Genomic DNA, 144,179 nt, shown 5'->3' with positions numbered 1-144,179 from the left:
GTGATATTTGGAAGCCCATAGAGGGCTATGGTGAAAAAGGAAATATCCTCACATGAAATCTGGAAAGAAGCTTTCTGAGAAACTCCTTAGTGTTCTGTTAATTCATCTCACAGAGTTACATCTGTATTTCGTGGATCTCTTTGCTAGCCTTATTTCTGTGGAATCTGAGAACAGATATTTCCTTTCCCTTTGAAGACTATAGGGCCAAAGGAAATATCCTCCGATAACAAAGAGAAAGAAGCTTTCTGAGAAACTTCTTTGTGTTCTGTGAAATCATCTCACAGAGTTACAGCTTTCCCGTGAAGAAGCCTTTCGCTAAGACAGTTCTTGTGGAATTGGCAAAGTGATATTTGGAAGCCCATAGAGGGCTATGGTGAAAAAGGAAATATCCTCACATGAAATCTGGAAAGAGGCTTTCTGAGAAACTGCTTTGTGTTCTGTTAATTCATCTCACAGAGTTACATCTGTATTTCGTGGATCTCTTTGCTAGCCTTATTTCTGTGGAATCTGAGAACAGATATTTCGGATCCCTTGGAAGACTATAGGGCCAAAGGAAATATCCTCCGATAACAAAGAGAAAGAAGCTTTCTGAGAAACTTCTTTGTGTTCTGTGAAATCATCTCACAGAGTTACAGCTTTCCCCTCAAGAAGCCTTTCGCTAAGACAGTTCTTGTGGAATTGGCAAAGTGATATTTGGAAGCCCATAGAGGGCTATGGTGAAAAAGGAAATATCCTCACATGAAATCTGGAAAGAAGCTTTCTGAGAAACTGCTTAGTGTTCTGTTAATTCATCTCACAGAGTTACATCTGTATTTCGTGGATCTCTTTGCTAGCCTTATTTCTGTGGAATCTGAGAACAGATATTTCGGATCCCTTGCAAGACTATAGGGCCAAAGGAAATATCCTCCTATAACAAACAGAAAGAAGCTTTCTGAGAAACTTCTTTGTGTTCTGTGAAATCATCTCACAGAGTTACAGCTTTCCCCTCAAGAAGCCTTTCGCTAAGACAGTTCTTGTGGAATTGGCAAAGTGATATTTGGAAGCCCATAGAGGGCAATGGTGAAAAAGGAAATATCCTCAAATGAAATCTGGAAAGAAGCTTTCTGAGAAACTGCTTAGTGTTCTGTTAATTCATCTCACAGAGTTACATCTGTATTTCGTGGATCTCTTTGCTAGCCTTATTTCTGTGGAATCTGAGAACAGATATTTCGGATCCCTTGGAAGACTATAGGGCCAAAGGAAATATCCTCCGATAACAAAGAGAAAGAAGCTTTCTGAGAAACTTCTTTGTGTTTTGTGAAATCATCTCACAGAGTTACAGCTTTCCCGTCAAGAAGCCTTTCGCTAAGACAGTTCTTGTGGAATTGGCAAAGTGATATTTGGAAGCCCATAGAGGGCTATGGTGAAAAAGGAAATATCCTCACATGAAATCTGGAAAGAAGCTTTCTGAGAAACTCCTTAGTGTTCTGTTAATTCATCTCACAGAGTTACATCTGTATTTCGTGGATCTCTTTGCTAGCCTTATTTCTGTGGAATCTGAGAACAGATATTTCCTTTCCCTTTGAAGACTATAGGGCCAAAGGACATATCCTCCGATAACAAAGAGAAAGAAGCTTTCTGAGAAACTTCTTTGTGTTCTGTGAAATCATCTCACAGAGTTACAGCTTTCCCCTCAAGAAGCCTTTCGCTAAGACAGTTCTTGTGGAATTGGCAAAGTGATATTTGGAAGCCCATAGAGGGCTATGGTGAAAAAGGAAATATCCTCAGATGAAATCTGGAAAGTAGCTTTCTGAGAAACTGCTTAGTGTTCTGTTAATTCATCTCACAGAGTTACATCTGTATTTCGTGGATCTCTTTGCTAGCCTTATTTCTGTGGAATCTGAGAACAGATATTTCGGATCCATTGGAAGACTACAGGGCCAAAGGAAATATCCTGCGATAACAAAGAGAAAGAAGCTTTCTGAGAAACTTCTTTGTGTTCTGTGAAATCATCTCACAGAGTTACAGCTTTCCCCTCAAGAAGCCTTTCGCTAAGACAGTTCTTGTGGAATTGGCAAAGTGATATTTGGAAGCCCATAGAGGGCTATGGTGAAAAAGGAAATATCCTCAGATGAAATCTGGAAAGAAGCTTTCTGAGAAACTGCTTAGTGTTCTGTTAATTCATCTCACAGAGTTACATCTGTATTTCGTGGATCTCTTTGCTAGCCTTATTTCTGTGGAATCTGAGAACAGATATTTCGGATCCCTTGGAAGACTATAGGGCCAAAGGAAATATCCTCCGATAACAAAGAGAAAGAAGCTTTCTGAGAAACTTCTTTGTGTTCTGTGAAATCATCTCACAGAGTTACAGCTTTCCCCTCAAGAAGCCTTTCCCTAAGACAGTTCTTGTGGAATTGGCAAAGTGATATTTGGAAGCCCATAGAGGGCTATGGTGAAAAAGGAAATATCCTCACATGAAATCTGGAAAGAAGCTTTCTGAGAAACTGCTTAGTGTTCTGTTAATTCATCTCACAGAGTTACATCTGTATTTCGTGGATCTCTTTGCTAGCCTTATTTCTGTGGAATCTGAGAACAGATATTTCGGATCCCTTGCAAGACTATAGGGCCAAAGGAAATATCCTCCTATAACAAAGAGAAAGAAGCTTTCTGAGAAACTTCTTTGTGTTCTGTGAAATCATCTCACAGAGTTACAGCTTTCCCCTCAAGAAGCCTTTCGCTAAGACAGTTCTTGTGGAATTGGCAAAGTGATATTTGGAAGCCCATAGAGGGCAATGGTGAAAAAGGAAATATCCTCAAATGAAATCTGGAAAGAAGCTTTCTGAGAAACTCCTTAGTGTTCTGTTAATTCATCTCACAGAGTTACATCTGTATTTCGTGGATCTCTTTGCTAGCCTTATTTCTGTGGAATCTGAGAACAGATATTTCGGATCCCTTGGAAGACTATAGGGCCAAAGGAAATATCCTCCGATAACAAAGAGAAAGAAGCTTTCTGAGAAACTTCTTTGTGTTTTGTGAAATCATCTCACAGAGTTACAGCTTTCCCGTCAAGAAGCCTTTCGCTAAGACAGTTCTTGTGGAATTGGCAAAGTGATATTTGGAAGCCCATAGAGGGCTATGGTGAAAAAGGAAATATCCTCACATGAAATCTGGAAAGAAGCTTTCTGAGAAACTCCTTAGTGTTCTGTTAATTCATCTCACAGAGTTACATCTGTATTTCGTGTATCTCTTTGCTAGACTTATTTCTGTGGAATCTGAGAACAGATATTTCCTTTCCCTTTGAAGACTATAGGGCCAAAGGAAATATCCTCCGATAACAAAGAGAAAGAAGCTTTCTGAGAAACTTCTTTGTGTTCTGTGAAATCATCTCACAGAGTTACAGCTTTCCCCTCAAGAAGCCTTTCCCTAAGACAGTTCTTGTGGAATTGGCAAAGTGATATTTGGAAGCCCATAGAGGGCTATGGTGAAAAAGGAAATATCCTCACATGAAATCTGGAAAGAAGCTTTCTGAGAAACTGCTTAGTGTTCTGTTAATTCATCTCACAGAGTTACATCTGTATTTCGTGGATCTCTTTGCTAGCCTTATTTCTGTGGAATCTGAGAACAGATATTTCGGATCCCTTGCAAGACTATAGGGCCAAAGGAAATATCCTCCTATAACAAAGAGAAAGAAGCTTTCTGAGAAACTTCTTTGTGTTCTGTGAAATCATCTCACAGAGTTACAGCTTTCCCCTCAAGAAGCCTTTCGCTAAGACAGTTCTTGTGGAATTGGCAAAGTGATATTTGGAAGCCCATAGAGGGCAATGGTGAAAAAGGAAATATCCTCAAATGAAATCTGGAAAGAAGCTTTCTGAGAAACTGCTTAGTGTTCTGTTAATTCATCTCACAGAGTTACATCTGTATTTCGTGGATCTCTTTGCTAGCCTTATTTCTGTGGAATCTGAGAACAGATATTTCGGATCCCTTGGAAGACTATAGGGCCAAAGGAAATATCCTCCGATAACAAAGAGAAAGAAGCTTTCTGAGAAACTTCTTTGTGTTTTGTGAAATCATCTCACAGAGTTACAGCTTTCCCGTCAAGAAGCCTTTCGCTAAGACAGTTCTTGTGGAATTGGCAAAGTGATATTTGGAAGCCCATAGAGGGCTATGGTGAAAAAGGAAATATCCTCACATGAAATCTGGAAAGAAGCTTTCTGAGAAACTCCTTAGTGTTCTGTTAATTCATCTCACAGAGTTACATCTGTATTTCGTGTATCTCTTTGCTAGACTTATTTCTGTGGAATCTGAGAACAGATATTTCCTTTCCCTTTGAAGACTATAGGGCCAAAGGAAATATCCTCCGATAACAAAGAGAAAGAAGCTTTCTGAGAAACTTCTTTGTGTTCTGTGAAATCATCTCACAGAGTTACAGCTTTCCCCTCAAGAAGCCTTTCGCTAAGACAGTTCTTGTGGAATTGGCAAAGTGATATTTGGAAGCCCATAGAGGGCTATGGTGAAAAAGGAAATATCCTCAGATGAAATCTGGAAAGAAGCTTTCTGAGAAACTGCTTAGTGTTCTGTTAATTCATCTCACAGAGTTACATCTGTATTTCGTGGATCTCTTTGCTAGCCTTATTTCTGTGGAATCTGAGAACAGATATTTCGGATCCCTTGGAAGACTATAGGGCCAAAGGAAATATCCTCCGATAACAAAGAGAAAGAAGCTTTCTGAGAAACTTCTTTGTGTTCTGTGAAATCATCTCACAGAGTTACAGCTTTCCCCTCAAGAAGCCTTTCGCTAAGACCGTTCTTGTGGAATTGGCAAAGTGATATTTGGAAGCCCATAGAGGGCTATGGTGAAAAAGGAAATATCCTCAGATGAAATCTGGAAAGTAGCTTTCTGAGAAACTGCTTAGTGTTCTGTTAATTCATCTCACAGAGTTACATCTGTATTTCGTGGATCTCTTTGCTAGCCTTATTTCTGTGGAATCTGAGAACAGATATTTCGGATCCATTGGAAGACTACAGGGCCAAAGGAAATATCCTGCGATAACAAAGAGAAAGAAGCTTTCTGAGAAACTTCTTTGTGTTCTGTGAAATCATCTCACAGAGTTACAGCTTTCCCCTCAAGAAGCCTTTCCCTAAGACAGTTCTTGTGGAATTGGCAAAGTGATATTTGGAAGCCCATAGAGGGCTATGGTGAAAAAGGAAATATCCTCACATGAAATCTGGAAAGAAGCTTTCTGAGAAACTGCTTAGTGTTCTGTTAATTCATCTCACAGAGTTACATCTGTATTTCGTGGATCTCTTTGCTAGCCTTATTTCTGTGGAATCTGAGAACAGATATTTCGGATCCCTTGGAAGACTATAGGGCCAAAGGAAATATCCTCCTATAACAAAGAGAAAGAAGCTTTCTGAGAAACTTCTTTGTGTTCTGTGAAATCATCTCACAGAGTTACAGCTTTCCCCTCAAGAAGCCTTTCGCTAAGACAGTTCTTGTGGAATTGGCAAAGTGATATTTGGAAGCCCATAGAGGGCAATGGTGAAAAAGGAAATATCCTCACATGAAATCTGGAAAGAAGCTTTCTGAGAAACTGCTTAGTGTTCTGTTAATTCATCTCACAGAGTTACATCTGTATTTCGTGGATCTCTTTGCTAGCCTTATTTCTGTGGAATCTGAGAACAGATATTTCGGATCCCTTGGAAGACTATACGGCCAAAGGAAATATCCTCCGATAACAAAGAGAAAGAAGCTTTCTGAGAAACTTCTTTGTGTTTTGTGAAATCATCTCACAGAGTTACAGCTTTCCCGTCAAGAAGCCTTTCGCTAAGACAGTTCTTGTGGAATTGGCAAAGTGATATTTGGAAGCCCATAGAGGGCTATGGTGAAAAAGGAAATATCCTCACATGAAATCTGGAAAGAAGCTTTCTGAGAAACTCCTTAGTGTTCTGTTAATTCATCTCACAGAGTTACATCTGTATTTCGTGGATCTCTTTGCTAGCCTTATTTCTGTGGAATCTGAGAACAGATATTTCCTTTCCCTTTGAAGACTATAAGGCCAAAGGAAATATCCTCCGATAACAAAGAGAAAGAAGCTTTCTGAGAAACTTCTTTGTGTTCTGTGAAATCATCTCACAGAGTTACAGCTTTCCCCTCAAGAAGCCTTTCGCTAAGACAGTTGTTGTGGAATTGGCAAAGTGATATTTGGAAGCCCATAGAGGGCTATGGTGAAAAAGGAAATATCCTCAGATGAAATCTGGAAAGTAGCTTTCTGAGAAACTGCTTAGTGTTCTGTTAATTCATCTCACAGAGTTACATCTGTATTTCGTAGATCTCTTTGCTAGCCTTATTTCTGTGGAATCTGAGAACAGATATTTCGGATCCATTGGAAGACTATAGGGCCAAAGGAAATATCCTGCGATAACGAAGAGAAAGAAGCTTTCTGAGAAACTTCTTTGTGTTCTGTGAAATCATCTCACAGAGTTACAGCTTTCCCCTCAAGAAGCCTTTCGCTAAGACAGTTCTTGTGGAATTGGCAAAGTGATATTTGGAAGCCCCTAGAGGGCTATGGTGAAAAAGGAAATATCCTCAGATGAAATCTGGAAAGAAGCTTTCTGAGAAACTGCTTAGTGTTCTGTTAATTCATCTCACAGAGTTACATCTGTATTTCGTGGATCTCTTTGCTAACCTTATTTCTGTGGAATCTGAGAACAGATATTTCGGATCCCTTGGAAGACTATAGGGCCAAAGGAAATATCCTCCGATAACAAAGAGAAAGAAGCTTTCTGAGAAACTTCTTTGTGTTCTGTGAAATCATCTCACTGAGTTACAGCTTTCCCCTCAAGAAGCCTTTCCCTAAGACAGTTCTTGTGGAATTGGCAAAGTGATATTTGGAAGCCCATATAGGGCTATGGTGAAAAAGGAAATATCCTCAGATGAAATCTGGAAAGAAGCTTTCTGAGAAACTGCTTAGTGTTCTGTTAATTCATCTCACAGAGTTACATCTGTATTTCGTGGATCTCTTTGCTAGCCTTATTTCTGTGGAATCTGAGAACAGATATTTCGGATCCCTTGGAAGACTGTAGGGCCAAATGAAATATCCTGCGATAACAAAGAGAAAGAAGCTTTCTGAGAAATTTCTTTGTGTTCTGTGAAATCATCTCACAGAGTTACAGCTTTCCCGTGAAGAAGCCTTTCGCTAAGACAGTTCTTGTGGAATTGGCAAAGTGATATTTGGAAGCCCATAGAGGGCTATGGTGAAAAAGGAAATATCCTCACATGAAATCTGGAAAGAGGCTTTCTGAGAAATTGCTTTGTGTTCTGTTAATTCATCTCACAGAGTTACATCTGTATTTCGTGGATCTCTTTGCTAGCCTTATTTCTGTGGAATCTGAGAACAGATATTTCGGATCCCTTGGAAGACTATAGGGCCAAAGGAAATATCCTCCGATAACAAAGAGAAAGAAGCTTTCTGAGAAACTTCTTTGTGTTCTGTGAAATCATCTCACAGAGTTACAGCTTTCCCGTCAAGAAGCCTTTCGCTAAGACAGTTCTTGTGGAATTGGCAAAGTGATATTTGGAAGCCCATAGAGGGCTATGGTGAAAAAGGAAATATCCTCACATGAAATCTGGAAAGAAGCTTTCTGAGAAACTCCTTAGTGTTCTGTTAATTCATCTCACAGAGTTACATCTGTATTTCGTGGATCTCTTTGCTAGCCTTATTTCTGTGGAATCTGAGAACAGATATTTCCTTTCCCTTTGAAGACTATAGGGCCAAAGAAATATCCTCCGATAACAAAGAGAAAGAAGCTTTCTGAGAAACTTCTTTGTGTTCTGTGAAATCATCTCACAGAGTTACAGCTTTCCCCTCAAGAAGCCTTTCGCTAAGACAGTTCTTGTGGAATTGGCAAAGTGATATTTGGAAGCCCATAGAGGGCTATGGTGAAAAAGGAAATATCCTCAGATGAAATTGGAAAGTAGCTTTCTGAGAAACTGCTTAGTGTTCTGTTAATTCATCTCACAGAGTTACATCTGTATTTCGTGGATCTCTTTGCTAGCCTTATTTCTGTGGAATCTGAGAACAGATATTTCGGATCCATTGGAAGACTACAGGGCCAAAGGAAATATCCTGCGATAACAAAGAGAAAGAAGCTTTCTGAGAAACTTCTTTGTGTTCTGTGAAATCATCTCACAGAGTTACAGCTTTCCCGTCAAGAAGCCTTTCGCTAAGACAGTTCTTGTGGAATTGGCAAAGTGATATTTGGAAGCCCATAGAGGGCTATGGTGAAAAAGGAAATATCCTCAGATGAAATCTGGAAAGAAGCTTTCTGAGAAACTGCTTAGTGTTCTGTTAATTCATCTCACAGAGTTACATCTGTATTTCGTGGATCTCTTTGCTAGCCTTATTTCTGTGGAATCTGAGAACAGATATTTCGGATCCCTTGGAAGACTATAGGGCCAAAGGAAATATCCTCCGATAACAAAGAGAAAGAAGCTTTCTGAGAAACTTCTTTGTGTTTTGTGAAATCATCTCACAGAGTTACAGCTTTCCCGTCAAGAAGCCTTTCGCTAAGACAGTTCTTGTGGAATTGGCAAAGTGATATTTGGAAGCCCAGAGAGGGCTATGGTGAAAAAGGAAATATCCTCACATGAAATCTGGAAAGAAGCTTTCTGAGAAACTCCTTAGTGTTCTGTTAATTCATCTCACAGAGTTACATCTGTATTTCGTGGATCTCTTTGCTAGCCTTATTTCTATGGAGTCTGAGAACAGATATTTCCTTTCCCTTTGAAGACTATAGGGCCAAAGGAAATATCCTCCGATAACAAAGAGAAAGAAGCTTTCTGAGAAACTTCTTTGTGTTCTGTGAAATCATCTCACAGAGTTACAGCTTTCCCCTCAAGAAGCCTTTCGCTAAGACCGTTCTTGTGGAATTGGCAAAGTGATATTTGGAAGCCCATAGAGGGCTATGGTGAAAAAGGAAATATCCTCAGATGAAATCTGGAAAGTAGCTTTCTGAGAAACTGCTTAGTGTTCTGTTAATTCATCTCACAGAGTTACATCTGTATTTCGTGGATCTCTTTGCTAGCCTTATTTCTGTGGAATCTGAGAACAGATATTTCGGATCCATTGGAAGACTACAGGGCCAAAGGAAATATCCTGCGATAACAAAGAGAAAGAAGCTTTCTGAGAAACTTCTTTGTGTTCTGTGAAATCATCTCACAGAGTTACAGCTTTCCCCTCAAGAAGCCTTTCCCTAAGACAGTTCTTGTGGAATTGGCAAAGTGATATTTGGAAGCCCATAGAGGGCTATGGTGAAAAAGGAAATATCCTCACATGAAATCTGGAAAGAAGCTTTCTGAGAAACTGCTTAGTGTTCTGTTAATTCATCTCACAGAGTTACATCTGTATTTCGTGGATCTCTTTGCTAGCCTTATTTCTGTGGAATCTGAGAACAGATATTTCGGATCCCTTGCAAGACTATAGGGCCAAAGGAAATATCCTCCTATAACAAACAGAAAGAAGCTTTCTGAGAAACTTCTTTGTGTTCTGTGAAATCATCTCACAGAGTTACAGCTTTCCCCTCAAGAAGCCTTTCGCTAAGACAGTTCTTGTGGATTTGGCAAAGTGATATTTGGAAGCCCATAGAGGGCAATGGTGAAAAAGGAAATATCCTCAAATGAAATCTGGAAAGAAGCTTTCTGAGAAACTGCTTAGTGTTCTGTTAATTCATCTCACAGAGTTACATCTGTATTTCGTGGATCTCTTTGCTAGCCTTATTTCTGTGGAATCTGAGAACAGATATTTCGGATCCCTTGGAAGACTATAGGGCCAAAGGAAATATCCTCCGATAACAAAGAGAAAGAAGCTTTCTGAGAAACTTCTTTGTGTTTTGTGAAATCATCTCACAGAGATACAGCTTTCCCGTCAAGAAAACTTTCGCTAAGACAGTTCTTGTGGAATTGGCAAAGTGATATTTGGAAGCCCATAGAGGGCTATGGTGAAAAAGGAAATATCCTCACATGAAATCTGGAAAGAAGCTTTCTGAGAAACTCCTTAGTGTTCTGTTAATTCATCTCACAGAGTTACATCTGTATTTCGTGGATCTCTTTGCTAGCCTTATTTCTGTGGAATCTGAGAACAGATATTTCCTTTCCCTTTGAAGACTATAGGGCCAAAGGAAATATCCTCCGATAACAAAGAGAAAGAAGCTTTCTGAGAAACTTCTTTGTGTTCTGTGAAATCATCTCACAGAGTTACAGCTTTCCCGTGAAGAAGCCTTTCGCTAAGACAGTTCTTGTGGAATTGGCAAAGTGATATTTGGAAGCCCATAGAGGGCTATGGTGAAAAAGGAAATATCCTCACATGAAATCTGGAAAGAGGCTTTCTGAGAAACTGCTTTGTGTTCTGTTAATTCATCTCACAGAGTTACATCTGTATTTCGTGGATCTCTTTGCTAGCCTTATTTCTGTGGAATCTGAGAACAGATATTTCGGATCCCTTGGAAGACTATAGGGCCAAAGGAAATATCCTCCGATAACAAAGAGAAAGAAGCTTTCTGAGAAACTTCTTTGTGTTCTGTGAAATCATCTCACAGAGTTACAGCTTTCCCCTCAAGAAGCCTTTCGCTAAGACAGTTCTTGTGGAATTGGCAAAGTGATATTTGGAAGCCCATAGAGGGCTATGGTGAAAAAGGAAATATCCTCACATGAAATCTGGAAAGAAGCTTTCTGAGAAACTGCTTAGTGTTCTGTTAATTCATCTCACAGAGTTACATCTGTATTTCGTGGATCTCTTTGCTAGCCTTATTTCTGTGGAATCTGAGAACAGATATTTCGGATCCCTTGCAAGACTATAGGGCCAAAGGAAATATCCTCCTATAACAAACAGAAAGAAGCTTTCTGAGAAACTTCTTTGTGTTCTGTGAAATCATCTCACAGAGTTACAGCTTTCCCCTCAAGAAGCCTTTCGCTAAGACAGTTCTTGTGGAATTGGCAAAGTGATATTTGGAAGCCCATAGAGGGCAATGGTGAAAAAGGAAATATCCTCAAATGAAATCTGGAAAGAAGCTTTCTGAGAAACTGCTTAGTGTTCTGTTAATTCATCTCACAGAGTTACATCTGTATTTCGTGGATCTCTTTGCTAGCCTTATTTCTGTGGAATCTGAGAACAGATATTTCGGATCCCTTGGAAGACTATAGGGCCAAAGGAAATATCCTCCGATAACAAAGAGAAAGAAGCTTTCTGAGAAACTTCTTTGTGTTTTGTGAAATCATCTCACAGAGTTACAGCTTTCCCGTCAAGAAGCCTTTCGCTAAGACAGTTCTTGTGGAATTGGCAAAGTGATATTTGGAAGCCCATAGAGGGCTATGGTGAAAAAGGAAATATCCTCACATGAAATCTGGAAAGAAGCTTTCTGAGAAACTCCTTAGTGTTCTGTTAATTCATCTCACAGAGTTACATCTGTATTTCGTGGATCTCTTTGCTAGCCTTATTTCTGTGGAATCTGAGAACAGATATTTCCTTTCCCTTTGAAGACTATAGGGCCAAAGGACATATCCTCCGATAACAAAGAGAAAGAAGCTTTCTGAGAAACTTCTTTGTGTTCTGTGAAATCATCTCACAGAGTTACAGCTTTCCCCTCAAGAAGCCTTTCGCTAAGACAGTTCTTGTGGAATTGGCAAAGTGATATTTGGAAGCCCATAGAGGGCTATGGTGAAAAAGGAAATATCCTCAGATGAAATCTGGAAAGTAGCTTTCTGAGAAACTGCTTAGTGTTCTGTTAATTCATCTCACAGAGTTACATCTGTATTTCGTGGATCTCTTTGCTAGCCTTATTTCTGTGGAATCTGAGAACAGATATTTCGGATCCATTGGAAGACTACAGGGCCAAAGGAAATATCCTGCGATAACAAAGAGAAAGAAGCTTTCTGAGAAACTTCTTTGTGTTCTGTGAAATCATCTCACAGAGTTACAGCTTTCCCCTCAAGAAGCCTTTCGCTAAGACAGTTCTTGTGGAATTGGCAAAGTGATATTTGGAAGCCCATAGAGGGCTATGGTGAAAAAGGAAATATCCTCAGATGAAATCTGGAAAGAAGCTTTCTGAGAAACTGCTTAGTGTTCTGTTAATTCATCTCACAGAGTTACATCTGTATTTCGTGGATCTCTTTGCTAGCCTTACTTCTGTGGAATCTGAGAACAGATATTTCGGATCCCTTGGAAGACTATAGGGCCAAAGGAAATATCCTCCGATAACAAAGAGAAAGAAGCTTTCTGAGAAACTTCTTTGTGTTCTGTGAAATCATCTCACAGAGTTACAGCTTTCCCCTCAAGAAGCCTTTCCCTAAGACAGTTCTTGTGGAATTGGCAAAGTGATATTTGGAAGCCCATAGAGGGCTATGGTGAAAAAGGAAATATCCTCACATGAAATCTGGAAAGAAGCTTTCTGAGAAACTGCTTAGTGTTCTGTTAATTCATCTCACAGAGTTACATCTGTATTTCGTGGATCTCTTTGCTAGCCTTATTTCTGTGGAATCTGAGAACAGATATTTCGGATCCCTTGCAAGACTATAGGGCCAAAGGAAATATCCTCCTATAACAAAGAGAAAGAAGCTTTCTGAGAAACTTCTTTGTGTTCTGTGAAATCATCTCACAGAGTTACAGCTTTCCCCTCAAGAAGCCTTTCGCTAAGACAGTTCTTGTGGAATTGGCAAAGTGATATTTGGAAGCCCATAGAGGGCAATGGTGAAAAAGGAAATATCCTCAAATGAAATCTGGAAAGAAGCTTTCTGAGAAACTGCTTAGTGTTCTGTTAATTCATCTCACAGAGTTACATCTGTATTTCGTGGATCTCTTTGCTAGCCTTATTTCTGTGGAATCTGAGAACAGATATTTCGGATCCCTTGGAAGACTATAGGGCCAAAGGAAATATCCTCCGATAACAAAGAGAAAGAAGCTTTCTGAGAAACTTCTTTGTGTTTTGTGAAATCATCTCACAGAGTTACAGCTTTCCCGTCAAGAAGCCTTTCGCTAAGACAGTTCTTGTGGAATTGGCAAAGTGATATTTGGAAGCCCATAGAGGGCTATGGTGAAAAAGGAAATATCCTCACATGAAATCTGGAAAGAAGCTTTCTGAGAAACTCCTTAGTGTTCTGTTAATTCATCTCACAGAGTTACATCTGTATTTCGTGTATCTCTTTGCTAGCCTTATTTCTGTGGAATCTGAGAACAGATATTTCCTTTCCCTTTGAAGACTATAGGGCCAAAGGAAATATCCTCCGATAACAAAGAGAACGAAGCTTTCTGAGAAACTTCTTTGTGTTCTGTGAAATCATCTCACAGAGTTACAGCTTTCCCCTCAAGAAGCCTTTCGCTAAGACAGTTCTTGTGGAATTCGCAAAGTGATATTTGGAAGCCCATAGAGGGCTATGGTGAAAAAGGAAATATCCTCACATGAAATCTGGAAAGAAGCTTTCTGAGAAACTGCTTAGTGTTCTGTTAATTCATCTCACAGAGTTACATGTGTATTTCGTGGATCTCTTTGCTAGCCTTATTTCTGTGGAATCTGAGAACAGATATTTCGGATCCCTTGCAAGACTATAGGGCCAAAGGAAATATCCTCCTATAACAAACAGAAAGAAGCTTTCTGAGAAACTTCTTTGTGTTCTGTGAAATCATCTCACAGAGTTACAGCTTTCCCCTCAAGAAGCCTTTCGCTAAGACAGTTCTTGTGGAATTGGCAAAGTGATATTTGGAAGCCCATAGAGGGCAATGGTGAAAAAGGAAATATCCTCAAATGAAATCTGGAAAGAAGCTTTCTGAGAAACTGCTTAGTGTTCTGTTAATTCATCTCACAGAGTTACATCTGTATTTCGTGGATCTCTTTGCTAGCCTTATTTCTGTGGAATCTGAGAACAGATATTTCGGATCCCTTGGAAGACTATAGGGCCAAAGGAAATATCCTGCGATAACAAAGAGAAAGAAGCTTTCTGAGAAACTTTTTTGTGTTTTGTGAAATCATCTCACAGAGTTACAGCTTTCCCGTCAAGAAGCCTTTCGCTAAGACAGTTCTTGTGGAATTGGCAAAGTGATATTTGGAAGCCCATAGAGGGCTATGGTGAAAAAGGAAATATCCTCACATGAAATCTGGAAAGAAGCTTTCTGAGAAACTCCTTAGTGTTCTGTTAATTCATCTCACAGAGTTACATCTGTATTTCGTGTATCTCTTTGCTAGACTTATTTCTGTGGAATCTGAGAACAGATATTTCCTTTCCCTTTGAAGACTATAGGGCCAAAGGAAATATCCTCCGATAACAAAGAGAAAGAAGCTTTCTGAGAAACTTCTTTGTGTTCTGTGAAATCATCTCACAGAGTTACAGCTTTCCCCTCAAGAAGCCTTTCGCTAAGACAGTTCTTGTGGAATTGGCAAAGTGATATTTGGAAGCCCATAGAGGGCTATGGTGAAAAATGAAATATCCTCAGATGAAATCTGGAAAGAAGCTTTCTGAGAAACTGCTTAGTGTTCTGTTAATTCATCTCACAGAGTTACATCTGTATTTCGTGGATCTCTTTGCTAGCCTTATTTCTGTGGAATCTGAGAACAGATATTTCGGATCCCTTGCAAGACTATAGGGCCAAAGGAAATATCCTCCTATAACAAACAGAAAGAAGCTTTCTGAGAAACTTCTTTGTGTTCTGTGAAATCATCTCACAGAGTTACAGCTTTCCCCTCAAGAAGCCTTTCGCTAAGACAGTTCTTGTGGAATTGGCAAAGTGATATTTGGAAGCCCATAGAGGGCAATGGTGAAAAAGGAAATATCCTCAAATGAAATCTGGAAAGAAGCTTTCTGAGAAACTGCTTAGTGTTCTGTTAATTCATCTCACAGAGTTACATCTGTATTTCGTGGATCTCTTTGCTAGCCTTATTTCTGTGGAATCTGAGAACAGATATTTCGGATCCCTTGGAAGACTATAGGGCCAAAGGAAATATCCTCCGATAACAAAGAGAAAGAAGCTTTCTGAGAAACTTCTTTGTGTTTTGTGAAATCATCTCACAGAGTTACAGCTTTCCCGTCAAGAAGCCTTTCGCTAAGACAGTTCTTGTGGAATTGGCAAAGTGATATTTGGAAGCCCATAGAGGGCTATGGTGAAAAAGGAAATATCCTCACATGAAATCTGGAAAGAAGCTTTCTGAGAAACTCCTTAGTGTTCTGTTAATTCATCTCACAGAGTTACATCTGTATTTCGTGTATCTCTTTGCTAGCCTTATTTCTGTGGAATCTGAGAACAGATATTTCCTTTCCCTTTGAAGACTATAGGGCCAAAGGAAATATCCTCCGATAACAAAGAGAAAGAAGCTTTCTGAGAAACTTCTTTGTGTTCTGTGAAATCATCTCACAGAGTTACAGCTTTCCCCTCAAGAAGCCTTTCGCTAAGACAGTTCTTGTGGAATTGGCAAAGTGATATTTGGAAGCCCATAGAGGGCTATGGTGAAAAAGGAAATATCCTCAGATGAAATCTGGAAAGTAGCTTTCTGAGAAACTGCTTAGTGTTCTGTTAATTCATCTCACAGAGTTACATCTGTATTTCGTGGATCTCTTTGCTAGCCTTATTTCTGTGGAATCTGAGAACAGATATTTCGGATCCCTTGGAAGACTATAGGGCCAAAGGAAATATCCTGCGATAACAAAGAGAAAGAAGCTTTCTGAGAAATTTCTTTGTGTTCTGTGAAATCATCTCACAGAGTTACAGCTTTCCCCTCAAGAAGCCTTTCGCTAAGACAGTTCTTGTGGAATTGGCAAAGTGATATTTGGAAGCCCATAGAGGGCTATGGTGAAAAATGAAATATCCTCACATGAAATCTGGAAAGAGGCTTTCTGAGAAACTGCTTTGTGTTCTGTTAATTCATCTCACAGAGTTACATCTGTATTTCGTGGATCTCTTTGCTAGCCTTATTTCTGTGGAATCTGAGAACAGATATTTCGGATCCCTTGGAAGACTATAGGGCCAAAGGAAATATCCTCCGATAACAAAGAGAAAGAAGCTTTCTGAGAAACTTCTTTGTGTTCTGTGAAATCATCTCACAGAGTTACAGCTTTCCCCTCAAGAAGCCTTTCCCTAAGACAGTTCTTGTGGAATTGGCAAAGTGATATTTGGAAGCCCATAGAGGGCTATGGTGAAAAAGGAAATATCCTCACATGAAATCTGGAAAGAAGCTTTCTGAGAAACTGCTTAGTGTTCTGTTAATTCATCTCACAGAGTTACATCTGTATTTCGTGGATCTCTTTGCTAGCCTTATTTCTGTGGAATCTGAGAACAGATATTTCGGATCCCTTGGAAGACTATAGGGCCAAAGGAAATATCCTCCGATAACAAAGAGAAAGAAGCTTTCTGAGAAACTTCTTTGTGTTTTGTGAAATCATCTCACAGAGTTACAGCTTTCCCGTCAAGAAGCCTTTCGCTAAGACAGTTCTTGTGGAATTGGCAAAGTGATATTTGGAAGCCCATAGAGGGCTATGGTGAAAAAGGAAATATCCTCACATGAAATCTGGAAAGAAGCTTTCTGAGAAACTCCTTAGTGTTCTGTTAATTCATCGCACAGAGTTACATCTGTATTTCGTGGATCTCTTTGCTAGCCTTATTTCTGTGGAATCTGAGAACAGATATTTCCTTTCCCTTTGAAGACTATAGGGCCAAAGGAAATATCCTCCGATAACAAAGAGAAAGAAGCTTTCTGAGAAATTTCTTTGTGTTCTGTGAAATCATCTCACAGAGTTACAGCTTTCCCCTCAAGAAGCCTTTCGCTAAGACAGTTGTTGTGGAATTGGCAAAGTGATATTTGGAAGCCCATAGAGGGCTATGGTAAAAAAGGAAATATCCTCACATGAAATCTGGAAAGTAGCTTTCTGAGAAACTGCTTAGTGTTCTGTTAATTCATCTCACAGAGTTACATCTGTATTTCGTGGATCTCTTTGCTAGCCTTATTTCTGTGGAATGTGAGAACAGATATTTCGGATCCATTGGAAGACTATAGGGCCAAAGGAAATATCCTGCGATAACGAAGAGAAAGAAGCTTTCTGAGAAACTTCTTTGTGTTCTGTGAAATCATCTCACAGAGTTACAGCTTTCCCCTCAAGAAGCCTTTCGCTAAGACAGTTCTTGTGGAATTGGCAAAGTGATATTTGGAAGCCCATAGAGGGCTATGGTGAAAAAGGAAATATCCTCAGATGAAATCTGGAAAGAAGCTTTCTGAGAAACTGCTTAGTGTTCTGTTAATTCATCTCACAGAGTTACATCTGTATTTCGTGGATCTCTTTGCTAGCCTTATTTCTGTGGAATCTGAGAACAGATATTTCGGATCCCTTGGAAGACTATAGGGCCAAAGGAAATATCCTCCGATAACAAAGAGAAAGAAGCTTTCTGAGAACTTCTTTGTGTTCTGTGAAATCATCTCACAGAGTTACAGCTTTCCCCTCAAGAAGCCTTTCCCTAAGACAGTTCTTGTGGAATTGGCAAAGTGATATTTGGAAGCCCATAGAGGGCTATGGTGAAAAAGGGAATATCCTCAGATGAAATCTGGAAAGAAGCTTTCTGAGAAACTGCTTAGTGTTCTGTTAATTCATCTCACAGAGTTACATCTGTATTTCGTGGATCTCTTTGCTAGCCTTATTTCTGTGGAATCTGAGAACACATATTTCGGATCCCTTGGAAGACTATAGGGCCAAAGGAAATATCCTCCAAAAACAAAGAGAAAGAAGCTTTCTGAGAAACTTCTTTGTGTTGTTTGAAATCATCTCACAGAGTTACAGCTTTCCCCTCAAGAAGCCTTTCCCCAAGACAGTTCTTGTGGAATTGGCAAAGTGATATTTTTAAGCCCATAGAGGGCTATGGTGAAAAAGGAAATATCCTCAGATGAAATCTGGAAAGAAGCTTTCTGAGAAACTGCTTAGTGTTCTGTTAATTCATCTCACAGAGTTACATCTGTATTTCGTGGATCTCTTTGCTAGCCTTATTTCTGTGGAATCTGAGGACAGATATTTCGGATCCCTTGGAAGACTATAGGGCCAAAGGAAATATCCTCCGATAACAAAGAGAAAGAAGCTTTCTGAGAAACTTCTTAGTGTTCTGTGAAATCATCTCACAGAGTTACAGCTTTCCCCTCAAGAAGCCTTTCGCTAAGACAGTTCTTGTGGAATTGGCAAAGTGATATTTGGAAGCCCATAGAGGGCTATGGTGAAAAAGGAAATATCCTCAGATGAAATCTGGAAAGAAGCTTTCTGAGAAACTGCTAAGTGTTCTCTTAATTAATCTCACAGAGTTACATCTGTATTTCATGGATCTCTTTGCTAGCCTTATTTCTTTGGAATCTGAGAACAGATATTTCGGAACCCTTGGAAGACTGTAGGGCCAAAGGAAATATCCTCCGATAACAAAGAGAAAGAAGCTTTCTGAGAAACTTCTTTGTGTTCTGTGAAATCATCTCACAGAGTTACAGCTTTCCCCTCAAGAAACCTTTCGCTAAGACAGTTCTTGTGGAATTGGCAAAGTGCTATTTGGAAGCCCATAGAGGGGTACGGTGAAAAAGGAAATATCCTCAGATGAAATCTGGAAAGAAGCTTTCTGAGAATCTGCTTAGTGTTCTGTTAATTCATCTCACAGAGTTACATCTGTATTTCGTCGATCTTTTTGCTAGCCTTATTTCTGTGAAATCTGAGAACAGATATTTCGGATCCCTTGGAAGACTATACGTCCAAAGGAAATATCCCACGATAACAAAGAGAAAGAAGCTTTCTGAGAAACTTCTTAGTGTTCTGTGAAATCATCTCACAGAGTTACAGCTTTCCCCTCAAGAAGCCTTTCGCTAAGACAGTTCTTGTGGAATTGGCAAAGTGATATTTGGAAGCCCATAGAGGGCTATGGTGAAAAAGGAAATATCCTCAGATGAAATCTGCAAAGAAGCTTTCTGAGAAACTGCTTAGTGTTCTCTTAATTCATCTCACAGAGTTACATCTGTATTTCTTGGATCTCTTTGCTAGCCTTATTTCTGTGGAATCTGAGAACAGATATTTCGGATCCCTTGGAAGACTATAGGGCCAAAGGAAATATCCTCCAATAACAAAGAGAAAGAAGCTTTCTGAGAAACTCCTTTGTGTTCTGTGAAATCATCTCACAGAGTTACAGCTTTCCCCTCAAGAAGCCTTTCGCTAAGACAGTTCTTGTGGAATTGGCAAAGTGATATTTGGAATCCCATAGAGGGCTTTGGTGAAAAAGGAAATATCCTCAGATGAAATCTGGAAAGCTTTCTGAGAAACTGCTTAGTGTTATGTTAATTCATCTCACAGAGTTACATCTGTGTTTCGTGGATCTCTTTGCTAGCCTTATTTCTGTGGAATCTGAGAACAGATATTTCGGATCCCTTGCAAGACTATAGGGCCAAAGGAAATATCCTCCGATAACAAAGAGAAAGAAGCTTTCTGAGAAACTTCTTTGTGTTCTGTGAAATCATCTCACAGAGTTACAGCTTTCCCCTCAAGAAGCCTTTCGCTAAGACAGTTCTTTTGGAATTGGCAAAGTGATATTTGGAAGCCCATAGAGGGCTATGGTGAAAAAGGAAATATTCTCAGATGAAATCTGGAAAGAAGCTTTCTGAGAAACTGCTTAGTGTTCTGTTAATTCATCTCACAGAGTTACATCTGTATTTCGTGGATCTCTTTGCTAGCCTTATTTCTGTGGAATCTGAGAACAGATATTTCGGATCCCTTGGAAGACTATAGGGCCAAAGGAAATATCCTCCGATAACAAAGAGAAAGAAGCTTTCTGAGGAACTTCTTTGTGTTCTGTGAAATCAACTCACAGAGTTACAGCTTTCCCCTCAAGAAGCCTTTCGCTAAGACAGTTCTTGTGGAATTGGCAAAGTGATATTTGTAAGCCCATAGAGGGCTATGGTGAAAAAGGAAATATCCTCAGATGAAATCTGGAAAGAAGCTTTCTGAGAAACTGCTTAGTGTTCTGTTAATTCATCTCACATAGTTACATCTGTATTTCGTCGATCTCTTTGCTAGTCTTGTTTCTGTGGAATCTGAGAACAGATATTTCGGATCCCTTGGAAGACTATACGGCCAAAGGAAATATCCTCCGATAACAAAGAGAAAGAAGCTTTCTGAGAAACTTCTTTGTGTTCTGTGAAATCATCTCACAGAGTTACAGCTTTCCCCTCAAGACGCTTTTCGCCAAGACAGGTCTTGTGGAATTGGCAAACTGACATTTGGAAGCCCATAGAGGGCTATGCTGAAAAAGGAAATATCCTCAGATGAAATCTGGAAAGAAGCTGTCTGAGAAACTGCTTAGTGTTCTGTTAATTCATCTCACAGAGTTACATCTGTATTTCGTGGATCTCTTTGCTAGCCTTATTTCTGTGGAATCTGAGAACAGATATTTCGGAACCCCTGGAAGACTGTAGGGCCAAAGGAAATATCCTCCGATAACAAAGAGAAAGAAGCTTTCTGAGAAACTTCTTTGTGTTTTGTGAAATCATCTCACAGAGTTACAGCTTTCCCGTCAAGAAGCCTTTCGCTAAGACAGTTCTTGTGGAATTGGCAAAGTGATATTTGGAAGCCCATAGAGGGCTATGGTGAAAAAGGAAATATCCTCACATGAAATCTGGAAAGAAGCTTTCTGAGAAACTCCTTAGTGTTCTGTTAATTCATCTCACAGAGTTACATCTGTATTTCGTGTATCTCTTTGCTAGCCTTATTTCTGTGGAATCTGAGAACAGATATTTCCTTTCCCTTTGAAGACTATAGGGCCAAAGGAAATATCCTCCGATAACAAAGAGAAAGAAGCTTTCTGAGAAACTTCTTTGTGTTCTGTGAAATCATCTCACAGAGTTACAGCTTTCCCCTCAAGAAGCCTTTCGCTAAGACAGTTCTTGTGGAATTGGCAAAGTGATATTTGGAAGCCCATAGAGGGCTATGGTGAAAAAGGAAATATCCTCAGATGAAATCTGGAAAGTAGCTTTCTGAGAAACTGCTTAGTGTTCTGTTAATTCATCTCACAGAGTTACATCTGTATTTCGTGGATCTCTTTGCTAGCCTTATTTCTGTGGAATCTGAGAACAGATATTTCGGATCCCTTGGAAGACTATAGGGCCAAAGGAAATATCCTGCGATAACAAAGAGAAAGAAGCTTTCTGAGAAATTTCTTTGTGTTCTGTGAAATCATCTCACAGAGTTACAGCTTTCCCCTCAAGAAGCCTTTCGCTAAGACAGTTCTTGTGGAATTGGCAAAGTGATATTTGGAAGCCCATAGAGGGCTATGGTGAAAAATGAAATATCCTCACATGAAATCTGGAAAGAGGCTTTCTGAGAAACTGCTTTGTGTTCTGTTAATTCATCTCACAGAGTTACATCTGTATTTCGTGGATCTCTTTGCTAGCCTTATTTCTGTGGAATCTGAGAACAGATATTTCGGATCCCTTGGAAGACTATAGGGCCAAAGGAAATATCCTCCGATAACAAAGAGAAAGAAGCTTTCTGAGAAACTTCTTTGTGTTTTGTGAAATCATCTCACAGAGTTACAGCTTTCACGTCAAGAAGCCTTTCGCTAAGACAGTTCTTGTGGAATTGGCAAAGTGATATTTGGAAGCCCATAGAGGGCTATGGTGAAAAAGGAAATACCCTCACATGAAATCTGGAAAGAAGCTTTCTGTGAAACTCCTTAGTGTTCTGTTAATTCATCGCACAGAGTTACATCTGTATTTCGTGGATCTCTTTGCTAGCCTTATTTCTGTGGAATCTGAGAACAGATATTTCCTTTCCCTTTGAAGACTATAGGGCCAAAAGAAATATCCTCCGATAACAAAGAGAAAGAAGCTTTCTGAGAAATTTCTTTGTGTTCTGTGAAATCATCTCACAGAGTTACAGCTTTCCCCTCAAGAAGCCTTTCGCTAAGACAGTTGTTGTGGAATTGGCAAAGTGATATTTGGAAGCCCATAGAGGGCTCTGGTAAAAAAGGAAATATCCTCACATGAAATCTGGAAAGTAGCTTTCTGAGAAACTGCTTAGTGTTCTGTTAATTCATCTCACAGAGTTACATCTGTATTTCGTGGATCTCTTTGCTAGCCTTATTTCTGTGGAATGTGAGAACAGATATTTCGGATCCATTGGAAGACTATAGGGCCAAAGGAAATATCCTGCGATAACGAAGAGAAAGAAGCTTTCTGAGAAACTTCTTTGTGTTCTGTGAAATCATCTCACAGAGTTACAGCTTTCCCCTCAAGAAGCCTTTCGCTAAGACAGTTCTTGTGGAATTGGCAAAGTGATATTTGGAAGCCCATAGAGGGCTATGGTGAAAAAGGAAACATCCTCAGATGAAATCTGGAAAGAAGCTTTCTGAGAAACTGCTTAGTGTTCTGTTAATTCATCTCACAGAGTTACATCTGTATTTCGTGGATCTCTTTGCTAGCCTTATTTCTGTGGAATCTGAGAACACATATTTCGGATCCCTTGGAAGACTATAGGGCCAAAGGAAATATCCTCCAAAAACAAAGAGAAAGAAGCTTTCTGAGAAACTTCTTTGTGTTGTTTGAAATCATCTCACAGAGTTACAGCTTTCCCCTCAAGAAGCCTTTCCCCAAGACAGTTCTTGTGGAATTGGCAAAGTGATATTTTTAAGCCCATAGAGGGCTATGGTGAAAAAGGAAATATCCTCAGATGAAATCTGGAAAGAAGCTTTCTGAGAAACTGCTTAGTGTTCTGTTAATTCATCTCACAGAGTTACATCTGTATTTCGTGGATCTCTTTGCTAGCCTTATTTCTGTGGAATCTGAGGACAGATATTTCGGATCCCTTGGAAGACTATAGGGCCAAAGGAAATATCCTCCGATAACAAAGAGAAAGAAGCTTTCTGAGAAACTTCTTAGTGTTCTGTGAAATCATCTCACAGAGTTACAGCTTTCCCCTCAAGAAGCCTTTCGCTAAGACAGTTCTTGTGGAATTGGCAAAGTGATATTTGGAAGCCCATAGAGGGCTATGGTGAAAAAGGAAATATCCTCAGATGAAATCTGGAAAGAAGCTTTCTGAGAAACTGCTAAGTGTTCTCTTAATTAATCTCACAGAGTTACATCTGTATTTCATGGATCTCTTTGCTAGCCTTATTTCTTTGGAATCTGAGAACAGATATTTCGGAACCCTTGGAAGACTGTAGGGCCAAAGGAAATATCCTCCGATAACAAAGAGAAAGAAGCTTTCTGAGAAACTTCTTTGTGTTCTGTGAAATCATCTCACAGAGTTACAGCTTTCCCCTCAAGAAGCCTTTCGCTAAGACAGTTCTTGTGGAATTGGCAAAGTGCTATTTGGAAGCCCATAGAGGGGTACGGTGAAAAAGGAAATATCCTCAGATGAAATCTGGAAAGAAGCTTTCTGAGAATCTGCTTAGTGTTCTGTTAATTCATCTCACAGAGTTACATCTGTATTTCGTCGATCTTTTTGCTAGCCTTATTTCTGTGAAATCTGAGAACAGATATTTCGGATCCCTTGGAAGACTATACGTCCAAAGGAAATATCCCACGATAACAAAGAGAAAGAAGCTTTCTGAGAAACTTCTTAGTGTTCTGTGAAATCATCTCACAGAGTTACAGCTTTCCCCTCAAGAAGCCTTTCGCTAAGACAGTTGTTGTGGAATTGGCAAAGTGATATTTGGAAGCCCATAGAGGGCTATGGTGAAAAAGGAAATATCCTCAGATGAAATCTGCAAAGAAGCTTTCTGAGAAACTGCTTAGTGTTCTCTTAATTCATCTCACAGAGTTACATCTGTATTTCTTGGATCTCTTTGCTAGCCTTATTTCTGTGGAATCTGAGAACAGATATTTCGGATCCCTTGGAAGACTATAGGGCCAAAGGAAATATCCTCCAATAACAAAGAGAAAGAAGCTTTCTGAGAAACTCCTTTGTGTTCTGTGAAATCATCTCACAGAGTTACAGCTTTCCCCTCAAGAAGCCTTTCGCTAAGACAGTTCTTGTGGAATTGGCAAAGTGATATTTGGAATCCCATAGAGGGCTTTGGTGAAAAAGGAAATATCATCAGATGAAATCTGGAAAGAAGCTTTCTGAGAAACTGCTTAGTGTTATGTTAATTCATCTCACAGAGTTACATCTGTGTTTCGTGGATCTCTTTGCTAGCCTTATTTCTGTGGAATCTGAGAACAGATATTTCGGATCCCTTGCAAGACTATAGGGCCAAAGGAAATATCCTCCGATAACAAAGAGAAAGAAGCTTTCTGAGAAACTTCTTTGTGTTCTGTGAAATCATCTCACAGAGTTACAGCTTTCCCCTCAAGAAGCCTTTCGCTAAGACAGTTCTTTTGGAACTGGCAAAGTGATATTTGGAAGCCCATAGAGGGCTATGGTGAAAAAGGAAATATTCTCAGATGAAATCTGGAAAGAAGCTTTCTGAGAAACTGCTTAGTGTTCTGTTAATTCATCTCACAGAGTTACATCTGTATTTCGTGGATCTCTTTGCTAGCCTTATTTCTGTGGAATCTGAGAACAGATATTTCGGATCCCTTGGAAGACTATAGGGCCAAAGGAAATATCCTCCGATAACAAAGAGAAAGAAGCTTTCTGAGGAACTTCTTTTTGTTCTGTGAAATCAACTCACAGAGTTACAGCTTTCCCCTCAAGAAGCCTTTCGCTAAGACAGTTCTTGTGGAATTGGCAAAGTGATATTTGTAAGCCCATAGAGGGCTATGGTGAAAAAGGAAATATCCTCAGATGAAATCTGGAAAGAAGCTTTCTGAGAAACTGCTTAGTGTTCTGTTTATTCATCTCACAGAGTTACATCTGTATTTCGTCGATCTCTTTGCTAGTCTTGTTTCTGTGGAATCTGAGAACAGATATTTCGGATCCCTTGGAAGACTATACGGCCAAAGGAAATATCCTCCGATAACAAAGAGAAAGAAGCTTTCTGAGAAACTTCTTTGTGTTCTGTGAAATCATCTCACAGAGTTACAGCTTTCCCCTCAAGACGCTTTTCGCCAAGACAGGTCTTGTGGAATTGGCAAACTGACATTTGGAAGCCCATAGAGGGCTATGCTGAAAAAGGAAATATCCTCAGATGAAATCTGGAAAGAAGCTGTCTGAGAAACTGCTTAGTGTTCTGTTAATTCATCTCACAGAGTTACATCTGTATTTCGTGGATCTCTTTGCTAGCCTTATTTCTGTGGAATCTGAGAACAGATATTTCGGAACCCCTGGAAGACTGTAGGGCCAAAGGAAATATCCTCCGATAACAAAGAGAAAGAAGCTTTCTGAGAAAGTTCTTTGTGTTCTGTGAAATCATCTCACAGAGTTACAGCTTTCCCCTCAAGAAGCCTTTCGCTAAGACAGTTGTTGTGGAATTGGAAAAGTGATATTTGGAAGCCCATAGAGGGCTATGGTGAAAAAGGAAATATCCTCAGATGAAATCTGGAAAGAAGCTTTCTGAGAAACTGCTTAGTGTTCTGTTAATTCATCTCACAGAGTTACATCTGTATTTCGTGGATCTCTTTGCTAGCCTTATTTCTGTGGAATCTGAGAACAGATATTTCGGATCCCTTGGAAGACTATAGGGCCAAAGGAAATATCCTCCGATAACAAAGAGAAAGAAGCTTTCTGAGAAACTTCTTAGTGTTCTGTGAAATCATCTCACAGAGTTACAGCTTTCCCCTCAAGAAGCCTTTCGCTAAGACAGTTCTTGTGGAATTGGCAAAGTGATATTTGGAAGCCCATAGAGGGCTATGGTGAAAAAGGAAATATCCTCAGATGAAATCTGGATAGAAGCTTTCTGAGAAACTGCTAAGTGTTCTCTTAATTCATCTCACAGAGTTACATCTGTATTTCATGGATCTCTTTGCTAGCCTTATTTCTGTGGAATCTGAGAACAGATATTTCGGAACCCTTGGAAGACTGTAGGGCCAAAGGAAATATCCTCCGATAACAAAGAGAAAGAAGCTTTCTGAGAAACTTCTTTGTGTTCTGTGAAATCATCTCACAGAGTTACAGCTTTCCCCTCAAGAAGCCTTTCGCTAAGACAGTTCTTGTGGAATTGGCAAAGTGATATTTGGAAGCCCATAGAGGGCTATGTTGAAAAAGGAAATATCCTCACATGAAATCTGGAAAGAAGCTTTCTGAGAAACTGCTTAGTGTTCTGTTAATTCATCTCACAGAGTTACATCTGTATTTCGTGGATCTCTTTGCTAGCCTTATTTCTGTGGAATCTGAGAACAGATATTTCGGATCCCTTGGAAGACTATAGGGCCAAAGGAAATATCCTCCGATAACAAAGAGAAAGAAGCTTTCTGAGAAACTTCTTTGTGTTTTGTGAAATCATCTCACAGAGTTACAGCTTTCCCGTTAAGAAGCCTTTCGCTAAGACAGTTCTTGTGGAATTGGCAAAGTGATATTTGGAAGCCCATAGAGGGCTATGGTGAAAAAGGAAATATCCTCACATGAAATCTGGAAAGAAGCTTTCTGAGAAACTCCTTAGTGTTCTGTTAATTCATCTCACAGAGTTACATCTGTATTTCGTGGATCTCTTTGCTAGCCTTATTTCTATGGAATCTGAGAACAGATATTTCCTTTCCCTTTGAAGACTATAGGGCCAAAGGAAATATCCTCCGATAACAAAGAGAAAGAAGCTTTCTGAGAAACTTCTTTGTGTTCTGTGAAATCATCTCACAGAGTTACAGCTTTCCCCTCAAGAAGCCTTTCGCTAAGACAGTTCTTGTGGAATTGGCAAAGTGATATTTGGAAGCCCATAGAGGGCTATGGTGAAAAAGGAAATATCCTCAGATGAAATCTGGAAAGTAGCTTTCTGAGAAACAGCTTAGTGTTCTGTTAATTCATCTCACAGAGTTACATCTGTATTTCGTGGATCTCTTTGCTAGCCTTATTTCTGTGGAATCTGAGAACAGATATTTCGGATCCATTGGAAGACTATAGGGCCAAAGGAAATATCCTGCGATAACGAAGAGAAAGAAGCTTTCTGAGAAACTTCTTTGTGTTCTGTGAAATCATCTCACAGAGTTACAGCTTTCCCCTCAAGAAGCCTTTCGCTAAGACAGTTCTTGTGGAATTGGCAAAGTGATATTTGGAAGCCCATAGAGGGCTATGGTGAAAAAGGAAATATCCTCAGATGAAATCTGGAAAGAAGCTTTCTGAGAAACTGCTTAGTGTTCTGTTAATTCATCTCACAGAGTTACATCTGTATTTCGTGGATCTCTTTGCTAGCCTTATTTCTGTGGAATCTGAGAACAGATATTTCGGATCCCTTGGAAGACTATAGGGCCAAAGGAAATATCCTCCGATAACAAAGAGAAAGAAGCTTTCTGAGAAACTTCTTTGTGTTCTGTGAAATCATCTCACAGAGTTACAGCTTTCCCCTCAAGAAGCCTTTCCCTAAGACAGTTCTTGTGGAATTGGCAAAGTGATATTTGGAAGCCCATAGAGGGCTATGGTGAAAAAGGAAATATCCTCACATGAAATCTGGAAAGAAGCTTTCTGAGAAACTGCTTAGTGTTCTGTTAATTCATCTCACAGAGTTACATCTGTATTTCGTGGATCTCTTTGCTAGCCTTATTTCTGTGGAATCTGAGAACAGATATTTCCTTTCCCTTTGAAGACTATAGGGCCAAAGGAAATATCCTCCGATAACAAAGAGAAAGAAGCTTTCTGAGAAACTTCTTTGTGTTTTGTGAAATCATCTCACAGAGTTACAGCTTTCCCGTCAAGAAGCCTTTCGCTAAGACAGTTCTTGTGGAATTGGCAAAGTGATATTTGGAAGCCCATAGAGGGCTATGGTGAAAAAGGAAATATCCTCACATGAAATCTGGAAAGAAGCTTTCTGAGAAACTCCTTAGTGTTCTGTTAATTCATCTCACAGAGTTACATCTGTATTTCGTGGATCTCTTTGCTAGCCTTATTTCTATGGAATCTGAGAACAGATATTTCCTTTCCCTTTGAAGACTATAGGGCCAAAGGAAATATCCTCCGATAACAAAGAGAAAGAAGCTTTCTGAGAAACTTCTTTGTGTTCTGTGAAATCATCTCACAGAGTTACAGCTTTCCCCTCAAGAAGCCTTTCGCTAAGACAGTTCTTGTGGAATTGGCAAAGTGATATTTGGAAGCCCATAGAGGGCTATGGTGAAAAAGGAAATATCCTCAGATGAAATCTGGAAAGTAGCTTTCTGAGAAACAGCTTAGTGTTCTGTTAATTCATCTCACAGAGTTACATCTGTATTTCGTGGATCTCTTTGCTAGCCTTATTTCTGTGGAATCTGAGAACAGATATTTCGGATCCATTGGAAGACTATAGGGCCAAAGGAAATATCCTGCGATAACGAAGAGAAAGAAGCTTTCTGAGAAACTTCTTTGTGTTCTGTGAAATCATCTCACAGAGTTACAGCTTTCCCCTCAAGAAGCCTTTCGCTAAGACAGTTCTTGTGGAATTGGCAAAGTGATATTTGGAAGCCCATAGAGGGCTATGGTGAAAAAGGAAATATCCTCAGATGAAATCTGGAAAGAAGCTTTCTGAGAAACTGCTTAGTGTTCTGTTAATTCATCTCACAGAGTTACATCTGTATTTCGTGGATCTCTTTGCTAGCCTTATTTCTGTGGAATCTGAGAACAGATATTTCGGATCCCTTGGAAGACTATAGGGCCAAAGGAAATATCCTCCGATAACAAAGAGAAAGAAGCTTTCTGAGAAACTTCTTTGTGTTCTGTGAAATCATCTCACAGAGTTACAGCTTTCCCCTCAAGAAGCCTTTCCCTAAGACAGTTCTTGTGGAATTGGCAAAGTGATATTTGGAAGCCCATAGAGGGCTATGGTGAAAAAGGAAATATCCTCACATGAAATCTGGAAAGAAGCTTTCTGAGAAACTGCTTAGTGTTCTGTTAATTCATCTCACAGAGTTACATCTGTATTTCGTGGATCTCTTTGCTAGCCTTATTTCTGTGGAATCTGAGAACAGATATTTCCTTTCCCTTTGAAGACTATAGGGCCAAAGGAAATATCCTCCGATAACAAAGAGAAAGAAGCTTTCTGAGAAACTTCTTTGTGTTCTGTGAAATCATCTCACAGAGTTACAGCTTTCCCCTCAAGAAGCCTTTCGCTAAGACAGTTCTTGTGGAATTGGCAAAGTGATATTTGGAAGCCCATAGAGGGCTATGGTGAAAAAGGAAATATCCTCAGATGAAATCTGGAAAGTAGCTTTCTGAGAAACTGCTTAGTGTTCTGTTAATTCATCTCACAGAGTTACATCTGTATTTCGTGGATCTCTTTGCTAGCCTTATTTCTGTGGAATCTGAGAACAGATATTTCGGATCCCTTGGAAGACTACAGGGCCAAAGGAAATATCCTGCGATAACAAAGAGAAAGAAGCTTTCTGAGAAACTTCTTTGTGTTCTGTGAAATCATCTCACAGAGTTACAGCTTTCCCCTCAAGAAGCCTTTCGCTAAGACAGTTCTTGTGGAATTGGCAAAGTGATATTTGGAAGCCCATAGAGGGCTATGGTGAAAAAGGAAATATCCTCAGATGAAATCTGGAAAGAAGCTTTCTGAGAAACTGCTTAGTGTTCTGTTAATTCATCTCACAGAGTTACATCTGTATTTCGTGGATCTCTTTGCTAGCCTTATTTCTGTGGAATCTGAGAACAGATATTTCGGATCCCTTGGAAGACTATAGGGCCAAAGGAAATATCCTCCGATAACAAAGAGAAAGAAGCTTTCTGAGAAACTTCTTTGTGTTCTGTGAAATCATCTCACAGAGTTACAGCTTTCCCCTCAAGAAGCCTTTCCCTAAGACAGTTCTTGTGGAATTGGCAAAGTGATATTTGGAAGCCCATAGAGGGCTATGGTGAAAAAGGAAATATCCTCACATGAAATCTGGAAAGAAGCTTTCTGAGAAACTGCTTAGTGTTCTGTTAATTCATCTCACAGAGTTACATCTGTATTTCGTGGATCTCTTTGCTAGCCTTATTTCTGTGGAATCTGAGAACAGATATTTCGGATCCCTTGCAAGACTATAGGGCCAAAGGAAATATCCTCCTATAACAAACAGAAAGAAGCTTTCTGAGAAACTTCTTTGTGTTCTGTGAAATCATCTCACAGAGTTACAGCTTTCCCCTCAAGAAGCCTTTCGCTAAGACAGTTCTTGTGGAATTGGCAAAGTGATATTTGGAAGCCCATAGAGGGCAATGGTGAAAAAGGAAATATCCTCAAATGAAATCTGGAAAGAAGCTTTCTGAGAAACTGCTTAGTGTTCTGTTAATTCATCTCACAGAGTTACATCTGTATTTCGTGGATCTCTTTGCTAGCCTTATTTCTGTGGAATCTGAGAACAGATATTTCGGATCCCTTGGAAGACTATAGGGCCAAAGGAAATATCCTCCGATAACAAAGAGAAAGAAGCTTTCTGAGAAACTTCTTTGTGTTTTGTGAAATCATCTCACAGAGTTACAGCTTTCCCGTCAAGAAGCCTTTCGCTAAGACAGTTCTTGTGGAATTGGCAAAGTGATATTTGGAAGCCCATAGAGGGCTATGGTGAAAAAGGAAATATCCTCACATGAAATCTGGAAAGAAGCTTTCTGAGAAACTCCTTAGTGTTCTGTTAATTCATCTCACAGAGTTACATCTGTATTTCGTGTATCTCTTTGCTAGCCTTATTTCTGTGGAATCTGAGAACAGATATTTCCTTTCCCTTTGAAGACTATAGGGCCAAAGGAAATATCCTCCGATAACAAAGAGAAAGAAGCTTTCTGAGAAACTTCTTTGTGTTCTGTGAAATCATCTCACAGAGTTACAGCTTTCCCCTCAAGAAGCCTTTCGCTAAGACACTTCTTGTGGAATTGGCAAAGTGATATTTGGAAGCCCATAGAGGGCTATGGTGAAAAAGGAAATATCCTCAGATGAAATCTGGAAAGTAGCTTTCTGAGAAACTGCTTAGTGTTCTGTTAATTCATCTCACAGAGTTACATCTGTATTTCGTGGATCTCTTTGCTAGCCTTATTTCTGTGGAATCTGAGAACAGATATTTCGGATCCCTTGGAAGACTATAGGGCCAAAGGAAATATCCTGCGATAACAAAGAGAAAGAAGCTTTCTGAGAAATTTCTTTGTGTTCTGTGAAATCATCTCACAGAGTTACAGCTTTCCCCTCAAGAAGCCTTTCGCTAAGACAGTTCTTGTGGAATTGGCAAAGTGATATTTGGAAGCCCATAGAGGGCTATGGTGAAAAATGAAATATCCTCACATGAAATCTGGAAAGAGGCTTTCTGAGAAACTGCTTTGTGTTCTGTTAATTCATCTCACAGAGTTACATCTGTATTTCGTGGATCTCTTTGCTAGCCTTATTTCTGTGGAATCTGAGAACAGATATTTCGGATCCCTTGGAAGACTATAGGGCCAAAGGAAATATCCTCCGATAACAAAGAGAAAGAAGCTTTCTGAGAAACTTCTTTGTGTTTTGTGAAATCATCTCACAGAGTTACAGCTTTCCCGTCAAGAAGCCCTTCGCTAAGACAGTTCTTGTGGAATTGGCAAAGTGATATTTGGAAGCCCATAGAGGGCTATGGTGAAAAAGGAAATATCCTCACATGAAATCTGGAAAGAAGCTTTCTGAGAAACTCCTTAGTGTTCTGTTAATTCATCGCACAGAGTTACATCTGTATTTCGTGGATCTCTTTGCTAGCCTTATTTCTGTGGAATCTGAGAACAGATATTTCCTTTCCCTTTGAAGACTATAGGGCCAAAGGAAATATCCTCCGATAACAAAGAGAAAGAAGCTTTCTGAGAAATTTCTTTGTGTTCTGTGAAATCATCTCACAGAGTTACAGCTTTCCCCTCAAGAAGCCTTTCGCTAAGACAGTTGTTGTGGAATTGGCAAAGTGATATTTGGAAGCCCATAGAGGGCTATGGTGAAAAAGGAAATATCCTCAGATGAAATCTGGAAAGTAGCTTTCTGAGAAACTGCTTAGTGTTCTGTTAATTCATCTCACAGAGTTACATCTGTATTTCGTGGATCTCTTTGCTAGCCTTATTTCTGTGGAATCTGAGAACAGATATTTCGGATCCATTGGAAGACTATAGGGCCAAAGGAAATATCCTGCGATAACGAAGAGAAAGAAGCTTTCTGAGAAACTTCTTTGTGTTCTGTGAAATCATCTCACAGAGTTACAGCTTTCCCCTCAAGAAGCCTTTCGCTAAGACAGTTCTTGTGGAATTGGCAAAGTGATATTTGGAAGCCCATAGAGGGCTATGGTGAAAAAGGAAATATCCTCAGATGAAATCTGGAAAGAAGCTTTCTGAGAAACTGCTTAGTGTTCTGTTAATTCATCTCACAGAGTTACATCTGTATTTCGTGGATCTCTTTGCTAGCCTTATTTCTGTGGAATCTGAGAACAGATATTTTGGATCCCTTGGAAGACTATAGGGCCAAAGGAAATATCCTCCGATAACAAAGAGAAAGAAGCTTTCTGAGAAACTTCTTTGTGTTCTGTGAAATCATCTCACAGAGTTACAGCTTTCCCCTCAAGAAGCCTTTCCCTAAGACAGTTCTTGTGGAATTGGCAAAGTGATATTTGGAAGCCCATAGAGGGCTATGGTGAAAAAGGAAATATCCTCACATGAAATCTGGAAAGAAGCTTTCTGAGAAACTGCTTAGTGTTCTGTTAATTCATCTCACAGAGTTACATCTGTATTTCGTGGATCTCTTTGCTAGCCTTATTTCTGTGGAATCTGAGAACAGATATTTCGGATCCCTTGGAAGACTATAGGGCCAAAGGAAATATCCTGCGATAACAAAGAGAAAGAAGCTTTCTGAGAAATTTCTTTGTGTTGTGTGAAATCATCTCACAGAGTTACAGCTTTCCCCTCAAGAAGCCTTTCGCTAAGACAGTTCTTGTGGAATTGGCAAAGTGATATTTGGAAGCCCATAGAGGGCTATGGTGAAAAAGGAAATATCCTCACATGAAATCTGGAAAGAGGCTTTCTGAGAAACTGCTTTGTGTTCTGTTAATTCATCTCACAGAGTTACATCTGTATTTCGTGGATCTCTTTGCTAGCCTTATTTCTGTGGAATCTGAGAACAGATATTTCGGATCCCTTGGAAGACTATAGGCCAAAGGAAATATCCTCCGATAACAAAGAGAAAGAAGCTTTCTGAGAAACTTCTTTGTGTTCTGTGAAATCATCTCACAGAGTTACAGCTTACCCCTCAAGAAGCCTTTCCCTAAGACAGTTCTTGTGGAATTGGCAAAGTGATATTTGGAAGCCCATAGAGGGCTATGGTGAAAAAGGAAATATCCTCAGATGAAATCTGGAAAGAAGCTTTCTGAGAAACTGCTTAGTGTTCTGTTAATTCATCTCACAGAGTTACATCTGTATTTCGTGGATCTCTTTGCTAGCCTTATTTCTGTGGAATCTGAGAACAGATATTTCGGATCCCTTGCAAGACTATAGGGCCAAAGGAAATATCCTCCTATAACAAACAGAAAGAAGCTTTCTGAGAAACTTCTTTGTGTTCTGTGAAATCATCTCACAGAGTTACAGCTTTCCCCTCAAGAAGCCTTTCGCTAAGACAGTTCTTGTGGAATTGGCAAAGTGATATTTGGAAGCCCATAGAGGGCAATGTTGAAAAAGGAAATATCCTCAAATGAAATCTGGAAAGAAGCTTTCTGAGAAACTGCTTAGTGTTCTGTTAATTCATCTCACAGAGTTACATCTGTATTTCGTGGATCTCTTTGCTAGCCTTATTTCTGTGGAATCTGAGAACAGATATTTCGGATCCCTTGGAAGACTATAGGGCCAAAGGAAATATCCTCCGATAACAAAGAGAAAGAAGCTTTCTGAGAAACTTCTTTGTGTTTTGTGAAATCATCTCACAGAGTTACAGCTTTCCCGTCAAGAAGCCTTTCGCTAAGACAGTTCTTGTGGAATTGGCAAAGTGATATTTGGAAGCCCATAGAGGGCTATGGTGAAAAAGGAAATATCCTCACATGAAATCTGGAAAGAAGCTTTCTGAGAAACTCCTTAGTGTTCTGTTAATTCATCTCACAGAGTTACATCTGTATTTCGTGGATCTCTTTGCTAGCCTTATTTCTGTGGAATCTGAGAACAGATATTTCCTTTCCCTTTGAAGACTATAGGGCCAAAGGAAATATCCTCCGATAACAAAGAGAAAGAAGCTTTCTGAGAAACTTCTTTGTGTTCTGTGAAATCATCTCACAGAGTTACAGCTTTCCCCTCAAGAAGCCTTTCGCTATGACAGTTCTTGTGGAATTGGCAAAGTGATATTTGGAAGCCCATAGAGGGCTATGGTGAAAAAGGAAATATCCTCAGATGAAATCTGGAAAGTAGCTTTCTGAAAAACTGCTTAGTGTTCTGTTAATTCATCTCACAGAGTTACATCTGTATTTCGTGGATCTCTTTGCTAGCCTTATTTCTGTGGAATCTGAGAACAGATATTTCGGATCCATTGGAAGACTATAGGGCCAAAGGAAATATCCTGCGATAACAAAGAGAAAGAAGCTTTCTGAGAAACTTCTTTGTGTTCTGTGAAATCATCTCACAGAGTTACAGCTTTCCCCTCAAGAAGCCTTTCGCTAAGACAGTTCTTGTGGAATTGGCAAAGTGATATTTGGAAGCCCATAGAGGGCTATGGTGAAAAAGGAAATATCCTCAGATGAAATCTGGAAAGTAGCTTTCTGAGAAACTGCTTAGTGTTCTGTTAATTCATCTCACAGAGTTACATCTGTATTTCGTGGATCTCTTTGCTAGCCTTATTTCTGTGGAATCTGAGAACAGATATTTCGGATCCCTTGGAAGACTATAGGGCCAAAGGAAATATCCTCCGATAACAAAGAGAAAGAAGCTTTCTGAGAAACTTCTTTGTGTTCTGTGAAATCATCTCACAGAGTTACAGCTTTCCCCTCAAGAAGCCTTTCCCTAAGACAGTTCTTGTGGAATTGGCAAAGTGATATTTGGAAGCCCATAGAGGGCTATGGTGAAAAAGGAAATATCCTCACATGAAATCTGGAAAGAAGCTTTCTGAGAAACTGCTTAGTGTTCTGTTAATTCATCTCACAGAGTTACATCTGTATTTCGTGGATCTCTTTGCTAGCCTTATTTCTGTGGAATCTGAGAACAGATATTTCGGATCCCTTGGAAGACTATAGGGCCAAAGGAAATATCCTCCGATAACAAAGAGAAAGAAGCTTTCTGAGAAACTTCTTTGTGTTCTGTGAAATCATCTCACAGAGTTACAGCTTTCTCAACAAGAAGCCTTTCGCTAAGACAGTTCTTGTGGAATTTGCAAAGTTATATTTGGAAGCCCATAGAGTGCTATGGTGAAAAAGGAAATATCCTCAGATGAAATCTGGAAAGAAGCTTTCTGAGAAACTGCTTAGTGTTCTCTTAATTCATCTCACAGAGTTACATCTGTATTTCTTGGATCTCTTTGCTAGCCTTATTTCTGTGGAATCTGAGAACAGATATTTCGGATCCCTTGGAAGACTATAGGGCCAAAGGAAATATCCTCCGATAACAAAGAGAAAGAAGCTTTCTGAGAAACTTCTTTGTGTTCTGTGAAATCATCTCACAGAGTTACAGCTTTCCCCTCAAGAAGCCTTTCGCTAAGACAGTTCTTGTGGAATTGGCAAAGTGATATTTGGAAGCCCATAGAGGGCTATGGTGAAAAAGGAAATATCCTCACATGAAATCTGGAAAGAAGCTTTCTGAGAAACTGCTTAGTGTTCTGTTAATTCATCTCACAGAGTTACATCTGTATTTCGTGGATCTCTTTGCTAGCCTTATTTCTGTGGAATCTGAGAACAGATATTTCGGATCCCTTGCAAGACTATAGGGCCAAAGGAAATATCCTCCGATAACAAAGAGAAAGAAGCTTTCTGAGAAACTTCTTTGTGTTCTGTGAAATCATCTCACAGAGTTACAGCTTTCCCCTCAAGAAGCCTTTCCCTAAGACAGTTCTTGTGGAATTGGCAAAGTGATATTTGGAAGCCCATAGAGGGCTATGGTGAAAAAGGAAATATTCTCACATGAAATCTGGAAAGAAGCTTTCTGAGAAACTGCTTAGTGTTCTGTTAATTCATCTCACAGAGTTACATCTGTATTTCGTGGATCTCTTTGCTAGCCTTATTTCTGTGGAATCTGAGAACAGATATTTCGGATCCCTTGGAAGACTATAGGGCCAAAGGAAATATCCTCCGATAACAAAGAGAAAGAAGCTTTCTGAGAAACTTCTTTGTGTTTTGTGAAATCATCTCACAGAGTTACAGCTTTCCCGTCAAGAAGCCTTTCGCTAAGACAGTTCTTGTGGAATTGGCAAAGTGATATTTGGAAGCCCATAGAGGGCTATGGTGAAAAAGGAAATATCCTCACATGAAATCTGGAAAGAAGCTTTCTGAGAAACTCCTTAGTGTTCTGTTAATTCATCTCACAGAGTTACATCTGTATTTCGTGGATCTCTTTGCTAGCCTTATTTCTGTGGAATCTGAGAACAGATATTTCCTTTCCCTTTGAAGACTATAGGGCCAAAGGAAATATCCTCCGATAACAAAGAGAAAGAAGCTTTCTGAGAAACTTCTTTGTGTTCTGTGAAATCATCTCACAGAGTTACAGCTTTCCCCTCAAGAAGCCTTACGCTAAGACAGTTCTTGTGGAATTGGCAAAGTGATATTTGGAAGCCCATAGAGGGCTATGGTGAAAAAGGAAATATCCTCAGATGAAATCTGGAAAGTAGCTTTCTGAGAAACTGCTTAGTGTTCTGTTAATTCATCTCACAGAGTTACATCTGTATTTCGTGGATCTCTTTGCTAGCCTTATTTCTGTGGAATCTGAGAACAGATATTTCGGATCCATTGGAAGACTATAGGGCCAAAGGAAATATCCTGCGATAACGAAGAGAAAGAAGCTTTCTGAGAAACTTCTTTGTGTTCTGTGAAATCATCTCACAGAGTTACAGCTTTCCCCTCAAGAAGCCTTTCGCTAAGACAGTTCTTGTGGAATTGGCAAAGTGATATTTGGAAGCCCATAGAGGGCTATGGTGAAAAAGGAAATATCCTCAGATGAAATCTGGAAAGAAGCTTTCTGAGAAACTGCTTAGTGTTCTGTTAATTCATCTCACAGAGTTACATCTGTATTTCGTGGATCTCTTTGCTAGCCTTATTTCTGTGGAATCTGAGAACAGATATTTCGGATCCCTTGGAAGACTATAGGGCCAAAGGAAATATCCTCCGATAACAAAGAGAAAGAAGCTTTCTGAGAAACTTCTTTGTGTTCTGTGAAATCATCTCACAGAGTTACAGCTTTCCCCTCAAGAAGCCTTTCCCTAAGACAGTTCTTGTGGAATTGGCAAAGTGATATTTGGAAGCCCATAGAGGGCTATGGTGAAAAAGGAAATATCCTCACATGAAATCTGGAAAGAAGCTTTCTGAGAAACTGCTTAGTGTTCTGTTAATTCATCTCACAGAGTTACATCTGTATTTCGTGGATCTCTTTGCTAGCCTTATTTCTGTGGAATCTGAGAACAGATATTTCCTTTCCCTTTGAAGACTATAGGGCCAAAGGAAATATCCTCCGATAACAAAGAGAAAGAAGCTTTCTGAGAAACTTCTTTGTGTTCTGTGAAATCATCTCACAGAGTTACAGCTTTCCCCTCAAGAAGCCTTTCGCTAAGACAGTTCTTGTGGAATTGGCAAAGTGATATTTGGAAGCCCATAGAGGGCTATGGTGAAAAAGGAAATATCCTCAGATGAAATCTGGAAAGTAGCTTTCTGAGAAACTGCTTAGTGTTCTGTTAATTCATCTCACAGAGTTACATCTGTATTTCGTGGATCTCTTTGCTAGCCTTATTTCTGTGGAATCTGAGAACAGATATTTCGGATCCATTGGAAGACTACAGGGCCAAAGGAAATATCCTGCGATAACAAAGAGAAAGAAGCTTTCTGAGAAACTTCTTTGTGTTCTGTGAAATCATCTCACAGAGTTACAGCTTTCCCCTCAAGAAGCCTTTCGCTAAGACAGTTCTTGTGGAATTGGCAAAGTGATATTTGGAAGCCCATAGAGGGCTATGGTGAAAAAGGAAATATCCTCAGATGAAATCTGGAAAGAAGCTTTCTGAGAAACTGCTTAGTGTTCTGTTAATTCATCTCACAGAGTTACATCTGTATTTCGTGGATCTCTTTGCTAGCCTTATTTCTGTGGAATCTGAGAACAGATATTTCGGATCCCTTGGAAGACTATAGGGCCAAAGGAAATATCCTCCGATAACAAAGAGAAAGAAGCTTTCTGAGAAACTTCTTTGTGTTCTGTGAAATCATCTCACAGAGTTACAGCTTTCCCCTCAAGAAGCCTTTCCCTAAGACAGTTCTTGTGGAATTGGCAAAGTGATATTTGGAAGCCCATAGAGGGCTATGGTGAAAAAGGAAATATCCTCACATGAAATCTGGAAAGAAGCTTTCTGAGAAACTGCTTAGTGTTCTGTTAATTCATCTCACAGAGTTACATCTGTATTTCGTGGATCTCTTTGCTAGCCTTATTTCTGTGGAATCTGAGAACAGATAATTCGGATCCCTTGCAAGACTATAGGGCCAAAGGAAATATCCTCCTATAACAAACAGAAAGAAGCTTTCTGAGAAACTTCTTTGTGTTCTGTGAAATCATCTCACAGAGTTACAGCTTTCCCCTCAAGAAGCCTTTCGCTAAGACAGTTCTTGTGGAATTGGCAAAGTGATATTTGGAAGCCCTTAGAGGGCAATGGTGAAAAAGGAAATATCCTCAAATGAAATCTGGAAAGAAGCTTTCTGAGAAACTGCTTAGTGTTCTGTTAATTCATCTCACAGAGTTACATCTGTATTTCGTGGATCTCTTTGCTAGCCTTATTTCTGTGGAATCTGAGAACAGATATTTCGGATCCCTTGGAAGACTATAGGGCCAAAGGAAATATCCTCCGATAACAAAGAGAAAGAAGCTTTCTGAGAAACTTCTTTGTGTTTTGTGAAATCATCTCACAGAGTTACAGCTTTCCCGTCAAGAAGCCTTTCGCTAAGACAGTTCTTGTGGAATTGGCAAAGTGATATTTGGAAGCCCATAGAGGGCTATGGTGAAAAAGGAAATATCCTCAGATGAAATCTGGAAAGAAGCTTTCTGAGAAACTCCTTAGTGTTCTGTTAATTCATCTCACAGAGTTACATCTGTATTTCGTGGATCTCTTTGCTAGCCTTATTTCTGTGGAATCTGAGAACAGATATTTCGGATCCATTGGAAGACTATAGGGCCAAAGGAAATATCCTGCGATAACGAAGAGAAAGAAGCTTTCTGAGAAACTTCTTTGTGTTCTGTGAAATCATCTCACAGAGTTACAGCTTTCCCCTCAAGAAGCCTTTCGCTAAGACAGTTCTTGTGGAATTGGCAAAGTGATATTTGGAAGCCCATAGAGGGCTATGGTGAAAAAGGAAATATCCTCAGATGAAATCTGGAAAGAAGCTTTCTGAGAAACTGCTTAGTGTTCTGTTAATTCATCTCACAGAGTTACATCTGTATTTCGTGGATCTCTTTGCTAGCCTTATTTCTGTGGAATCTGAGAACAGATATTTCGGATCCCTTGGAAGACTATAGGGCCAAAGGAAATATCCTCCGATAACAAAGAGAAAGAAGCTTTCTGAGAAACTTCTTTGTGTTCTGTGAAATCATCTCACAGAGTTACAGCTTTCCCCTCAAGAAGCCTTTCCCTAAGACAGTTCTTGTGGAATTGGCAAAGTGATATTTGGAAGCCCATAGAGGGCTATGGTGAAAAATGAAATATCCTCAGATGAAATCTGGAAAGAAGCTTTCTGAGAAACTGCTTAGTGTTCTGTTAATTCATCTCACAGAGTTACATCTGTATTTCGTGGATCTCTTTGCTAGCCTTATTTCTGTGGAATCTGAGAACAGATATTTCGGATCCCTTGGAAGACTATAGGGCCAAAGGAAATATCCTGCGATAACAAAGAGAAAGAAGCTTTCTGAGAAATTTCTTTGTGTTGTGTGAAATCATCTCACAGAGTTACAGCTTTCCCCTCAAGAAGCCTTTCGCTAAGACAGTTCTTGTGGAATTGGCAAAGTGATATTTGGAAGCCCATAGAGGGCTATGGTGAAAAAGGAAATATCCTCACATGAAATCTGGAAAGAGGCTTTCTGAGAAACTGCTTTGTGTTCTGTTAATTCATCTCACTGAGTTACATCTGTATTTCGTGGATCTCTTTGCTAGCCTTATTTCTGTGGAATCTGAGAACAGATATTTCGGATCCCTTGGAAGACTATAGGGCCAAAGGAAATATCCTCCGATAACAAAGAGAAAGAAGCTTTCTGAGAAACTTCTTTGTGTTCTGTGAAATCATCTCACAGAGTTACAGCTTTCCCCTCAAGAAGCCTTTCCCTAAGACAGTTCTTGTGGAATTGGCAAAGTGATATTTGGAAGCCCATAGAGGGCAATGGTGAAAAAGGAAATATCCTCAAATGAAATCTGGAAAGAAGCTTTCTGAGAAACTGCTTAGTGTTCTGTTAATTCATCTCACAGAGTTACATCTGTATTTCGTGGATCTCTTTGCTAGCCTTATTTCTGTGGAATCTGAGAACAGATATTTCGGATCCCTTGGAAGAGTATAGGGCCAAAGGAAATATCCTCCGATAACAAAGAGAAAGAAGCTTTCTGAGAAATTCTTTGTGTTTTGTGAAATCATCTCACAGAGATACAGCTTTCCCGTCAAGAAGCCTTTCGCTAACACAGTTCTTGTGGAATTGGCAAAGTGATATTTGGAAGCCCATAGAGGGCTATGGTGAAAAAGGAAATATCCTCACATGAAATCTGGAAAGAAACTTTCTGAGAAACTCCTTAGTGTTCTGTTAATTCATCTCACAGAGTTACATCTGTATTTCGTGGATCTCTTTGCTAGCCTTATTTCTGTGGAATCTGAGAACAGATATTTCCTTTTCCTTTGAAGACTACAGGGCCAAAGGAAATATCCTCCGATAACAAAGAGAAAGAAGCTTTCTGAGAAACTTCTTTGTGTTCTGTGAAATCATCTCACAGAGTTACAGCTTTCCCCTCAAGAAGCCTTTCGCTAAGACAGTTCTTGTGGAATTGGCAAAGTGATATTTGGAAGCCCATAGAGGGCTATGGTGAAAAAGGAAATATCCTCAGATGAAATCTGGAAAGTAGCTTTCTGAGAAACTGCTTAGTGTTCTGTTAATTCATCTCACAGAGTTACATCTGTATTTCGTGGATCTCTTTGCTAGGCTTATTTCTGTGGAATCTGAGAACAGATATTTCGGATCCCTTGGAAGACTATAGGGCCAAAGTAAATATCCTGCGATAACAAAGAGAAAGAAGCTTTCTGAGAAATTTCTTTGTGTTCTGTGAAATCATCTCACAGAGTTACAGCTTTCCCCTCAAGAAGCCTTTCCCTAAGACAGTTCTTGTGGAATTGGCAAATTGATATTTGGAAGCCCATAGAGGGCTATGGTGAAAAAGGAAATATCCTCACATGAAATCTGAAAAGAGGCTTTCTGAGAAACTGCTTTGTGTTCTGTTAATTCATCTCACAGAGTTACATCTGTATTTCGTGGATCTCTTTGCTAGCCTTATTTCTGTGGAATCTGAGAACAGATATTTCGGATCCCTTGGAAGACTATAGGGCCAAAGGAAATATCCTCCGATAACAAAGAGAAAGAAGCTTTCTGAGAAACTTCTTTGTGTTCTGTGAAATCATCTCACAGAGTTACAGCTTTCCCCTCAAGAAGCCTTTCCCTAAGACAGTTCTTGTGGAATTGGCAAAGTGATATTTGGAAGCCCATAGAGGGCTATGGTGAAAAAGGAAATATCCTCAGATGAAATCTGGAAAGAAGCTTTCTGAGAAACTGCTTAGTGTTCTGTTAATTCATCTCACAGAGTTACATCTGTATTTCGTGGATCTCTTTGCTAGCCTTATTTCTGTGGAATCTGAGAACAGATATTTCGGATCCCTTGGAAGACTATAGGGCCAAAGGAAATATCCTCCGATAACAAAGAGAAAGAAGCTTTCTGAGAAACTTCTTTGTGTTCTGTGAAATCATCTCACAGAGTTACAGCTTTCCCCTCAAGCAGCCTTTCCCTAAGACAGTTCTTGTGGAATTGGCAAAGTGATATTTGGAAGCCCATAGAGGGCTATGGTGAAAAAGGAAATATCCTCACATGAAATCTGGAAAGAAGCTTTCTGAGAAACTGCTTAGTGTTCTGTTAATTCATCTCACATAGTTATATCTGTATTTCGTGGATCTCTTTGCTAGCCTTATATCTGTGGAATCTGAGAACAGATATTTCGGATCCCTTGGAAGACTATAGGGCCAAAGTAAATATCCTGCGATAACAAAGAGAAAGAAGCTTTCTGAGAAATTTCTTTGTGTTCTGTGAAATCATCTCACAGAGTTACAGCTTTCCCCTCAAGAAGCCTTTCCCTAAGACAGTTCTTGTGGAATTGGCAAAGTGATATTTGGAAGCCCATAGAGGGCTATGGTGAAAAAGGAAATATCCTCACATGAAATCTGAAAAGAGGCTTTCTGAGAAACTGCTTTGTGTTCTGTTAATTCATCTCACAGAGTTACATCTGTATTTCGTGGATCTCTTTGCTAGCCTTATTTCTGTGGAATCTGAGAACAGATATTTCGGATCCCTTGGAAGACTATAGGGCCAAAGGAAATATCCTCCGATAACAAAGAGAAAGAAGCTTTCTGAGAAACTTCTTTGTGTTCTGTGAAATCATCTCACAGAGTTACAGCTTTCCCCTCAAGAAGCCTTTCCCTAAGACAGTTCTTGTGGAATTGGCAAAGTGATATTTGGAAGCCCATAGAGGGCTATGGTGAAAAAGGAAATATCCTCAGATGAAATCTGGAAAGAAGCTTTCTGAGAAACTGCTTAGTGTTCTGTTAATTCATCTCACAGAGTTACATCTGTATTTCGTGGATCTCTTTGCTAGCCTTATTTCTGTGGAATCTGAGAACAGATATTTCGGATCCCTTGGAAGACTATAGGGCCAAAGGAAATATCCTCCGATAACAAAGAGAAAGAAGCTTTCTGAGAAACTTCTTTGTGTTCTGTGAAATCATCTCACAGAGTTACAGCTTTCCCCTCAAGCAGCCTTTCCCTAAGACAGTTCTTGTGGAATTGGCAAAGTGATATTTGGAAGCCCATAGAGGGCTATGGTGAAAAAGGAAATATCCTCACATGAAATCTGGAAAGAAGCTTTCTGAGAAACTGCTTAGTGTTCTGTTAATTCATCTCACATAGTTATATCTGTATTTCGTGGATCTCTTTGCTAGCCTTATATCTGTGGAATCTGAGAACAGATATTTCGGATCCCTTGGAAGACTATAGGGCCAAAGGAAATATCCTCCTATAACAAACAGAAAGAAGATTTCTGAGAAACTTCTTTGTGTTCTGTGAAATCATCTCACAGAGTTACAGCTTTCCCCTCAAGAAGGCTTTCGCTAAGACAGTTCTTGTGGAATTGGCAAAGTGATATTTGGAAGCCCATAGAGGGCTATGGTGAAAAAGGAAATATCCTCACATGAAATCTGGAAAGAGGCTTTCTGAGAAACTGCTTTGTGTTCTGTTAATTCATCTCACAGAGTTACATCTGTATTTCGTGGATCTCTTTGCTAGCCTTATTTCTGTGGAATCTGAGAACAGATATTTCGGATCCCTTGGAAGACTATAGGGCCAAAGGAAATATCCTGCGATAACAAAGAGAAAGAAGCTTTCTGAGAAACTTCTTTGTGTTTTGTGAAATCATCTCACAGAGTTACAGCTTTCCCGTCAAGAAGCCTTTCGCTAAGACAGTTCTTGTGGAATTGGCAAAGTGATATTTGGAAGCCCATAGAGGGCTATGGTGAAAAAGGAAATATCCTCACATGAAATCTGGAAAGAGGCTTTCTGAGAAACTCCTTAGTGTTCTGTTAATTCATCGCACAGAGTTACATCTGTATTTCGTGGATCTCTTTGCTAGCCTTATTTCTGTGGAATCTGAGAACAGATATTTCCTTTCCCTTTGAAGACTATAGGACCAAAGGAAATATCCTCCGATAACAAAGAGAAAGAAGCTTTCTGAGAAATTTCTTTGTGTTCTGTGAAATCATCTCACAGAGTTACAGCTTTCCCCTCAAGAAGCCTTTCGCTAAGACAGTTGTTGTGGAATTGGCAAAGTGATATTTGGAAGCCCATAGAGGGCTATGGTGAAAAAGGAAATATCCTCAGATGAAATCTGGAAAGTAACTTTCTGAGAAACTGCTTAGTGTTCTGTTAATTCATCTCACAGAGTTACATCTGTATTTCGTGGATCTCTTTGCTAGCCTTATTTCTGTGGAATCTGAGAACAGATATTTCGGATCCATTGGAAGACTATAGGGCCAAAGGAAATATCCTGCGATAACGAAGAGAAAGAAGCTTTCTGAGAAACTTCTTTGTGTTCTGTGAAATCATCTCACAGAGTTACAGCTTTCCCCTCAAGAAGCCTTTCGCTAAGACAGTTCTTGCGGAATTGGCAAAGTGATATTTGGAAGCCCATAGAGGTCTATGGTGAAAAAGGAAATATCCTCAGATGAAATCTGGAAAGAAGCTTTCTGAGAAACTGCTTAGTGTTCTGTTAATTCATCTCACAGAGTTACATCTGTATTTCGTGGATCTCTTTGCTAGCCTTATTTCTGTGGAATCTGAGAACAGATATTTCGGATCCCTTGGAAGACTATAGGGCCAAAGGAAATATCCTCCGATAACAAAGAGAAAGAAGCTTTCTGAGAAACTTCTTTGTGTTCTGTGAAATCATCTCACAGAGTTACAGCTTTCCCCTCAAGAAGCCTTTCCCTAAGACAGTTCTTGTGGAATTGGCAAAGTGATATTTGGAAGCCCATAGAGGGCTATGGTGAAAAAGGAAATATCCTCAGATGAAATCTGGAAAGAAGCTTTCTGAGAAACTGCTTAGTGTTCTGTTAATTCATCTCACAGAGTTACATCTGTATTTCGTGGATCTCTTTGCTAGCCTTATTTCTGTGGAATCTGAGAACAGATATTTCGGATCCCTTGGAAGACTATAGGGCCAAAGGAAATATCCTCCGATAACAAAGAGAAAGAAGCTTTCTGAGAAACTTCTTTGTGTTCTGTGAAATCATCTCACAGAGTTACAGCTTTCCCCTCAAGAAGCCTTTCCCTAAGACAGTTCTTGTGGAATTGGCAAAGTGATATTTGGAAGCCCATAGAGGGCTATGGTGAAAAAGGAAATATCCTCACATGAAATCTGGAAAGAAGCTTTCTGAGAAACTGCTTAGTGTTCTGTTAATTCATCTCACATAGTTATATCTGTATTTCGTGGATCTCTTTGCTAGCCTTATATCTGTGGAATCTGAGAACAGATATTTCGGATCCCTTGGAAGACTATAGGGCCAAAGGAAATATCCTCCTATAACAAACAGAAAGAAGATTTCTGAGAAACTTCTTTGTGTTCTGTGAAATCATCTCACAGAGTTACAGCTTTCCCCTCAAGAAGGCTTTCGCTAAGACAGTTCTTGTGGAATTGGCAAAGTGATATTTGGAAGCCCATAGAGGGCTATGGTGAAAAAGGAAATATCCTCAAATGAAATCTGGAAAGAAGCTTTCTGAGAAACTGCTTAGTGTTCTGTTAATTCATCTCACAGAGTTACATCTGTATTTCGTGGATCTCTTTGCTAGCCTTATTTCTGTGGAATCTGAGAACAGATATTTCGGATCCCTTGGAAGACTATAGGACCAAAGGAAATATCCTCCGATAACAAAGAGAAAGAAGCTTTCTGAGAAACTTCTTTGTGTTTTGTGAAATCATCTCACAGAGTTACAGCTTTCCCGTCAAGAAGCCTTTCGCTAAGACAGTTCTTGTGGAATTGGCAAAGTGATATTTGGAAGTCCATAGAGGGCTATGGTGAAAAAAGAAATATCCTCACATGAAATCTGGAAAGAAACTTTCTGAGAAACTCCTTAGTGTTCTGTTAATTCATCTCACAGAGTTACATCTGTATTTCGTGGATCTCTTTGCTAGCCTTATTTCTGTGGAATCTGAGAACAGATATTTCCTTTCCCTTTGAAGACTATAGGGCCAAAGGAAATATCCTCCGATAACAAAGAGAAAGAAGCTTTCTGAGAAACTTCTTTGTGTTCTGTGAAATCATCTCACAGAGTTACAGCTTTCCCCTCAAGAAGCCTTTCGCTAAGACAGTTCTTGTGGAATTGGCAAAGTGATATTTGGAAGCCCATAGAGAGCTATGGTGAAAAAGGAAATATCCTCAGATGAAATCTGGAAAGTAGCTTTCTGAGAAACTGCTTAGTGTTCTGTTAATTCATCTCACAGAGTTACATCTGTATTTCGTGGATCTCTTTGCTAGCCTTATTTCTGTGGAATCTGAGAACAGATATTTCGGATCCCTTGGAAGACTATAGGGCCAAAGGTAATATCCTGCGATAACAAAGAGAAAGAAGCTTTCTGAGAAATTTCTTTGTGTTCTGTGAAATCATCTCACAGAGTTACAGCTTTCCCCTCAAGAAGCCTTTCGCTAAGACAGTTCTTGTGGAATTGGCAAAGTGATATTTGGAAGCCCATTTAGGGCTATGGTGAAAAAGGAAATATCCTCACATGAAATCTGGAAAGAGGCTTTCTGAGAAACTGCTTTGTGTTCTGTTAATTCATCTCACAGAGTTACATCTGTATTTCGTGGATCTCTTTGCTAGCCTTATTTCTGTGGAATCTGAGAACAGATATTTCGGATCCCTTGGAAGACTATAGGGCCAAAGGAAATATCCTCCGATAACAAAGAGAAAGAAGTTTTCTGAGAAACTTCTTTGTGTTTTTTGAAATCATCTCACAGAGTTACAGCTTTCCCCTCAAGAAGCCTTTCGCTAAGACAGTTCTTGTGGAATTGGCAAAGTGATATTTGGAAACCCATAGAGGGCTATGGTGAAAAAGGAAATATCCTCACATGAAATCTGGAAAGAAGCTTTCTGAGATCTCCTTAGAGGTCTGTTAATTCATTGCACAGAGTTACATCTGTATTTCGTGGATCTCTTTGCTAGCCTTATTTCTGTGGAATCTGAGAACAGATATTTCCTTTCCCTTTGAAGACTATAGGGCCAAAGGAAATATCCTCCGATAACAAAGTGAAAGAAGCTTTCCGAGAAATTTCTTTGTGTTCTGTGAAATCATCTCACAGAGTTACAACTTTCCCCTCAAGAAGCCTTTCGCTAAGACAGTTCTTGTGGAATTGGCAAAGTGATATTTGGAAGCCCATAGAGGGCTATGGTGAAAAAGGAAATATCCTCAGATGAAATCTGGAAAGTAGCTTTCTGAGAAACTGCTTAGTGTTCTGTTAATTCATCTCACAGAGTTACATCTGTATTTCGTGGATCTCTTTGCTAGCCTCATTTCTGTGGAATCTGAGAACAGATATTTCGGATCCCTTGGAAGACTATAGGGCCAAAGGAAATATCCTCCGATAACAAAGAGAAAGAAGCTTTCTGAGAAACTTCTTTGTGTTCTGTGAAATCATCTCACAGAGTTACAGCTTTCCCCTCAAGAATCCTTTCCCTAAGACAGTTCTTGTGGAATTGGCAAAGTGATATTTGGAAGCCGATAGAGGGCTATGGTGAAAAAGGAAATATCCTCAGATGAAATCTGGAAAGAAGCTTTCTGAGAAACTGCTTAGTGTTCTGTTAATTCATCTCACAGAGTTACATCTGTATTTCGTGGATCTCTTTGCTAGCCTTATTTCTGTGGAATCTGAGAACAGATATTTCGGATCCCTTGGAAGACTATAGGGCCAAAGGAAATATCCTCCGATAACAAAGAGAAAGAAGCTTTCTGAGAAACTTCTTTGTGTTCTGTGAAATCATCTCACAGAGTTACAGCTTTCCCCTCAAGAAGCCTTTCCCTAAGACAGTTCTTGTGGAATTGGCAAAGTGATATTTGGAAGCCCATAGAGGGCTGTGGTGAAAAAGGAAATATCCTCAGATGAAATCTGGAAAGAAGCTTTCTGAGAAACTGCTTAGTGTTCTGTTAATTCATCTCACATAGTTATATCTGTATTTCGTGGATCTCTTTGCTAGCCTTATATCTGTGGAATCTGAGAACAGATATTTCGGATCCCTTGGAAGACTATAGGGCCAAAGGAAATATCCTCCTATAACAAACAGAAAGAAGATTTCTGAGAAACTTCTTTGTGTTCTGTGAAATCATCTCACAGAGTTACAGCTTTCCCCTCAAGAAGGCTTTCGCTAAGACAGTTCTTGTGGAATTTGCAAAGTGATATTTGGAAGCCCATAGAGGGCTATGCTGAAAAAGGAAATATCCTCAAATGAAATCTGGAAAGAAGCTTTCTGACAAACTGCTTAGTGTTCTGTTAATTCATCTCACAGAGTTACATCTGTATTTCGTGGATCTCTTTGCTAGCCTTATTTCTGTGGAATCTGAGAACAGATATTTCGGATCCCTTGGAAGACTATAGGGCCAAAGGAAATATCCTCCGATAACAAAGAGAAAGAAGCTTTCTGAGAAACTTCTTTGTGTTTTGTGAAATCATCTCACAGAGTTACAGCTTTCCCGTCAAGAAGCCTTTCGCTAAGACAGTTCTTGTGGAATTGGCAAAGTGATATTTGGAAGTCCATAGAGGGCTATGGTGAAAAAGGAAATATCCTCACATGAAATCTGGAAAGAAACTTTCTGAGAAACTCCTTAGTGTTCTGTTAATTCATCTCACAGAGTTACATCTGTATTTCGTGGATCACTTTGCTAGCCTTATATCTGTGGAATCTGAGAACAGATATTTCCTTTCCCTTTGAAGACTATAGGGCCAAAGGAAATATCCTCCGATAACAAAGAGAAAGAAGCTTTCTGAGAAACTTCTTTGTGTTCTGTGAAATCATCTCACAGAGTTACAGCTTTCCCCTCAAGAAGCCTTTCGCTAAGACAGTTCTTGTGGAATTGGCAAAGTGATATTTGGAAGCCCATAGAGAGCTATGGTGAAAAAGGAAATATCCTCAGATGAAATCTGGAAAGTAGCTTTCTGAGAAACTGCTTAGTGTTCTGTTAATTCATCTCACAGAGTTACATCTGTATTTCGTGGATCTCTTTGCTAGCCTTATTTCTGTGGAATCTGAGAACAGATATTTCGGATCCCTTGGAAGACTATAGGGCCAAAGGTAATATCCTGCGATAACAAAGAGAAAGAAGCTTTCTGAGAAATTTCTTTGTGTTCTGTGAAATCATCTCAAAGAGTTACAGCTTTCCCCTCAAGAAGCCTTTCGCTAGGACAGTTCTTGTGGAATTGGCAAAGTGATATTTGGAAGCCCATTTAGGGCTATGGTGAAAAAGGAAATATCCTCACATGAAATCTGGAAAGAGGCTTTCTGAGAAACGGCTTTGTGTTCTGTTAATTCATCTCACAGAGATACATCTGTATTTCGTGGATCTATTTGCTAGCCTTATTTCTGTGGAATCTGAGAACAGATATTTCGGATCCCTTGGAAGACTATAGGGCCAAAGGAAATATCCTCCGATAACAAAGAGAAAGAAGTTTTCTGAGAAACTTCTTTGTGTTTTGTGAAATCATCTCACAGAGTTACAGCTTTCCCCTCAAGAAGCCTTTCGCTAAGACAGTTCTTGTGGAATTGGCAAAGTGATATTTGGAAGCCCATAGAGGGCTATGGTGAAAAAGGAAATATCCTCACATGAAATCTGGAAAGAAGCTTTCTGAGAAACTCCTTAGAGGTGTGTTAATTCATCGCACAGAGTTACATCTGTATTTCGTGGATCTCTTTGCTAGCCTTATTTCTGTGGAATCTGAGAACAGATATTTCCTTTCCCTTTGAAGACTATAGGGCCAAAGGAAATATCCTCCGATAACAAAGAGAAAGAAGCTTTCTGAGAAATTTCTTTGTGTTCTGTGAAATCATCTCACAGAGTTACAGCTTTCCCCTCAAGAAGCCTTTCGCTAAGACAGTTCTTGTGGTATTGGCAAAGTGATATTTGGAAGCCCCTAGAGGGCTATGGTGAAAAAGGAAATATCCTCATATGAAATCTGGAAAGAAGCTTTCTGAGAAACTGCTTAGTGTTCTGTTAATTCATCTCACAGAGTTACATCTGTATTTCGTGGATCTCTTTGCTAGCCTTATTTCTGTGGAATCTGAGAACAGATATTTCGGATCCCTTGGAAGAGTATAGGGCCAAAGGAAATATCCTCCGATAACAAAGAGAAAGAAGCTTTCTGAGAAACTTCTTTGTGTTCTGTGAAATCATCTCACAGAGTTACAGCTTTCCCCTCAAGAAGCCTTTCCCTAAGACAGTTCTTGTGGAATTGGCAAAGTGATATTTGGAAGCCCATAGAGGGCTATGGTGAAAAAGGAAATATCCTCAGATGAAATCTGGAAAGAAGCTTTCTGAGAAACTGCTTAGTGTTCTGTTAATTCATCTCACATAGTTATATCTGTATTTCGTGGATCTCTTTGCTAGCCTTATTTCTGTGGAATCTGAGAAGAGATATTTCGGATCCCTTGGAAGACTATAGGGCCAAAGGAAATATCCTCCGATAACCAAGAGAAAGAAGCTTTCTGAGAAACTTCTTTGTGTTCTGTGAAATCATCTCACAGAGTTACAGCTTTCCCCTCAAGAAGCCTTTCGCTAAGACAGTTCTTGTGGAATTGGCAAAGTGATATTTGGAAGCCCATAGAGGGCTATGGTGAAAAAGGAAATATCCTCAAATGAAATCTGGAAAGAAGCTTTCTGAGAAACTGCTTAGTGTTCTGTTAATTCATCTCACAGAGTTACATCTGTATTTCGTGGATCTCTTTGCTAGCCTTATTTCTGTGGAATCTGAGAACAGATATTTCGGATCCCTTGGAAGACTATAGGGCCAAAGGAAATATCCTCCGATAACAAAGAGAAAGAAGCTTTCTGAGAAACTTCTTTGTGTTTTGTGAAATCAACTCACAGAGTTACAGCTTTCCCGTCAAGAAGCCTTTCGCTAATACAGTTCTTGTGGAATTGGCAAAGTGATATTTGGAAGCCCATAGAGGGCTATGGTGAAAAAGGAAATATCCTCACATGAAATCTGGAAAGAAGCTTTCTGAGAAACTCCTTAGTGTTCTGTTAATTCATCTCACAGAGTTACATCTGTATTTCGTGGATGTCTTTGCTAGCCTTATTTCTGTGGAATCTGAGAACAGATATTTCGGATCCCTTGGAAGACTATAGGGCCAAAGGAAATATCCTCCGATAACAAAGAGAAAGAAGCTTTCTGAGAAACTTCTTTGTGTTCTGTGAAATCATCTCACAGAGTTACAGCTTTCCCCTCAAGAAGCCTTTCGCTAAGACAGTTCTTGTGGAATTGGCAAAGTGATATTTGGAAGCCCATAGAGGGCTATGGTGAAAAAGGAAATATCCTCAGATGAAATCTGGAAAGTAGCATTCTGAGAAACTGCTTAGTGTTCTGTTAATTCATCTCACAGACTTACATCTGTATTTCGTGGATCTCTTTGCTAGCCTTATTTCTGTGGAATCTGAGAACAGATATTTCGGATCCCTTGGAAGACTATAGGGCCAAAGGAAATATCCTGCGATAACAAAGAGAAAGAAGCTTTCTGAGAAATTTCTTTGTGTTCTGTGAAATCATCTCACAGAGTTACAGCTTTCCCCTCAAGAAGCCTTTCGCTAAGACAGTTCTTGTGGAATTGGCAAAGTGATATTTGGAAGCCCATAGAGGGCTATGGTGAAAAAGGAAATATCCTCACATGAAATCTGGAAAGAGGCTTTCTGAGAAACTGCTTTGTGTTCTGTTAATTCATCTCACAGAGTTACATCTGTATTTCGTGGATCTCTTTGCTAGCCTTATTTCTGTGGAATCTGAGAACAGATATTTCGGATCCCTTGGAAGACTATAGGGCCAAAGGAAATATCCTCCGATAACAAAGAGAAAGAAGCTTTCTGAGAAACTTCTTTGTGTTTTGTGAAATCATCTCACAGAGTTACAGCTTTCCCGTCAAGAAGCCTTTCGCTAAGACAGTTCTTGTGGAATTGGCAAAGTGATATTTGGAAGCCCATAGAGGGCTATGGTGAAAAAGGAAATATCCTCACATGAAATCTGGAAAGAAGATTTCTGAGAAACTCCTTAGTGTTCTGTTAATTCATCGCACAGAGTTACATCTGTATTTCGTGGATCTCTTTGCTAGCCTTATTTCTGTGGAATCTGAGAACAGATATTTCGGATCCCTTGGAAGACTATAGGGCCAAAGGAAATATCCTCCGATAACAAAGAGAAAGAAGCTTTCTGAGAAACTTCTTTGTGTTTTGTGAAATCAACTCACAGAGTTACAGCTTTCCCGTCAAGAAGCCTTTCGCTAATACAGTTCTTGTGGAATTGGCAAAGTGATATTTGGAAGCCCATAGAGGGCTATGGTGAAAAAGGAAATATCCTCACATGAAATCTGGAAAGAAGCTTTCTGAGAAACTCCTTAGTGTTCTGTTAATTCATCTCACAGAGTTACATCTGTATTTCGTGGATGTCTTTGCTAGCCTTATTTCTGTGGAATCTGAGAACAGATATTTCGGATCCCTTGGAAGACTATAGGGCCAAAGGAAATATCCTCCGATAACAAAGAGAAAGAAGCTTTCTGAGAAACTTCTTTGTGTTCTGTGAAATCATCTCACAGAGTTACAGCTTTCCCCTCAAGAAGCCTTTCGCTAAGACAGTTCTTGTGGAATTGGCAAAGTGATATTTGGAAGCCCATAGAGGGCTATGGTGAAAAAGGAAATATCCTCAGATGAAATCTGGAAAGTAGCATTCTGAGAAACTGCTTAGTGTTCTGTTAATTCATCTCACAGACTTACATCTGTATTTCGTGGATCTCTTTGCTAGCCTTATTTCTGTGGAATCTGAGAACAGATATTTCGGATCCCTTGGAAGACTATAGGGCCAAAGGAAATATCCTGCGATAACAAAGAGAAAGAAGCTTTCTGAGAAATTTCTTTGTGTTCTGTGAAATCATCTCACAGAGTTACAGCTTTCCCCTCAAGAAGCCTTTCGCTAAGACAGTTCTTGTGGAATTGGCAAAGTGATATTTGGAAGCCCATAGAGGGCTATGGTGAAAAAGGAAATAACCTCACATGAAATCTGGAAAGAGGCTTTCTGAGAAACTGCTTTGTGTTCTGTTAATTCATCTCACAGAGTTACATCTGTATTTCGTGGATCTCTTTGCTAGCCTTATTTCTGTGGAATCTGAGAACAGATATTTCGGATCCCTTGGAAGACTATAGGGCTAAAGGAAATATCCTCCGATAACAAAGAGAAAGAAGCTTTCTGAGAAACTTCTTTGTGTTTTGTGAAATCATCTCACAGAGTTACAGCTTTCCCGTCAAGAAGCCTTTCGCTAAGACAGTTCTTGTGGAATTGGCAAAGTGATATTTGGAAGCCCATAGAGGGCTATGGTGAAAAAGGAAATATCCTCACATGAAATCTGGAAAGAAGATTTCTGAGAAACTCCTTAGTGTTCTGTTAATTCATCGCACAGAGTTACATCTGTATTTCGTGGATCTCTTTGCTAGCCTTATTTCTGTGGAATCTGAGAACAGATATTTCCTTTCCCTTTGAAGACTATAGGGCCAAAGGAAATATCCTCCGATAACAAAGAGAAAGAAGCTTTCTGAGAAATTTCTTTGTGTTCTGTGAAATCATCTCACAGAGTTACAGCTTTCCCCTAAAGAAGCCTTTCGCTAAGACAGTTCTTGTGGAATTGGCAAAGTGATATTTGGAAGCCCATAGAGGGCTATGGTGAAAAAGGAAATATCCTCACATGAAATCTGGAAAGAAGCTTTCTGAGAAACTGCTTAGTGTTCTGTTAATTCATCTCACAGAGTTACATCTGTATTTCGTGGATCTCTTTGCTAGCCTTATTTCTGTGGAATCTGAGAACAGATATTTCGGATCCCTTGGAAGACTATAGGGCCAGAGGAAATATCCTACGATAACAAAGAGAAAGAAGCTTTCTGAGAAACTTCTTTGTGTTCTGTGAAATCATCTCACAGAGTTACAGCTTTCCCCTCAAGAAGCCTTTCCCTAAGACAGTTCTTGTGGAATTGGCAAAGTGATATTTGGAAGCCCATAGAGGGCTATGGTGAAAAAGGAAATATCCTCAAATGAAATCTGGAAAGAAGCTTTCTGAGAAACTGCTTAGTGTTCTGTTAATTCATCTCACAGAGTTACATCTGTATTTCGTGGATCTCTTTGCTAGCCTTATTTCTGTGGAATCTGAGAACAGATATTTCGGATCCCTTGCAAGACTATAGGGCCAAAGGAAATATCCTCCGATAACAAAGAGAAAGAAGCTTTCTGAGAAACTTCTTTGTGTTTTGTGAAATCATCTCACAGAGTTACAGCTTTCCCGTCAAGAAGCCTTTCGCTAAGACAGTTCTTGTGGAATTGGCAAAGTGATATTTGGAAGCCCATAGAGGGCTATGGTGAAAAAGGAAATATCCTCACATGAAATCTGGAAAGAAGCTTTCTGAGAAACTGCTTAGTGTTCTGTTAATTCATCTCACAGAGTTACATCTGTATTTCGTGGATCTCTTTGCTAGCCTTATTTCTGTGGAATCTGAGAACAGATATTTCCTTTCCCTTTGAAGACTATAGGGCCAAAGGAAATATCCTCCGATAACAAAGAGAAAGAAGCTTTCTGAGAAACTTCTTTGTGTTCTGTGAAATCATCTCACAGAGTTACAGCTTTCCCCTCAAGAAGCCTTTCGCTAAGACAGTTCTTGTGGAATTGGCAAAGTGATATTTGGAAGCCCATAGAGGGCTATGGTGAAAAAGGAAATATCCTCAGATGAAATCTGGAAAGAAGCTTTCTGAGAAACTGCTTAGTGTTCTGTTAATTCATCTCACAGAGTTACATCTGTATTTCGTGGATCTCTTTGCTAGCCTTATTTCTGTGGAATCTGAGAACAGATATTTCGGATCCCTTGGAAGACTATAGGGCCAAAGGAAATATCCTCCGATAACAAAGAGAAAGAAGCTTTCTGAGAAACTTCTTTGTGTTCTGTGAAATCATCTCACAGAGTTACAGCTTTCCCCTCAAGAAGCCTTTCGCTAAGACAGTTCTTGTGGAATTGGCAAAGTGATATTTGGAAGCCCATAGAGGGCTATGGTGAAAAAGGAAATATCCTCAGATGAAATCTGGAAAGAAGCTTTCTGAGAAACTGCTTAGTGTTCTGTTAATTCATCTCACATAGTTATATCTGTATTTCGTGGATCTCTTTGCTAGCCTTATTTCTGTGGAATCTGAGAACAGATATTTCGGATCCCTTGGAAGACTATAGGGCCAAAGGAAATATCCTCCTATAACAAACAGAAAGAAGCTTTCTGAGAAACTTCTTTGTGTTCTGTGAAATCATCTCACAGAGTTACAGCTTTCCCCTCAAGAAGCCTTTCGCTAAGACAGTTCTTGTGGAATTGGCAAAGTGATATTTGGAAGCCCATAGAGGGCTATGGTGAAAAAGGAAATATCCTCAAATGAAATCTGGAAAGAGGCTTTCTGAGAAACTGCTTTGTGTTCTGTTAATTCATCTCACAGAGTTACATCTGTATTTCGTGGATCTCTTTGCTAGCCTTATTTCTGTGGAATCTGAGAACAGATATTTCGGATCCCTTGGAAGACTACAGGGCCAAAGGAAATATCCTGCGATAACAAAGAGAAAGAAGCTTTCTGAGAAACTTCTTTGTGTTCTGTGAAATCATCTCACAGAGTTACAGCTTTCCCCTCAAGAAGCCTTTCGCTAAGACAGTTCTTGTGGAATTGGCAAAGTGATATTTGGAAGCCCATAGAGGGCTATGGTGAAAAAGGAAATATCCTCAGATGAAATCTGGAAAGAAGCTTTCTGAGAAACTGCTTGGTGTTCTGTTAATTCATCTCACAGAGTTACATCTGTATTTAGTGGATCTCTTTGCTAGCCTTATTTCTGTGGAATCCGAGAACAGATATTTCGGATCCCTTGGAAGACTATAGGGCCAAAGGAAATATCCTCCGATAACAAAGAGAAAGAAGCTTTCTGAGAAATTCTTTGTGTTTTGTGAAATCATCTCACAGAGTTACAGCTTTCCCGTCAAGAAGCCTTTCGCTAAGACAGTTCTTGTGGAATTGGCAAAGTGATATTTGGAAGCCCATAGAGGGCTATGGTGAAAAAGGAAATATCCTCACATGAAATCTGGAAAGAAGCTTTCTGAGAAACTCCTTAGTGTTCTGTTAATTCATCTCACAGAGTTACATCTGTATTTCGTGGATCTCTTTGCTAGCCTTATTTCTGTGGAATCTGAGAACAGATATTTCCTTTCCCTTTGAAGACTATAGGGCCAAAGGAAATATCCTCCGATAACAAAGAGAAAGAAGCTTTCTGAGAAACTTCTTTGTGTTCTGTGAAATCATCTCACAGAGTTACAGCTTTCCCCTCAAGAAGCCTTTCGCTAAGACAGTTCTTGTGGAATTGGCAAAGTGATATTTGGAAGCCCATAGAGGGCTATGGTGAAAAAGGAAATATCCTCAGATGAAATCTGGAAAGTAGCTTTCTGAGAAACTGCTTAGTGTTCTGTTAATTCATCTCACAGAGTTACATCTGTATTTCGTGGATCTCTTTGCTAGCCTTATTTCTGTGGAATCTGAGAACAGATATTTCCGATCCCTTTGAAGACTATTTTGCCAAAGGAAATATCCTGCGATAACAAAGAGAAAGAAGCTTTCTGAGAAACTTCTTTGTGTTCTGTGAAATCATCTCACAGAGTTACAGCTTTCCCCTCAAGAAGCCTTTCGCTAAGACAGTTCTTGTGGAATTGGCAAAGTGATATTTGGAAGCCCATAGAGGGCTATGGTGAAAAAGGAAATATCCTCCGATGAAATGTGGAAAGAAGCTTTCTGAGAAACTGCTTAGTGTTCTGTTAATTCATCTCACAGAGTTACATCTGTATTTCGTGGATCTCTTTGCTAGCCTTATTTCTGTGGAATCTGAGAACAGATATTTCGGATCCCTTGGAAGACTATAGGGCCAAAGGAAATATCCTCCTATAACAAACAGAAAGAAGCTTTCTGAGAAACTTCTTTGTGTTCTGTGAAATCATCTCACAGAGTTACAGCTTTCCCCTCAAGAAGCCTTTCGCTAAGACAGTTCTTGTGGAATTGGCAAAGTGATATTTGGAAGCCCATAGAGGGCTATGGTGAAAAAGGAAATATCCTCAAATGAAATCTGGAAAGAGGCTTTCTGAGAAACTGCTTTGTGTTCTGTTAATTCATCTCACAGAGTTACATCTGTATTTCGTGGATCTCTTTGCTAGCCTTATTTCTGTGGAATCTGAGAACAGATATTTCGGATCCCTTGGAAGACTACAGGGCCAAAGGAAATATCCTGCGATAACAAAGAGAAAGAAGCTTTCTGAGAAACTTCTTTGTGTTCTGTGAAATCATCTCACAGAGTTACAGCTTTCCCCTCAAGAAGCCTTTCGCTAAGACAGTTCTTGTGGAATTGGCAAAGTGATATTTGGAAGCCCATAGAGGGCTATGGTGAAAAAGGAAATATCCTCAGATGAAATCTGGAAAGAAGCTTTCTGAGAAACTGCTTGGTGTTCTGTTAATTCATCTCACAGAGTTACATCTGTATTTAGTGGATCTCTTTGCTAGCCTTATTTCTGTGGAATCCGAGAACAGATATTTCGGATCCCTTGGAAGACTATAGGGCCAAAGGAAATATCCTCCGATAACAAAGAGAAAGAAGCTTTCTGAGAAATTCTTTGTGTTTTGTGAAATCATCTCACAGAGTTACAGCTTTCCCGTCAAGAAGCCTTTCGCTAAGACAGTTCTTGTGGAATTGGCAAAGTGATATTTGGAAGCCCATAGAGGGCTATGGTGAAAAAGGAAATATCCTCACATGAAATCTGGAAAGAAGCTTTCTGAGAAACTCCTTAGTGTTCTGTTAATTCATCTCACAGAGTTACATCTGTATTTCGTGGATCTCTTTGCTAGCCTTATTTCTGTGGAATCTGAGAACAGATATTTCCTTTCCCTTTGAAGACTATAGGGCCAAAGGAAATATCCTCCGATAACAAAGAGAAAGAAGCTTTCTGAGAAACTTCTTTGTGTTCTGTGAAATCATCTCACAGAGTTACAGCTTTCCCCTCAAGAAGCCTTTCGCTAAGACAGTTCTTGTGGAATTGGCAAAGTGATATTTGGAAGCCCATAGAGGGCTATGGTGAAAAAGGAAATATCCTCAGATGAAATCTGGAAAGTAGCTTTCTGAGAAACTGCTTAGTGTTCTGTTAATTCATCTCACAGAGTTACATCTGTATTTCGTGGATCTCTTTGCTAGCCTTATTTCTGTGGAATCTGAGAACAGATATTTCCGATCCCTTTGAAGACTATTTTGCCAAAGGAAATATCCTGCGATAACAAAGAGAAAGAAGCTTTCTGAGAAATTTCTTTGTGTTCTGTGAAATCATCTCACAGAGTTACAGCTTTCCCCTCAAGAAGCCTTTCGCTAAGACAGTTCTTGTGGAATTGGCAAAGTGATATTTGGAAGCCCATAGAGGGCTATGGTGAAAAAGGAAATATCCTCACATGAAATCTGGAAAGAGGCTTTCTGAGAAACTGCTTTGTGTTCTGTTAATTCATCTCACAGAGTTACATCTGTATTTCGTGGATCTCTTTGCTAGCCTTATTTCTGTGGAATCTGAGAACAGGTATTTCGGATCCCTTGGAAGACTATAGGGCCAAAGGAAATATCCTGCGATAACAAAGAGAAAGAAGCTTTCTGAGAAACTTCTTTGTGTTTTGTGAAATCATCTCACAGAGTTACAGCTTTCCCGTCAAGAAGCCTTTCGCTAAGACAGTTCTTGTGGAATTGGCAAAGTGATATTTGGAAGCCCATAGAGGGCTATGGTGAAAAAGGAAATATCCTCACATGAAATCTGGAAAGAAGCTTTCTGAGAAACTCCTTAGTGTTCTGTTAATTCATCGCACAGAGTTACATCTGTATTTCGTGGATCTCTTTGCTAGCCTTATTTCTGTGGAATCTGAGAACAGATATTTCCTTTCCCTTTGAAGACTATAGGGCCAAAGGAAATATCCTCCGATAACAAAGAGAAAGAAGCTTTCTGAGAAATTTCTTTGTGTTCTGTGAAATCATCTCACAGAGTTACAGCTTTCCCCTCAAGAAGCCTTTCGCTAAGACAGTTCTTGTGGAATTGGCAAAGTGATATTTGGAAGCCCATAGAGGACTATGGTGAAAAAGGAAATATCCTCAGATGAAATCTGGAAAGTAGCTTTCTGAGAAACTGCTTAGTGTTCTGTTAATTCATCTCACAGAGTTACATCTGTATTTCGTGGATCTCTTTGCTAGCCTTATTTCTGTGGAATCTGAGAACAGATATTTCGGATCCATTGGAAGACTATAGGGCCAAAGGAAATATCCTCCGATAACAAAGAGAAAGAAGCTTTCTGAGAAACTTCTTTGTGTTCTGTGAAATCATCTCACAGAGTTACAGCTTTCCCCTCAAGAAGCCTTTCCCTAAGACAGTTCTTGTGGAATTGGCAATGTGATATTTGGAAGCCCATAGAGGGCTATGGTGAAAAAGGAAATATCCTCAGATGAAATCTGGAAAGAAGCTTTCTGAGAAACTGCTTAGTGTTCTGTTAATTCATCTCACATAGTTATATCTGTATTTCGTGGATCTCTTTGCTAGCCTTATTTCTGTGGAATCTGAGAAGAGATATTTCGGATCCCTTGGAAGACTATAGGGCCAAAGGAAATATCCTCCGATAACCAAGAGAAAGAAGCTTTCTGAGAAACTTCTTTGTGTTCTGTGAAATCATCTCACAGAGTTACAGCTTTCCCCTCAAGAAGCCTTTCGCTAAGACAGTTCTTGTGGAATTGGCAAAGTGATATTTGGAAGCCCATAGAGGGCTATGGTGAAAAAGGAAATATCCTCAAATGAAATCTGGAAAGAAGCTTTCTGAGAAACTGCTTAGTGTTCTGTTAATTCATCTCACAGAGTTACATCTGTATTTCGTGGATCTCTTTGCTAGCCTTATTTCTGTGGAATCTGAGAACAGTTATTTCGGATCCCTTGGAAGACTATAGGGCCAAAGGAAATATCCTCCGATAACAAAGAGAAAGAAGCTTTCTGAGAAACTTCTTTGTGTTTTGTGAAATCAACTCACAGAGTTACAGCTTTCCCGTCAAGAAGCCTTTCGCTAATACAGTTCTTGTGGAATTGGCAAAGTGATATTTGGAAGCCCATAGAGGGCTATGGTGAAAAAGGAAATATCCTCACATGAAATCTGGAAAGAAGCTTTCTGAGAAACTCCTTAGTGTTCTGTTAATTCATCTCAGAGAGTTACATCTGTATTTCGTGGATCTCTTTGCTAGCCTTATTTCTGTGGAATCTGAGAACAGATATTTCCTTTCCCTTTGAAGACTATAGGGCCAAAGGAAATATCCTCCGATAACAAAGAGAAAGAAGCTTTCTGAGAAACTTCTTTGTGTTCTGTGAAATCATCTCACAGAGTTACAGCTTTCCCCTCAAGAAGCCTTTCGCTAAGACAGTTCTTGTGGAATTGGCAAAGTGATATTTGGAAGCCCATAGAGGGCTATGGTGAAAAAGGAAATATCCTCAGATGAAATCTGGAAAGTAGCATTCTGAGAAACTGCTTAGTGTTCTGTTAATTCATCTCACAGACTTACATCTGTATTTCGTGGATCTCTTTGCTAGCCTTATTTCTGTGGAATCTGAGAACAGATATTTCGGATCCCTTGGAAGACTATAGGGCCAAAGGAAATATCCTGCGATAACAAAGAGAAAGAAGCTTTCTGAGAAATTTCTTTGTGTTCTGTGAAATCATCTCACAGAGTTACAGCTTTCCCCTCAAGAAGCCTTTCGATAAGACAGTTCTTGTGGAATTGGCAAAGTGATATTTGGAAGCCCATAGAGGGCTATGGTGAAAAAGGAAATATCCTCACATGAAATCTGGAAAGAGGCTTTCTGAGAAACTGCTTTGTGTTCTGTTAATTCATCTCACAGAGTTACATCTGTATTTCGTGGATCTCTTTGCTAGCCTTATTTCTGTGGAATCTGAGAACAGATATTTCGGATCCCTTGGAAGACTATAGGGCCAAAGGAAATATCCTCCGATAACAAAGAGAAAGAAGCTTTCTGAGAAACTTCTTTGTGTTTTGTGAAATCATCTCACAGAGTTACAGCTTTCCCGTCAAGAAGCCTTTAGCTAAGACAGTTCTTGTGGAATAGGCAAAGCGATATTTGGAAGCCCATAGAGGGCTATGGTGAAAAAGGAAATATCCTCACATGAAATCTGGAAAGAAGCTTTCTGAGAAACTCCTTAGTGTTCTGTTAATTCATCGCACAGAGTTACATCTGTATTTCGTGGATCTCTTTGCTAGCCTTATTTCTGTGGAATCTGAGAACAGATATTTCCTTTCCCTTTGAAGACTATAGGGCCAAAGGAAATATCCTCCGATAACAAAGAGAAAGAAGCTTTCTGAGAAATTTCTTTGTGTTCTGTGAAATCATCTCACAGAGTTACAGCTTTCCCCTCAAGAAGCCTTTCGCTAAGACAGTTCTTGTGGAATTGGCAAAGTGATATTTGGAAGCCCATAGAGGGCTATGGCGAAAAAGGAAATATCCTCACATGAAATCTGGAAAGAAGCTTTCTGAGAAACTGCTTAGTGTTCTGTTAATTCATCTCACAGAGTTACATCTGTATTTCGTGGATCTCTTTGCTAGCCTTATTTCTGTGGAATCTGAGAACAGATATTTCGGATCCCTTGGAAGACTATAGGGCCAAAGGAAATATCCTCCGATAACAAAGAGAAAGAAGCTTTCTGAGAAACTTGTTTGTGTTCTGTGAAATCATCTCACAGAGTTACAGCTTTCCCCTCAAGAAGCCTTTCCCTAAGACAGTTCTTGTGGAATTGGCAAAGTGATATTTGGAAGCCCATAGAGGGCTATGGTGAAAAAGGAAATATCCTCAAATGAAATCTGGAAAGAAGCTTTCTGAGAAACTGCTTAGTGTTCTGTTAATTCATCTCACAGAGTTACATCTGTATTTCGTGGATCTCTTTGCTAGCCTTATTTCTGTGGAATTTGAGAACAGATATTTCGGATCCCTTGGAAGACTATAGGGCCAAAGGAAATATCCTCCGATAACAAAGAGAAAGAAGCTTTCTGAGAAACTTCTTTGTGTTTTGTGAAATCATCTCACAGAGTTACAGCTTTCCCGTCAAGAAGCCTTTCGCTAAGACAGTTCTTGTGGAATTGGCAAAGTGATATTTGGAAGCCCATAGAGGGCTACGGTGAAAAAGGAAATATCCTCACATGAAATCTGGAAAGAAGCTTTCTGAGAAACTGCTTAGTGTTCTGTTAATTCATCTCACAGAGTTACATCTGTATTTCGTGGATCTCTTTGCTAGCCTTATTTCTGTGGAATCTGAGAACAGATATTTCCTTTCCCTTTGAAGACTACAGGGCCAAAGGAAATATCCTCCGATAACAAAGAGAAAGAAGCTTTCTGAGAAACTTCTTTGTGTTCTGTGAAATCATCTCACAGAGTTACAGCTTTCCCCTCAAGAAGCCTTTCGCTAAGACAGTTCTTGTGGAATTGGCAAAGTGATATTTGGAAGCCCATAGAGGGCTATGGTGAAAAAGGAAATATCCTCCGATGAAATGTGGAAAGAAGCTTTCTGAGAAACTGCTTAGTGTTCTGTTAATTCATCTCACAGAGTTACATCTGTATTTCGTGGATCTCTTTGCTAGCCTTATTTCTGTGGAATCTGAGAACAGATATTTCGGATCCCTTGGAAGACTATAGGGCCAAAGGAAATATCCTCCGATAACAAAGAGAAAGAAGCTTTCTGAGAAACTTCTTTGTGTTCTGTGAAATCATCTCACAGAGTTACAGCTTTCCCCTCAAGAAGCCTTTCCCTAAGACAGTTCTTCTGGAATTGGCAAAGTGATATTTGGAAGCCCATAGAGGGCTATGGTGAAAAAGGAAATATCCTCAGATGAAATCTGGAAAGAAGCTTTCTGAGAAACTGCTTAGTGTTCTGTTAATTCATCTCACATAGTTATATCTGTATTTCGTGGATCTCTTTGCTAGCCTTATTTCTGTGGAATCTGAGAAGAGATATTTCGGATCCCTTGGAAGACTATAGGGCCAAAGGAAATATCCTCCGATAACCAAGAGAAAGAAGCTTTCTGAGAAACTTCTTTGTGTTCTGTGAAATCATCTCACAGAGTTACAGCTTTCCCCTCAAGAAGCCTTTCGCTAAGACAGTTCTTGTGGAATTGGCAAAGTGATATTTGGAAGCCCATAGAGGGCTATGGTGAAAAAGGAAATATCCTCAAATGAAATCTGGAAAGAAGCTTTCTGAGAAACTGCTTAGTGTTCTGTTAATTCATCTCACAGAGTTACATCTGTATTTCGTGGATCTCTTTGCTAGCCTTATTTCTGTGGAATCTGAGAACAGTTATTTCGGATCCCTTGGAAGACTATAGGGCCAAAGGAAATATCCTCCGATAACAAAGAGAAAGAAGCTTTCTGAGAAACTTCTTTGTGTTTTGTGAAATCAACTCACAGAGTTACAGCTTTCCCGTCAAGAAGCCTTTCGCTAATACAGTTCTTGTGGAATTGGCAAAGTGATATTTGGAAGCCCATAGAGGGCTATGGTGAAAAAGGAAATATCCTCACATGAAATCTGGAAAGAGGCTTTCTGAGAAACTGCTTTGTGTTCTGTTAATTCATCTCACAGAGTTACATCTGTATTTCGTGGATCTCTTTGCTAGCCTTATTTCTGTGGAATCTGAGAACAGATATTTCAGATCCCTTGGAAGACTATAGGGCCAAAGGAAATATCCTCCGATAACAAAGAGAAAGAAGCTTTCTGAGAAACTTCTTTGTGTTTTGTGAAATCATCTCACAGAGTTACAGCTTTCCCGTCAAGAAGCCTTTAGCTAAGACAGTTCTTGTGGAATTGGCAAAGCGATATTTGGAAGCCCATAGAGGGCTATGGTGAAAAAGGAAATATCCTCACATGAAATCTGGAAAGAAGCTTTCTGAGAAACTCCTTAGTGTTCTGTTAATTCATCGCACAGAGTTACATCTGTATTTCGTGGATCTCTTTGCTAGCCTTATTTCTGTGGAATCTGAGAACAGATATTTCCTTTCCCTTTGAAGACTATAGGGCCAAAGGAAATATCCTCCGATAACAAAGAGAAAGAAGCTTTCTGAGAAATTTCTTTGTGTTCTGTGAAATCATCTCACAGAGTTACAGCTTTCCCCTCAAGAAGCCTTTCGCTAAGACAGTTCTTGTGGAATTGGCAAAGTGATATTTGGAAGCCCATAGAGGGCTATGGCGAAAAAGGAAATATCCTCACATGAAATCTGGAAAGAAGCTTTCTGAGAAACTGCTTAGTGTTCTGTTAATTCATCTCACAGAGTTACATCTGTATTTCGTGGATCTCTTTGCTAGCCTTATTTCTGTGGAATCTGAGAACAGATATTTCGGATCCCTTGGAAGACTATAGGGCCAAAGGAAATATCCTCCGATAACAAAGAGAAAGAAGCTTTCTGAGAAACTTGTTTGTGTTCTGTGAAATCATCTCACAGAGTTACAGCTTTCCCCTCAAGAAGCCTTTCCCTAAGACAGTTCTTGTGGAATTGGCAAAGTGATATTTGGAAGCCCATAGAGGGCTATGGTGAAAAAGGAAATATCCTCAAATGAAATCTGGAAAGAAGCTTTCTGAGAAACTGCTTAGTGTTCTGTTAATTCATCTCACAGAGTTACATCTGTATTTCGTGGATCTCTTTGCTAGCCTTATTTCTGTGGAATTTGAGAACAGATATTTCGGATCCCTTGGAATACTATAGGGCCAAAGGAAATATCCTCCGATAACAAAGAGAAAGAAGCTTTCTGAGAAACTTCTTTGTGTTTTGTGAAATCATCTCACAGAGTTACAGCTTTCCCGTCAAGAAGCCTTTCGCTAAGACAGTTCTTGTGGAATTGGCAAAGTGATATTTGGAAGCCCATAGAGGGCTATGGTGAAAAAGGAAATATCCTCACATGAAATCTGGAAAGAAGCTTTCTGAGAAACTGCTTAGTGTTCTGTTAATTCATCTCACAGAGTTACATCTGTATTTCGTGGATCTCTTTGCTAGCCTTATTTCTGTGGAATCTGAGAACAGATATTTCCTTTCAATTTGAAGACTACAGGGCCAAAGGAAATATCCTCCGATAACAAAGAGAAAGAAGCTTTCTGAGAAACTTCTTTGTGTTCTGTGAAATCATCTCACAGAGTTACAGCTTTCCCCTCAAGAAGCCTTTCGCTAAGACAGTTCTTTGTGGAATTGGCAAAGTGATATTTGGAAGCCCATAGAGGTCTATGGTGAAAAAGGAAATATCCTCCGATGAAATGTGGAAAGAAGCTTTCTGAGAAACTGCTTAGTGTTCTGTTAATTCATCTCACAGAGTTACATCTGTATTTCGTGGATCTCTTTGCTAGCCTTATTTCTGTGGAATCTGAGAACAGTTATTTCGGATCCCTTGGAAGACTATAGGGCCAAAGGAAATATCCTCCGATAACAAAGAGAAAGAAGCTTTCTGAGAAACTTCTTTGTGTTTTGTGAAATCAACTCACAGAGTTACAGCTTTCCCGTCAAGAAGCCTTTCGCTAATACAGTTCTTGTGGAATTGGCAAAGTGATATTTGGAAGCCCATAGAGGTCTATTGTGAAAAAGGAAATATCCTCCGATGAAATGTGGAAAGAAGCTTTCTGAGAAACTGCTTAGTGTTCTGTTAATTCATCTCACAGAGTTACATCTGTATTTCGTGGATCTCTTTGCTAGCCTTATTTCTGTGGAATCTGAGAACAGTTATTTCGGATCCCTTGGAAGACTATAGGGCCAAAGGAAATATCCTCCGATAACAAAGAGAAAGAAGCTTTCTGAGAAACTTCTTTGTGTTTTGTGAAATCAACTCACAGAGTTACAGCTTTCCCGTCAAGAAGCCTTTCGCTAATACAGTTCTTGTGGAATTGGCAAAGTGATATTTGGAAGCCCATAGAGGGCTATGGTGAAAAAGGAAATATCCTCACATGAAATCTGGAAAGAAGCTTTCTGAGAAACTCCTTAGTGTTCTGTTAATTCATCGCACAGAGTTACATCTGTATTTCGTGGATCTCTTTGCTAGCCTTATTTCTGTGGAATTTGAGAACAGATATTTCGGATCCCTTGGAATACTATAGGGCCAAAGGAAATATCCTCCGATAACAAAGAGAAAGAAGCTTTCTGAGAAACTTCTTTGTGTTTTGTGAAATCATCTCACAGAGTTACAGCTTTCCCGTCAAGAAGCCTTTCGCTAAGACAGTTCTTGTGGAATTGGCAAAGTGATATTTGGAAGCCCATAGAGGGCTATGGTGAAAAAGGAAATATCCTCACATGAAATCTGGAAAGAAGCTTTCTGAGAAACTGCTTAGTGTTCTGTTAATTCATCTCACAGAGTTACATCTGTATTTCGTGGATCTCTTTGCTAGCCTTATTTCTGTGGAATCTGAGAACAGATATTTCCTTTCCCTTTGAAGACTACAGGGCCAAAGGAAATATCCTCCGATAACAAAGAGAAAGAAGCTTTCTGAGAAACTTCTTTGTGTTCTGTGAAATCATCTCACAGAGTTACAGCTTTCCCCTCAAGAAGCCTTTCGCTAAGACAGTTCTTGTGGAATTGGCAAAGTGATATTTGGAAGCCCATAGAGGTCTATGGTGAAAAAGGAAATATCCTCCGATGAAATGTGGAAAGAAGCTTTCTGAGAAACTGCTTAGTGTTCTGTTAATTCATCTCACAGAGTTACATCTGTATTTCGTGGATCTCTTTGCTAGCCTTATTTCTGTGGAATCTGAGAACAGATATTTCGGATCCCTTGGAAGACTATAGGGCCAAAGGAAATATCCTCCGATAACAAAGAGAAAGAAGCTTTCTGAGAAACTTCTTTGCGTTCTGTGAAATCATCTCACAGAGTTACAGCTTTCCCCTCAAGAAGCCTTTCGCTAAGACAGTTCTTGTGGAATTGGCAAAGTGATATTTGGAAGCCCATAGAGGGCTATGGTGAAAAAGGAAATATCCTCAGATGAAATCTGGAAAGTAGCATTCTGAGAAACTGCTTAGTGTTCTGTTAATTCATCTCACAGACTTACATCTGTATTTCGTGGATCTCTTTGCTAGCCTTATTTCTGTGGAATCTGAGAACACATATTTCGGATCCCTTGGAAGACTATAGGGCCAAAGGAAATATCCTGCGATAACAAAGAGAAAGAAGCTTTCTGAGAAATTTCTTTGTGTTCTGTGAAATCATCTCACAGAGTTACAGCTTTCCCCTCAAGAAGCCTTTCGCTAAGACAGTTCTTGTGGAATTGGCAAAGTGATATTTGGAAGCCCATAGAGGGCTATGGTGAAAAAGGAAATATCCTCACATGAAATCTGGAAAGAGGCTTTCGGAGAAACTGCTTTGTGTTCTGTTAATTCATCTCACAGAGTTACATCTGTATTTCGTGGATCTCTTTGCTAGCCTTATTTCTGTGGAATCTGAGAACAGATATTTCGGATCCCTTGGAAGACTATAGGGCCAAAGGAAATATCCTCCGATAACAAAGAGAAAGAAGCTTTCTGAGAAACTTCTTTGTGTTTTGTGAAATCATCTCACAGAGTTACAGCTTTCCCGTCAAGAAGCCTTTAGCTAAGACAGTTCTTGTGGAATTGGCAAAGCGATATTTGGAAGCCCATAGAGGGCTATGGTGAAAAAGGAAATATCCTCACATGAAATCTGGAAAGAAGCTTTCTGAGAAACTCCTTAGTGTTCTGTTAATTCATCGCACAGAGTTACATCTGTATTTCGTGGATCTCTTTGCTAGCCTTATTTCTGTGGAATCTGAGAACAGATATTTCCTTTCCCTTTGAAGACTATAGGGCCAAAGGAAATATCCTCCGGTAACAAAGAGAAAGAAGCTTTCTGAGAAATTTCTTTGTGTTCTGTGAAATCATCTCACAGAGTTACAGCTTTCCCCTCAAGAAGCCTTTCGCTAAGACAGTTCTTGTGGAATTGGCAAAGTGATATTTGGAAGCCCATAGAGGGCTATGGCGAAAAAGGAAATATCCTCACATGAAATCTGGAAAGAAGCTTTCTGAGAAACTGCTTAGTGTTCTGTTAATTCATCTCACAGAGTTACATCTGTATTTCGTGGATCTCTTTGCTAGCCTTATTTCTGTGGAATCTGAGAACAGATATTTCGGATCCCTTGGAAGACTATAGGGCCAAAGGAAATATCCTCCGATAACAAAGAGAAAGAAGCTTTCTGAGAAACTTCTTTGTGTTCTGTGAAATCATCTCACAGAGTTACAGCTTTCCCCTCAAGAAGCCTTTCGCTAAGACAGTTCTTGTGGAATTGGCAAAGTGATATTTGGAAGCCCATAGAGGGCTATGGTGAAAAAGGAAATATCCTCAAATGAAATCTGGAAAGAAGCTTTCTGAGAAACTGCTTAGTGTTCTGTTAATTCATCTCACAGAGTTACATCTGTATTTCGTGGATCTCTTTGCTAGCCTTATTTCTGTGGAATTTGAGAACAGATATTTCGGATCCCTTGGAAGACTATAGGGCCAAAGGAAATATCCTCCGATAACAAAGAGAAAGAAGCTTTCTGAGAAACTTCTTTGTGTTTTGTGAAATCATCTCACAGAGTTACAGCTTTCCCGTCAAGAAGCCTTTCGCTAAGACAGTTCTTGTGGAATTGGCAAAGTGATATTTGGAAGCCCATAGAGGGCTATGGTGAAAAAGGAAATATCCTCACATGAAATCTGGAAAGAAGCTTTCTGAGAAACTGCTTAGTGTTCTGTTAATTCATCTCACAGAGTTACATCTGTATTTCGTGGATCTCTTTGCTAGCCTTATTTCTGTGGAATCTGAGAACAGATATTTCCTTTCCCTTTGAAGACTACAGGGCCAAAGGAAATATCCTCCGATAACAAAGAGAAAGAAGCTTTCTGAGAAACTTCTTTGTGTTCTGTGAAATCATCTCACAGAGTTACAGCTTTCCCCTCAAGAAGCCTTTCGCTAAGACAGTTCTTGTGGAATTGGCAAAGTGATATTTGGAAGCCCATAGAGGTCTATGGTGAAAAAGGAAATATCCTCCGATGAAATGTGGAAAGAAGCTTTCTGAGAAACTGCTTAGTGTTCTGTTAATTCATCTCACAGAGTTACATCTGTATTTCGTGGATCTCTTTGCTAGCCTTATTTCTGTGGAATCTGAGAACAGATATTTCGGATCCCTTGGAAGACTATAGGGCCAAAGGAAATATCCTCCGATAACAAAGAGAAAGAAGCTTTCTGAGAAACTTCTTTGTGTTCTGTGAAATCATCTCACAGAGTTACAGCTTTCCCCTCAAGAAGCCTTTCCCTAAGACAGTTCTTGTGGAATTGGCAAAGTGATATTTGGAAGCCCATAGACGGCTATGGTGAAAAAGGAAATATCCTCAGATGAAATCTGGAAAGAAGCTTTCTGAGAAACTGCTTAGTGTTCTGTTAATTCATCTCACATAGTTATATCTGTATTTCGTGGATCTCTTTGCTAGCCTTATTTCTGTGGAATCTGAGAAGAGATATTTCGGATCCCTTGGAAGACTATAGGGCCAAAGGAAATATCCTCCGATAACCAAGAGAAAGAAGCTTTCTGAGAAACTTCTTTGTGTTCTGTGAAATCATCTCACAGAGTTACAGCTTTCCCCTCAAGAAGCCTTTCGCTAAGACAGTTCTTGTGGAATTGGCAAAGTGATATTTGGAAGCCCATAGAGGGCTATGGTGAAAAAGGAAATATCCTCAAATGAAATCTGGAAAGAAGCTTTCTGAGAAACTGCTTAGTGTTCTGTTAATTCATCTCACAGAGTTACATCTGTATTTCGTGGATCTCTTTGCTAGCCTTATTTCTGTGGAATCTGAGAACAGTTATTTCGGATCCCTTGGAAGACTATAGGGCCAAAGGAAATATCCTCCGATAACAAAGAGAAAGAAGCTTTCTGAGAAACTTCTTTGTGTTTTGTGAAATCAACTCACAGAGTTACAGCTTTCCCGTCAAGAAGCCTTTCGCTAATACAGTTCTTGTGGAATTGGCAAAGTGATATTTGGAAGCCCAGAGAGGGCTATGGTGAAAAAGGAAATATCCTCACATGAAATCTGGAAAGAAGCTTTCTGAGAAACTCCTTAGTGTTCTGTTAATTCATCTCACAGAGTTACATCTGTATTTCGTGGATCTCTTTGCTAGCCTTATTTCTGTGGAATCTGAGAACAGATATTTCCTTTCCCTTTGAAGACTATAGGGCCAAAGGAAATATCCTCCGATAACAAAGAGAAAGAAGCTTTCTGAGAAACTTCTTTGTGTTCTGTGAAATCATCTCACAGAGTTACAGCTTTCCCCTCAAGAAGCCTTTCGCTAAGACAGTTCTTGTGGAATTGGCAAAGTGATATTTGGAAGCCCATAGAGGGCTATGGTGAAAAAGGAAATATCCTCAGATGAAATCTGGAAAGTAGCATTCTGAGAAACTGCTTAGTGTTCTGTTAATTCATCTCACAGACTTACATCTGTATTTCGTGGATCTCTTTGCTAGCCTTATTTCTGTGGAATCTGAGAACAGATATTTCGGATCCCTTGGAAGACTATAGGGCCAAAGGAAATATCCTGCGATAACAAAGAGAAAGAAGCTTTCTGAGAAATTTCTTTGTGTTCTGTGAAATCATCTCACAGAGTTACAGCTTTCCCCTCAAGAAGCCTTTCGCTAAGACAGTTCTTGTGGAATTGGCAAAGTGATATTTGGAAGCCCATAGAGGGCTATGGTGAAAAAGGAAATATCCTCACATGAAATCTGGAAAGAGGCTTTCGGAGAAACTGCTTTGTGTTCTGTTAATTCATCTCACAGAGTTACATCTGTATTTCGTGGATCTCTTTGCTAGCCTTATTTCTGTGGAATCTGAGAACAGATATTTCGGATCCCTTGGAAGACTATAGGGCCAAAGGAAATATCCTCCGATAACAAAGAGAAAGAAGCTTTCTGAGAAACTTCTTTGTGTTTTGTGAAATCATCTCACAGAGTTACAGCTTTCCCGTCAAGAAGCCTTTAGCTAAGACAGTTCTTGTGGAATTGGCAAAGCGATATTTGGAAGCCCATAGAGGGCTATGGTGAAAAAGGAAATATCCTCACATGAAATCTGGAAAGAAGCTTTCTGAGAAACTCCTTAGTGTTCTGTTAATTCATCGCACAGAGTTACATCTGTATTTCGTGGATCTCTTTGCTAGCCTTATTTCTGTGGAATCTGAGAACAGATATTTCCTTTCCCTTTGAAGACTATAGGGCCAAAGGAAATATCCTCCGGTAACAAAGAGAAAGAAGCTTTCTGAGAAATTTCTTTGTGTTCTGTGAAATCATCTCACAGAGTTACAGCTTTCCCCTCAAGAAGCCTTTCGCTAAGACAGTTCTTGTGGAATTGGCAAAGTGATATTTGGAAGCCCATAGAGGGCTATGGCGAAAAAGGAAATATCCTCACATGAAATCTGGAAAGAAGCTTTCTGAGAAACTGCTTAGTGTTCTGTTAATTCATCTCACAGAGTTACATCTGTATTTCGTGGATCTCTTTGCTAGCCTTATTTCTGTGGAATCTGAGAACAGATATTTCGGATCCCTTGGAAGACTATAGGGCCAAAGGAAATATCCTCCGATAACAAAGAGAAAGAAGCTTTCTGAGAAACTTCTTTGTGTTCTGTGAAATCATCTCACAGAGTTACAGCTTTCCCCTCAAGAAGCCTTTCCCTAAGACAGTTCTTGTGGAATTGGCAAAGTGATATTTGGAAGCCCATAGAGGGCTATGGTGAAAAAGGAAATATCCTCAAATGAAATCTGGAAAGAAGCTTTCTGAGAAACTGCTTAGTGTTCTGTTAATTCATCTCACAGAGTTACATCTGTATTTCGTGGATCTCTTTGCTAGCCTTATTTCTGTGGAATTTGAGAACAGATATTTCGGATCCCTTGGAAGACTATAGGGCCAAAGGAAATATCCTCCGATAACAAAGAGAAAGAAGCTTTCTGAGAAACTTCTTTGTGTTTTGTGAAATCATCTCACAGAGTTACAGCTTTCCCGTCAAGAAGCCTTTCGCTAAGACAGTTCTTGTGGAATTGGCAAAGTGATATTTGGAAGCCCATAGAGGGCTATGGTGAAAAAGGAAATATCCTCACATGAAATCTGGAAAGAAGCTTTCTGAGAAACTGCTTAGTGTTCTGTTAATTCATCTCACAGAGTTTCATCTGTATTTCGTGGATCTCTTTGCTAGCCTTATTTCTGTGGAATCTGAGAACAGATATTTCGGATCCCTTGGAAGACTATAGGGCCAAAGGAAATATCCTCCGATAACAAAGAGAAAGAAGCTTTCTGAGAAACTTCTTTGTGTTCTGTGAAATCATCTCACAGAGTTACAGCTTTCCCCTCAAGAAGCCTTTCCCTAAGACAGTTCTTGTGGAATTGGCAAAGTGATATTTGGAAGCCCATAGACGGCTATGGTGAAAAAGGAAATATCCTCAGATGAAATCTGGAAAGAAGCTTTCTGAGAAACTGCTTAGTGTTCTGTTAATTCATCTCACATAGTTATATCTGTATTTCGTGGATCTCTTTGCTAGCCTTATTTCTGTGGAATCTGAGAACAGATATTTCGGATCCCTTGGAAGACTATAGGGCCAAAGGAAATATCCTCCTATAACAAACAGAAAGAAGCTTTCTGAGAAACTTCTTTGTGTTCTGTGAAATCATCTCACAGAGTTACAGCTTTCCCCTCAAGAAGCCTTTCGCTAAGACAGTTCTTGTGGAATTGGCAAAGTGATATTTGGAAGCCCATAGAGGGCTATGGTGAAAAAGGAAATATCCTCAAATGAAATCTGGAAAGAGGCTTTCTGAGAAACTGCTTTGTGTTCTGTTAATTCATCTCACAGAGTTACATCTGTATTTCGTGGATCTCTTTGCTAGCCTTATTTCTGTGGAATCTGAGAACAGATATTTCGGATCCCTTGGAAGACTATAGGGCCAAAGGAAATATCCTCCGATAACAAAGAGAAAGAAGCTTTCTGAGAAACTTCTTTGTGTTTTGTGAAATCATCTCACAGTTACAGCTTTCCCGTCAAGAAGCCTTTCGCTAAGACAGTTCTTGTGGAATTGGCAAAGTGATATTTGGAAGCCCATAGAGGGCTATGGTGAAAAAGGAAATATCCTCACATGAAATCTGGAAAGAAGCTTTCTGAGAAACTCCTTAGTGTTCTGTTAATTCATCGCACAGAGTTACATCTGTATTTCGTGGATCTCTTTGCTAGCCTTATTTCTGTGGAATCTGAGAACAGATATTTCGGATCCCTTTGAAGACTATAGGGCCAAAGGAAATATCCTCCGATAACAAAGAGAAAGAAGCTTTCTGAGAAATTTCTTTGTGTTCTGTGAAATCATCTCACAGAGTTACAGCTTTCGACTCAAGAAGCCTTTCGCTAAGACAGTTCTTGTGGAATTGGCAAAGTGATATTTGGAAGCCCATAGAGGGCTATGGTGAAAAAGGAAATATCCTCAGATGAAATCTGGAAAGTAGCTTTCTGAGAAACTGCTTAGTGTTCTGTTAATTCATCTCACAGAGTTACATCTGTATTTCGTGGATCTCTTTGCTAGCCTTATTTCTGTGGAATCTGAGAACAGATATTTCGGATCCATTGGAAGACTATAGCGCCAAAGGAAATATCCTGCGATAACAAAGAGAAAGAAGCTTTCTGAGAAACTACTTTGTGTTCTGTGAAATCATCTCACAGAGTTACAGCTTTCCCCTCAAGAAGCCTTTCGCTAAGACAGTTCTTGTGGAATTGGCAAAGTGATATTTGGAAGCCCATAGAGAGCTATGGTGAAAAAGGAAATATCCTCACATGAAATCTGGAAAGAAGCTTTCTGAGAAACTGCTTAGTGTTCTGTTAATTCATCTCACAGAGTTACATCTGTATTTCGTGGATCTCTTTGCTAGCCTTATTTCTGTGGAATCTGAGAACAGATATTTCGGATCCCTTGGAAGACTATAGGGCCAAAGGAAATATCCTCCGATAACAAAGAGAAAGAAGCTTTCTGAGGAACTTCTTTTTGTTCTGTGAAATCATCTCACAGAGTTACAGCTTTCCCCTCAAGAAGCCTTTCGCTAAGACAGTTCTTGTGGAATTGGCAAAGTGATATTTGGAAGCCCATAGAGGGCTATGGTGAAAAAGGAAATATCCTCAGATGAAATCTGGAAAGAAGCTTTCTGAGAAACTGCTTAGTGTTCTGTTAATTCATCTCACATAGTTATATCTGTATTTCGTGGATCTCTTTGCTAGCCTTATTTCTGTGGAATCTGAGAACAGATATTTCGGATCCCTTGGAAGACTATAGGGCCAAAGGAAATATCCTCCGATAACAAAGAGAAAGAAGCTTTCTGAGAAACTTCTTTGTGTTTTGTGAAATCATCTCACAGAGTTACAGCTTTCCCGTCAAGAAGCCTTTCGCTAAGACAGTTCTTGTGGAATTGGCAAAGTGATATTTGGAAGCCCATAGAGGGCTATGGTGAAAAAGGAAATATCCTCACATGAAATCTGGAAAGAAACTTTCTGAGAAACTCCTTAGTGTTCTGTTAATTCATCTCACAGAGTTACATCTGTATTTCGTGGATCTCTTTGCTAGCCTTATTTCTGTGGAATCTGAGAAAAGATATTTCCTTTCCCTTTGAAGACTATAGGGCCAAAGGAAATATCCTCCGATAACAAAGAGAAAGAAGCTTTCTGAGAAACTTCTTTGTGTTCTGTGAAATCATCTCACAGAGTTACAGCTTTCCCCTCAAGAAGCCTTTCGCTAAGACAGTTCTTGTGGAATTGGCAAAGTGATATTTGGAAGCCCATAGAGGGCTATGGTGAAAAAGGAAATATCCTCAGATGAAATCTGGAAAGAAGCTTTCTGAGAAACTGCTTAGTGTTCTGTTAATTCATCTCACAGAGTTACATCTGTATTTCGTGGATCTCTTTGCTAGCCTTATTTCTGTGGAATGTGAGAACAGATATTTCGGATCCCTTGGAAGACTATAGGGCCAAAGGAAATATCCTCCGATAACAAAGAGAAAGAAGCTTTCTGAGAAACTTCTTTGTGTTCTGTGAAATCATCTCACAGAGTTACAGCTTTCCCCTCAAGAAGCCTTTCCCTAAGACAGTTCTTGTGGAATTGGCAAAGTGATATTTGGAAGCCCATAGAGGGCTATGGTGAAAAAGGAAATATCCTCACATGAAATCTGGAAAGAGGCTTTCTGAGAAACTGCTTTGTGTTCTGTTAATTCATCTCACAGAGTTACATCTGTATTTCGTGGATCTCTTTGCTAGCCTTATTTCTGTGGAATCTGAGAACAGATATTTCGGATCCCTTGGAAGACTATAGGGCCAAAGGAAATATCCTCCGATAACAAAGAGAAAGAAGCTTTCTGAGAAACTTCTTTGTGTTTTGTGAAATCATCTCACAGAGTTACAGCTTTCCCGTCAAGAAGCCTTTCGCTAAGACAGTTCTTGTGGAATTGGCAAAGTGATATTTGGAAGCCCATAGAGGGCTATGGTGAAAAAGGAAGTATCCTCACATGAAATCTGGAAAGTAGCCTTCTGAGAAACTCCTTAGTGTTCTGTTAATTCATCGCACAGAGTTACATCTGTATTTCGTGGATCTCTTTGCTAGCCTTATTTCTGTGGAATCTGAGAACAGATATTTCCTTTCCCTTTGAAGACTATAGGGCCAAAGGAAATATCCTCCGATAACAAAGAGAAAGAAGCTTTCTGAGTAATTTCTTTGTGTTCTGTGAAATCATCTCACAGAGTTACAGCTTTCCCCTCTAGAAGCCTTTCGCTAAGACAGTTCTTGTGGAATTGGCAAAGTGATATTTGGAAGCCCATAGAGGGCTAGGGTGAAAAAGGAAATATCCTCAAATGAAATCTGGAAAGAAGCTTTCTGAGAAACTGCTTAGTGTTCTGTTAATTCATCTCACAGAGTTACATCTGTATTTCGTGGATCTCTTTGCTAGCCTTATTTCTGTGGAATCTGAGAACAGATATTTCGGATCCCTTGGAAGACTATAGGGCCAAAGGAAATATCCTCCGATAACAAAGAGAAAGAAGCTTTCTGAGAAACTTCTTTGTGTTTTGTGAAATCATCTCACAGAGTTACAGCTTTCCTGTCAAGAAGCCTTTCGCTAAGACAGTTCTTGTGGAATTGGCAAAGTGATATTTGGAAGCCCGTAGAGGGCTATGGTGAAAAAGGAAATATCCTCACATGAAATCTGGAAAGAAGCTTTCTGAGAAACTGCTTAGTGTTCTGTTAATTCATCTCACAGAGTTACATCTGTATTTCGTGGATCTCTTTGCTAGCCTTATTTCTGTGGAATCTGAGAACAGATATTTCCTTTCCCTTTGAAGACTATAGGGCCAAAGGAAATATCCTCCGATAACAAAGAGAAAGAAGCTTTCTGAGAAACTTCTTTGTGTTCTGTGAAATCATCTCACAGAGTTACAGCTTTCCCCTCAAGAAGCCTTTCGCTAAGACAGTTCTTGTGGAATTGGCAAAGTGATATTTGGAAGCCCATAGAGGGCTATGGTGAAAAAGGAAATATCCTCAGATGAAATCTGGAAAGAAGCTTTCTGAGAAACTGCTTAGTGTTCTGTTAATTCATCTCACAGGGTTACATCTGTATTTCGTGGATCTCTTTGCTAACCTTATTTCTGTGGAATCTGAGAACAGATATTTCGGATCCCTTGGAAGACTATAGGGCCAAAGGAAATATCCTCCGATAACAAAGAGAAAGAAGCTTTCTGAGAAACTTCTTTGTGTTCTGTGAAATCATCTCACAGAGTTACAGCTTTCCCCTCAAGAATCCTTTCGCTAAGACAGTTCTTGTGGAATTGGCAAAGTGATATTTGGAAGCCCATAGAGGGCTATGGTGAAAAAGGAAATATCCTCAGATGAAATCTGGAAAGAGGCTTTCTGAGAAACTGCTTTGTGTTCTGTTAATTCATCTCACAGAGTTACATCTGTATTTCGTGGATCTCTTTGCTAGCCTTATTTCTGTGGAATCTGAGAACAGATATTTCGGATCCCTTGGAAGACTATAGGGCCAAAGGAAATATCCTCCGATAACAAAGAGAAAGAAGCTTTCTGAGAAACTTCTTTGTGTTTTGTGAAATCATCTCACAGAGTTACAGCTTTCCCGTCAAGAAGCCTTTCGCTAAGACAGTTCTTGTGGAATTGGCAAAGTGATATTTGGAAGCCCATAGAGGGCTATGGTGAAAAAGGAAGTATCCTCACATGAAATCTGGAAAGTAGCCTTCTGAGAAACTCCTTAGTGTTCTGTTAATTCATCGCACAGAGTTACATCTGTATTTCGTGGATCTCTTTGCTAGCCTTATTTCTGTGGAATCTGAGAACAGATATTTCCTTTCCCTTTGAAGACTATAGGGCCAAAGGAAATATCCTCCGATAACAAAGAGAAAGAAGCTTTCTGAGTAATTTCTTTGTGTTCTGTGAAATCATCTCACAGAGTTACAGCTTTCCCCTCTAGAAGCCTTTCGCTAAGACAGTTCTTGTGGAATTGGCAAAGTGATATTTGGAAGCCCATAGAGGGCTAGGGTGAAAAAGGAAATATCCTCAAATGAAATCTGGAAAGAAGCTTTCTGAGAAACTGCTTAGTGTTCTGTTAATTCATCTCACAGAGTTACATCTGTATTTCGTGGATCTCTTTGCTAGCCTTATTTCTGTGGAATCTGAGAACAGATATTTCGGATCCCTTGGAAGACTATAGGGCCAAAGGAAATATCCTCCGATAACAAAGAGAAAGAAGCTTTCTGAGAAACTTCTTTGTGTTTTGTGAAATCATCTCACAGAGTTACAGCTTTCCTGTCAAGAAGCCTTTCGCTAAGACAGTTCTTGTGGAATTGGCAAAGTGATATTTGGAAGCCCGTAGAGGGCTATGGTGAAAAAGGAAATATCCTCACATGAAATCTGGAAAGAAGCTTTCTGAGAAACTGCTTAGTGTTCTGTTAATTCATCTCACAGAGTTACATCTGTATTTCGTGGATCTCTTTGCTAGCCTTATTTCTGTGGAATCTGAGAACAGATATTTCCTTTCCCTTTGAAGACTATAGGGCCAAAGGAAATATCCTCCGATAACAAAGAGAAAGAAGCTTTCTGAGAAACTTCTTTGTGTTCTGTGAAATCATCTCACAGAGTTACAGCTTTCCCCTCAAGAAGCCTTTCGCTAAGACAGTTCTTGTGGAATTGGCAAAGTGATATTTGGAAGCCCATAGAGGGCTATGGTGAAAAAGGAAATATCCTCAGATGAAATCTGGAAAGAAGCTTTCTGAGAAACTGCTTAGTGTTCTGTTAATTCATCTCACAGGGTTACATCTGTATTTCGTGGATCTCTTTGCTAACCTTATTTCTGTGGAATCTGAGAACAGATATTTCGGATCCCTTGGAAGACTATAGGGCCAAAGGAAATATCCTCCGATAACAAAGAGAAAGAAGCTTTCTGAGAAACTTCTTTGTGTTCTGTGAAATCATCTCACAGAGTTACAGCTTTCCCCTCAAGAATCCTTTCGCTAAGACAGTTCTTGTGGAATTGGCAAAGTGATATTTGGAAGCCCATAGAGGGCTATGGTGAAAAAGGAAATATCCTCAGATGAAATCTGGAAAGAAGCTTTCTGAGAAACTGCTTAGTGTTCTGTTAATTCATCTCACATAGTTATATCTGTATTTCGTGGATCTCCTTGCTAGCCTTATTTCTGTGGAATCTGAGAACAGATATTTCGGATCCCTTGGAAGACTATAGGGCCAAAGGAAATATCCTGCGATAACAAAGAGAAAGAAGCTTTCTGAGAAATTTCTTTGTGTTCTGTGAAATCATCTCACAAAGTTACAGCTTTCCCCTCAAGAAGCCTTTCGCTAAGACAGTTCTTGTGGAATTGGCAAAGTGATATTTGGAAGCCCATAGAGGGCTATGGTGAAAAAGGAAATATCCTCACATGAAATGTGGAAAGAGGCTTTCTGAGAAACTGCTTTGTGTTCTGTTAATTCATCTCACAGAGTTACATCTGTATTTCGTGGATCTCTTTGCTAGCCTTATTTCTGTGGAATCTGAGAACAGATATTTCGGATCCCTTGGAAGACTATAGGGCCAAAGGAAATATCCTCCGATAACAAAGAGAAAGAAGCTTTCTGAGAAACTTCTTTGTGTTTTGTGAAATCATCTCACAGAGTTACAGCTTTCCCGTCAAGAAGCCTTTCGCTAAGACAGTTCTTGTGGAATTGGCAAAGTGATATTTGGAAGCCCATAGAGGGCTATGGTGAAAAAGGAAATATCCTCACATGAAATCTGGAAAGAAGCTTTCTGAGAAACTCCTTAGTGTTCTGTTAATTCATCGCACAGAGTTACATCTGTATTTCGTGGATCTCTTTGCTAGCCTTATTTCTGTGGAATCTGAGAACAGATATTTCCTTTCCCTTTGAAGACTATAGGGCCAAAGGAAATATCCTCCGATAACCAAGAGAAAGAAGCTTTCTGAGAAACTTCTTTGTGTTCTGTGAAATCATCTCACAGAGTTACAGCTTTCCCCTCAAGAAGCCTTTCGCTAAGACAGTTCTTGTGGAATTGGAAAAGTGATATTTGGAAGCCCCTAGAGGGCTATGGTGAAAAAGGAAATATCCTCAGATTAAATCTGGAAAGTAGCTTTCTGAGAAACTGCTCAGTGTTCTTTTAATTAATCTCACAGAGTTACATCTGTATTTCGTGGATCTCTTTGCTAGCCTTATTTCTGTGGAATCTGAGAACAGATATTTCGGATCCATTGGAAGACTACAAGGCCAAAGGAAATATCCTGCGATAACAAAGAGAAAGAAGCTTTCTGAGAAACTTCTTTGTGTTCTGTGAAATCATCTCACAGAGTTACAGCTTTCCCCTCAAGAAGCCTTTCGCTAAGACAGTTCTTGTGGAATTGGCAAAGTGATATTTGGAAGCCCATAGAGGTCTATGGTGAAAAAGGAAATATCCTCAGATGAAATCTGGAAAGAAGCTTTCTGAGAAACTGCTTAGTGTTCTGTTAATTCATCTCACAGAGTTACATCTGTATTTCGTGGATCTCTTTGCTAGCCTTATTTCTGTGGAATCTGAGAACAGATATTTCGGATCCCTTGGAAGACTATAGGGCCAAAGGAAATATCCTCCGATAACAAAGAGAAAGAAGCTTTCTGAGAAACTTCTTTGTGTTTTGTGAAATCATCTCACAGAGTTACAACTTTCCCGTCAAGAAGCCTTTCGCTAAGACAGTTCTTGTGGAATTGGCAAAGTGATATTTGGAAGCCCATAGAGGGCTATGGTGAAAAAGGAAATATCCTCACATGAAATCTGGAAAGAAGCTTTCTGAGAAACTCCTTAGTGTTCTGTTAATTCATCTCACAGAGTTACATCTGTATTTCGTGGATCTCTTTGCTAGCCTTATTTCTGTGGAATCTGAGAACAGATATTTCCTTTCCCTTTGAAGACTATAGGGCCAAAGGAAATATCCTCCGATAACAAAGAGAAAGAAGCTTTCTGAGAAACTTCTTTGTGTTCTGTGAAATCATCGCACAGAGTTACAGCTTTCCCCTCAAGAAGCCTTTCGCTAAGACAGTTCTTGTGGAATTGGCAAAGTGATATTTGGAAGCCCATAGAGGGCTACGGTGAAAAAGGAAATATCCTCAGATGAAATCTGGAAAGTAGCTTTCTGAGAAACTGCTTAGTGTTCTGTTAATTCATCTCACAGAGTTACATCTGTATTTCGTGGATCTCTTTGTTAGCCTTATTTCTGTGGAATCTGAGAACAGATATTTCGGATCCCTTGGAAGACTATAGGGCCAAAGGAAATATCCTGCGATAACAAAGAGAAAGAAGCTTTCTGAGAAATTTCTTTGTGTTCTGTGAAATCATCTAACAGAGTTACAGCTTTCCCCTCAAGAAGCCTTTCGCTAAGACAGTTCTTGTGGAATTGGCAAAGTGATATTTGGAAGCCCATAGAGGGCTATGGTGAAAAAGGAAATATCCTCACATGAAATCTGGAAAGAGGCTTTCTGAGAAACTGCTTTGTGTTCTGTTAATTCATCTCACAGAGTTACATCTGTATTTCGTGGATCTCTTTGCTAGCCTTATTTCTGTGGAATCTGAGAACAGATATTTCGGATCCCTTGGAAGACTATAGGGCCAAAGGAAATATCCTCCGATAACAAAGAGAAAGAAGCTTTCTGAGAAACTTCTTTGTGTTTTGTGAAATCATCTCACAGAGACACAGCTTTCCCGTCAAGAAGCCTTTCGCTAAGACAGTTCTTGTGGAATTGGCAAAGTGATATTTGGAAGCCCATAGAGGGCTATGGTGAAAAAGGAAATATCCTCACATGAAATCTGGAAAGAAGCTTTCTGAGAAACTCCTTAGTGTTCTGTTAATTCATCGCACAGAGTTACATCTGTATTTCGTGGATCTCTTTGCTAGCCTTATTTCTGTGGAATCTGAGAACAGATATTTCCTTTCCCTTTGAAGACTATAGGGCCAAAGGAAATATCCTCCGATAACAAAGAGAAAGAAGCTTTCTGAGAAATTTCTTTGTGTTCTGTGAAATCATCTCACAGAGTTACAGCTTTCCCCTCAAGAAGCCTTTCGCTAAGACAGTTCTTGTGGAATTGGCAAAGTGATATTTGGAAGCCCATAGAGGGCTATGGTGAAAAAGGAAATATCCTCAGATGAAATCTGGAAAGTAGCTTTCTGAGAAACTGCTTAGTGTTCTGTTAATTCATCTCACAGAGTTACATCTGTATTTCGTGGATCTCTTTGCTAGCCTTATTTCTGTGGAATCTGAGAACAGATATTTCGGATCCCTTGGAAGACTATAGGGCCAAAGGAAATATCCTCCGATAACAAAGAGAAAGAAGCTTTCTGAGAAACTTCTTTGTGTTCTGTGAAATCATCTCACAGAGTTACAGCTTTCCCCTCAAGAAGCCTTTCACTAAGACAGTTCTTGTGGAATTGGCAAAGTGATATTTGGAAGCCCATAGAGGGCTATGGTGAAAAAGGAAATATCCTCAGATGAAATCTGGAAAGAAGCTTTCTGAGAAACTGCTTAGTGTTCTGTTAATTCATCTCACAGAGTTACATCTGTATTTCGTGGATCTCTTTGCTAGCCTTATTTCTGTGGAATCTGAGAACAGATATTTCGGATCCCTTGCAAGACTATAGGGCCAAAGGAAATATCCTCCTATAACAAACAGAAAGAAGCTTTCTGAGAAACTTCTTTGTGTTCTGTGAAATCATCTCACAGAGTTACAGCATTCCCCTCAAGAAGCCTTTCGCTAAGACAGTTCTTGTGGAATTGGCAAAGTGATATTTGGAAGCCCATAGAGGGCAATGGTGAAAAAGGAAATATCCTCAAATGAAATCTGGAAAGAAGCTTTCTGAGAAACTGCTTAGTGTTCTGTTAATTCATCTCACAGAGTTACATCTGTATTTCGTGGATCTCTTTGCTAGCCTTATTTCTGTGGAATCTGAGAACAGATATTTCGGATCCCTTGCAAGACTATAGGGCCAAAGGAAATATCCTCCTATAACAAACAGAAAGAAGCTTTCTGAGAAACTTCTTAGTGTTCTGTGAAATCATCTCACAGAGTTACAGCTTTCCCCTCAAGAAGCCTTTCGCTAAGACAGTTCTTGTGGAATTGGCAAAGTGATATTTGGAAGCCCATAGAGGGCAAAGGTGAAAAAGGAAATATCCTCAAATGAAATCTGGAAAGAAGCTTTCTGAGAAACTGCTTAGTGTTCTGTTAATTCATCTCACAGAGTTACATCTGTATTTCGTGGATCTCTTTGCTAGCCTTATTTCTGTGGAATCTGAGAACAGATATTTCGGATCCCTTGGAAGACTATAGGGCCAAAGGAAATATCCTCCGATAACAAAGAGAAAGAAGCTTTCTGAGAAACTTCTTTGTGTTTTGTGAAATCATCTCACAGAGTTACAGCTTTCCCGTCAAGAAGCCTTTCGCTAAGAGAGTTCTTGTGGAATTGGCAAAGTGATATTTGGAAGCCCATAGAGGGCTATGGTGAAAAAGGAAATATCCTCAGATGAAATCTGGAAAGAAGCTTTCTGAGAAACTGCTTAGTGTTCTGTTAATTCATCTCACAGAGTTACATCTGTATTTCGTGGATCTCTTTGCTAGCCTTATTTCTGTGGAATCTGAGAACAGATATTTCCTTTCCCTTTGAAGACTATAGGGCCAAAGGAAATATCCTCCGATAACAAAGAGAAAGAAGCTTTCTGAGAAACTTCTTTGTGTTCTGTGAAATCATCTCACAGAGTTACAGCTTTCCCCTCAAGAAGCCTTTCGCTAAGACAGTTCTTGTGGAATTGGCAAAGTGATATTTGGAAGCCCATAGAGGGCTATGGTGAAAAAGGAAATATCCTCAGATGAAATCTGGAAAGTAGCTTTCTGAGAAACTGCTTAGTGTTCTGTTAATTCATCTCACAGAGTTACATCTGTATTTCGTGGATCTCTTTGCTAGCCTTATTTCTGTGGAATCTGAGAACAGATATTTCGGATCCCTTGGAAGACTATAGGGCCAAAGGAAATATCCTGCGATAACAAAGAGAAAGAAGCTTTCTGAGAAATTTCTTTGTGTTCTGTGAAATCATCTCACAGAGTTACAGCTTTCCCCTCAAGAAGCCTTTCGCTAAGACAGTTCTTGTGGAATTGGCAAAGTGATATTTGGAAGCCCATAGAGGGCTATGGTGAAAAAGGAAATATCCTCACATGAAATCTGGAAAGAGGCTTTCTGAGAAACTGCTTTGTGTTCTGTTAATTCATCTCACAGAGTTACATCTGTATTTCGTGGATCTCTTTGCTAGCCTTATTTCTGTGGAATCTGAGAACAGATATTTCGGATCCCTTGGAACACTATAGGGCCAAAGGAAATATCCTCCGATAACAAAGAGAAAGAAGCTTTCTGAGAAACTTCTTTGTGTTTTGTGAAATCATCTCACAGAGTAACAGCTTTCCCGTCAAGAAGCCTTTCGCTAAGACAGTTCTTGTGGAATTGTCAAAGTGATATTTGGAAGCCCATAGACGGCTATGGTGAAAAAGGAAATATCCTCACATGAAATCTGGAAAGAAGCTTTCTGAGAAACTCCTTAGTGTTCTGTTAATTCATCGCACAGAGTTACATCTGTATTTCGTGGATCTCTTTGCTAGCCTTATTTCTGTGGAATCTGAGAACAGATATTTCCTTTCCCTTTGAAGACTATAGGGCCAAAGGAAATATCCTCCGATAACAAAGAGAAAGAAGCTTTCTGAGAAATTTCTTTGTGTTCTGTGAAATCATCTCACAGAGTTTCAGCTTTCCCCTCAAGAAGCCTTTCGCTAAGACTGTTCTTCTGGAATTGGCAAAGTGATATTTGGAAGCCCATAAAGGGCTATGGTGAAAAAGGAAATATCCTCAGATGAAATCTGGAAAGTAGCTTTCTTAGAAACTGTTTAGTGTTCTGTTAATTCATCTCACAGAGTTACATCTGTATTTCGTGGATCTCTTTGCTAGCCTTATTTCTGTGGAATCTGAGAACAGATATTTCGGATCCCTTGGAAGACTATAGGGCCAAAGGAAATATCCTGCGATAACAAAGAGAAAGAAGCTTTCTGAGAAATTTCTTTGTGTTCTGTGAAATCATCTAACAGAGTTACAGCTTTCCCCTCAAGAAGCCTTTCGCTAAGACAGTTCTTGTGGAATTGGCAAAGTGATATTTGGAAGCCCATAGAGGGCTATGGTGAAAAAGGAAATATCCTCACATGAAATCTGGAAAGAGGCTTTCTGAGAAACTGCTTTGTGTTCTGTTAATTCATCTCACAGAGTTACATCTGTATTTCGTGGATCTCTTTGCTAGCCTTATTTCTGTGGAATCTGAGAACAGATATTTCGGATCCCTTGGAAGACTATAGGGCCAAAGGAAATATCCTCCGATAACAAAGAGAAAGAAGCTTTCTGAGAAACTTCTTTGTGTTTTGTGAAATCATCTCACAGAGACACAGCTTTCCCGTCAAGAAGCCTTTCGCTAAGACAGTTCTTGTGGAATTGGCAAAGTGATATTTGGAAGCCCATAGAGGGCTATGGTGAAAAAGGAAATATCCTCACATGAAATCTGGAAAGAAGCTTTCTGAGAAACTCCTTAGTGTTCTGTTAATTCATCGCACAGAGTTACATCTGTATTTCGTGGATATCTTTGCTAGCCTTATTTCTGTGGAATCTGAGAACAGATATTTCCTTTCCCTTTGAAGACTATAGGGCCAAAGGAAATATCCTCCGATAACAAAGAGAAAGAAGCTTTCTGAGAAATTTCTTTGTGTTCTGTGAAATCATCTCACAGAGTTACAGCTTTCCCCTCAAGAAGCCTTTCGCTAAGACAGTTCTTGTGGAATTGGCAAAGTGATATTTGGAAGCCCATAGAGGGCTATGGTGAAAAAGGAAATATCCTCAGATGAAATCTGGAAAGTAGCTTTCTGAGAAACTGCTTAGTGTTCTGTTAATTCATCTCACAGACTTACATCTGTATTTCGTGGATCTCTTTGCTAGCCTTATTTCTGTGGAATCTGAGAACAGATATTTCGGATCCATTGGAAGACTACAGGGCCAAAGGAAATATCCTGCGATAACAAAGAGAAAGAAGCTTTCTGAGAAACTTCTTTGTGTTCTGTGAAATCATCTCACAGAGTTACAGCTTTCCCCTCAAGAAGCCTTTCGCTAAGACAGTTCTTGTGGAATTGGCAAAGTGATATTTGGAAGCCCATAGAGGGCTATGGTGAAAAAGGAAATATCCTCAGATGAAATCTGGAAAGAAGCTTTCTGAGAAACTGCTTATTGTTCTGTTAATTCATCTCACAGAGTTACATCTGTATTTCGTGGATCTCTTTGCTAGCCTTATTTCTGTGGAATCTGAGAACAGATATTTCGGATCCCTTGGAAGACTATAGGGCCAAAGGAAATATCCTCCGATAACAAAGAGAAAGAAGCTTTCTGAGAAACTTCTTTGTGTTTTGTGAAATCATCTCACAGAGTTACAGCTTTCCTGTCAAGAAGCCTTTCGCTAAGACAGTTCTTGTGGAATTGGCAAAGTGATATTTGGAAGCCCGTAGAGGGCTATGGTGAAAAAGGAAATATCCTCACATGAAATCTGGAAAGAAGCTTTCTGAGAAACTGCTTAGTGTTCTGTTAATTCATCTCACAGAGTTACATCTGTATTTCGTGGATCTCTTTGCTAGCCTTATTTCTGTGGAATCTGAGAACAGATATTTCCTTTCCCTTTGAAGACTATAGGGCCAAAGGAAATATCCTCCGATAACAAAGAGAAAGAAGCTTTCTGAGAAACTTCTTTGTGTTCTGTGAAATCATCTCACAGAGTTACAGCTTTCCCCTCAAGAAGCCTTTCGCTAAGACAGTTCTTGTGGAATTGGCAAAGTGATATTTGGAAGCCCATAGAGGGCTATGGTGAAAAAGGAAATATCCTCAGATGAAATCTGGAAAGAAGCTTTCTGAGAAACTGCTTAGTGTTCTGTTAATTCATCTCACAGGGTTACATCTGTATTTCGTGGATCTCTTTGCTAACCTTATTTCTGTGGAATCTGAGAACAGATATTTCGGATCCCTTGGAAGACTATAGGGCCAAAGGAAATATCCTCCGATAACAAAGAGAAAGAAGCTTTCTGAGAAACTTCTTTGTGTTCTGTGAAATCATCTCACAGAGTTACAGCTTTCCCCTCAAGAATCCTTTCGCTAAGACAGTTCTTGTGGAATTGGCAAAGTGATATTTGGAAGCCCATAGAGGGCTATGGTGAAAAAGGAAATATCCTCAGATGAAATCTGGAAAGAAGCTTTCTGAGAAACTGCTTAGTGTTCTGTTAATTCATCTCACATAGTTATATCTGTATTTCGTGGATCTCCTTGCTAGCCTTATTTCTGTGGAATCTGAGAACAGATATTTCGGATCCCTTGGAAGACTATAGGGCCAAAGGAAATATCCTGCGATAACAAAGAGAAAGAAGCTTTCTGAGAAATTTCTTTGTGTTCTGTGAAATCATCTCACAAAGTTACAGCTTTCCCCTCAAGAAGCCTTTCGCTAAGACAGTTCTTGTGGAATTGGCAAAGTGATATTTGGAAGCCCATAGAGGGCTATGGTGAAAAAGGAAATATCCTCACATGAAATGTGGAAAGAGGCTTTCTGAGAAACTGCTTTGTGTTCTGTTAATTCATCTCACAGAGTTACATCTGTATTTCGTGGATCTCTTTGCTAGCCTTATTTCTGTGGAATCTGAGAACAGATATTTCGGATCCCTTGGAAGACTATAGGGCCAAAGGAAATATCCTCCGATAACAAAGAGAAAGAAGCTTTCTGAGAAACTTCTTTGTGTTTTGTGAAATCATCTCACAGAGTTACAGCTTTCCCGTCAAGAAGCCTTTCGCTAAGACAGTTCTTGTGGAATTGGCAAAGTGATATTTGGAAGCCCATAGAGGGCTATGGTGAAAAAGGAAATATCCTCACATGAAATCTGGAAAGAAGCTTTCTGAGAAACTCCTTAGTGTTCTGTTAATTCATCGCACAGAGTTACATCTGTATTTCGTGGATCTCTTTGCTAGCCTTATTTCTGTGGAATCTGAGAACAGATATTTCCTTTCCCTTTGAAGACTATAGGGCCAAAGGAAATATCCTCCGATAACCAAGAGAAAGAAGCTTTCTGAGAAACTTCTTTGTGTTCTGTGAAATCATCTCACAGAGTTACAGCTTTCCCCTCAAGAAGCCTTTCGCTAAGACAGTTCTTGTGGAATTGGAAAAGTGATATTTGGAAGCCCCTAGAGGGCTATGGTGAAAAAGGAAATATCCTCAGATTAAATCTGGAAAGTAGCTTTCTGAGAAACTGCTCAGTGTTCTTTTAATTAATCTCACAGAGTTACATCTGTATTTCGTGGATCTCTTTGCTAGCCTTATTTCTGTGGAATCTGAGAACAGATATTTCGGATCCATTGGAAGACTACAAGGCCAAAGGAAATATCCTGCGATAACAAAGAGAAAGAAGCTTTCTGAGAAACTTCTTTGTGTTCTGTGAAATCATCTCACAGAGTTACAGCTTTCCCCTCAAGAAGCCTTTCGCTAAGACAGTTCTTGTGGAATTGGCAAAGTGATATTTGGAAGCCCATAGAGGTCTATGGTGAAAAAGGAAATATCCTCAGATGAAATCTGGAAAGAAGCTTTCTGAGAAACTGCTTAGTGTTCTGTTAATTCATCTCACAGAGTTACATCTGTATTTCGTGGATCTCTTTGCTAGCCTTATTTCTGTGGAATCTGAGAACAGATATTTCGGATCCCTTGGAAGACTATAGGGCCAAAGGAAATATCCTCCGATAACAAAGAGAAAGAAGCTTTCTGAGAAACTTCTTTGTGTTTTGTGAAATCATCTCACAGAGTTACAACTTTCCCGTCAAGAAGCCTTTCGCTAAGACAGTTCTTGTGGAATTGGCAAAGTGATATTTGGAAGCCCATAGAGGGCTATGGTGAAAAAGGAAATATCCTCACATGAAATCTGGAAAGAAGCTTTCTGAGAAACTCCTTAGTGTTCTGTTAATTCATCTCACAGAGTTACATCTGTATTTCGTGGATCTCTTTGCTAGCCTTATTTCTGTGGAATCTGAGAACAGATATTTCCTTTCCCTTTGAAGACTATAGGGCCAAAGGAAATATCCTCCGATAACAAAGAGAAAGAAGCTTTCTGAGAAACTTCTTTGTGTTCTGTGAAATCATCGCACAGAGTTACAGCTTTCCCCTCAAGAAGCCTTTCGCTAAGACAGTTCTTGTGGAATTGGCAAAGTGATATTTGGAAGCCCATAGAGGGCTACGGTGAAAAAGGAAATATCCTCAGATGAAATCTGGAAAGTAGCTTTCTGAGAAACTGCTTAGTGTTCTGTTAATTCATCTCACAGAGTTACATCTGTATTTCGTGGATCTCTTTGCTAGCCTTATTTCTGTGGAATCTGAGAACAGATATTTCGGATCCCTTGGAAGACTATAGGGCCAAAGGAAATATCCTGCGATAACAAAGAGAAAGAAGCTTTCTGAGAAATTTCTTTGTGTTCTGTGAAATCATCTAACAGAGTTACAGCTTTCCCCTCAAGAAGCCTTTCGCTAAGACAGTTCTTGTGGAATTGGCAAAGTGATATTTGGAAGCCCATAGAGGGCTATGGTGAAAAAGGAAATATCCTCACATGAAATCTGGAAAGAGGCTTTCTGAGAAACTGCTTTGTGTTCTGTTAATTCATCTCACAGAGTTACATCTGTATTTCGTGGATCTCTTTGCTAGCCTTATTTCTGTGGAATCTGAGAACAGATATTTCGGATCCCTTGGAACACTATAGGGCCAAAGGAAATATCCTCCGATAACAAAGAGAAAGAAGCTTTCTGAGAAACTTCTTTGTGTTTTGTGAAATCATCTCACAGAGACACAGCTTTCCCGTCAAGAAGCCTTTCGCTAAGACAGTTCTTGTGGAATTGGCAAAGTGATATTTGGAAGCCCATAGAGGGCTATGGTGAAAAAGGAAATATCCTCACATGAAATCTGGAAAGAAGCTTTCTGAGAAACTCCTTAGTGTTCTGTTAATTCATCGCACAGAGTTACATCTGTATTTCGTGGATCTCTTTGCTAGCCTTATTTCTGTGGAATCTGAGAACAGATATTTCCTTTCCCTTTGAAGACTATAGGGCCAAAGGAAATATCCTCCGATAACAAAGAGAAAGAAGCTTTCTGAGAAATTTCTTTGTGTTCTGTGAAATCATCTCACAGAGTTACAGCTTTCCCCTCAAGAAGCCTTTCGCTAAGACAGTTCTTGTGGAATTGGCAAAGTGATATTTGGAAGCCCATAGAGGGCTATGGTGAAAAAGGAAATATCCTCAGATGAAATCTGGAAAGTAGCTTTCTGAGAAACTGCTTAGTGTTCTGTTAATTCATCTCACAGAGTTACATCTGTATTTCGTGGATCTCTTTGCTAGCCTTATTTCTGTGGAATCTGAGAACAGATATTTCGGATCCCTTGAAGACTATAGGGCCAAAGGAAATATCCTCCGATAACAAAGAGAAAGAAGCTTTCTGAGAAACTTCTTTGTGTTCTGTGAAATCATCTCACAGAGTTACAGCTTTCCCCTCAAGAAGCCTTTCACTAAGACAGTTCTTGTGGAATTGGCAAAGTGATATTTGGAAGCCCATAGAGGGCTATGGTGAAAAAGGAAATATCCTCAGATGAAATCTGGAAAGAAGTTTTCTGAGAAACTGCTTAGTGTTCTGTTAATTCATCTCACAGAGTTACATCTGTATTTCGTGGATCTCTTTGCTAGCCTTATTTCTGTGGAATCTGAGAACAGATATTTCGGATCCCTTGCAAGACTATAGGGCCAAAGGAAATATCCTCCTATAACAAACAGAAAGAAGCTTTCTGAGAAACTTCTTTGTGTTCTGTGAAATCATCTCACAGAGTTACAGCATTCCCCTCAAGAAGCCTTTCGCTAAGACAGTTCTTGTGGAATTGGCAAAGTGATATTTGGAAGCCCATAGAGGGCAATGGTGAAAAAGGAAATATCCTCAAATGAAATCTGGAAAGAAGCTTTCTGAGAAACTGCTTAGTGTTCTGTTAATTCATCTCACAGAGTTACATCTGTATTTCGTGGATCTCTTTGCTAGCCTTATTTCTGTGGAATCTGAGAACAGATATTTCGGATCCCTTGCAAGACTATAGGGCCAAAGGAAATATCCTCCTATAACAAACAGAAAGAAGCTTTCTGAGAAACTTCTTAGTGTTCTGTGAAATCATCTCACAGAGTTACAGCTTTCCCCTCAAGAAGCCTTTCGCTAAGACAGTTCTTGTGGAATTGGCAAAGTGATATTTGGAAGCCCATAGAGGGCAAAGGTGAAAAAGGAAATATCCTCAAATGAAATCTGGAAAGAAGCTTTCTGAGAAACTGCTTAGTGTTCTGTTAATTCATCTCACAGAGTTACATCTGTATTTCGTGGATCTCTTTGCTAGCCTTATTTCTGTGGAATCTGAGAACAGATATTTCGGATCCCTTGGAAGACTATAGGGCCAAAGGAAATATCCTCCGATAACAAAGAGAAAGAAGCTTTCTGAGAAACTTCTTTGTGTTTTGTGAAATCATCTCACAGAGTTACAGCTTTCCCGTCAAGAAGCCTTTCGCTAAGAGAGTTCTTGTGGAATTGGCAAAGTGATATTTGGAAGCCCATAGAGGGCTATGGTGAAAAAGGAAATATCCTCAGATGAAATCTGGAAAGAAGCTTTCTGAGAAACTGCTTAGTGTTCTGTTAATTCATCTCACAGAGTTACATCTGTATTTCGTGGATCTCTTTGCTAGCCTTATTTCTGTGGAATCTGAGAACAGATATTTCCTTTCCCTTTGAAGACTATAGGGCCAAAGGAAATATCCTCCGATAACAAAGAGAAAGAAGCTTTCTGAGAAACTTCTTTGTGTTCTGTGAAATCATCTCACAGAGTTACAGCTTTCCCCTCAAGAAGCCTTTCGCTAAGACAGTTCTTGTGGAATTGGCAAAGTGATATTTGGAAGCCCTTAGAGGGCTATGGTGAAAAAGGAAATATCCTCAGATGAAATCTGGAAAGTAGCTTTCTGAGAAACTGCTTAGTGTTCTGTTAATTCATCTCACAGAGTTACATCTGTATTTCGTGGATCTCTTTGCTAGCCTTATTTCTGTGGAATCTGAGAACAGATATTTCGGATCCCTTGGAAGACTATAGGGCCAAAGGAAATATCCTGCGATAACAAAGAGAAAGAAGCTTTCTGAGAAATTTCTTTGTGTTCTGTGAAATCATCTCACAGAGTTACAGCTTTCCCCTCAAGAAGCCTTTCGCTAAGACAGTTCTTGTGGAATTGGCAAAGTGATATTTGGAAGCCCATAGAGGGCTATGGTGAAAAAGGAAATATCCTCACATGAAATCTGGAAAGAGGCTTTCTGAGAAACTGCTTTGTGTTCTGTTAATTCATCTCACAGAGTTACATCTGTATTTCGTGGATCTCTTTGCTAGCCTTATTTCTGTGGAATCTGAGAACAGATATTTCGGATCCCTTGGAACACTATAGGGCCAAAGGAAATATCCTCCGATAACAAAGAGAAAGAAGCTTTCTGAGAAACTTCTTTGTGTTTTGTGAAATCATCTCACAGAGTAACAGCTTTCCCGTCAAGAAGCCTTTCGCTAAGACAGTTCTTGTGGAATTGTCAAAGTGATATTTGGAAGCCCATAGACGGCTATGGTGAAAAAGGAAATATCCTCACATGAAATCTGGAAAGAAGCTTTCTGAGAAACTCCTTAGTGTTCTGTTAATTCATCGCACAGAGTTACATCTGTATTTCGTGGATCTCTTTGCTAGCCTTATTTCTGTGGAATCTGAGAACAGATATTTCCTTTCCCTTTGAAGACTATAGGGCCAAAGGAAATATCCTCCGATAACAAAGAGAAAGAAGCTTTCTGAGAAATTTCTTTGTGTTCTGTGAAATCATCTCACAGAGTTTCAGCTTTCCCCTCAAGAAGCCTTTCGCTAAGACTGTTCTTCTGGAATTGGCAAAGTGATATTTGGAAGCCCATAAAGGGCTATGGTGAAAAAGGAAATATCCTCAGATGAAATCTGGAAAGTAGCTTTCTTAGAAACTGTTTAGTGTTCTGTTAATTCATCTCACAGAGTTACATCTGTATTTCGTGGATCTCTTTGCTAGCCTTATTTCTGTGGAATCTGAGAACAGATATTTCGGATCCCTTGGAAGACTATAGGGCCAAAGGAAATATCCTGCGATAACAAAGAGAAAGAAGCTTTCTGAGAAATTTCTTTGTGTTCTGTGAAATCATCTAACAGAGTTACAGCTTTCCCCTCAAGAAGCCTTTCGCTAAGACAGTTCTTGTGGAATTGGCAAAGTGATATTTGGAAGCCCATAGAGGGCTATGGTGAAAAAGGAAATATCCTCACATGAAATCTGGAAAGAGGCTTTCTGAGAAACTGCTTTGTGTTCTGTTAATTCATCTCACAGAGTTACATCTGTATTTCGTGGATCTCTTTGCTAGCCTTATTTCTGTGGAATCTGAGAACAGATATTTCGGATCCCTTGGAAGACTATAGGGCCAAAGGAAATATCCTCCGATAACAAAGAGAAAGAAGCTTTCTGAGAAACTTCTTTGTGTTTTGTGAAATCATCTCACAGAGACACAGCTTTCCCGTCAAGAAGCCTTTCGCTAAGACAGTTCTTGTGGAATTGGCAAAGTGATATTTGGAAGCCCATAGAGGGCTATGGTGAAAAAGGAAATATCCTCACATGAAATCTGGAAAGAAGCTTTCTGAGAAACTCCTTAGTGTTCTGTTAATTCATCGCACAGAGTTACATCTGTATTTCGTGGATATCTTTGCTAGCCTTATTTCTGTGGAATCTGAGAACAGATATTTCCTTTCCCTTTGAAGACTATAGGGCCAAAGGAAATATCCTCCGATAACAAAGAGAAAGAAGCTTTCTGAGAAATTTCTTTGTGTTCTGTGAAATCATCTCACAGAGTTACAGCTTTCCCCTCAAGAAGCCTTTCGCTAAGACAGTTCTTGTGGAATTGGCAAAGTGATATTTGGAAGCCCATAGAGGGCTATGGTGAAAAAGGAAATATCCTCAGATGAAATCTGGAAAGTAGCTTTCTGAGAAACTGCTTAGTGTTCTGTTAATTCATCTCACAGACTTACATCTGTATTTCGTGGATCTCTTTGCTAGCCTTATTTCTGTGGAATCTGAGAACAGATATTTCGGATCCATTGGAAGACTACAGGGCCAAAGGAAATATCCTGCGATAACAAAGAGAAAGAAGCTTTCTGAGAAACTTCTTTGTGTTCTGTGAAATCATCTCACAGAGTTACAGCTTTCCCCTCAAGAAGCCTTTCGCTAAGACAGTTCTTGTGGAATTGGCAAAGTGATATTTGGAAGCCCATAGAGGGCTATGGTGAAAAAGGAAATATCCTCAGATGAAATCTGGAAAGAAGCTTTCTGAGAAACTGCTTATTGTTCTGTTAATTCATCTCACAGAGTTACATCTGTATTTCGTGGATCTCTTTGCTAGCCTTATTTCTGTGGAATCTGAGAACAGATATTTCGGATCCCTTGGAAGACTATAGGGCCAAAGGAAATATCCTCCGATAACAAAGAGAAAGAAGCTTTCTGAGAAACTTCTTTGTGTTCTGTGAAATCATCTCACAGAGTTACAGCTTTCCCCTCAAGAAGCCTTTCACTAAGACAGTTCTTGTGGAATTGGCAAAGTGATATTTGGAAGCCCATAGAGGGCTATGGTGAAAAAGGAAATATCCTCACATGAAATCTGGAAAGAAGCTTTCTGAGAAACTGCTTTGTGTTCTGTTAATTCATCTCACAGAGTTACATCTGTATTTCGTGGATCTCTTTGCTAGCCTTATTTCTGTGGAATCTGAGAACAGATATTTCGGATCCCTTGCAAGACTATAGGGCCAAAGGAAATATCCTCCTATAACAAACAGAAAGAAGCTTTCTGAGAAACTTCTTTGTGTTCTGTGAAATCATCTCACAGAGTTACAGCATTCCCCTCAAGAAGCCTTTCGCTAAGACAGTTCTTGTGGAATTGGCAAAGTGATATTTGGAAGCCCATAGAGGGCAATGGTGAAAAAGGAAATATCCTCAAATGAAATCTGGAAAGAAGCTTTCTGAGAAACTGCTTAGTGTTCTGTTAATTCATCTCACAGAGTTACATCTGTATTTCGTGGATCTCTTTGCTAGCCTTATTTCTGTGGAATCTGAGAACAGATATTTCGGATCCCTTGGAAGACTATAGGGCCAAAGGAAATATCCTCCGATAACAAAGATAAAGAAGCTTTCTGAGAAACTTCTTTGTGTTTTGTGAAATCATCTCACAGAGACACAGCTTTCCCGTCAAGAAGCCTTTCGCTAAGACAGTTCTTGTGGAATTGGCAAAGTGATATTTGGAAGCCCATAGAGGGCTATGGTGAAAAAGGAAATATCCTCACATGAAATCTGGAAAGAAGCTTTCTGAGAAACTGCTTAGTGTTCTGTTAATTCATCTCACAGAGTTACATCTGTATTTCGTGGATCTCTTTGCTAGCCTTATTTCTGTGGAATCTGAGAACAGATATTTCGGATCCCTTGGAAGACTATAGGGCCAAAGGAAATATCCTCCTATAACAAACAGAAAGAAGCTTTCTGAGAAACTTCTTAGTGTTCTGTGAAATCATCTCACAGAGTTACAGCTTTCCCCTCAAGAAGCCTTTCGCTAAGACAGTTCTTGTGGAATTGGCAAAGTGATATTTGGAAGCCCATAGAGGGCAATGGTGAAAAAGGAAATATCCTCACATGAAATCTGGAAAGAAGCTTTCTGAGAAACTGCTTAGTGTTCTGTTAATTCATCTCACAGAGTTACATCTGTATTTCGTGGATCTCTTTGCTAGCCTTATTTCTGTGGAATCTGAGAACAGATATTTCGGATCCCTTGGAAGACTATAGGGCCAAAGGAAATATCCTCCGATAACAAAGAGAAAGAAGCTTTCTGAGAAACTTCTTTGTGTTCTGTGAAATCATCTCACAGAGTTACAGCTTTCCCCTCAAGAAGCCTTTCGCTAAGACAGTTCTTGTGGAATTGGCAAAGTGATATTTGGAAGCCCATAGAGGGCTATGGTGAAAAAGGAAATATCCTCAGATGAAATCTGGAAAGTAGCTTTCTGAGAAACTGCTTAGTGTTCTGTTAATTCATCTCACAGAGTTACATCTGTATTTCGTGGATCTCTTTGCTAGCCTTATTTCTGTGGAATCTGAGAACAGATATTTCGGATCCATTGGAAGACTACAGGGCCAAAGGAAATATCCTGCGATAACAAAGAGAAAGAAGCTTTCTGAGAAACTTCTTTGTGTTCTGTGAAATCATCTCACAGAGTTACAGCTTTCACCTCAAGAAGCCTTTCGCTAAGACAGTTCTTGTGGAATTGGCAAAGTGATATTTGGAAGCCCATAGAGGGCTATGGTGAAAAAGGAAATATCCTCAGATGAAATCTGGAAAGAAGCTTTCTGAGAAACTGCTTAGTGTTCTGTTAATTCATCTCACAGAGTTACATCTGTATTTCGTGGATCTCTTTGCTAGCCTTATTTCTGTGGAATCTGAGAACAGATAATTCGGATCCCTTGGAAGACTATAGGGCCAAAGGAAATATCCTCCGATAACAAAGAGAAAGAACCTTTCTGAGAAACTTCTTTGTGTTCTGTGAAATCATCTCACAGAGTTACAGCTTTCCCCTCAAGAAGCCTTTCGCTAAGACAGTTCTTGTGGAATTGGCAAAGTGATATTTGGAAGCCCATAGAGGGCTATGGTGAAAAAGGAAATATCCTCAGATGAAATCTGGAAAGAAGCTTTCTGAGAAACTGCTTAGTGTTCTGTTAATTCATCTCACAGAGTTACATCTGTATTTCGTGGATCTCTTTGCTAGCCTTATTTCTGTGGAATCTGAGAACAGATATTTCGGATCCCTTGGAAGACTATAGGGCCAAAGGAAATATCCTCCGATAACAAAGAGAAAGAAGCTTTCTGAGAAACTTCTTTGTGTTCTGTGAAATCATCTCACAGAGTTACAGCTTTCCCGTCAAGAAGCCTTTCGCTAAGACAGTTCTTGTGAAATTGGCAAAGTGATATTTGGAAGCCCATAGAGGGCTATGGTGAAAAAGGAAATATCCTCACATGAAATCTGGAAAGAAGCTTTCTGAGAAACTCCTTAGTGTTCTGTTAATTCATCGCACAGAGTTACATCTGTATTTCGTGGATCTCTTTGCTAGCCTTATTTCTGTGGAATCTGAGAACAGATATTTCCTTTCCCTTTGAAGACTATAGGGCCAAAGGAAATATCCTCCGATAACAAAGAGAAAGAAGCTTTCTGAGAAACTTCTTTGTGTTCTGTGAAATCATCTCACAGAGTTACAGCTTTCCCCTCAAGAAGCCTTTCGCTAAGACAGTTCTTGTGGAATTGGCAAAGTGATATTTGGAAGCCCCTAGAGGGCTATGGTGAAAAAGGAAATATCCTCAGATTAAATCTGGAAAGTAGCTTTCTGAGAAACTGCTCAGTGTTCTGTTAATTCATCTCACAGAGTTACATCTGTATTTCGTGGATCTCTTTGCTAGCCTTATTTCTGTGGAATCTGAGAACAGATATTTCGGATCCATTGGAAGACTACAGGGCCAAAGGAAATATCCTGCGATAACAAAGAGAAAGAAGCTTTCTGAGAAACTTCTTTGTGTTCTGTGAAATCATCTCACAGAGTTACAGCTTTCCCCTCAAGAAGCCTTTCGCTAAGACAGTTCTTGTGGAATTGGCAAAGTGATATTGGAAGACCATAGAGGGCTATGGTGAAAAAGGAAATATCCTCAGATGAAATCTGGAAAGAAGCTTTCTGAGAAACTGCTTAGTGTTCTGTTAATTCATCTCACAGAGTTACATCTGTATTTCGTGGATCTCTTTGCTCGCCTTATTTCTGTGGAATCTGAGAACAGATATTTCGGATCCCTTGGAAGACTATAGGGCCAAAGGAAATATCCTCCGATAACAAAGAGAAAGAAGCTTTCTGAGAAACTTCTTTGTGTTCTGTGAAATCATCTCACAGAGTTACAGCTTTCCCCTCAAGAAGCCTTTCCCTAAGACAGTTCTTGTGGAATTGGCAAAGTGATATTTGGAAGCCCATAGAGGGCTATGGTGAAAAAGGAAATATCCTCAGATGAAATCTGGAAAGAAGCTTTCTGAGAAACTGCTTAGTGTTCTGTTAATTCATCTCACAGAGTTACATCTGTATTTCGTGGATCTCTTTGCTAGCCTTATTTCTGTGGAATCTGAGAACAGATATTTCGGATCCCTTGGAAGACTATAGGGCCAAAGGAAATATCCTCCGATAACAAAGAGAAAGAAGCTTTCTGAGAAACTTCTTTGTGTTCTGTGAAATCATCTCACAGAGTTACAGCTTTCCCCTCAAGAAGCCTTTCGCTAAGACAGTTCTTGTGGAATTGGCAAAGTGATATTTGGAAGCCCATAGAGGGCTATGGTGAAAAAGGAAATATCCTCAAATGAAATCTGGAAAGAAGCTTTCTGAGAAACTGCTTAGTGTTCTGTTAATTCATCTCACAGAGTTACATCTGTATTTCGTGGATCTCTTTGCTAGCCTTATTTCTGTGGAATCTGAGAACAGATATTTCGGATCCCTTGGAAGACTATAGGGCCAAAGGAAATATCCTCCGATAACAAAGAGAAAGAAGCTTTCTGAGAAACTTCTTTGTGTTTTGTGAAATCATCTCACAGAGTTACAGCTTTCCCGTCAAGAAGCCTTTCGCTAAGACAGTTCTTGTGGAATTGGCAAAGTGATATTTGGAAGCCCATAGAGGGCTATGGTGAAAAAGGAAATATCCTCACATGAAATCTGGAAAGAAGCTTTCTGAGAAACTCCTTAGTGTTCTGTTAATTCATCTCACAGAGTTACATCTGTATTTCGTGGATCTCTTTGCTAGCCTTATTTCTGTGGAATCTGAGAACAGATATTTCCTTTCCCTTTGAAGACTATAGGGCCAAAGGAAATATCCTCCGATAACAAAGAGAAAGAAGCTTTCTGAGAAACTTCTTTGTGTTCTGTGAAATCATCTCACAGAGTTACAGCTTTCCCCTCAAGAAGCCTTTCGCTAAGACAGTTCTTGTGGAATTGGCAAAGTGATATTTGGAAGCCCCTAGAGGGCTATGGTGAAAAAGGAAATATCCTCAGATGAAATCTGGAAAGTAGCTTTCTGAGAAACTGCTTAGTGTTCTGTTAATTCATCTCACAGAGTTACATCTGTATTTCGTGGATCTCTTTGCTAGCCTTATTTCTGTGGAATCTGAGAACAGATATTTCGGATCCCTTGGAAGACTATAGGGCCAAAGGAAATATCCTGCGATAACAAAGAGAAAGAAGCTTTCTGTGAAATTTCTTTGTGTTCTGTGAAATCATCTAACAGAGTTACAGCTTTCCCCTCAAGAAGCCTTTCGCTAAGACAGTTCTTGTGGAATTGGCAAAGTGATATTTGGAAGCCCATAGAGGGCTATGGTGAAAAAGGAAATATCCTCACATGAAATCTGGAAAGAGGCTTTCTGAGAAACTGCTTTGTGTTCTGTTAATTCATCTCACAGAGTTACATCTGTATTTCGTGGATCTCTTTGCTAGCCTTATTTCTGTGGAATCTGAGAACAGATATTTCGGATCCCTTGGAAGACTATAGGGCCAAAGGAAATATCCTCCGATAACAAAGAGAAAGAAGCTTTCTGAGAAACTTCTTTGTGTTTTGTGAAATCATCTCACAGAGACACAGCTTTCCCGTCAAGAAGCCTTTCGCTAAGACAGTTCTTGTGGAATTGGCAAAGTGATATTTGGAAGCCCATAGAGGGCTATGGTGAAAAAGGAAATATCCTCACATGAAATCTGGAAAGAAGCTTTCTGAGAAACTCCTTAGTGTTCTGTTAATTCATCGCACAGAGTTACATCTGTATTTCGTGGATCTCTTTGCTAGCCTTATTTCTGTGGAATCTGAGAACAGATATTTCCTTTCCCTTTGAAGACTATAGGGCCAAAGGAAATATCCTCCGATAACAAAGAGAAAGAAGCTTTCTGAGAAATTTCTTTGTGTTCTGTGAAATCATCTCACAGAGTTACAGCTTTCCCCTCAAGAAGCCTTTCGCTAAGACAGTTCTTGTGGAATTGGCAAAGTGATATTTGGAAGCCCATAGAGGGCTATGGTGAAAAAGGAAATATCCTCAGATGAAATCTGGAAAGTAGCTTTCTGAGAAACTGCTTAGTGTTCTGTTAATTCATCTCACAGACTTACATCTGTATTTCGTGGATCTCTTTGCTAGCCTTATTTCTTTGGAATCTGAGAACAGATATTTCGGATCCATTGGAAGACTACAGGGCCAAAGGAAATATCCTGCGATAACAAAGAGAAAGAAGCTTTCTGAGAAACTTCTTTGTGTTCTGTGAAATCATCTCACAGAGTTACAGCTTTCCCCTCAAGAAGCCTTTCGCTAAGACAGTTCTTGTGGAATTGGCAAAGTGATATTTGGAAGCCCATAGAGGGCTATGGTGAAAAAGGAAATATCCTCAGATGAAATCTGGAAAGAAGCTTTCTGAGAAACTGGTTAGTGTTCTGTTAATTCATCTCACAGAGTTACATCTGTATTTCGTGGATCTCTTTGCTAGCCTTATTTCTGTGGAATCTGAGAACAGATATTTCGGATCCCTTGGAAGACTTTAGGGCCAAAGGAAATATCCTCCGATAACAAAGAGAAAGAAGCTTTCTGAGAAACTTCTTTGTGTTCTGTGAAATCATCTCACAGAGTTACAGCTTTCCCCTCAAGAAGCCTTTCCCTAAGACAGTTCTTGTGGAATTGGCAAAGTGATATTTGGAAGCCCATAGAGGGCTATGGTGAAAAAGGAAATATCCTCACATGAAATCTGGAAAGAAGCTTTCTGAGAAACTGCTTAGTGTTCTGTTAATTCATCTCACAGAGTTACATCTGTATTTCGTGGATCTCTTTGCTAGCCTTATTTCTGTGGAATCTGAGAACAGATATTTCGGATCCCTTGCAAGACTATAGGGCCAAAGGAAATATCCTCCTATAACAAACAGAAAGAAGCTTTCTGAGAAACTTCTTTGTGTTCTGTGAAATCATCTCACAGAGTTACAGCATTCCCCTCAAGAAGCCTTTCGCTAAGACAGTTCTTGTGGAATTGGCAAAGTGATATTTGGAAGCCCATAGAGGGCAATGGTGAAAGAGGAAATATCCTCAAATGAAATCTGGAAAGAAGCTTTCTGAGAAACTGCTTAGTGTTCTGTTAATTCATCTCACAGAGTTACATCTGTATTTCGTGGATCTCTTTGCTAGCCTTATTTCTGTGGAATCTGAGAACAGATATTTCGGATCCCTTGGAAGACTATAGGGCCAAAGGAAATATCCTCCGATAACAAAGAGAAAGAAGCTTTCTGAGAAACTTCTTTGTGTTTTGTGAAATCATCTCACAGAGTTACAGCTTTCCCGTCAAGAAGCCTTTCGCTAAGACAGTTCTTGTGGAATTGGCAAAGTGATATTTGGAAGCCCATAGAGGGCTATGGTGAAAAAGGAAATATCCTCACATGAAATCTGGAAAGAAGCTTTCTGAGAAACTCCTTAGTGTTCTGTTAATTCATCTCACAGAGTTACATCTGTATTTCGTGGATCTCTTTGCTAGCCTTATTTCTGTGGAATCTGAGAACAGATATTTCGGATCCCTTGGAAGACTATAGGGCCAAAGGAAATATCCTCCGATAACAAAGAGAAAGAAGCTTTCTGAGAAACTTCTTTGTGTTCTGTGAAATCATCTCACAGAGTTACAGCTTTCCCCTCAAGAAGCCTTTCGCTAAGACAGTTCTTGTGGAATTGGCAAAGTGATATTTGGAAGCCCATAGAGGGCTATGGTGAAAAAGGAAATATCCTCAGATGAAATCTGGAAAGTAGCTTTCTGAGAAACTGCTTAGTGTTCTGTTAATTCATCTCACAGAGTTACATCTGTATTTCGTGGATCTCTTTGCTAGCCTTATTTCTGTGGAATCTGAGAACAGATATTTCGGATCCATTGGAAGACTACAGGGCCAAAGGAAATATCCTGCGATAACAAAGAGAAAGAAGCTTTCTGAGAAACTTCTTTGTGTTCTCTGAAATCATCTCACAGAGTTACAGCTTTCCCCTCAAGAAGCCTTTCGCTAAGACAGTTCTTGTGGAATTGGCAAAGTGATATTTGGAAGCCCATAGAGGGCTATGGTGAAAAAGGAAATATCCTCAGATGAAATCTGGAAAGAAGCTTTCTGAGAAACTGCTTAGTGTTCTGTTAATTCATCTCACAGAGTTACATCTGTATTTCGTGGATCTCTTTGCTAGCCTTATTTCTGTGGAATCTGAGAACAGATAATTCGGATCCCTTGGAAGACTATAGGGCCAAAGGAAATATCCTCCGATAACAAAGAGAAAGAAGCTTTCTGAGAAACTTCTTTGTGTTCTGTGAAATCATCTCACAGAGTTACAGCTTTCCCCTCAAGAAGCCTTTCGCTAAGACAGTTCTTGTGGAATTGGCAAAGTGATATTTGGAAGCCCATAGAGGGCTATGGTGAAAAAGGAAATATCCTCAGATGAAATCTGGAAAGTAGCTTTCTGAGAAACTGCTTAGTGTTCTGTTAATTCATCTCACAGAGTTACATCTGTATTTCGTGGATCTCTTTGCTAGCCTTATTTCTGTGGAATCTGAGAACAGATATTTCGGATCCCTTGGAAGACTATAGGGCCAAAGGAAATATCCTGCGATAACAAAGAGAAAGAAGCTTTCTGAGAAATTTCTTTGTGTTCTGTGAAATCATCTCACAGAGTTACAGCTTTCCCCTCAAGAAGCCTTTCGCTAAGACAGTTCTTGTGGAATTGGCAAAGTGATATTTGGAAGCCCATAGAGGGCTATGGTGAAAAAGGAAATATCTTCAGATGAAATCTGGAAAGTAGCTTTCTGAGAAACTGCTTAGTGTTCTGTTAATTCATCTCACAGAGTTACATCTGTATTTCGTGGATCTCTTTGCTAGCCTTATTTCTGTGGAATCTGAGAACAGATATTTCGGATCCATTGGAAGACTATAGGGCCAAAGGAAATATCCTGCGATAACGAAGAGAAAGAAGCTTTCTGAGAAACTTCTTTGTGTTCTGTGAAATCATCTCACAGAGTTACAGCTTTCCCCTCAAGAAGCCTTTCGCTAAGACAGTTCTTGTGGAATTGGCAAAGTGATATTTGGAAGCCCATAGAGGGCTATGGTGAAAAAGGAAATATCCTCAGATGAAATCTGGAAAGAAGCTTTCTGAGAAACTGCTTAGTGTTCTGTTAATTCATCTCACAGAGTTACATCTGTATTTCGTGGATCTCTTTGCTAGCCTTATTTCTGTGGAATCTGAGAACAGATATTTCGGATCCATTGGAAGATTACAGGGCCAAAGGAAATATCCTGCGATAACAAAGAGAAAGAAGCTTTCTGAGAAACTTCTTTGTGTTCTGTGAAATCATCTCACAGAGTTACAGCTTTCCCCTCAGGAAGCCTTTCGCTAAGACAGTTCTTGTGGAATTGGCAAAGTGATATTTGGAAGCCCATAGAGGGCTATGGTGAAAAAGGAAATATCCTCAGATGAAATCTGGAAAGAAGCTTTCTGAGAAACTGCTTAGTGTTCTGTTAATTCATCTCACAGAGTTACATCTGTATTTCGTGGATCTCTTTGCTAGCCTTATTTCTGTGGAATCTGAGAACAGATATTTCGGATCCCTTGGAAAACTATAGGGCCAAAGGAAATATCCTCCGATAACAAAGAGAAAGAAGCTTTCTGAGAAACTTCTTTGTGTTCTGTGAAATCATCTCACAGAGTTACAGCTTTCCCCTCAAAAAGCCTTTCCCTAAGACAGTTCTTGTGGAATTGGCAAAGTGATATTTGGAAGCCCATAGAGGGCTATGGTGAAAAAGGAAATATCCTCACATGAAATCTGGAAAGAAGCTTTCTGAGAAACTGCTTAGTGTTCTGTTAATTCATCTCACAGAGTTACATCTGTATTTCGTGGATCTCTTTGCTAGCCTTATTTCTGTGGAATCTGAGAACAGATATTTCGGATCCCTTGCAAGACTATAGGGCCAAAGGAAATATCCTCCTATAACAAACAGAAAGAAGCTTTCTGAGAAACTTCTTTGTGTTCTGTGAAATCATCTCACAGAGTTACAGCATTCCCCTCAAGAAGCCTTTCGCTAAGACAGTTCTTGTGTAATTGGCAAAGTGATATTTGGAAGCCCATAGAGGGCTATGGTGAAAAAGGAAATATCCTCACATGAAATCTGGAAAGAAGCTTTCTGAGAAACTCCTTAGTGTTCTGTTAATTCATCGCACAGAGTTACATCTGTATTTCGTGGATCTCTTTGCTAGCCTTATTTCTGTGGAATCTGAGAACAGATATTTCGGATCCCTTGCAAGACTATAGGGCCAAAGGAAATATCCTCCTATAACAAACAGAAAGAAGCTTTCTGAGAAACTTCTTTGTGTTCTGTGAAATCATCTCACAGAGTTACAGCATTCCCCTCAAGAAGCCTTTCGCTAAGACAGTTCTTGTGGAATTGGCAAAGTGATATTTGGAAGCCCATAGAGGGCAATGGTGAAAGAGGAAATATCCTCAAATGAAATCTGGAAAGAAGCTTTCTGAGAAACTGCTTAGTGTTCTGTTAATTCATCTCACAGAGTTACATCTGTATTTCGTGGATCTCTTTGCTAGCCTTATTTCTGTGGAACCTGAGAACAGATATTTCGGATCCATTGGAAGACTACAGGGCCAAAGGAAATATCCTGCGATAACAAAGAGAAAGAAGCTTTCTGAGAAACTTCTTTGTGGTCTGTGAAATCATCTCACAGAGTTACAGCTTTCACCTCAAGAAGCCTTTCGCTAAGACAGTTCTTGTGGAATTGGCAAAGTGATATTTGGAAGCCCATAAAGGGCTATGGTGAAAAAGGAAATATCCTCAGATGAAATCTGGAAAGAAGCTTTCTGAGAAACTGCTTAGTGTTCTGTTAATTCATCTCACAGAGTTACATCTGTATTTCGTGGATCTCTTTGCTAGCCTTATTTCTGTGGAATCTGAGAACAGATAATTCGGATCCCTTGGAAGACTATAGGGCCAAAGGAAATATCCTCCGATAACAAAGAGAAAGAAGCTTTCTGAGAAACTTCTTTGTGTTCTGTGAAATCATCTCACAGAGTTACAGCTTTCCCCTCAAGAAGCCTTTCGCTAAGACAGTTCTTGTGGAATTGGCAAAGTGATATTTGGAAGCCCATAGAGGGCTATGGTGAAAAAGGAAATATCCTCAGATGAAATCTGGAAAGTAGCTTTCTGAGAAACTGCTTAGTGTTCTGTTAATTCATCTCACAGAGTTACATCTGTATTTCGTGGATCTCTTTGCTAGCCTTATTTCTGTGGAATCTGAGAACAGATATTTCGGATCCCTTGGAAGACTATAGGGCCAAAGGAAATATCCTGCGATAACAAAGAGAAAGAAGCTTTCTGAGAAATTTCTTTGTGTTCTGTGAAATCATCTCACAGAGTTACAGCTTTCCCCTCAAGAAGCCTTTCGCTAAGACAGTTCTTGTGGAATTGGCAAAGTGATATTTGGAAGCCCATAGAGGGCTATGGTGAAAAAGGAAATATCCTCAGATGAAATCTGGAAAGAAGCTTTCTGAGAAACTGCTTAGTGTTCTGTTAATTCATCTCACAGAGTTACATCTGTATTTCGTGGATCTCTTTGCTAGCCTTATTTCTGTGGAATCTGAGAACAGATATTTCGGATCCCTTGGAAAACTATAGGGCCAAAGGAAATATCCTCCGATAACAAAGAGAAAGAAGCTTTCTGAGAAACTTCTTTGTGTTCTGTGAAATCATCTCACAGAGTTACAGCTTTCCCCTCAAAAAGCCTTTCCCTAAGACAGTTCTTGTGGAATTGGCAAAGTGATATTTGGAAGCCCATAGAGGGCTATGGTGAAAAAGGAAATATCCTCACATGAAATCTGGAAAGAAGCTTTCTGAGAAACTGCTTAGTGTTCTGTTAATTCATCTCACAGAGTTACATCTGTATTTCGTGGATCTCTTTGCTAGCCTTATTTCTGTGGAATCTGAGAACAGATATTTCGGATCCCTTGGAAGACTATAGGGCCAAAGGAAATATCCTGCGATAACAAAGAGAAAGAAGCTTTCTGTGAAATTTCTTTGTGTTCTGTGAAATCATCTAACAGAGTTACAGCTTTCCCCTCAAGAAGCCTTTCGCTAAGACAGTTCTTGTGGAATTGGCAAAGTGATATTTGGAAGCCCATAGAGGGCTATGGTGAAAAAGGAAATATCCTCACATGAAATCTGGAAAGAGGCTTTCTGAGAAACTGCTTTGTGTTCTGTTAATTCATCTCACAGAGTTACATCTGTATTTCGTGGATCTCTTTGCTAGCCTTATTTCTGTGGAATCTGAGAACAGATATTTCGGATCCCTTGGAAGACTATAGGGCCAAAGGAAATATCCTCCGATAACAAAGAGAAAGAAGCTTTCTGAGAAACTTCTTTGTGTTTTGTGAAATCATCTCACAGAGACACAGCTTTCCCGTCAAGAAGCCTTTCGCTAAGACAGTTCTTGTGGAATTGGCAAAGTGATATTTGGAAGCCCATAGAGGGCTATGGTGAAAAAGGAAATATCCTCACATGAAATCTGGAAAGAAGCTTTCTGAGAAACTCCTTAGTGTTCTGTTAATTCATCGCACAGAGTTACATCTGTATTTCGTGGATCTCTTTGCTAGCCTTATTTCTGTGGAATCTGAGAACAGATATTTCCTTTCCCTTTGAAGACTATAGGGCCAAAGGAAATATCCTCCGATAACAAAGAGAAAGAAGCTTTCTGAGAAATTTCTTTGTGTTCTGTGAAATCATCTCACAGAGTTACAGCTTTCCCCTCAAGAAGCCTTTCGCTAAGACAGTTCTTGTGGAATTGGCAAAGTGATATTTGGAAGCCCATAGAGGGCTATGGTGAAAAAGGAAATATCCTCAGATGAAATCTGGAAAGTAGCTTTCTGAGAAACTGCTTAGTGTTCTGTTAATTCATCTCACAGAGTTACATCTGTATTTCGTGGATCTCTTTGCTAGCCTTATTTCTTTGGAATCTGAGAACAGATATTTCGGATCCATTGGAAGACTACAGGGCCAAAGGAAATATCCTGCGATAACAAAGAGAAAGAAGCTTTCTGAGAAACTTCTTTGTGTTCTGTGAAATCATCTCACAGAGTTACAGCTTTCCCCTCAAGAAGCCTTTCGCTAAGACAGTTCTTGTGGAATTGGCAAAGTGATATTTGGAAGCCCATAGAGGGCTATGGTGAAAAAGGAAATATCCTCAGATGAAATCTGGAAAGAAGCTTTCTGAGAAACTGCTTAGTGTTCTGTTAATTCATCTCACAGAGTTACATCTGTATTTCGTAGATCTCTTTGCTAGCCTTATTTCTGTGGAATCTGAGAACAGATATTTCGGATCCCTTGGAAGACTATAGGGCCAAAGGAAATATCCTCCGATAACAAAGAGAAAGAAGCTTTCTGAGAAACTTCTTTGTGTTCTGTGAAATCATCTCACAGAGTTACAGCTTTCCCCTCAAGAAGCCTTTCCCTAAGACAGTTCTTGTGGAATTGGCAAAGTGATATTTGGAAGCCCATAGAGGGCTATGGTGAAAAAGGAAATATCCTCACATGAAATCTGGAAAGAAGCTTTCTGAGAAACTGCTTAGTGTTCTGTTAATTCATCTCACAGAGTTACATCTGTATTTCGTGGATCTCTTTGCTAGCCTTATTTCTGTGGAATCTGAGAACAGATATTTCGGATCCCTTGCAAGACTATAGGGCCAAAGGAAATATCCTCCTATAACAAACAGAAAGAAGCTTTCTGAGAAACTTCTTTGTGTTCTGTGAAATCATCTCACAGAGTTACAGCATTCCCCTCAAGAAGCCTTTCGCTAAGACAGTTCTTGTGGAATTGGCAAAGTGATATTTGGAAGCCCATAGAGGGCAATGGTGAAAGAGGAAATATCCTCAAATGAAATCTGGAAAGAAGCTTTCTGAGAAACTGCTTAGTGTTCTGTTAATTCATCTCACAGAGTTACATCTGTATTTCGTGGATCTCTTTGCTAGCCTTATTTCTGTGGAATCTGAGAACAGATATTTCGGATCCCTTGGAAGACTATAGGGCCAAAGGAAATATCCTCCGATAACAAAGAGAAAGAAGCTTTCTGAGAAACTTCTTTGTGTTTTGTGAAATCATCTCACAGAGTTACAGCTTTCCCGTCAAGAAGCCTTTCGCTAAGACAGTTCTTGTGGAATTGGCAAAGTGATATTTGGAAGCCCATAGAGGGCTATGGTGAAAAAGGAAATATCCTCACATGAAATCTGGAAAGAAGCTTTCTGAGAAACTCCTTAGTGTTCTGTTAATTCATCTCACAGAGTTACATCTGTATTTCGTGGATCTCTTTGCTAGCCTTATTTCTGTGGAATCTGAGAACAGATATTTCGGATCCCTTGGAAGACTATAGGGCCAAAGGAAATATCCTCCGATAACAAAGAGAAAGAAGCTTTCTGAGAAACTTCTTTGTGTTCTGTGAAATCATCTCACAGAGTTACAGCTTTCCCCTCAAGAAGCCTTTCGCTAAGACAGTTCTTGTGGAATTGGCAAAGTGATATTTGGAAGCCCATAGAGGGCTATGGTGAAAAAGGAAATATCCTCAGATGAAATCTGGAAAGTAGCTTTCTGAGAAACTGCTTAGTGTTCTGTTAATTCATCTCACAGAGTTACATCTGTATTTCGTGGATCTCTTTGCTAGCCTTATTTCTGTGGAATCTGAGAACAGATATTTCGGATCCATTGGAAGACTACAGGGCCAAAGGAAATATCCTGCGATAACAAAGAGAAAGAAGCTTTCTGAGAAACTTCTTTGTGTTCTGTGAAATCATCTCACAGAGTTACAGCTTTCACCTCAAGAAGCCTTTCGCTAAGACAGTTCTTGTGGAATTGGCAAAGTGATATTTGGAAGCCCATAGAGGGCTATGGTGAAAAAGGAAATATCCTCAGATGAAATCTGGAAAGAAGCTTTCTGAGAATCTGCTTAGTGTTCTGTTAATTCATCTCACAGAGTTACATCTGTATTTCGTGGATCTCTTTGCTAGCCTTATTTCTGTGGAATCTGAGAACAGATAATTCGGATCCCTTGGAAGACTATAGGGCCAAAGGAAATATCCTCCGATAACAAAGAGAAAGAAGCTTTCTGAGAAACTTCTTTGTGTTCTGTGAAATCATCTCACAGAGTTACAGCTTTCCCCTCAAGAAGCCTTTCGCTAAGACAGTTCTTGTGGAATTGGCAAAGTGATATTTGGAAGCCCATAGAGGGCTATGGTGAAAAAGGAAATATCCTCAGATGAAATCTGGAAAGTAGCTTTCTGAGAAACTGCTTAGTGTTCTGTTAATTCATCTCACAGAGTTACATCTGTATTTCGTGGATCTCTTTGCTAGCCTTATTTCTGTGGAATCTGAGAACAGATATTTCGGATCCCTTGGAAGACTATAGGGCCAAAGGAAATATCCTGCGATAACAAAGAGAAAGAAGCTTTCTGAGAAATTTCTTTGTGTTCTGTGAAATCATCTCACAGAGTTACAGCTTTCCCCTCAAGAAGCCTTTCGCTAAGACAGTTCTTGTGGAATTGGCAAAGTGATATTTGGAAGCCCATAGAGGGCTATGGTGAAAAAGGAAATATCCTCAGATGAAATCTGGAAAGTAGCTTTCTGAGAAACTGCTTAGTGTTCTGTTAATTCATCTCACAGAGTTACATCTGTATTTCGTGGATCTCTTTGCTAGCCTTATTTCTGTGGAATCTGAGAACAGATATTTCGGATCCATTGGAAGACTATAGGGCCAAAGGAAATATCCTGCGATAACGAAGAGAAAGAAGCTTTCTGAGAAACTTCTTTGTGTTCTGTGAAATCATCTCACAGAGTTACAGCTTTCCCCTCAAGAAGCCTTTCGCTAAGACAGTTCTTGTGGAATTGGCAAAGTGATATTTGGAAGCCCATAGAGGGCTATGGTGAAAAAGGAAATATCCTCAGATGAAATCTGGAAAGAAGCTTTCTGAGAAACTGCTTAGTGTTCTGTTAATTCATCTCACAGAGTTACATCTGTATTTCGTGGATCTCTTTGCTAGCCTTATTTCTGTGGAATCTGAGAACAGATATTTCGGATCCATTGGAAGATTACAGGGCCAAAGGAAATATCCTGCGATAACAAAGAGAAAGAAGCTTTCTGAGAAACTTCTTTGTGTTCTGTGAAATCATCTCACAGAGTTACAGCTTTCCCCTCAGGAAGCCTTTCGCTAAGACAGTTCTTGTGGAATTGGCAAAGTGATATTTGGAAGCCCATAGAGGGCTATGGTGAAAAAGGAAATATCCTCAGATGAAATCTGGAAAGAAGCTTTCTGAGAAACTGCTTAGTGTTCTGTTAATTCATCTCACAGAGTTACATCTGTATTTCGTGGATCTCTTTGCTAGCCTTATTTCTGTGGAATCTGAGAACAGATATTTCGGATCCCTTGGAAAACTATAGGGCCAAAGGAAATATCCTCCGATAACAAAGAGAAAGAAGCTTTCTGAGAAACTTCTTTGTGTTCTGTGAAATCATCTCACAGAGTTACAGCTTTCCCCTCAAAAAGCCTTTCCCTAAGACAGTTCTTGTGGAATTGGCAAAGTGATATTTGGAAGCCCATAGAGGGCTATGGTGAAAAAGGAAATATCCTCACATGAAATCTGGAAAGAAGCTTTCTGAGAAACTGCTTAGTGTTCTGTTAATTCATCTCACAGAGTTACATCTGTATTTCGTGGATCTCTTTGCTAGCCTTATTTCTGTGGAATCTGAGAACAGATATTTCGGATCCCTTGCAAGACTATAGGGCCAAAGGAAATATCCTCCTATAACAAACAGAAAGAAGCTTTCTGAGAAACTTCTTTGTGTTCTGTGAAATCATCTCACAGAGTTACAGCATTCCCCTCAAGAAGCCTTTCGCTAAGACAGTTCTTGTGGAATTGGCAAAGTGATATTTGGAAGCCCATAGAGGGCAATGGTGAAAAAGGAAATATCCTCACATGAAATCTGGAAAGAAGCTTTCTGAGAAACTGCTTAGTGTTCTGTTAATTCATCTCACAGAGTTACATCTGTATTTCGTGGATCTCTTTGCTAGCCTTATTTCTGTGGAATCTGAGAACAGATATTTCGGATCCCTTGGAAGACTATAGGGCCAAAGGAAATATCCTCCGATAACAAAGAGAAAGAAGCTTTCTGAGAAACTTCTTTGTGTTTTGTGAAATCATCTCACAGAGTTACAGCTTTCCCGTCAAGAAGCCTTTCGCTAAGACAGTTCTTGTGGAATTGGCAAAGTGATATTTGGAAGCCCATAGAGGGCTATGGTGAAAAAGGAAATATCCTCACATGAAATCTGGAAAGAAGCTTTCTGAGAAACTCCTTAGTGTTCTGTTAATTCATCTCACAGAGTTACATCTGTATTTCGTGGATCTCTTTGCTAGCCTTATTTCTGTGGAATCTGAGAACAGATATTTCGGATCCCTTGGAAGACTATAGGGCCAAAGGAAATATCCTCCGATAACAAAGAGAAAGAAGCTTTCTGAGAAACTTCTTTGTGTTCTGTGAAATCATCTCACAGAGTTACAGCTTTCCCCTCAAGAAGCCTTTCGCTAAGACAGTTCTTGTGGAATTGGCAAAGTGATATTTGGAAGCCCATAGAGGGCTATGGTGAAAAAGGAAATATCCTCAGATGAAATCTGGAAAGTAGCTTTCTGAGAAACTGCTTAGTGTTCTGTTAATTCATCTCACAGAGTTACATCTGTATTTCGTGGATCTCTTTGCTAGCCTTATTTCTGTGGAATCTGAGAACAGATATTTCGGATCCATTGGAAGACTACAGGGCCAAAGGAAATATCCTGCGATAACAAAGAGAAAGAAGCTTTCTGAGAAACTTCTTTGTGTTCTGTGAAATCATCTCACAGAGTTACAGCTTTCCCCTCAAGAAGCCTTTCGCTAAGACAGTTCTTGTGGAATTGGCAAAGTGATATTTGGAAGCCCATAGAGGGCTATGGTGAAAAAGGAAATATCCTCAGATGAAATCTGGAAAGAAGCTTTCTGAGAAACTGCTTAGTGTTCTGTTAATTCATCTCACAGAGTTACATCTGTATTTCGTGGATCTCTTTGCTAGCCTTATTTCTGTGGAATCTGAGAACAGATAATTCGGATCCCTTGGAAGACTATAGGGCCAAAGGAAATATCCTCCGATAACAAAGAGAAAGAAGCTTTCTGAGAAACTTCTTTGTGTTCTGTGAAATCATCTCACAGAGTTACAGCCTTCCCCTCAAGAAGCCTTTCGCTAAGACAGTTCTTGTGGAATTGGCAAAGTGATATTTGGAAGCCCATAGAGGGCTATGGTGAAAAAGGAAATATCCTCAGATGAAATCTGGAAAGTAGCTTTCTGAGAAACTGCTTAGTGTTCTGTTAATTCATCTCACAGAGTTACATCTGTATTTCGTGGATCTCTTTGCTAGCCTTATTTCTGTGGAATCTGAGAACAGATATTTCGGATCCCTTGGAAGACTATAGGGCCAAAGGAAATATCCTGCGATAACAAAGAGAAAGAAGCTTTCTGAGAAATTTCTTTGTGTTCTGTGAAATCATCTCACAGAGTTACAGCTTTCCCCTCAAGAAGCCTTTCGCTAAGACAGTTCTTGTGGAATTGGCAAAGTGATATTTGGAAGCCCATAGAGGGCTACGGTGAAAAAGGAAATATCCTCAGATGAAATCTGGAAAGTAGCTTTCTGAGAAACTGCTTAGTGTTCTGTTAATTCATCTCACAGAGTTACATCTGTATTTCGTGGATCTCTTTGCTAGCCTTATTTCTGTGGAATCTGAGAACAGATATTTCGGATCCCTTGGAAGACTATAGGGCCAAAGGAAATATCCTGCGATAACGAAGAGAAAGAAGCTTTCTGAGAAACTTCTTTGTGTTCTGTGAAATCATCTCACAGAGTTACAGCTTTCCCCTCAAGAAGCCTTTCGCTAAGACAGTTCTTGTGGAATTGGCAAAGTGATATTTGGAAGCCCATAGAGGGCTATGGTGAAAAAGGAAATATCCTCAGATGAAATCTGGAAAGAAGCTTTCTGAGAAACTGCTTAGTGTTCTGTTAATTCATCTCACAGAGTTACATCTGTATTTCGTGGATCTCTTTGCTAGCCTTATTTCTGTGGAATCTGAGAACAGATATTTCGGATCCATTGGAAGATTACAGGGCCAAAGGAAATATCCTGCGATAACAAAGAGAAAGAAGCTTTCTGAGAAACTTCTTTGTGTTCTGTGAAATCATCTCACAGAGTTACAGCTTTCCCCTCAGGAAGCCTTTCGCTAAGACAGTTCTTGTGGAATTGGCAAAGTGATATTTGGAAGCCCATAGAGGGCTATGGTGAAAAAGGAAATATCCTCAGATGAAATCTGGAAAGAAGCTTTCTGAGAAACTGCTTAGTGTTCTGTTAATTCATCTCACAGAGTTACATCTGTATTTCGTGGATCTCTTTGCTAGCCTTATTTCTGTGGAATCTGAGAACAGATATTTCGGATCCATTGGAAGACTACAGGGCCAAAGGAAATATCCTGCGATAACAAAGAGAAAGAAGCTTTCTGAGAAACTTCTTTGTGTTCTGTGAAATCATCTCACAGAGTTACAGCTTTCCCCTCAAGAAGCCTTTCGCTAAGACAGTTCTTGTGGAATTGGCAAAGTGATATTTGGAAGCCCATAGAGGGCTATGGTGAAAAAGGAAATATCCTCAGATGAAATCTGGAAAGAAGCTTTCTGAGAAACTGCTTAGTGTTCTGTTAATTCATCTCACAGAGTTACATCTGTATTTCGTGGATCTCTTTGCTAGCCTTATTTCTGTGGAATCTGAGAACAGATAATTCGGATCCCTTGGAAGACTATAGGGCCAAAGGAAATATCCTCCGATAACAAAGAGAAAGAAGCTTTCTGAGAAACTTCTTTGTGTTCTGTGAAATCATCTCACAGAGTTACAGCCTTCCCCTCAAGAAGCCTTTCGCTAAGACAGTTCTTGTGGAATTGGCAAAGTGATATTTGGAAGCCCATAGAGGGCTATGGTGAAAAAGGAAATATCCTCAGATGAAATCTGGAAAGTAGCTTTCTGAGAAACTGCTTAGTGTTCTGTTAATTCATCTCACAGAGTTACATCTGTATTTCGTGGATCTCTTTGCTAGCCTTATTTCTGTGGAATCTGAGAACAGATATTTCGGATCCCTTGGAAGACTATAGGGCCAAAGGAAATATCCTGCGATAACAAAGAGAAAGAAGCTTTCTGAGAAATTTCTTTGTGTTCTGTGAAATCATCTCACAGAGTTACAGCTTTCCCCTCAAGAAGCCTTTCGCTAAGACAGTTCTTGTGGAATTGGCAAAGTGATATTTGGAAGCCCATAGAGGGCTACGGTGAAAAAGGAAATATCCTCAGATGAAATCTGGAAAGTAGCTTTCTGAGAAACTGCTTAGTGTTCTGTTAATTCATCTCACAGAGTTACATCTGTATTTCGTGGATCTCTTTGCTAGCCTTATTTCTGTGGAATCTGAGAACAGATATTTCGGATCCCTTGGAAGACTATAGGGCCAAAGGAAATATCCTGCGATAACGAAGAGAAAGAAGCTTTCTGAGAAACTTCTTTGTGTTCTGTGAAATCATCTCACAGAGTTACAGCTTTCCCCTCAAGAAGCCTTTCGCTAAGACAGTTCTTGTGGAATTGGCAAAGTGATATTTGGAAGCCCATAGAGGGCTATGGTGAAAAAGGAAATATCCTCAGATGAAATCTGGAAAGAAGCTTTCTGAGAAACTGCTTAGTGTTCTGTTAATTCATCTCACAGAGTTACATCTGTATTTCGTGGATCTCTTTGCTAGCCTTATTTCTGTGGAATCTGAGAACAGATATTTCGGATCCATTGGAAGATTACAGGGCCAAAGGAAATATCCTGCGATAACAAAGAGAAAGAAGCTTTCTGAGAAACTTCTTTGTGTTCTGTGAAATCATCTCACAGAGTTACAGCTTTCCCCTCAGGAAGCCTTTCGCTAAGACAGTTCTTGTGGAATTGGCAAAGTGATATTTGGAAGCCCATAGAGGGCTATGGTGAAAAAGGAAATATCCTCAGATGAAATCTGGAAAGAAGCTTTCTGAGAAACTGCTTAGTGTTCTGTTAATTCATCTCACAGAGTTACATCTGTATTTCGTGGATCTCTTTGCTAGCCTTATTTCTGTGGAATCTGAGAACAGATATTTCGGATCCCTTGGAAAACTATAGGGCCAAAGGAAATATCCTCCGATAACAAAGAGAAAGAAGCTTTCTGAGAAACTTCTTTGTGTTCTGTGAAATCATCTCACAGAGTTACAGCTTTCCCCTCAAAAAGCCTTTCCCTAAGACAGTTCTTGTGGAATTGGCAAAGTGATATTTGGAAGCCCATAGAGGGCTATGGTGAAAAAGGAAATATCCTCACATGAAATCTGGAAAGAAGCTTTCTGAGAAACTGCTTAGTGTTCTGTTAATTCATCTCACAGAGTTACATCTGTATTTCGTGGATCTCTTTGCTAGCCTTATTTCTGTGGAATCTGAGAACAGATATTTCGGATCCCTTGCAAGACTATAGGGCCAAAGGAAATATCCTCCTATAACAAACAGAAAGAAGCTTTCTGAGAAACTTCTCTGTGTTCTGTGAAATCATCTCACAGAGTTACAGCATTCCCCTCAAGAAGCCTTTCGCTAAGACAGTTCTTGTGGAATTGGCAAAGTGATATTTGGAAGCCCCTAGAGGGCTATGGTGAAAAAGGAAATATCCTCACATGAAATCTGGAAAGAAGCTTTCTGAGAAACTGCTTAGTGTTCTGTTAATTCATCTCACAGAGTTACATCTGTATTTCGTGGATCTCTTTGCTAGCCTTATTTCTGTGGAATCTGAGAACAGATATTTCGGATCCCTTGCAAGACTATAGGGCCAAAGGAAATATCCTCCTATAACAAACAGAAAGAAGCTTTCTGAGAAACTTCTTTGTGTTCTGTGAAATCATCTCACAGAGTTACAGCATTCCCCTCAAGAAGCCTTTCGCTAAGACAGTTCTTGTGGAATTGGCAAAGTGATATTTGGAAGCCCATAGAGGGCAATGGTGAAAGAGGAAATATCCTCAAATGAAATCTGGAAAGAAGCTTTCTGAGAAACTGCTTAGTGTTCTGTTAATTCATCTCACAGAGTTACATCTGTATTTCGTGGATCTCTTTGCTAGCCTTATTTCTGTGGAATCTGAGAACAGATATTTCGGATCCATTGGAAGACTACAGGGCCAAAGGAAATATCCTGCGATAACAAAGAGAAAGAAGCTTTCTGAGAAACTTCTTTGTGTTCTGTGAAATCATCTCACAGAGTTAGAGCTTTCACCTCAAGAAGCCTTTCGCTAAGACAGTTCTTGTGGAATTGGCAAAGTGATATTTGGAAGCCCATAGAGGGCTATGGTGAAAAAGGAAATATCCTCAGATGAAATCTGGAAAGAAGCTTTCTGAGAAACTGCTTAGTGTTCTGTTAATTCATCTCACAGAGTTACATCTGTATTTCGTGGATCTCTTTGCTAGCCTTATTTCTGTGGAATCTGAGAACAGATAATTCGGATCCCTTGGAAGACTATAGGGCCAAAGGAAATATCCTCCGATAACAAAGAGAAAGAAGCTTTCTGAGAAACTTCTTTGTGTTCTGTGAAATCATCTCACAGAGTTACAGCTTTCCCCTCAAGAAGCCTTTCGCTAAGACAGTTCTTGTGGAATTGGCAAAGTGATATTTGGAAGCCCATAGAGGGCTATGGTGAAAAAGGAAATATCCTCAGATGAAATCTGGAAAGTAGCTTTCTGAGAAACTGCTTAGTGTTCTGTTAATTCATCTCACAGAGTTACATCTGTATTTCGTGGATCTCTTTGCTAGCCTTATTTCTGTGGAATCTGAGAACAGATATTTCGGATCCCTTGGAAGACTATAGGGCCAAAGGAAATATCCTGCGATAACAAAGAGAAAGAAGCTTTCTGAGAAATTTCTTTGTGTTCTGTGAAATCATCTCACAGAGTTACAGCTTTCCCCTCAAGAAGCCTTTCGCTAAGACAGTTCTTGTGGAATTGGCAAAGTGATATTTGGAAGCCCATAGAGGGCTATGGTGAAAAAGGAAATATCCTCAGATGAAATCTGGAAAGTAGCTTTCTGAGAAACTGCTTAGTGTTCTGTTAATTCATCTCACAGAGTTACATCTGTATTTCGTGGATCTCTTTGCTAGCCTTATTTCTGTGGAATCTGAGAACAGATATTTCGGATCCATTGGAAGACTATAGGGCCAAAGGAAATATCCTGCGATAACGAAGAGAAAGAAGCTTTCTGAGAAACTTCTTTGTGTTCTGTGAAATCATCTCACAGAGTTACAGCTTTCCCCTCAAGAAGCCTTTCGCTAAGACAGTTCTTGTGGAATTGGCAAAGTGATATTTGGAAGCCCATAGAGGGCTATGGTGAAAAAGGAAATATCCTCAGATGAAATCTGGAAAGAAGCTTTCTGAGAAACTGCTTAGTGTTCTGTTAATTCATCTCACAGAGTTACATCTGTATTTCGTGGATCTCTTTGCTAGCCTTATTTCTGTGGAATCTGAGAACAGATATTTCGGATCCATTGGAAGATTACAGGGCCAAAGGAAATATCCTGCGATAACAAAGAGAAAGAAGCTTTCTGAGAAACTTCTTTGTGTTCTGTGAAATCATCTCACAGAGTTACAGCTTTCCCCTCAGGAAGCCTTTCGCTAAGACAGTTCTTGTGGAATTGGCAAAGTGATATTTGGAAGCCCGTAGAGGGCTATGGTGAAAAAGGAAATATCCTCACATGAAATCTGGAAAGAAGCTTTCTGAGAAACTGCTTAGTGTTCTGTTAATTCATCTCACAGAGTTACATCTGTATTTCGTGGATCTCTTTGCTAGCCTTATTTCTGTGGAATCTGAGAACAGATATTTCGGATCCCTTGGAAAACTATAGGGCCAAAGGAAATATCCTCCGATAACAAAGAGAAAGAAGCTTTCTGAGAAACTTCTTTGTGTTCTGTGAAATCATCTCACAGAGTTACAGCTTTCCCCTCAAAAAGCCTTTCCCTAAGACAGTTCTTGTGGAATTGGCAAAGTGATATTTGGAACCCCTAGAGGGCTATGGTGAAAAAGGAAATATCCTCACATGAAATCTGGAAAGAAGCTTTCTGAGAAACTGCTTAGTGTTCTGTTAATTCATCTCACAGAGTTACATCTGTATTTCGTGGATCTCTTTGCTAGCCTTATTTCTGTGGAATCTGAGAACAGATATTTCGGATCCCTTGGAAGACTATAGGGCCAAAGGAAATATCCTGCGATAACAAAGAGAAAGAAGCTTTCTGTGAAATTTCTTTGTGTTCTGTGAAATCATCTAACAGAGTTACAGCTTTCCCCTCAAGAAGCCTTTCGCTAAGACAGTTCTTGTGGAATTGGCAAAGTGATATTTGGAAGCCCATAGAGGTCTATGGTGAAAAAGGAAATATCCTCACATGAAATCTGGAAAGAGGCTTTCTGAGAAACTGCTTTGTGTTCTGTTAATTCATCTCACAGAGTTACATCTGTATTTCGTGGATCTCTTTGCTAGCCTTATTTCTTTGGAATCTGAGAACAGATATTTCGGATCCCTTGGAAGACTACAGGGCCAAAGGAAATATCCTGCGATAACAAAGAGAAAGAAGCTTTCTGAGAAACTTCTTTGTGTTCTGTGAAATCATCTCACAGAGTTACAGCTTTCCCCTCAAGAAGCCTTTCGCTAAGACAGTTCTTGTGGAATTGGCAAAGTGATATTTGGAAGCCCATAGAGGGCTATGGTGAAAAAGGAAATATCCTCAGATGAAATCTGGAAAGAAGCTTTCTGAGAAACTGCTTAGTGTTCTGTTAATTCATCTCACAGAGTTACATCTGTATTTCGTGGATCTCTTTGCTAGCCTTATTTCTGTGGAATCTGAGAACAGATATTTCGGATCCCTTGGAAGACTATAGGGCCAAAGGAAATATCCTCCGATAACAAAGAAAAAGAAGCTTTCTGAGAAACTTCTTTGTGTTCTGTGAAATCATCTCACAGAGTTACAGCTTTCCCCTCAAGAAGCCTTTCCCTAAGACAGTTCTTGTGGAATTGGCAAAGTGATATTTGGAAGCCCATAGAGGGCTATGGTGAAAAAGGAAATATCCTCACATGAAATCTGGAAAGAAGCTTTCTGAGAAACTGCTTAGTGTTCTGTTAATTCATCTCACAGAGTTACATCTGTATTTCGTGGATCTCTTTGCTAGCCTTATTTCTGTGGAATCTGAGAACAGATATTTCGGATCCCTTGCAAGACTATAGGGCCAAAGGAAATATCCTCCTATAACAAACAGAAAGAAGCTTTCTGAGAAACTTCTTTGTGTTCTGTGAAATCATCTCACAGAGTTACAGCATTCCCCTCAAGAAGCCTTTCGCTAAGACAGTTCTTGTGGAATTGGCAAAGTGATATTTGGAAGCCCATAGAGGGCAATGGTGAAAGAGGAAATATCCTCAAATGAAATCTGGAAAGAAGCTTTCTGAGAAACTGCTTAGTGTTCTGTTAATTCATCTCACAGAGTTACATCTGTATTTCGTGGATCTCTTTGCTAGCCTTATTTCTGTGGAATCTGAGAACAGATATTTCGGATCCCTTGGAAGACTATAGGGCCAAAGGAAATATCCTCCGATAACAAAGAGAAAGAAGTTTTCTGAGAAACTTCTTTGTGTTTTGTGAAATCATCTCACAGAGTTACAGCTTTCCCGTCAAGAAGCCTTTCGCTAAGACAGTTCTTGTGGAATTGGCAAAGTGATATTTGGAAGCCCATAGAGGGCTATGGTGAAAAAGGAAATATCCTCACATGAAATCTGGAAAGAAGCTTTCTGAGAAACTCCTTAGTGTTCTGTTAATTCATCTCACAGAGTTACATCTGTATTTCGTGGATCTCTTTGCTAGCCTTATTTCTGTGGAATCTGAGAACAGATATTTCGGATCCCTTGCAAGACTATAGGGCCAAAGGAAATATCCTCCTATAACAAACAGAAAGAAGCTTTCTGAGAAACTTCTTTGTGTTCTGTGAAATCATCTCACAGAGTTACAGCATTCCCCTCAAGAAGCCTTTCGCTAAGACAGTTCTTGTGGAATTGGCAAAGTGATATTTGGAAGCCCATAGAGGGCTATGGTGAAAAAGGAAATATCCTCACATGAAATCTGGAAAGAAGCTTTCTGAGAAACTGCTTAGTGTTCTGTTAATTCATCTCACAGAGTTACATCTGTATTTCGTGGATCTCTTTGCTAGCCTTATTTCTGTGGAATCTGAGAACAGATATTTCGGATCCCTTGCAAGACTATAGGGCCAAAGGAAATATCCTCCTACAACAAACAGAAAGAAGCTTTCTGAGAAACTTCTTTGTGTTCTGTGAAATCATCTCACAGAGTTACAGCATTCCCCTCAAGAAGCCTTTCGCTAAGACAGTTCTTGTGGAATTGGCAAAGTGATATTTGGAAGCCCATAGAGGGCAATGGTGAAAGAGGAAATATCCTCAAATGAAATCTGGAAAGAAGCTTTCTGAGAAACTGCTTAGTGTTCTGTTAATTCATCTCACAGAGTTACATCTGTATTTCGTGGATCTCTTTGCTAGCCTTATTTCTGTGGAATCTGAGAACAGATATTTCGGATCCATTGGAAGACTACAGGGCCAAAGGAAATATCCTGCGATAACAAAGAGAAAGAAGCTTTCTGAGAAACTTCTTTGTGTTCTGTGAAATCATCTCACAGAGTTACAGCTTTCACCTCAAGAAGCCTTTCGCTAAGACAGTTCTTGTGGAATTGGCAAAGTGATATTTGGAAGCCCATAGAGGGCTATGGTGAAAAAGGAAATATCCTCAGATGAAATCTGGAAAGAAGCTTTCTGAGAAACTGCTTAGTGTTCTGTTAATTCATCTCACAGAGTTACATCTGTATTTCGTGGATCTCTTTGCTAGCCTTATTTCTGTGGAATCTGAGAACAGATAATTCGGATCCCTTGGAAGACTATAGGGCCAAAGGAAATATCCTCCGATAACAAAGAGAAAGAAGCTTTCTGAGAAACTTCTTTGTGTTCTGTGAAATCATCTCACAGAGTTACAGCTTTCCCCTCAAGAAGCCTTTCGCTAAGACAGTTCTTGTGGAATTGGCAAAGTGATATTTGGAAGCCCATAGAGGGCTATGGTGAAAAAGGAAATATCCTCAGATGAAATCTGGAAAGTAGCTTTCTGAGAAACTGCTTAGTGTTCTGTTAATTCATCTCACAGAGTTACATCTGTATTTCGTGGATCTCTTTGCTAGCCTTATTTCTGTGGAATCTGAGAACAGATATTTCGGATCCCTTGGAAGACTATAGGGCCAAAGGAAATATCCTGCGATAACAAAGAGAAAGAAGCTTTCTGAGAAATTTCTTTGTGTTCTGTGAAATCATCTCACAGAGTTACAGCTTTCCCCTCAAGAAGCCTTTCGCTAAGACAGTTCTTGTGGAATTGGCAAAGTGATATTTGGAAGCCCATAGAGGGCTATGGTGAAAAAGGAAATATCCTCAGATGAAATCTGGAAAGTAGCTTTCTGAGAAACTGCTTAGTGTTCTGTTAATTCATCTCACAGAGTTACATCTGTATTTCGTGGATCTCTTTGCTAGCCTTATTTCTGTGGAATCTGAGAACAGATATTTCGGATCCATTGGAAGACTATAGGGCCAAAGGAAATATCCTGCGATAACGAAGAGAAAGAAGCTTTCTGAGAAACTTCTTTGTGTTCTGTGAAATCATCTCACAGAGTTACAGCTTTCCCCTCAAGAAGCCTTTCGCTAAGACAGTTCTTGTGGAATTGGCAAAGTGATATTTGGAAGCCCATAGAGGGCTATGGTGAAAAAGGAAATATCCTCAGATGAAATCTGGAAAGAAGCTTTCTGAGAAACTGCTTAGTGTTCTGTTAATTCATCTCACAGAGTTACATCTGTATTTCGTGGATCTCTTTGCTAGCCTTATTTCTGTGGAATCTGAGAACAGATATTTCGGATCCATTGGAAGATTACAGGGCCAAAGGAAATATCCTGCGATAACAAAGAGAAAGAAGCTTTCTGAGAAACTTCTTTGTGTTCTGTGAAATCATCTCACAGAGTTACAGCTTTCCCCTCAGGAAGCCTTTCGCTAAGACAGTTCTTGTGGAATTGGCAAAGTGATATTTGGAAGCCCATAGAGGGCTATGGTGAAAAAGGAAATATCCTCAGATGAAATCTGGAAAGAAGCTTTCTGAGAAACTGCTTAGTGTTCTGTTAATTCATCTCACAGAGTTACATCTGTATTTCGTGGATCTCTTTGCTAGCCTTATTTCTGTGGAATCTGAGAACAGATATTTCGGATCCCTTGGAAAACTATAGGGCCAAAGGAAATATCCTCCGATAACAAAGAGAAAGAAGCTTTCTGAGAAACTTCTTTGTGTTCTGTGAAATCATCTCACAGAGTTACAGCTTTCCCCTCAAAAAGCCTTTCCCTAAGACAGTTCTTGTGGAATTGGCAAAGTGATATTTGGAAGCCCATAGAGGGCTATGGTGAAAAAGGAAATATCCTCACATGAAATCTGGAAAGAAGCTTTCTGAGAAACTGCTTAGTGTTCTGTTAATTCATCTCACAGAGTTACATCTGTATTTCGTGGATCTCTTTGCTAGCCTTATTTCTGTGGAATCTGAGAACAGATATTTCGGATCCCTTGGAAGACTATAGGGCCAAAGGAAATATCCTGCGATAACAAAGAGAAAGAAGCTTTCTGTGAAATTTCTTTGTGTTCTGTGAAATCATCTAACAGAGTTACAGCTTTCCCCTCAAGAAGCCTTTCGCTAAGACAGTTCTTGTGGAATTGGCAAAGTGATATTTGGAAGCCCATAGAGGGCTATGGTGAAAAAGGAAATATCCTCACATGAAATCTGGAAAGAGGCTTTCTGAGAAACTGCTTTGTGTTCTGTTAATTCATCTCACAGAGTTACATCTGTATTTCGTGGATCTCTTTGCTAGCCTTATTTCTGTGGAATCTGAGAACAGATATTTCGGATCCCTTGGAAGACTATAGGGCCAAAGGAAATATCCTCCGATAACAAAGAGAAAGAAGCTTTTTGAGAAACTTCTTTGTGTTTTGTGAAATCATCTCACAGAGACACAGCTTTCCCGTCAAGAAGCCTTTCGCTAAGACAGTTCTTGTGGAATTGGCAAAGTGATATTTGGAAGCCCATAGAGGGCTATGGTGAAAAAGGAAATATCCTCACATGAAATCTGGAAAGAAGCTTTCTGAGAAACTCCTTAGTGTTCTGTTAATTCATCGCACAGAGTTACATCTGTATTTCGTGGATCTCTTTGCTAGCCTTATTTCTGTGGAATCTGAGAACAGATATTTCCTTTCCCTTTGAAGACTATAGGGCCAAAGGAAATATCCTCCGATAACAAAGAGAAAGAAGCTTTCTGAGAAATTTCTTTGTGTTCTGTGAAATCATCTCACAGAGTTACAGCTTTCCCCTCAAGAAGCCTTTCGCTAAGACAGTTCTTGTGGAATTGGCAAAGTGATATTTGGAAGCCCATAGAGGGCTATGGTGAAAAAGGAAATATCCTCAGATGAAATCTGGAAAGTAGCTTTCTGAGAAACTGCTTAGTGTTCTGTTAATTCATCTCACAGAGTTACATCTGTATTTCGTGGATCTCTTTGCTAGCCTTATTTCTTTGGAATCTGAGAACAGATATTTCGGATCCATTGGAAGACTACAGGGCCAAAGGAAATATCCTGCGATAACAAAGAGAAAGAAGCTTTCTGAGAAACTTCTTTGTGTTCTGTGAAATCATCTCACAGAGTTACAGCTTTCCCCTCAAGAAGCCTTTCGCTAAGACAGTTCTTGTGGAATTGGCAAAGTGATATTTGGAAGCCCATAGAGGGCTATGGTGAAAAAGGAAATATCCTCAGATGAAATCTGGAAAGAAGCTTTCTGAGAAACTGCTTAGTGTTCTGTTAATTCATCTCACAGAGTTACATCTGTATTTCGTGGATCTCTTTGCTAGCCTTATTTCTGTGGAATCTGAGAACAGATATTTCGGATCCCTTGGAAGACTATAGGGCCAAAGGAAATATCCTCCGATAACAAAGAGAAAGAAGCTTTCTGAGAAACTTCTTTGTGTTCTGTGAAATCATCTCACAGAGTTACAGCTTTCCCCTCAAGAAGCCTTTCCCTAAGACAGTTCTTGTGGAATTGGCAAAGTGATATTTGGAAGCCCATAGAGGGCTATGGTGAAAAAGGAAATATCCTCACATGAAATCTGGAAAGAAGCTTTCTGAGAAACTGCTTAGTGTTCTGTTAATTCATCTCACAGAGTTACATCTGTATTTCGTGGATCTCTTTGCTAGCCTTATTTCTGTGGAATCTGAGAACAGATATTTCGGATCCCTTGCAAGACTATAGGGCCAAAGGAAATATCCTCCTATAACAAACAGAAGGAAGCTTTCTGAGAAACTTCTTTGTGTTCTGTGAAATCATCTCACAGAGTTACAGCATTCCCCTCAAGAAGCCTTTCGCTAAAACAGTTCTTGTAGAATTGGCAAAGTGATATTTGGAAGCCCATAGAGGGCAATGGTGAAAGAGGAAATATCCTCAAATGAAATCTGGAAAGAAGCTTTCTGAGAAACTGCTTAGTGTTCTGTTAATTCATCTCACAGAGTTACATCTGTATTTCGTGGATCTCTTTGCTAGCCTTATTTCTGTGGAATCTGAGAACAGATATTTCGGATCCCTTGGAAGACTATAGGGCCAAAGGAAATATCCTCCGATAACAAAGAGAAAGAAGCTTTCTGAGAAACTTCTTTGTGTTTTGTGAAATCATCTCACAGAGTTACAGCTTTCCCGTCAAGAAGCCTTTCGCTAAGACAGTTCTTGTGGAATTGGCAAAGTGATATTTGGAAGCCCATAGAGGGCTATGGTGAAAAAGGAAATATCCTCACATGAAATCTGGAAAGAAGCTTTCTGAGAAACTCCTTAGTGTTCTGTTAATTCATCTCACAGAGTTACATCTGTATTTCGTGGATCTCTTTGCTAGCCTTATTTCTGTGGAATCTGAGAACAGATATTTCGGATCCCTTGGAAGACTATAGGGCCAAAGGAAATATCCTCCGATAACAAAGAGAAAGAAGCTTTCTGAGAAACTTCTTTGTGTTCTGTGAAATCATCTCACAGAGTTACAGCTTTCCCCTCAAGAAGCCTTTCGCTAAGACAGTTCTTGTGGAATTGGCAAAGTGATATTTGGAAGCCCATAGAGGGCTATGGTGAAAAAGGAAATATCCTCAGATGAAATCTGGAAAGTAGCTTTCTGAGAAACTGCTTAGTGTTCTGTTAATTCATCTCACAGAGTTACATCTGTATTTCGTGGATCTCTTTGCTAGCCTTATTTCTGTGGAATCTGAGAACAGATATTTCGGATCCATTGGAAGACTACAGGGCCAAAGGAAATATCCTGCGATAACAAAGAGAAAGAAGCTTTCTGAGAAACTTCTTTGTGTTCTGTGAAATCATCTCACAGAGTTACAGCTTTCACCTCAAGAAGCCTTTCGCTAAGACAGTTCTTGTGGAATTGGCAAAGTGATATTTGGAAGCCCATAGAGGGCTATGGTGAAAAAGGAAATATCCTCAGATGAAATCTGGAAAGAAGCTTTCTGAGAAACTGCTTAGTGTTCTGTTAATTCATCTCACAGAGTTACATCTGTATTTCGTGGATCTCTTTGCTAGCCTTATTTCTGTGGAATCTGAGAACAGATAATTCGGATCCCTTGGAAGACTATAGGGCCAAAGGAAATATCCTCCGATAACAAAGAGAAAGAAGCTTTCTGAGAAACTTCTTTGTGTTCTGTGAAATCATCTCACAGAGTTACAGCTTTCCCCTCAAGAAGCCTTTCGCTAAGACAGTTCTTGTGGAATTGGCAAAGTGATATTTGGAAGCCCATAGAGGGCTATGGTGAAAAAGGAAATATCCTCAGATGAAATCTGGAAAGTAGCTTTCTGAGAAACTGCTTAGTGTTCTGTTAATTCATCTCACAGAGTTACATCTGTATTTCGTGGATCTCTTTGCTAGCCTTATTTCTGTGGAATCTGAGAACAGATATTTCGGATCCCTTGGAAGACTATAGGGCCAAAGGAAATATCCTGCGATAACAAAGAGAAAGAAGCTTTCTGAGAAATTTCTTTGTGTTCTGTGAAATCATCTCACAGAGTTACAGCTTTCCCCTCAAGAAGCCTTTCGCTAAGACAGTTCTTGTGGAATTGGCAAAGTGATATTTGGAAGCCCATAGAGGGCTATGGTGAAAAAGGAAATATCCTCAGATGAAATCTGGAAAGTAGCTTTCTGAGAAACTGCTTAGTGTTCTGTTAATTCATCTCACAGAGTTACATCTGTATTTCGTGGATCTCTTTGCTAGCCTTATTTCTGTGGAATCTGAGAACAGATATTTCGGATCCATTGGAAGACTATAGGGCCAAAGGAAATATCCTGCGATAACGAAGAGAAAGAAGCTTTCTGAGAAACTTCTTTGTGTTCTGTGAAATCATCTCACAGAGTTACAGCTTTCCCCTCAAGAAGCCTTTCGCTAAGACAGTTCTTGTGGAATTGGCAAAGTGATATTTGGAAGCCCATAGAGGGCTATGGTGAAAAAGGAAATATCCTCAGATGAAATCTGGAAAGAAGCTTTCTGAGAAACTGCTTAGTGTTCTGTTAATTCATCTCACAGAGTTACATCTGTATTTCGTGGATCTCTTTGCTAGCCTTATTTCTGTGGAATCTGAGAACAGATATTTCGGATCCATTGGAAGATTACAGGGCCAAAGGAAATATCCTCCGATAACAAAGAGAAAGAAGCTTTCTGAGAAACTTCTTTGTGTTCTGTGAAATCATCTCACAGAGTTACAGCTTTCCCCTCAGGAAGCCTTTCGCTAAGACAGTTCTTGTGGAATTGGCAAAGTGATATTTGGAAGCCCATAGAGGGCTATGGTGAAAAAGGAAATATCCTCAGATGAAATCTGGAAAGAAGCTTTCTGAGAAACTGCTTAGTGTTCTGTTAATTCATCTCACAGAGTTACATCTGTATTTCGTGGATCTCTTTGCTAGCCTTATTTCTGTGGAATCTGAGAACAGATATTTCGGATCCCTTGGAAAACTATAGGGCTAAAGGAAATATCCTCCGATAACAAAGAGAAAGAAGCTTTCTGAGAAACTTCTTTGTGTTCTGTGAAATCATCTCACAGAGTTACAGCTTTCCCCTCAAAAAGCCTTTCCCTAAGACAGTTCTTGTGGAATTGGCAAAGTGATATTTGGAAGCCCATAGAGGGCTATGGTGAAAAAGGAAATATCCTCACATGAAATCTGGAAAGAAGCTTTCTGAGAAACTGCTTAGTGTTCTGTTAATTCATCTCACAGAGTTACATCTGTATTTCGTGGATCTCTTTGCTAGCCTTATTTCTGTGGAATCTGAGAACAGATATTTCGGATCCCTTGCAAGACTATAGGGCCAAAGGAAATATCCTCCTATAACAAACAGAAAGAAGCTTTCTGAGAAACTTCTTTGTGTTCTGTGAAATCATCTCACAGAGTTACAGCATTCCCCTCAAGAAGCCTTTCGCTAAGACAGTTCTTGTGGAATTGGCAAAGTGATATTTGGAAGCCCATAGAGGGCAATGGTGAAAAAGGAAATATCCTCACATGAAATCTGGAAAGAAGCTTTCTGAGAAACTGCTTAGTGTTCTGTTAATTCATCTCACAGAGTTACATCTGTATTTCGTGGATCTCTTTGCTAGCCTTATTTCTGTGGAATCTGAGAACAGATATTTCGGATCCCTTGGAAGACTATAGGGCCAAAGGAAATATCCTCCGATAACAAAGAGAAAGAAGCTTTCTGAGAAACTTCTTTGTGTTTTGTGAAATCATCTCACAGAGTTACAGCTTTCCCGTCAAGAAGCCTTTCGCTAAGACAGTTCTTGTGGAATTGGCAAAGTGATATTTGGAAGCCCATAGAGGGCTATGGTGAAAAAGGAAATATCCTCACATGAAATCTGGAAAGAAGCTTTCTGAGAAACTGCTTAGTGTTCTGTTAATTCATCTCACAGAGTTACATCTGTATTTCGTGGATCTCTTTGCTAGCCTTATTTCTGTGGAATCTGAGAACAGATATTTCGGATCCCTTGGAAGACTATAGGGCCAAAGGAAATATCCTCCGATAACAAAGAGAAAGAAGCTTTCTGAGAAACTTCTTTGTGTTCTGTGAAATCATCTCACAGAGTTACAGCTTTCCCCTCAAGAAGCCTTTCGCTAAGACAGTTCTTGTGGAATTGGCAAAGTGATATTTGGAAGCCCATAGAGGGCTATGGTGAAAAAGGAAATATCCTCAGATGAAATCTGGAAAGTAGCTTTCTGAGAAACTGCTTAGTGTTCTGTTAATTCATCTCACAGAGTTACATCTGTATTTCGTGGATCTCTTTGCTAGCCTTATTTCTGTGGAATCTGAGAACAGATATTTCGGATCCATTGGAAGACTACAGGGCCAAAGGAAATATCCTGCGATAACAAAGAGAAAGAAGCTTTCTGAGAAACTTCTTTGTGTTCTGTGAAATCATCTCACAGAGTTACAGCTTTCCCCTCAAGAAGCCTTTCGCTAAGACAGTTCTTGTGGAATTGGCAAAGTGATATTTGGAAGCCCATAGAGGGCTATGGTGAAAAAGGAAATATCCTCAGATGAAATCTGGAAAGAAGCTTTCTGAGAAACTGCTTAGTGTTCTGTTAATTCATCTCACAGAGTTACATCTGTATTTCGTGGATCTCTTTGCTAGCCTTATTTCTGTGGAATCTGAGAACAGATAATTCGGATCCCTTGGAAGACTATAGGGCCAAAGGAAATATCCTCCGATAACAAAGAGAAAGAAGCTTTCTGAGAAACTTCTTTGTGTTCTGTGAAATCATCTCACAGAGTTACAGCTTTCCCCTCAAGAAGCCTTTCGCTAAGACAGTTCTTGTGGAATTGGCAAAGTGATATTTGGAAGCCCATAGAGGGCTATGGTGAAAAAGGAAATATCCTCAGATGAAATCTGGAAAGTAGCTTTCTGAGAAACTGCTTAGTGTTCTGTTAATTCATCTCACAGAGTTACATCTGTATTTCGTGGATCTCTTTGCTAGCCTTATTTCTGTGGAATCTGAGAACAGATATTTCGGATCCCTTGGAAGACTATAGGGCCAAAGGAAATATCCTGCGATAACAAAGAGAAAGAAGCTTTCTGAGAAATTTCTTTGTGTTCTGTGAAATCATCTCACAGAGTTACAGCTTTCCCCTCAAGAAGCCTTTCGCTAAGACAGTTCTTGTGGAATTGGCAAAGTGATATTTGGAAGCCCATAGAGGGCTATGGTGAAAAAGGAAATATCCTCAGATGAAATCTGGAAAGTAGCTTTCTGAGAAACTGCTTAGTGTTCTGTTAATTCATCTCACAGAGTTACATCTGTATTTCGTGGATCTCTTTGCTAGCCTTATTTCTGTGGAATCTGAGAACAGATATTTCGGATCCATTGGAAGACTATAGGGCCAAAGGAAATATCCTGCGATAACGAAGAGAAAGAAGCTTTCTGAGAAACTTCTTTGTGTTCTGTGAAATCATCTCACAGAGTTACAGCTTTCCCCTCAAGAAGCCTTTCGCTAAGACAGTTCTTGTGGAATTGGCAAAGTGATATTTGGAAGCCCATAGAGGGCTATGGTGAAAAAGGAAATATCCTCAGATGAAATCTGGAAAGAAGCTTTCTGAGAAACTGCTTAGTGTTCTGTTAATTCATCTCACAGAGTTACATCTGTATTTCGTGGATCTCTTTGCTAGCCTTATTTCTGTGGAATCTGAGAACAGATATTTCGGATCCATTGGAAGATTACAGGGCCAAAGGAAATATCCTGCGATAACAAAGAGAAAGAAGCTTTCTGAGAAACTTCTTTGTGTTCTGTGAAATCATCTCACAGAGTTACAGCTTTCCCCTCAGGAAGCCTTTCGCTAAGACAGTTCTTGTGGAATTGGCAAAGTGATATTTGGAAGCCCATAGAGGGCTATGGTGAAAAAGGAAATATCCTCAGATGAAATCTGGAAAGAAGCTTTCTGAGAAACTGCTTAGTGTTCTGTTAATTCATCTCACAGAGTTACATCTGTATTTCGTGGATCTCTTTGCTAGCCTTATTTCTGTGGAATCTGAGAACAGATATTTCGGATCCCTTGGAAAACTATAGGGCCAAAGGAAATATCCTCCGATAACAAAGAGAAAGAAGCTTTCTGAGAAACTTCTTTGTGTTCTGTGAAATCATCTCACAGAGTTACAGCTTTCCCCTCAAAAAGCCTTTCCCTAAGACAGTTCTTGTGGAATTGGCAAAGTGATATTTGGAAGCCCATAGAGGGCTATGGTGAAAAAGGAAATATCCTCACATGAAATCTGGAAAGAAGCTTTCTGAGAAACTGCTTAGTGTTCTGTTAATTCATCTCACAGAGTTACATCTGTATTTCGTGGATCTCTTTGCTAGCCTTATTTCTGTGGAATCTGAGAACAGATATTTCGGATCCCTTGCAAGACTATAGGGCCAAAGGAAATATCCTCCTATAACAAACAGAAAGAAGCTTTCTGAGAAACTTCTTTGTGTTCTGTGAAATCATCTCACAGAGTTACAGCATTCCCCTCAAGAAGCCTTTCGCTAAGACAGTTCTTGTGGAATTGGCAAAGTGATATTTGGAAGCCCATAGAGGGCTATGGTGAAAAAGGAAATATCCTCACATGAAATCTGGAAAGAAGCTTTCTGAGAAACTGCTTAGTGTTCTGTTAATTCATCTCACAGAGTTACATCTGTATTTCGTGGATCTCTTTGCTAGCCTTATTTCTGTGGAATCTGAGAACAGATATTTCGGATCCCTTGCAAGACTATAGGGCCAAAGGAAATATCCTCCTATAACAAACAGAAAGAAGCTTTCTGAGAAACTTCTTTGTGTTCTGTGAAATCATCTCACAGAGTTACAGCATTCCCCTCAAGAAGCCTTTCGCTAAGACAGTTCTTGTGGAATTGGCAAAGTGATATTTGGAAGCCCATAGAGGGCAATGGTGAAAGAGGAAATATCCTCAAATGAAATCTGGAAAGAAGCTTTCTGAGAAACTGCTTAGTGTTCTGTTAATTCATCTCACAGAGTTACATCTGTATTTCGTGGATCTCTTTGCTAGCCTTATTTCTGTGGAATCTGAGAACAGATATTTCGGATCCATTGGAAGACTACAGGGCCAAAGGAAATATCCTCCGATAACAAAGAGAAAGAAGCTTTCTGAGAAACTTCTTTGTGTTCTGTGAAATCATCTCACAGAGTTACAGCTTTCCCCTCAAGAAGCCTTTCGCTAAGACAGTTCTTGTGGAATTGGCAAAGTGATATTTGGAAGCCCATAGAGGGCTATGGTGAAAAAGGAAATATCCTCAGATGAAATCTGGAAAGTAGCTTTCTGAGAAACTGCTTAGTGTTCTGTTAATTCATCTCACAGAGTTACATCTGTATTTCGTGGATCTCTTTGCTAGCCTTATTTCTGTGGAATCTGAGAACAGATATTTCGGATCCCTTGGAAGACTATAGGGCCAAAGGAAATATCCTGCGATAACAAAGAGAAAGAAGCTTTCTGAGAAATTTCTTTGTGTTCTGTGAAATCATCTCACAGAGTTACAGCTTTCCCCTCAAGAAGCCTTTCGCTAAGACAGTTCTTGTGGAATTGGCAAAGTGATATTTGGAAGCCCATAGAGGGCTATGGTGAAAAAGGAAATATCCTCAGATGAAATCTGGAAAGTAGCTTTCTGAGAAACTGCTTAGTGTTCTGTTAATTCATCTCACAGAGTTACATCTGTATTTCGTGGATCTCTTTGCTAGCCTTATTTCTGTGGAATCTGAGAACAGATATTTCGGATCCATTGGAAGACTATAGGGCCAAAGGAAATATCCTGCGATAACGAAGAGAAAGAAGCTTTCTGAGAAACTTCTTTGTGTTCTGTGAAATCATCTCACAGAGTTACAGCTTTCCCCTCAAGAAGCCTTTCGCTAAGACAGTTCTTGTGGAATTGGCAAAGTGATATTTGGAAGCCCATAGAGGGCTATGGTGAAAAAGGAAATATCCTCAGATGAAATCTGGAAAGAAGCTTTCTGAGAAACTGCTTAGTGTTCTGTTAATTCATCTCACAGAGTTACATCTGTATTTCGTGGATCTCTTTGCTAGCCTTATTTCTGTGGAATCTGAGAACAGATATTTCGGATCCATTGGAAGATTACAGGGCCAAAGGAAATATCCTGCGATAACAAAGAGAAAGAAGCTTTCTGAGAAACTTCTTTGTGTTCTGTGAAATCATCTCACAGAGTTACAGCTTTCCCCTCAGGAAGCCTTTCGCTAAGACAGTTCTTGTGGAATTGGCAAAGTGATATTTGGAAGCCCATAGAGGGCTATGGTGAAAAAGGAAATATCCTCAGATGAAATCTGGAAAGAAGCTTTCTGAGAAACTGCTTAGTGTTCTGTTAATTCATCTCACAGAGTTACATCTGTATTTCGTGGATCTCTTTGCTAGCCTTATTTCTGTGGAATCTGAGAACAGATATTTCGGATCCCTTGGAAAACTATAGGGCCAAAGGAAATATCCTCCGATAACAAAGAGAAAGAAGCTTTCTGAGAAACTTCTTTGTGTTCTGTGAAATCATCTCACAGAGTTACAGCTTTCCCCTCAAAAAGCCTTTCCCTAAGACAGTTCTTGTGGAATTGGCAAAGTGATATTTGGAAGCCCATAGAGGGCTATGGTGAAAAAGGAAATATCCTCACATGAAATCTGGAAAGAAGCTTTCTGAGAAACTGCTTAGTGTTCTGTTAATTCATCTCACAGAGTTACATCTGTATTTCGTGGATCTCTTTGCTAGCCTTATTTCTGTGGAATCTGAGAACAGATATTTCGGATCCCTTGGAAGACTATAGGGCCAAAGGAAATATCCTGCGATAACAAAGAGAAAGAAGCTTTCTGTGAAATTTCTTTGTGTTCTGTGAAATCATCTAACAGAGTTACAGCTTTCCCCTCAAGAAGCCTTTCGCTAAGACAGTTCTTGTGGAATTGGCAAAGTGATATTTGGAAGCCCATAGAGGGCTATGGTGAAAAAGGAAATATCCTCACATGAAATCTGGAAAGAGGCTTTCTGAGAAACTGCTTTGTGTTCTGTTAATTCATCTCACAGAGTTACATCTGTATTTCGTGGATCTCTTTGCTAGCCTTATTTCTGTGGAATCTGAGAACAGATATTTCGGATCCCTTGGAAGACTATAGGGCCAAAGGAAATATCCTCCGATAACAAAGAGAAAGAAGCTTTCTGAGAAACTTCTTTGTGTTTTGTGAAATCATCTCACAGAGACACAGCTTTCCCGTCAAGAAGCCTTTCGCTAAGACAGTTCTTGTGGAATTGGCAAAGTGATATTTGGAAGCCCATAGAGGGCTATGGTGAAAAAGGAAATATCCTCACATGAAATCTGGAAAGAAGCTTTCTGAGAAACTCCTTAGTGTTCTGTTAATTCATCGCACAGAGTTACATCTGTATTTCGTGGATCTCTTTGCTAGCCTTATTTCTGTGGAATCTGAGAACAGATATTTCCTTTCCCTTTGAAGACTATAGGGCCAAAGGAAATATCCTCCGATAACAAAGAGAAAGAAGCTTTCTGAGAAATTTCTTTGTGTTCTGTGAAATCATCTCACAGAGTTACAGCTTTCCCCTCAAGAAGCCTTTCGCTAAGACAGTTGTTGTGGAATTGGCAAAGTGATATTTGGAAGCCCATAGAGGGCTATGGTGAAAAAGGAAATATCCTCAGATGAAATCTGGAAAGTAGCTTTCTGAGAAACTGCTTAGTGTTCTGTTAATTCATCTCACAGAGTTACATCTGTATTTCGTGGATCTCTTTGCTAGCCTTATTTCTTTGGAATCTGAGAACAGATATTTCGGATCCATTGGAAGACTACAGGGCCAAAGGAAATATCCTGCGATAACAAAGAGAAAGAAGCTTTCTGAGAAACTTCTTTGTGTTCTGTGAAATCATCTCACAGAGTTACAGCTTTCCCCTCAAGAAGCCTTTCGCTAAGACAGTTCTTGTGGAATTGGCAAAGTGATATTTGGAAGCCCATAGAGGGCTATGGTGAAAAAGGAAATATCCTCAGATGAAATCTGGAAAGAAGCTTTCTGAGAAACTGCTTAGTGTTCTGTTAATTCATCTCACAGAGTTACATCTGTATTTCGTGGATCTCTTTGCTAGCCTTATTTCTGTGGAATCTGAGAACAGATATTTCGGATCCCTTGGAAGACTATAGGGCCAAAGGAAATATCCTCCGATAACAAAGAGAAAGAAGCTTTCTGAGAAACTTCTTTGTGTTCTGTGAAATCATCTCACAGAGTTACAGCTTTCCCCTCAAGAAGCCTTTCCCTAAGACAGTTCTTGTGGAATTGGCAAAGTGATATTTGGAAGCCCATAGAGGGCTATGGTGAAAAAGGAAATATCCTCACATGAAATCTGGAAAGAAGCTTTCTGAGAAACTGCTTAGTGTTCTGTTAATTCATCTCACAGAGTTACATCTGTATTTCGTGGATCTCTTTGCTAGCCTTATTTCTGTGGAATCTGAGAACAGATATTTCGGATCCCTTGCAAGACTATAGGGCCAAAGGAAATATCCTCCTCTAACAAACAGAAAGAAGCTTTCTGAGAAACTTCTTTGTGTTCTGTGAAATCATCTCACAGAGTTACAGCATTCCCCTCAAGAAGCCTTTCGCTAAGACAGTTCTTGTGGAATTGGCAAAGTGATATTTGGAAGCCCATAGAGGGCAATGGTGAAAGAGGAAATATCCTCAAATGAAATCTGGAAAGAAGCTTTCTGAGAAACTGCTTAGTGTTCTGTTAATTCATCTCACAGAGTTACATCTGTATTTCGTGGATCTCTTTGCTAGCCTTATTTCTGTGGAATCTGAGAACAGATATTTCGGATCCCTTGGAAGACTATAGGGCCAAAGGAAATATCCTCCGATAACAAAGAGAAAGAAGCTTTCTGAGAAACTTCTTTGTGTTTTGTGAAATCATCTCACAGAGTTACAGCTTTCCCGTCAAGAAGCCTTTCGCTAAGACAGTTCTTGTGGAATTGGCAAAGTGTTATTTGGAAGCCCATAGAGGGCTATGGTGAAAAAGGAAATATCCTCACATGAAATCTGGAAAGAAGCTTTCTGAGAAACTCCTTAGTGTTCTGTTAATTCATCTCACAGAGTTACATCTGTATTTCGTGGATCTCTTTGCTAGCCTTATTTCTGTGGAATCTGAGAACAGATATTTCGGATCCCTTGGAAGACTATAGGGCCAAAGGAAATATCCTCCGATAACAAAGAGAAAGAAGCTTTCTGAGAAACTTCTTTGTGTTCTGTGAAATCATCTCACAGAGTTACAGCTTTCCCCTCAAGAAGCCTTTCGCTAAGACAGTTCTTGTGGAATTGGCAAAGTGATATTTGGAAGCCCATAGAGGGCTATGGTGAAAAAGGAAATATCCTCAGATGAAATCTGGAAAGTAGCTTTCTGAGAAACTGCTTAGTGTTCTGTTAATTCATCTCACAGAGTTACATCTGTATTTCGTGGATCTCTTTGCTAGCCTTATTTCTGTGGAATCTGAGAACAGATATTTCGGATCCATTGGAAGACTACAGGGCCAAAGGAAATATCCTGCGATAACAAAGAGAAAGAAGCTTTCTGAGAAACTTCTTTGTGTTCTGTGAAATCATCTCACAGAGTTACAGCTTTCACCTCAAGAAGCCTTTCGCTAAGACAGTTCTTGTGGAATTGGCAAAGTGATATTTGGAAGCCCATAGAGGGCTATGGTGAAAAAGGAAATATCCTCAGATGAAATCTGGAAAGAAGCTTTCTGAGAAACTGCTTAGTGTTCTGTTAATTCATCTCACAGAGTTACATCTGTATTTCGTGGATCTCTTTGCTAGCCTTATTTCTGTGGAATCTGAGAACAGATAATTCGGATCCCTTGGAAGACTATAGGGCCAAAGGAAATATCCTCCGATAACAAAGAGAAAGAAGCTTTCTGAGAAACTTCTTTGTGTTCTGTGAAATCATCTCACAGAGTTACAGCTTTCCCCTCAAGAAGCCTTTCGCTAAGACAGTTCTTGTGGAATTGGCAAAGTGATATTTGGAAGCCACTAGAGGGCTATGGTGAAAAAGGAATTATCCTCAGATGAAATCTGGAAAGTAGCTTTCTGAGAAACTGCTTAGTGTTCTGTTAATTCATCTCACAGAGTTACATCTGTATTTCGTGGATCTCTTTGCTAGCCTTATTTCTGTGGAATCTGAGAACAGATATTTCGGATCCCTTGGAAGACTATAGGGCCAAAGGAAATATCCTGCGATAACAAAGAGAAAGAAGCTTTCTGAGAAATTTCTTTGTGTTCTGTGAAATCATCTCACAGAGTTACAGCTTTCCCCTCAAGAAGCCTTTCGCTAAGACAGTTCTTGTGGAATTGGCAAAGTGATATTTGGAAGCCCATAGAGGGCTATGGTGAAAAAGGAAATATCCTCAGATGAAATCTGGAAAGTAGCTTTCTGAGAAACTGCTTAGTGTTCTGTTAATTCATCTCACAGAGTTACATCTGTATTTCGTGGATCTCTTTGCTAGCCTTATTTCTGTGGAATCTGAGAACAGATATTTCGGATCCATTGGAAGACTATAGGGCCAAAGGAAATATCCTGCGATAACGAAGAGAAAGAAGCTTTCTGAGAAACTTCTTTGTGTTCTGTGAAATCATCTCACAGAGTTACAGCTTTCCCCTCAAGAAGCCTTTCGCTAAGACAGTTCTTGTGGAATTGGCAAAGTGATATTTGGAAGCCCATAGAGGGCTATGGTGAAAAAGGAAATATCCTCAGATGAAATCTGGAAAGAAGCTTTCTGAGAAACTGCTTAGTGTTCTGTTAATTCATCTCACAGAGTTACATCTGTATTTCGTGGATCTCTTTGCTAGCCTTATTTCTGTGGAATCTGAGAACAGATATTTCGGATCCATTGGAAGATTACAGGGCCAAAGGAAATATCCTGCGATAACAAAGAGAAAGAAGCTTTCTGAGAAACTTCTTTGTGTTCTGTGAAATCATCTCACAGAGTTACAGCTTTCCCCTCAGGAAGCCTTTCGCTAAGACAGTTCTTGTGGAATTGGCAAAGTGATATTTGGAAGCCCATAGAGGGCTATGGTGAAAAAGGAAATATCCTCAGATGAAATCTGGAAAGAAGCTTTCTGAGAAACTGCTTAGTGTTCTGTTAATTCATCTCACAGAGTTACATCTGTATTTCGTGGATCTCTTTGCTAGCCTTATTTCTGTGGAATCTGAGAACAGATATTTCGGATCCCTTGGAAAACTATAGGGCCAAAGGAAATATCCTCCGATAACAAAGAGAAAGAAGCTTTCTGAGAAACTTCTTTGTGTTCTGTGAAATCATCTCACAGAGTTACAGCTTTCCCCTCAAAAAGCCTTTCCCTAAGACAGTTCTTGTGGAATTGGCAAAGTGATATTTGGAAGCCCATAGAGGGCTATGGTGAAAAAGGAAATATCCTCACATGAAATCTGGAAAGAAGCTTTCTGAGAAACTGCTTAGTGTTCTGTTAATTCATCTCACAGAGTTACATCTGTATTTCGTGGATCTCTTTGCTAGCCTTATTTCTGTGGAATCTGAGAACAGATATTTCGGATCCCTTGCAAGACTATAGGGCCAAAGGAAATATCCTCCTATAACAAACAGAAAGAAGCTTTCTGAGAAACTTCTTTGTGTTCTGTGAAATCATCTCACAGAGTTACAGCATTCCCCTCAAGAAGCCTTTCGCTAAGACAGTTCTTGTGGAATTGGCAAAGTGATATTTGGAAGCCCATAGAGGGCAATGGTGAAAAAGGAAATATCCTCACATGAAATCTGGAAAGAAGCTTTCTGAGAAACTGCTTAGTGTTCTGTTAATTCATCTCACAGAGTTACATCTGTATTTCGTGGATCTCTTTGCTAGCCTTATTTCTGTGGAATCTGAGAACAGATATTTCGGATCCCTTGGAAGACTATAGGGCCAAAGGAAATATCCTCCGATAACAAAGAGAAAGAAGCTTTCTGAGAAACTTCTTTGTGTTCTGTGAAATCATCTCACAGAGTTACAGCTTTCCCCTCAAGAAGCCTTTCGCTAAGACAGTTCTTGTGGAATTGGCAAAGTGATATTTGGAAGCCCATAGAGGGCTATGGTGAAAAAGGAAATATCCTCAGATGAAATCTGGAAAGTAGCTTTCTGAGAAACTGCTTAGTGTTCTGTTAATTCATCTCACAGAGTTACATCTGTATTTCGTGGATCTCTTTGCTAGCCTTATTTCTGTGGAATCTGAGAACAGATATTTCGGATCCATTGGAAGACTACAGGGCCAAAGGAAATATCCTGCGATAACAAAGAGAAAGAAGCTTTCTGAGAAACTTCTTTGTGTTCTGTGAAATCATCTCACAGAGTTACAGCTTTCCCCTCAAGAAGCCTTTCGCTAAGACAGTTCTTGTGGAATTGGCAAAGTGATATTTGGAAGCCCATAGAGGGCTATGGTGAAAAAGGAAATATCCTCAGATGAAATCTGGAAAGAAGCTTTCTGAGAAACTGCTTAGTGTTCTGTTAATTCATCTCACAGAGTTACATCTGTATTTCGTGGATCTCTTTGCTAGCCTTATTTCTGTGGAATCTGAGAACAGATAATTCGGATCCCTTGGAAGACTATAGGGCCAAAGGAAATATCCTCCGATAACAAAGAGAAAGAAGCTTTCTGAGAAACTTCTTTGTGTTCTGTGAAATCATCTCACAGAGTTACAGCTTTCCCCTCAAGAAGCCTTTCGCTAAGACAGTTCTTGTGGAATTGGCAAAGTGATATTTGGAAGCCCATAGAGGGCTATGGTGAAAAAGGAAATATCCTCAGATGAAATCTGGAAAGTAGCTTTCTGAGAAACTGCTTAGTGTTCTGTTAATTCATCTCACAGAGTTACATCTGTATTTCGTGGATCTCTTTGCTAGCCTTATTTCTGTGGAATCTGAGAACAGATATTTCGGATCCCTTGGAAGACTATAGGGCCAAAGGAAATATCCTGCGATAACAAAGAGAAAGAAGCTTTCTGAGAAATTTCTTTGTGTTCTGTGAAATCATCTCACAGAGTTACAGCTTTCCCCTCAAGAAGCCTTTCGCTAAGACAGTTCTTGTGGAATTGGCAAAGTGATATTTGGAAGCCCATAGAGGGCTATGGTGAAAAAGGAAATATCCTCAGATGAAATCTGGAAAGTAGCTTTCTGAGAAACTGCTTAGTGTTCTGTTAATTCATCTCACAGAGTTACATCTGTATTTCGTGGATCTCTTTGCTAGCCTTATTTCTGTGGAATCTGAGAACAGATATTTCGGATCCATTGGAAGACTATAGGGCCAAAGGAAATATCCTGCGATAACGAAGAGAAAGAAGCTTTCTGAGAAACTTCTTTGTGTTCTGTGAAATCATCTCACAGAGTTACAGCTTTCCCCTCAAGAAGCCTTTCGCTAAGACAGTTCTTGTGGAATTGGCAAAGTGATATTTGGAAGCCCATAGAGGGCTATGGTGAAAAAGGAAATATCCTCAGATGAAATCTGGAAAGAAGCTTTCTGAGAAACTGCTTAGTGTTCTGTTAATTCATCTCACAGAGTTACATCTGTATTTCGTGGATCTCTTTGCTAGCCTTATTTCTGTGGAATCTGAGAACAGATATTTCGGATCCATTGGAAGATTACAGGGCCAAAGGAAATATCCTGCGATAACAAAGAGAAAGAAGCTTTCTGAGAAACTTCTTTGTGTTCTGTGAAATCATCTCACAGAGTTACAGCTTTCCCCTCAGGAAGCCTTTCGCTAAGACAGTTCTTGTGGAATTGGCAAAGTGATATTTGGAAGCCCATAGAGGGCTATGGTGAAAAAGGAAATATCCTCAGATGAAATCTGGAAAGAAGCTTTCTGAGAAACTGCTTAGTGTTCTGTTAATTCATCTCACAGAGTTACATCTGTATTTCGTGGATCTCTTTGCTAGCCTTATTTCTGTGGAATCTGAGAACAGATATTTCGGATCCCTTGGAAAACTATAGGGCCAAAGGAAATATCCTCCGATAACAAAGAGAAAGAAGCTTTCTGAGAAACTTCTTTGTGTTCTGTGAAATCATCTCACAGAGTTACAGCTTTCCCCTCAAAAAGCCTTTCCCTAAGACAGTTCTTGTGGAATTGGCAAAGTGATATTTGGAAGCCCATAGAGGGCTATGGTGAAAAAGGAAATATCCTCACATGAAATCTGGAAAGAAGCTTTCTGAGAAACTGCTTAGTGTTCTGTTAATTCATCTCACAGAGTTACATCTGTATTTCGTGGATCTCTTTGCTAGCCTTATTTCTGTGGAATCTGAGAACAGATATTTCGGATCCCTTGCAAGACTATAGGGCCAAAGGAAATATCCTCCTATAACAAACAGAAAGAAGCTTTCTGAGAAACTTCTTTGTGTTCTGTGAAATCATCTCACAGAGTTACAGCATTCCCCTCAAGAAGCCTTTCGCTAAGACAGTTCTTGTGGAATTGGCAAAGTGATATTTGGAAGCCCATAGAGGGCTATGGTGAAAAAGGAAATATCCTCACATGAAATCTGGAAAGAAGCTTTCTGAGAAACTGCTTAGTGTTCTGTTAATTCATCTCACAGAGTTACATCTGTATTTCGTGGATCTCTTTGCTAGCCTTATTTCTGTGGAATCTGAGAACAGATATTTCGGATCCCTTGCAAGACTATAGGGCCAAAGGAAATATCCTCCTATAACAAACAGAAAGAAGCTTTCTGAGAAACTTCTTTGTGTTCTGTGAAATCATCTCACAGAGTTACAGCATTCCCCTCAAGAAGCCTTTCGCTAAGACAGTTCTTGTGGAATTGGCAAAGTGATATTTGGAAGCCCATAGAGGGCAATGGTGAAAGAGGAAATATCCTCAAATGAAATCTGGAAAGAAGCTTTCTGAGAAACTGCTTAGTGTTCTGTTAATTCATCTCACAGAGTTACATCTGTATTTCGTGGATCTCTTTGCTAGCCTTATTTCTGTGGAATCTGAGAACAGATATTTCGGATCCATTGGAAGACTACAGGGCCAAAGGAAATATCCTGCGATAACAAAGAGAAAGAAGCTTTCTGAGAAACTTCTTTGTGTTCTGTGAAATCATCTCACAGAGTTACAGCTTTCACCTCAAGAAGCCTTTCGCTAAGACAGTTCTTGTGGAATTGGCAAAGTGATATTTGGAAGCCCATAGAGGGCTATGGTGAAAAAGGAAATATCCTCAGATGAAATCTGGAAAGAAGGTTTCTGAGAAACTGCTTAGTGTTCTGTTAATTCATCTCACAGAGTTACATCTGTATTTCGTGGATCTCTTTGCTAGCCTTATTTCTGTGGAATCTGAGAACAGATAATTCGGATCCCTTGGAAGACTATAGGGCCAAAGGAAATATCCTCCGATAACAAAGAGAAAGAAGCTTTCTGAGAAACTTCTTTGTGTTCTGTGAAATCATCTCACAGAGTTACAGCTTTCCCCTCAAGAAGCCTTTCGCTAAGACAGTTCTTGTGGAATTGGCAAAGTGATATTTGGAAGCCCATAGAGGGCTATGGTGAAAAAGGAAATATCCTCAGATGAAATCTGGAAAGTAGCTTTCTGAGAAACTGCTTAGTGTTCTGTTAATTCATCTCACAGAGTTACATCTGTATTTCGTGGATCTCTTTGCTAGCCTTATTTCTGTGGAATCTGAGAACAGATATTTCGGATCCCTTGGAAGACTATAGGGCCAAAGGAAATATCCTGCGATAACAAAGAGAAAGAAGCTTTCTGAGAAATTTCTTTGTGTTCTGTGAAATCATCTCACAGAGTTACAGCTTTCCCCTCAAGAAGCCTTTCGCTAAGACAGTTCTTGTGGAATTGGCAAAGTGATATTTGGAAGCCCATAGAGGGCTATGGTGAAAAAGGAAATATCCTCAGATGAAATCTGGAAAGTAGCTTTCTGAGAAACTGCTTAGTGTTCTGTTAATTCATCTCACAGAGTTACATCTGTATTTCGTGGATCTCTTTGCTAGCCTTATTTCTGTGGAATCTGAGAACAGATATTTCGGATCCATTGGAAGACTATAGGGCCAAAGGAAATATCCTGCGATAACGAAGAGAAAGAAGCTTTCTGAGAAACTTCTTTGTGTTCTGTGAAATCATCTCACAGAGTTACAGCTTTCCCCTCAAGAAGCCTTTCGCTAAGACAGTTCTTGTGGAATTGGCAAAGTGATATTTGGAAGCCCATAGAGGGCTATGGTGAAAAAGGAAATATCCTCAGATGAAATCTGGAAAGAAGCTTTCTGAGAAACTGCTTAGTGTTCTGTTAATTCATCTCACAGAGTTACATCTGTATTTCGTGGATCTCTTTGCTAGCCTTATTTCTGTGGAATCTGAGAACAGATATTTCGGATCCATTGGAAGATTACAGGGCCAAAGGAAATATCCTGCGATAACAAAGAGAAAGAAGCTTTCTGAGAAACTTCTTTGTGTTCTGTGAAATCATCTCACAGAGTTACAGCTTTCCCCTCAGGAAGCCTTTCGCTAAGACAGTTCTTGTGGAATTGGCAAAGTGATATTTGGAAGCCCATAGAGGGCTATGGTGAAAAAGGAAATATCCTCAGATGAAATCTGGAAAGAAGCTTTCTGAGAAACTGCTTAGTGTTCTGTTAATTCATCTCACAGAGTTACATCTGTATTTCGTGGATCTCTTTGCTAGCCTTATTTCTGTGGAATCTGAGAACAGATATTTCGGATCCCTTGGAAAACTATAGGGCCAAAGGAAATATCCTCCGATAACAAAGAGAAAGAAGCTTTCTGAGAAACTTCTTTGTGTTCTGTGAAATCATCTCACAGAGTTACAGCTTTCCCCTCAAAAAGCCTTTCCCTAAGACAGTTCTTGTGGAATTGGCAAAGTGATATTTGGAAGCCCATAGAGGGCTATGGTGAAAAAGGAAATATCCTCACATGAAATCTGGAAAGAAGCTTTCTGAGAAACTGCTTAGTGTTCTGTTAATTCATCTCACAGAGTTACATCTGTATTTCGTGGATCTCTTTGCTAGCCTTATTTCTGTGGAATCTGAGAACAGATATTTCGGATCCCTTGGAAGACTATAGGGCCAAAGGAAATATCCTGCGATAACAAAGAGAAAGAAGCTTTCTGTGAAATTTCTTTGTGTTCTGTGAAATCATCTAACAGAGTTACAGCTTTCCCCTCAAGAAGCCTTTCGCTAAGACAGTTCTTGTGGAATTGGCAAAGTGATATTTGGAAGCCCATAGAGGGCTATGGTGAAAAAGGAAATATCCTCACATGAAATCTGGAAAGAGGCTTTCTGAGAAACTGCTTTGTGTTCTGTTAATTCATCTCACAGAGTTACATCTGTATTTCGTGGATCTCTTTGCTAGCCTTATTTCTGTGGAATCTGAGAACAGATATTTCGGATCCCTTGGAAGACTATAGGGCCAAAGGAAATATCCTCCGATAACAAAGAGAAAGAAGCTTTCTGAGAAACTTCTTTGTGTTTTGTGAAATCATCTCACAGAGACACAGCTTTCCCGTCAAGAAGCCTTTCGCTAAGACAGTTCTTGTGGAATTGGCAAAGTGATATTTGGAAGCCCATAGAGGGCTATGGTGAAAAAGGAAATATCCTCACATGAAATCTGGAAAGAAGCTTTCTGAGAAACTCCTTAGTGTTCTGTTAATTCATCGCACAGAGTTACATCTGTATTTCGTGG

The sequence above is a fragment of the Macaca nemestrina genome, chromosome 13 (genome assembly GCF_043159975.1).
Source record: "Macaca nemestrina isolate mMacNem1 chromosome 13, mMacNem.hap1, whole genome shotgun sequence".
NCBI classification, from domain to species: Eukaryota; Metazoa; Chordata; class Mammalia; order Primates; family Cercopithecidae; genus Macaca; species Macaca nemestrina.
The sequence above is the reverse complement of the archived record's forward strand: the minus strand, read 5'-3'. Positions refer to the sequence as shown.